Source organism: Delphinus delphis, chromosome 5 (genome assembly GCF_949987515.2).
Source record: "Delphinus delphis chromosome 5, mDelDel1.2, whole genome shotgun sequence".
Classification (NCBI taxonomy): domain Eukaryota; kingdom Metazoa; phylum Chordata; class Mammalia; order Artiodactyla; family Delphinidae; genus Delphinus; species Delphinus delphis.
In genome coordinates, this window is record NC_082687.1 from 53,744,249 (window position 1) to 53,846,278 (window position 102,030).

General features: G+C 36.6%; 1 protein-coding gene across 1 annotated transcript; it reads left to right on the plus strand.

The window, feature by feature from the left end:
- Positions 1 to 21,315: 21,315 nt before the first annotated feature.
- Positions 21,316 to 90,523, plus strand: TMPRSS11D (transmembrane serine protease 11D). Its single transcript, XM_060011730.1, has 10 exons — positions 21,316 to 21,407; positions 42,924 to 43,045; positions 44,922 to 45,040; positions 62,078 to 62,145; positions 75,603 to 75,757; positions 79,043 to 79,081; positions 81,737 to 81,914; positions 84,268 to 84,527; positions 85,641 to 85,783; positions 89,555 to 90,523. The coding sequence occupies exons 1-10, from the start codon at positions 21,400 to 21,402 to the stop codon at positions 89,714 to 89,716; spliced, it is 1,254 nt and encodes a 417-aa protein (XP_059867713.1). The 5' UTR covers positions 21,316 to 21,399; the 3' UTR covers positions 89,717 to 90,523.
- The last annotated feature ends 11,507 nt before the right edge of the window (positions 90,524 to 102,030 follow it).

A 102,030-nucleotide genomic window follows, 5' to 3' on the forward strand; every position in this document is an offset into this window, starting at 1 on the left:
CATGCCACAGCTGACCACAGCTCTGTTTCCTCTCTCTCATGGTGTCTGAGGCAAAGGACAGTATTCTTGGTGCAAAAGCACAAACTTTACTTCTGGATTTCCATGAAAACCACTCTAAATACAGCCTAGCCCTCACATTGCCTTTCATTGGGCCATTTTAAGAACCTAACCATCAAATAGGAGATAATTACACCATCTCCTATTTGATCTACATTCCTCATTTCCTTCTCAGTTAGACACCTCTGAAAAAATAATCAGATCAACAGACTCCAGCACAAGACAAATAAAGCAAACATTAAAAAAAAAGACACAGACTGAATTCCAAGGTGAGCTGGTAGCTTCTCCCTGTTCCATGACTACAGACTATTCCTAATCATCAAAACTATCATAGTATTAAATGTTCTTGTTCAAAAGCCTGGGAAAACAAATAAGGGTAAATCAGTGGAAATTCACGAGTATTACTAAAAAAAAAACAACTCAAGTACTTTCTCTTCGAACAGTAAGTGAGAATTGTTATCTTTGTGTCAAAATGATGTCATCATGCACTTTCATGGTTCCAAATGACCTCAAACCCTGTTCATGTACCTCCTTACAATCACATATTTCACAGATTGGTGAAAGAGTTCAACACTAATAGAAAACCTGGCCATTGATGCTCATTTGAATCAACTGGATTATTAAATATAGGTGTAAAAAATCTTTCAAAATGTTCGTAAAAGATTACACTACCAAATCATACAATTGCTGGATAGTGAGTAGTAAAACACAGAAGTAAACAATATGAAGTTAAAAAGAATTTATTTAAAGAAAAAGAAAAAGAATTTATTTGAATCCCAGCTCCATAGCCTACCAGCTGAGTGACTATGGGTGTGTTATTTGAACTCTATGATGGTTAGTTTTACATGTCATCTTGACTGGGCCACAGTGCCCAGATATGTATCAATAGTTAAACATTATTTTGGATGTTTCTGTGAGGGTGTTTTGGGTGATATTAACACTTTTCCAGCTTTATTGAAATATAATTGAAAAAACTGTATGTATTTAAAGTATACAACATGATAACTTGATTGTATATATACATTGTGAAATTATTACCACATTAAGTTAATTAACACATCCATCATCTAACATGTTTTTTGTTTTTTGAGTGAAAATGCTTAAGATTTACTCTCTCAAAAAATTTCAAGTATACAATACAGTATAATTAACTGTAGTCACTATGCTAAACATTAGGTTGCCAGGAGTTGGGGGCAGGGGAAATGGGGAGATGTTGGGTGAAAGGGTACAAACTTTTAGCTATGAGATGAATAACCTCCAGGATCTAATACACAGCATAGTGATTATAGTCAATACTGTATTATATACCTGAAAGTTGCTCTGAGAGTAGAGCTTTAAGGTACCCAAAACAACAACAACAATGAAATGGTAATTATGGAAGGTGAAGGACGTATTAACTAACCTGACTGTGGTAAATATTTTGCAATGTATATATGTATGAAATCATCACATTATATACATTAAACTTACACAGTGTTATATATCGATTATATCTCAATAAAGCTGAGGGGAAAATCAATAGATTGTCTTGAAGTTAGCACTAAACAAACAGAAAAAGAAATGGAAAATTAACCTATTCAAAATGACAACAAAAACAAATCCAACAAAACAAACTCAAGAAATCTGCTTTTGACCATTCCCAGGGACAAAGCAGGAGAAACCCAAGTTCTAAGAAAGGTCTGTGTAGGGGGAGATTCAAAATGGCGGAAGAGTAAGATGAGATCCCCTTCCTCCCCACAAATACATCAGAAATACATCTACATGTGGAACAACTCCTACAGAACACCTACTGAATGCTGGCAAAAGACCTCAGACCTCCCAAACGTCAAGAAACTCCCCACATACCTGGCTAGGGCAAAAGAAAAAAGAAAAAACAGAGACAAAAGAATAGGGACGGGACCTGCACCAGTGGGAGGGAGCTGTGAAGGAGGAAAGATTTCCACACACTAGGAATCCCCCTCGCGGGCGGAGACTGCGGGTGGCGGAGCGGGGAAGCTTCGCAGCCATGGAGGAGAGCGCAGCCACAGGCGTGCGGAGGGCAAAGTGGAGAGATTCCCGCACAGAGGATCGGTGCCAACCAGCACTCACCAGCCCAAGACGCTTGTCTGCTCACCAGCTGGGACAGGTGGGGGCTGGGAGCTGAGGCTCAGGCTTCGGAGGTTGGATCCCAGGGAGAGGACTGGGGTTGGCTGCGTGAACATAGCCTGAAGGGGGCTAGTGCGCCACAGCTAGCCGGGAGGGAGTCCGGGAAAAAGTCTGGAGCTGCCGAAGATGCAAGAGACTTTTTCTTCCCCCTTTGTTTCCTGGTGCACAAGGAGAGGGGATTAAGAGTGCTGCTTAAAAGAGCTCCAGTGACGGGTGTGAGCCGCGGCTTTTAGCGCGGACCCCAGAGACGGCCATGAGATGCTAAGGCTGCTGCTGCCGCCACCAAGAAGCCTGTGTGCAACCACACGTCACTTTCCACACCTCCCCTCCCGGGAGCCTGTGCAGCCTGCCACTGCCAGGGTCCCGTGATCCAGGGACAACTTCCCCGGGAGAATGCACGGCGCACCTCAGGCTGGTGCAACATCACGCCGGCCTCTGACGCCGCAGGCTCGCCCTGCGTTCCGTACCCCTCCTCCCCCCAGCCTGAGTGAGCCAGAGCCCCCGAATCTGCTGCTCCTTTAACCCCATCCTGTCTGAGCAGAAAACAGACGCCCTCAGGAGAACTACAGGCAGAGGCGGGTCCAAATCCAAAGCTGAACCCCAGGAGCTGTGGGAACAAAGAAAAGAAGGGGAAATTTCTCCCAGCAGCCTCAGGAACAGCAGATTAAAACTCCACAATCAACTTGATGTACCCTGCATCTGTGGAATACCTGAATAGACAACAAATCATCCTAAACTGAGGAGATGGACTTTGGGAGCAATGATATACGTATTTTTTTTCCAATTTTCTCTTTCTGTGAGTGTGTATGTGTATGCTTCTGTGTGTGATTTTGTCTGTATAGCTTTGCTTTTACCATTTGTCCTAGGGTTCTGTCTGTCCGTTTTTGTTTTTTGGGGTTTTTTTAGTATGGTTTTTAGCACTTGTTATCATTGGTGGATTTGTTTTCTGGTTTGGTGGCTCTCTTCTTTCTTTCTTTTTTTTTAATTACTTTAAAAAAATTTTTTTCATAATTATTTTTAATTTTAATAATTTTTAAATTCTATTTAATGTTATTTTATTTAATTTTCTTCTTTGTTTCTTTCTTTTTTATTTTTCTCCCTTTTATTCTAAGCCATGTGCTTGACAGACTCTTGGTGCTCCAGCCAGGCATCAGGGCTGTGCCTCTGAGGTGTGAGAGCCAAGTTCAGGACACTGGTCCACAAGAGACCTCCAAGCTCCACATAATATCAAACAGTGAAAATCTCCCAGAGATCTCTATCTCAACACCAAGACCCAGCTCCACTCAATGACCAGCAAGCTCCAGTGCTGGACACCCTATGCCAAAAAACTAGCAAGAGAGGAACACAAACTCACCCATTAGCAGAGAGGCTACCTAAAATCATAATAAGTCAACAGACACCCCAAAACACACCACCAGACGTGGACCTGCCCACTAGAAAGACAAGATCCAGCCTCATCCACCAGAACACAGGCACTAGTCCCCTCCATGTGGAAGCCTACACAACCCACTGAAACAACCTTAGCCGCTGGAGGTAGACACCAAAAAAACCGGGAACTACAAACTTGCAGCCTGCGAAAAGGAGACCCCAAACACAGTAAGTTAAGCAAACTGAGAACACAGAGAAACACACAGCAGATGAAGGAGCAAGATAAAAACCCACCAGACCTAACAAATGAAGAGGAAATAGGCAGTCTACCTGAAAAAGAATTTAGAATAATGACAGTAAAGATGATCCAAAATCTTGGAAATAGAATGGAGAATACAAAAGAAGTGTTTAACAAGGACCTAGAAGAACTGAAGAGCAAACAAACAGTGATGAATAACACAATAAATGTAATTAAAAATTCTCTAGAAGGGATCAAGAGCAGAATAACTGAGGCAGAAGAACGGATAAGTGACCTGGAAGATAAAATAGTGGAAATAACTACCGTGGAGCAGAATGAAGAAAAAAGAATGAAAAGAATTGAGGACAGTCTCAAAGACCTGTGGGGCAACATTAAACACACCAACATTTGAATTATAGGGGTCCCAGAAGAAGAAGAGAAAAAGAAAGGGACTGAGAAAATATTTGAAGAGATTATATTGAAAACTTCCCTAATATGGGAAAGGATATAGTTAATCAAGTCCAGGAACCACAGAGAGTCCTATGCAGGATAAATCCAAGGAGAAACATGCCAAGACACATATTAATCAAACTATCAAAAATTAAATACAAAGAAAACATATTACAAGCAATGAGGGAAAAACAACAAATAGCACATAAGAGAATCCCCATAAGATTAACAGCTGATCTTTCAGAAGAAACTCTGCAAGCCAGAAGGGAGTGGCAGGACATATTTAAAGTGATGAAGGGGAAAAACCTACAACCAAGATTACGCTACCCAGCAAGGATCTCATTCAGATTTGATGGAGAAATTAAAACCTTTACAGACAAGCAAAAGCGAAGAGAATTCAGCACCACCAAACCAGCTTTACAACAAATGCTAAAGGAACTTTTCTAGGCAGGAAACACAAGAGAAGGAAAAGACTTACAATAACAAATGCAAAACAATTAAGAAAATGGTAATAGGAACATACATATCGATAATTACCTTAAAAGCAAAAGGCTTAAATGTTCCTGCCAAAAGACACAGACTGGCTGAATGGATACAAAAACAAGACCCATATATATGCTGTCTACAAGAGACCCACTTCAGAGCTATGGACACATACAGACTGAAAGTGAGGGATGGAAAAAGATATTCCATGGAAATGGAAATCAAAAGAAACCTGGAGTAGCAATTCTCATATCAGACAAAATAGACTTTAAAACAAAGACTATTACAAGAGACAGAGAAGGACACTACATAATGATCAAGGAATCAATCTAATATGAAGATATAACAATTGTAAATGTTTCTGCACCCAACACAGGAGCACTTCAATACATAAGGCAAATACTAACAGCCTTAAAAGGAGAAATAGACAGTATCAGAATCATAGTAGGGAACTTTAACACACCACTTTCACCAATGGACAGATCATCCAAATTGAAAATAAATAAGGAAACACAAGCTTTAAATGATACATTAAACAAGATGGACTTAGTTAACTGACATTTAGAGGACATTCCATCCAAAAACAACAGAATGCACTTTCTTCTCAAGTGTGCATGGAACATTCTCCAGAATAGAGCACACCTTGGGTCACAAATCAAGGCTTGGTAAATTTAAGAAAATTGAAATCATATCAAGTATCTTTTCCGACCATAACACTATGAGACTAGATATCAACTACAGGAAAAAATCTGTGAAAAATACGAACACCTGGAGGCTAAACAATACACTACTTAATAACCAAGAGATCATTGAAAAAATCAAAGAAGAAATTTAAAAATACCTAGAAACAAATGACAGTGAAAACACGACGACTCAAAACCTATGGAATGCAGCAAAAGCAGTTCTAAGAGGGAAGTTTCTGGCAAAACAATCCTACCTTAAGAAACAAGAAACATCTCAAATAAACAACCTAACCGTATACCTAAAGCAATTAGAGAAAGAAGAACAAAAAAACCCCAAAATTAGCAGAAGGAAAAAATCATAAAGATCAGATCAGAAATAAATGAAAAAGAAATGAAGGAAACAATAGCAAAGATTAAAACTAAAAGCTGGTTCGTTGAGAAAATAAGCAAAATTGATAAACCATTAGCCAGACTCATCAAGAAAAAATGGGAGAAGACTCAAATCAATAGAATTAGAAATGAAAAAGGATTAGTAACAACTGACACTGCAGAAATACAAAGGATCATGAGAGATTAATACAGGCAACTATATGCCAATAAAATGGACAACCTGGAAGAAATGGACAAATTCATAGAAATGCATAACCTGCTGAGACTGAACCAGGAAGAAATAGAAAATATGAAAAGACCAATCACAAGTAATGAAATTGAAACTGTGATTAAAAATCTTCCAACAAACAAAAGCCCAGGACCAGATGCCCTCACAGGCGAATTCTACCAAACATTTAGAGAAGAGGTAACACCTATCCTTCTCAAACTCTTCAAACTATAGCAGAGGGAGAACACTCCCAAACTCATTCTATGAGGCCACCATACCCTGATACCAAAACAAGACAAATATGTCACAAAAAAGAAAGCTACAGGCCAATGTCACTGATGAACATAGATACAAAAATCCTCAGCAAAATACTAGCAAACAGATTCTAACAGCACATTAAAAGGATCATACATCATGATCAAGTGGGGTTTATCCCAGGAATGCAAGGATTCTTCAATATAAACAAATCAATCAATGTGATACACCACATAAACGAACTGAAGAATAAAAACTGTATGATCATCTTAATAGATGCAGAAAAAGCTTTTGACAAAATTCAACACCCATTTATGATAAACACTCTCCAGAAAGTGGGCATAGAGGGAACCTACCTCAACATGATAAAGGCCATATACGACAAACCCACAGCAAACATCATTCTCAATGTTGAAAAACTGAAAGCATTTCCACTAAGATCAGGAACAAGACAAGGATGTCCACTCTCAACACTATTATTCAACACTTTTGGAAGTCCTAGCCACAGCAATCAAAAAAGAAAAAGAAATAAAAGGAATCCAAATAGGAAAAGAAGAAGTAAAACTGTTTGCAGATGACATGATACTATACATAGAGAATCCTAAAGATGCTACCAGAAAACTACTAGAGCTAAGCAATGAATTTGGTAAAGTAGCAGGATACAAAACTAATGCACAGAAATCTCTTGCATTCCTATACACTAATGATGAAAAATCTGAAAGTGAAATTAAGAAAACACTCCCATTTACCACTGCAACAAAAAGAATAAAATATCTAGGAATAAACCTACCTAAGGAGACAAAAGACCTGTAGCAGAAAATTATGACACTCATGAAAGGAATTAAAGATGATACAAATAGAAGGAGCGATATACCATGTTCTTGGATTGAAAGAATCAACATTGTGAAAATGACTCTACTACCCAAAGCAATCTACAGATTCAATGCAACCCCTATCTAATTACCAATGCCATATTTCACAGAACTAGAACAAAAAATTTCACAATTTGTATGGAAACACAAAAGATCCTGAATAGCCAAAGCAATTTGAGAAAGAAAAACGGAGCTGAAGGAATTAGGCTCCCTGACTTCAGACTATACTACAAAGCTACAGTAATCAAGACAGTATGGTACTGGCACAAAAATAGATATACAGATCAATGGAACAGGATAGAAAGCCCAGAGATAAACCCACGCACTTATGGTCACCTTATCTTTGATAAAGGAGGCAAGAATATACAGTGGAGGAAAGACAACCTCTTCAATAAGTGGTGCTGCGAAAACTGGACAGCTACATGTAAAAGAATGAAATTAGAACACTCCCTAACACCATACACAAAAATAAACTCAAAATGGATTAAAGACCTAAATGTAAGGCCAGACACTATCAAACTCTTAGAGGAAAACATAGGCAGAACACTCTGACATAAATCACAGCAAGATCCTTTTTGACCCACCTCCTAGAGAAATGGAAAGAAAAACAAAAATAAACAAATGGGACCTAATGAAACTTAAAAGCTTTTGCACAGCAAAGGAAACCATAAAAAAGACCAAAAGACAACCCTCAGAATGGGAGAAAATATTTGCAAATGAAGCAACTGACAAAGGTTAATCCCCAAAATTTACCAGCAGCTCATGCAGCTCAATATCAAAAAAACAAACAACCCAATCCAAAAATGTGCGGAAGATCTAAATAGACATTTCTAGAAAGAAGATATACATATTGCCAACAAACACATGAAAGAATGCTCAACATCATTAATCATGAGAGAAGTGCATATCAAAACTACAATGCGATATCATCTCACACCAGTCAGAATGGCCATCATCAAAAAATGTACAAACGATAAATGCTGGAGAGGGTGTGGAGAAAAGGGAACCCTCTTGCGCTGTTGGTGGGAATGTAAATTGATACAGCCACTATGGAGACCAGTATGGAGGTTCCTTAAAAAACTAAAAATCGCACTACCATACAACCCAGCAATCCCACTACTGGGCATATACCCTGAGAAAACCATAATTCAAAAAGAGTTATGTACCACAATGTTCATTGCAGCTCTATTTACAATAGCCAGGACGTGGAAGCAACCTAAGTGTCCATCAATAGATGAATGGATAAACAAGAAGTGGCACATATATACAATGGAATATTACTCAGCCATAAAAAGAAATGAAATTGAGTTATCTGTAGTGAGGTGGAAGGACCTAGAGTCTGTCATACAGATTGAAGTAAGTCAGAAAGAGAAAAACAAATACCATATGCTAACACATATATAGAATTTAAAAAACAAACAAATAAAAAATGGTCATGAAGATCCTAGGGACAAGACGGGAATAAAGATGCAGACCTACTAGAGAATGGACTTGAGGATATGGGGAGGGGGAAGGGTAAGCTGGGACAAAGTGAGAGGGTGGCATGGACATATATACAGCACCAAATGTAAAATAGCTAATGGGAAGCAGCCGCATAGCACAGGGAGATCAGCTCGGTGCTTTGTGACCACCTAGAGGGGTTGGATACGGTGGGTGGGAGGGAGGGAGATGCAAGAGGGAAGAGATATGGGTATATATGTATATGTATAACTCATTCACTTTGTTATAAAGCAGAAACTAACACATCATTATAAAGCAATTATACTCCAATAAAGATGTTAAAAAATAAAATAGAATAAATACATCTATTATGGATGCATGTTAAAAAAAAAAGTCTATGTAACTAAAGATCTAGTAGGATATGTCATGTATATTGCAAGTAAAACCAAAAATGTATATGCAATTTTCAAATACCAACCCCAAATCGAAGATCAAAAGGGCAAACACTCCAAACTACACGTGTTTGGTCTGTAGTCTAGATAAGCTACATAGGCAACCCTATGTAGCTTATCTAGAAAAGATAGCCCCAGGGGTTTATTAATTCAAATATGTTAATAATTCCTCAGGGGTAGACTGGTACATTTCTTAGTGTCTTATCAAGATTTTTATTAACCAAGATAATGTCAGCAGTGTAAAATTCACGGAAAAGTTTTCAGCATGTTCTATACTTGGGAACAGTTAAGAGAGCATAGGAAATAACAGTTTCTTGAAAACATTGAGTCCTGACACTTTTAGGAAAAAAAAGTGTATATAATCTTTTCTATTTCTTCCACACTTAGTTATTTTTCTGTTCAAGTTTCCTAGTTCTTGATTCAATTTCAATAATTTTTATTTTTTCAGAAATTTATTTTCTTGAGACTAAATATTTTTGGTATAGTTTCACATATTCTTATCTATTCTTCATCAGCTGTTACCTTATTATTCTCAGTTTTTAAATTGCTGCATTATATATTTGTGTGTTTTTATCAATATAAATAACCCTCTTTATCCTGGTTACTGTTATTGCTTTGGACCTCTATCCTTACTATCTCCGTATACTTGCTTGCTATCTTTGTTCCTTCTCTTTAACTTTTTGTTTTAGTTGTATATCTGACAATGTACAGGCTTTTGAAAACTGGATTTTCTTTTTAAAACCATCAAAGAATCTTTGCCTTTTACTCCATCTGTTGAAACTACTCATGTATATTAGCATAAGTTTTATGTTTGGTATAACTCTGTCACCTTTCTTTCTACCATTTATTTCTTATGTTTCTTATGGCTAATTTCTTCATTATCTTTATTTTATTCCCCAAACACACACCCATCCCCAGAGCAATAAAGACCTCAGTAAATACTTCTAGATACTTCCCTCCCTTGGTGGGAGATTTTCTACATCTTATTCATAATAGTCTAATCATTCTGTTTTAGACAAATATGCTTTGTTCCTTTAAAGCATCTAAAAATGAAAATGAAAAAAATGTTTTTATACTAATACTTTATGTAATTTTACCTCCCAAAACACCCCTACTTGTCCCAGCTCTCTAGTGAAATCCCCCCTATTGTGACTTAACTTTGGTAATAGGCTTGGCAGCCAGGAGAGAAAATGCATGCAGCTCCTGGAGAGGACAGCTATTGCCTTGTGAGGAAGAGGCTTCTGCAATATCCCTGCATAATGCTAGCTCAACAGAGAGAGAGAACCCACTTCTGCAAACTCAGAAGGCTCAAACAAAAAAAGTTTGCAGAGTCAAAAACTTCAGGTTATCTAGCCCAATAGCCACATCCCATGTGTCAGGTCCCAAGTTTTACCAACTAGGGCTCTGACTTTGGATCACCAGATCTATGTTGAGCATCCAACCATCACTGCAGTTCAACCACTCTATCCAGTCCTGTGTTTGGTATTCAGCTTTTCCTGCTCACTCACTGCATGAGATGAGAGCTTTTAAATAATCTACCAAAGAGAATCTCTGGATCTCAAACTCAGCTTTCAATTATGTTAACTGCCCTCCACTTTTCATTATCCACCTCTTGCACATAATTGCAAACTAGCAGCAACCATGCAATTCCACTGTCCTTATGTTTATCACCTCTAACCCTAAAATGTATGAACTGGCACTGACTTGTGCACTCACCTCTACTACCAGTGCCAGTGGTGAAAGTTTTAACAATCACACCACTGCCTGAGCTAGAAGCTGTCAGCATGCCACCTACCACCAAGTTCTCATTACCAGCACCAGCTGAGTGGTGATTGATCCAGTCCCCAAATCTCATCTTAACATTAGTTTTCTTGGAGCTCTTTCAGTACTACCTACTACAGATTAGGCTTTCTGGGTACCAAACACTTAAATAAAGTAAATGTGCAAAGGTTTATTGAGAAGTAACACCTGTTAAAGGAAAAGAGAGGAAGCAGGATCTGGCGGGGAAAGCTATCAGACGCCAATCTGACAAAAGTCTCTTCCAGACCAACTGGGAACTATGGAGTAAATAATGTGTTAGAGAAATCCACACTGGGTGGAAATGACTAAACCTTTATACCACTACCTTGCTCAGTCATTGGCTGAGGGCTACCCAGGGAAGAAAATGCCCTGAGCTTGAAAACTGAGGCAAACCTTGACAAAGCTAACAGCTAGAGTCTGTCAGGTTGTATTAAGCATATATTTTTACTCTGATACTTTGATATCTGAGGCCTTGCTGACCCTGGAGGGAATGCCTCTTCCAGGGCCAGCTAATTCCCAGAGACGGCAAATGACTCCACTGTGAGCATGTCCTCCATATGCAAACCAACCAACCCAGAGCTTATAACCCAACCATCTCCTTTTTCTGAGCTCTTATACTCTGGGCCATCATTCCTCTGCCAGGGAATAGTGTACGCAGTATTACAGTGTACCCACACCAGGGCCAGGTACCAGACAACAGGGGACAGCCCCTATGCCACAGAGCCCACTGAAATTATTTCAACTAGCCAAGCATCAGCCTGCTTACCCTGAATCATCTGTCCTTCTGATGGAAATCACAATAAAGGCTCTTGCACATAGTTCTTTCTTTTTCCCTCTGCCTCCTGACTCTGCTTCCCCATGTGACCCTGCATGGTGTGACATGTCCCCTTCTTGGGAACAGTAAGTAACAAACTATCTTTTCAATCAATGGCAATCATCTCCTGATCTGCTAGCCTCACCTTATCTAAATAAAAATGAAATCTATGTTTTAAAATATAGGTACTCATACTCTTTGCAGTTGAGCAGTTTGTCTTGAAGAATGATCTGAAGGCTACCTCCATGTGTCCTACAGGAGTGATTTTTTTAAAGTGGATCAATCATAGCTGTAATACTTCAGAAAGCAGTGAATTTTCATTCACTATTTCATTCACTACTTTTTTAATTAACCACATACCAGTTAGGGATGACTGGCTCTGAAAACATAGCAGTCCTTTCCCCCATGGGCCCTATGGTCTACTGTAGAATAATTTCAAAAGGTGTGCTGAACACTGTAATGAGTATGAGAGGAGAAGCAAACAGATGTGGGATCACAATGAAGAGGAACCAACCTCTCCTAAGTGTGAAGAAGCCCTCATGTATGGAAAAGCATATAAGCATTCCTGAAAGACTATTCAGATTTGGACACTAAAAAGAAATTTGTTGAAAGAGGTATGAAACAATAGGGAAAGCTGAGGGAACAGAGCTGGAGGAGACAGAGAGGGCAGTATATTCAAATAACTAAAGGAAATTCAGTGTATAGTGTAGAGTTCTAGAAGCAGGGTGGGAAAGGAGGGTGAAAAGGTAGGCAAAGTCTAGATGCTGCAGGGCTCTGCCACCCATGTTAAGGAGAGTGAACTCTCTTAAATGCAAGAGAAGCTACTGAAGAATTTTTAAGAGGGTAGTGACATAACTCAATGTGTAAAGATCACTCTTGTATGAAAAAAAGACTAGAGTGGAAAAAAAAATATGGGCAGAAAAGCTAATCAGAAGACTGTGGCAGTAATCCAGCTAAAAGATCAGAGTGGCCTGGAGTCATATAGTGGCAGTGGGTATAAGGACAAGGGGAAAATGGGTTCAATAAATATTTATGCACATAAGACATTAAGAAAAGAGATGGAGTCAAGGATGACACCCAGATTTCTGGTGTGAGAAACTGGGTGAATGGAAGGTGACTTATAGAGATAGGAAATACTGGAGAAGCATATTAGGAAGAGGAAGCATAAAGATGTGCATGTAAAGAACAAGTAAAAAGATTAGCCTCCCAAGGGAGGACAAAAACATCTTCCACTATAATAAGAAGGATATAGGCAGATGCATAAAATTTACAGATACAATAACAAGTAGTTGAGGGAGTGTCCATCTGAAGGTGGTTCTATCTTCACCTGTTGATAGAAAAAGTTCTATCTTTTTCTCCAACAGTAGAACTGTAAGTCATCTGTTGAAAGCAAATGCAGAGAGTAAGGGATAGAAAATAAACATTTGGGGAAGAATAGATAAGATATGAAATGGTTTTTGTAAATACTAAACACCGACCATGGAAACCTAGCTATATTGCTGGGCAGTAGTGAAGAGCCAGATAAGACCAGCAGTTATAAATTGATAATGGGATCAATCTTAAACTAGATACTTACAACGGTTATGTATATTCATACTCTTCTTATTATCGACCAAATAAAAGATCACTTAAAGCCTTTTGTGGATATATTGGGTAATTTTAATTTGAGTTTACCAGCCGGAACTTTCAATTGATCAGATGATTTATGTTGTATATTAATATGTACTTTATTTATTTGCCCTGATTGCCTCTCTGAATGTGGAGGGAAAAGAGCAAGAGTCAAACTTTCATATGTATATAGGAAGACAGAAATTACCCTTTATAAAGGAGAAAATGACTCTATGCAGCTCAAGGGAGACTGAAGTGGAGAACTTAGGAGAGGGGTAAAGGATACATGCTTCCTCCTCTAACAAGATAAAAAGGTATCTATAACCAAGATGCTTCTTTGACCTCTTAGTATTAGAAACTGGCTTAAAAAAATTTACATGTGGAAAGCACAAGAAAATAGTTGGCTCTCAACATAAAAGCCATCACAGATTGTAATAAGCTTCTTTGGATTTCTTAAACCATGTTTGAAGGAATGCTGTAGGAATAAGATTACTTTGGAGAAGCATGGTCACATATGTGAATCTAGGGAGGGGGTATTTTAGAAACACCCAGGGCCATTTTCAAACTGTATGTGCTTTCCACCTCTCAGCAATTGTGACTTCTACACATGTATACACACACTGCCTTGAGAATCAGTGTTGAAGGAGTGACCACATTACAAATTGTTGCATTGCCAGGTGCTATTTTAACTTCATTTGTATGTATAAGAAAACTGAGGCATACACAGATAAACAATTTTGTTGCACCCCACTGGGTAGTGAATATTGGGTGGGCCAAAAAGTGCTTTTGGTTTTTTAAGTAAAAATAAAAGACACATTTTTCATTTTCACCAAGAACTTTATTGAACAACATATTCACCCTTTAGTTCCACTACCTTCTGCCATTTTTCAGGCAACTTCATAATTCCATCTTCCCAAAACTTTTTATCTTTCTGAGTAAATAACGGTTCCAGGTGCCTTTTACAGTCTTCCAGGGAATTGAAATTTTTTCCATTAAGAGAATTTTGTAAAGGCCAAAATAAATGGAAATCCGAAGGTGCAATGTCTGGTGAATACAGAAGATGAATCAGAACTTCCCACCCAAGCTGTAACAGTTTTTGCCTGGTCATCAAAGAAACATGCGGTCTTGCATTATCCTGATGGAAGATTATACATATTCTGTTGACTAATTCTAGATGCTTTTCGTTGGGTGCTGCTTTCAGTTGGTCTCAGTGGGAGCAGTACTTGTTGGAATTAATCGTTTGGTTTCCTGCAAGGAGCTCATAATACAGGACTCCCTTCCAATCCCACCATATATACAACATCACCTTCTTTGGATGAAGACCAGCATTTGGTGTGGTTGGTGGTGGTTCATTTCGCTTGCCCCACAATCTCTTCCATTCCACGTTGTTGTACATTATCCACTTTTCATCACCCATCACAATTTGTTTTAAAAACAGAATGTTTTCATTACGTTTCAGTAGAGAACTGCACATGGAAATAAGGTCAAGAAGGTTTTTTTCACTTAACTTATGTGGAACACAAACATCAAAGCAATTCACATAACCAAGCTGGTGTAAATGATTTTCAATGCTTGATCTGGATATTTTGAGTATGTAGGCTATCTCCCTCATGCTATAACATTGATTGTTCTGAATTAATATTTTGATTTGATTGCTATCAACTTCAACTGGTCTACCTGACCGTGGAGCACTGTCCAGCAAGAAATCTCCAGCACGAAACTTTGCAAACCACTTTTGACACATTTGATCAGTCACAGCACCTTCTCCATACACTGTACAAATATTTTTTTGCATTTCAGCTGCATTTTTACCTTTCTTGAAATAATATAGCATAATATGCCAAGAATGTTGCTTTTTTCCCATCTTCAATATTAAAATGGCTACACAAAAATTCAGCAATTTTGATGTCTTTTTTTAAACGCACACTGATATGACAACTGTCACATACTACTTAACAAAATTGTTTCGAATGACATTAAACACAACTAAGTGCTACTAGAGCCATCTTATGGAAAAAAACAAACGTTTTGGCACACCGAATAGAAGAACCAAGATTTGATTCCAGGTGTATTCTAACTCCAAAGAATGTACTGTTTCTACTACATGCCTTCTGAATAGATAAAAGCCTTTGAAACATAGTAGGACATACTTATTCCCTTACCTCCCACTGCCTACAAGTCATAATCCACAAAATATACAAACAGCTCATGCACCTCAAAATCAAAAAAACCAAACACCCCAATCAAAAAAGTTGGCAGAAGACCTAAATAGACATCTCTCCAAAGAAGACATACAGATGGCCAACAAACACATAAAAAGATGCTCAAAGATTCTACCAAAACAGACAAAGATAGCAAAAAAAGAAGAAAATTACAGGCCAATATCACTGATGAACATAGAGGCAAAAATCCTCAAGAAAATGCTAGCAAACAGAATCCAACAGCACATTAAAAGGATCATACCCCATGATCAAGTGGGATTTATCCTAGGGATGCAAGGATTCTTCAACATACACAAATCAAACAATGTGATACACCACATAAACAAACTGAAGAATAAAAACTGTATGATCATCTTAATAGATGCAGAAAAAGCTTTTGACAAAATTCAACACCCATTTATGATAAACACTCTCCAGAAAGTGGGCACAGAGGGAACCTACCTCAACATGATAAAGGTCATATATGACAAACCCACAGCAAACATCATTCTCAATGTTGAAAAACTGAAAGCATTTCCACTAAGATCAGGAACAAGACAAGGATGTCCACTCTCAACACTATTGTTCAACAGTTTTGGAAGTCCTAGCCACAGCAATCAGAGAAGAAAAATAAATAAAAGGAATCCAAATTGGAAAACAAGAAGTAAAACTATCACTGTTTGCAGATGACATGATACTATATATAGAAAACCCTAAAGATGCCACCAGAAAACTACTAGTGCTAATCAATGAATTCAGTAAAGTTCCAGGATACAAAATTAATACACAGAAATCTCTTACATTCCTATACACTAACAATGAAAGATCAGAAAGAGAAATTAAAGAAACAATCCCACTTGCCATTGCAACAAAAAGAATAAAATACCAGGGATTAACCTACCTAAGGAAGCAAAAGACCTGTATGCAGAAAACTGTAAGATACTGACAAAAGAAATCAAAGACGATACCCACAGATGGAGAAATATAACATGTTCTTGGATTGGAAGAATCAATATTGTGAAAATGACTATACTACCCAAAGCAATCTACAGATTCAATGCAATCCCTATCAAACTACCAAAGGCCTTTTTCACAGAACTAGAACTAAAAATTTTACAATTTGTATGGAAACACAAAAGACCCTGAATAGCCAAACTAATCTTGAGAAAGAAAAATGGAGCTGGAGGGATCAGGCTCCCTGACCTCAGACTATACTACAAAGCTACAGTAATCAAGACAATATGGTACTGGCACAAAAACAGAAATATAGATCAATGGAACAGGATAGAAAGCCCAGAAATAAGCCCACGCACCTCTGGTTACCTAATCTATGACAAAGGAGGCAAGAATATACAATGGAGAAAAGACAGTCTCTTCAATAAGTGGTGCTGGGAAAACTGGACAGCTACATGTAAAAGAATGAAATTAGGACACTCCTTAACACCATACACAAAAATAAACTCAAAATGGATTAAAGACCTAAATGTAAGGCCGGACACGATTAAGCTCTTAAAGGAAAACATAGGCAGAACATTCTTTGACATATATCACAGCAAGATCTTTTTTGACCCACCTCCTACAGTAATGAAAACAAAAATAAACAAGTGGAACCTAATGAAACTTAAAAGCTTTTGGACAGCACAGGAAACCATAAACAAGACCAAAAGACAAAACTCAGAATGGGAGAAAATATTTGCAAATCATGCAACTGACAAGTGATTAATCTCTAAAATATACAAACAGCTCATGCAGCTCAATATCAAAAAAACAAACAACCCAATCCCGAAATAGGCAGAAGACCTAAATAGACATTTCTCCAAAGAAGACGTACAGATTGCCAACAAACACATGAAAGAATGCTCAACATCACTAACCATTAGAGAAATGCAAATCACAACTACAATGAGGTATCACCTCACACCGGTGAGAATGGCCATCATCAAAAAATGTACAAACAATAAATCCTGGAGAGGGTGTGGAGAAAAGGGAACCCTCTTGCACTGTTGGTGGGAATGTAAATTGATACAACCACTATGGAGAACAGTATGGAGCTTCCTTATAAAACTAAAAATAGAACTACCATATGACCCAGCAATCCTACTCCTGGGCATATGCCCTGGGAAAACCATAATGCAAAAGGACACTTGCAATGTTCATTGCAGCACTATTTACAATAGCCAGGACGTGGAAGCAACCTAAGTGTCCATCAACAGAAGAATGGATAAAGAAGATGTGGTACATATATGCAATAGAATACGATTCAGCCATAAAAAGGAATGAACCTGTGCCATTTGCAGAGACATGGATGGAACCAGAGACTGTCATACAGAGTGTACTAAGTCAGAAAAAGAAAAACAAATATCATACAATATTGCTTACATGTGGAATCTAGAAAAATGATAAACTTATTTGCGAAACAGAAATAGAGACACAGATATAGAGAACAAAGGTATGGATACCAGGCGGGGAAAGAAGGATGGGATGAATTGGGAGACTGGGATTGACATATATACGGTTCTATGTATAAAATAGATAACTAATGAGAACCTACTGTATAGCACAGGGAACTCTACTCAATGCTCTGTGGTGACCTAAATGGGGAGGAAATCCAAAAAGAGGGGATATATGTATAGCTGATTCACTTTTCTGCACTGCAGAAACTAACACAACATTGTAAAGCAACTATACACCAATAAAAATTAATTTAAAAAAAAAGAACCTGCACATAGTAAGAAACAAAATAAAATAGACTCTTGGCCAGACTTAGAAAATCCAATTACTACCCCACTTTTAAATTTACACTTATACTAAATGTAAATATTTCTATTTAAACAACATTTACAACTTTCAAATGGTGGGCACATCATTAACTTTCTTTTTCTATCTATATAATAACTCTGTGAAGGAGGTCATGACAAATTCATTACCAGCCATAGCCATACGAAAGTGCTGCCCTGGACATGACGACTAAACAATCTCCAAATTCAAAGAAAACACTCTGGCCCACGCCTTCTTACATCATCTGCCTTTTGGTTGTTTTCTTCTGCTCATATTGTTGTGACGGGTTCCACTGAATGACTCATACTTCTTTTAAAGCTAGGTCTATTTTCAGACATTTGTGTATTTGGAGATACTGTCTTTACCATGATCTCCCCACTCAGCCTAGGCAGGCAAAAGAACCAATCTTGATAGTGTTTACACTACATGATTTATCCTCCATCAAAACAAATGATCTCTTCTATTGATATTTCCCTGAAGCTTGTTCCTGTCAGTCTTAGGTCACATTGTCTTGGTTTTGTGAATATACAGCTGGAGGAATAAAATCAAGCCTATGGCAGGGAAGAAGAGGATTCTGATTTTTTTTGTACAATGTCATTCTACATTCCTTATTCTTGCAATGGCTTCCCTATAGAATAGAAAAGGTCAAGGCCTATCCTGCCACTCCCTGAGGATCTGAAAATTAAGAGTCAACATCTTTTGAATAAGTCCTTGTTAAGAGCAATTCCTTTGCCTCACAAACCAAAATTTTTTTTGTTTTTTATTAATTTTTATTGGAATATAGTTGCTTTACAATGTTGTGTTAGTTTCTGCTGTGCAGAAAAGTGAATCAGCTATACATATATACATATATCCCCTCTTTTTTGGATTTCCTCCCCATCTAGGTCACCACAGAGCATTGAGTAGATTCCCTGTGCTATACAGCAGGTTCTCATTAGTTACCTATTTTATACATAGTAGTGTATATATGTCAATCCCAATCTCCCAATTCATCCTACCCGCCTCCCTTTCCCCTTTGGTAACCATAAGTTTGTTCTCTACATCTGTGACTCTATTTCTGCTTTCACAAACCATAATTTCATGCCCCACCTCTCTTCTTGTGCTGAGCTCATCATAGGAAAGCAGGAAGTTGCTTTCAGACTGAATGCAGTTTACCCCATGCCTCTCCCCTGACTCATTCCCAAGTTCTGTTGTGAACAGTGTTGCAAAACCAGGATCTGCATTAATTCATTCAGTTACTGGGCATTTAATTAATGTGTGCTAAGTACCTTCTCATTAAAAAGGGCTTTGCTGATTGCTCCAGGAAATACAAAGATGGAGAAAAAAGAGCACACATAGTTGGGGGAAAGTACTGTCAACAAAACCCAGAAGACAATATACTCCACATCTTAAAAAAATTATTAAAATAAAAGCAAATTTTTAAAGGTCATTAAAATATTTAAATGATTTGCCCCAGTATGCTACTTTTTCTTTTTCATTTATTTCAAGGAAAAATTCAGCAGCAGGGTTAAAAAAAAAAGACTACATTCGTGAAGGTGGTCAAAATGCTTCACATTAGGAGATGGTTTCAGTATTTTATGATGAATCTGTTCAGTGTGATATGATTCACCTTTTAAAATGCAGCTGTTAAAATTCTTAATAATTGATGAATCTAGGTACTATATTTGCAAGTTTGAAATTATATCAAAATAAAGTTATACTTTTTATGCAGCCATTAGACAGATACACAGCTACCAGAAATAATATATACAGCTACTAGAAATAAAAATTAGTAACACAAGAATATGCTTATGAAATAACATTGAGCATAATAAAAAGCACAATACAAAGCTATATACTATGATATAACTTGTGAAAAAGAGCTGTACATGTGAAAAGTACTTAAAGGTTAATATATAAAATAAAAATGGTTTGTTTAGGTAACTTTGTTCAAATGTTTTTAATATATTGTTTTATTCTTTTTACTAATAAAAAAAAGGTCAGAATATCAGTCATGAGACATAGGATCTGATGAAAATATATAGGGGAGATGGGCAGGGAGGAGCCCATGCATTCCTGTTCCTGTTGTATGGTATGCACATTATATAAAAAATGCATAAGTAATTGAACACTTCTGGAATTGAAGTCTTGGAGTGAATCCATTAGACATTAGCTATCAGTGATTTACAAGATAAAGTCATAGAATTTTAGAGATAAAAATGTCCTCTAAAACCACGTAATTCAGCTTCTCATTTTTCTCAGTAAATAAATGAGACTCATATAGTGATAAGTGATTTTTTTGCTTAGGCTTTGCAACTAGTTGTTGAAAAAGTTGAGACCAAAATTCAAATTTCCTAATTCTGTTACACATTCCAATTATTTAGCATTCATTATTTCTCCCAAAGTAAACTCAGCATAACCTCCCAAATTTATCTCCTGTCCTTCCCAACACAATAAACAGGAATGTCCTTTCTCACTTCCATGCTATTATACATGGAATATTCGTACTACACTCTGCTGTCCACTCATCCACTAGCAGTATTGAGTTAGAATATTTTTTTAAAAAGGCATAGAGAAAAAGATAAAGTGAATTTTAGTTCCAACTGTTCTGCTTGCTTATCCCACAACTTTGTATATGTAATCAATTACTTCTCTGAATCTCTGTTTCAAGTGCTATGAGAAAAACAGAATTTTATCACAAAGAAGGGAGAATTCAAAGGTAGTACTACCAATTAATATCTGGAAAGTATTTTCTGATCGTCTTTGGCTTGTGTGGCAAAGAATAAGTTGTATGACAACACGATAATACGGGCGAGTGTCACATCCTTTTTAAATGAAAAACTATGACACTACAGCCTGTGGACTAGTTTCAAGCTTTCACAAAATACCTATCACCTTTTATCATATGTAATCACAATTTACCAGTATAAATAAAATTTTTACCGATTTGTAAAATTTCCTGTCTATTTCTGATTCCATTCCACAAGTCACATAATTGGTTCAAGTTGATTCCTTCAGACTTGTTTAACAAGTTAGGTTTTAATTGTGTGGGATTTCCTCCTTTGTCTTCAGTTCTTTCATAGATCACATATAACACACAAGCGTCATTCATCTGAGTGGAAATCTCAGAGCAGTTGGACAGGCAGAAAAAAGGACCTCTTTATTACTCAGGATTAAAATGTATAGGTAAGTCCTATTTTTGCTGCTGTAGTTCTGAAATTTTGACTATATCATAAAGCATTTGAAAAATGTACAGAAGCTTAAGAGATTTTGGCTGTGCCTAGCAATCTTCTAGTTATTTTTCTCAAAAGTTCATTGAAACTCTTAGATATTGTTTAGATAACATGCTTGATATTGTTTAAATAAGGTGCTTGACTGCTTGACTGAATTTTTAACAAAATGAATAAACCTAAAAAGATGGCTTAGCGTTATGAAAACATGTTTGAATAAGGAAGTGTTTTTGTTTTCTCATATTTAACTTTTCAAAAAACTGATGTGTGGCTTTTAAAATGTAATCAGTAAAAAATACCTCTGTTGTTTAAAGTTTTTTAAGGATTCTCTATTTTTACTCCTGTCGCAATATTATTACTAGCTATTAAATATGCAGTGAATCCTGAAGTCCTCTTTAAGAAAGCAAAGACTATATTTGTCTACCTATTATATACTATGATATCATTAATTTCAAGTTCTTGTTGATACTTAAGAAAAAATAGTATTTGCCTAGTTTTCTTTTCAATTAATAGCTATTTATGATCATACACTTTCACATAAAAAAAGCAACAAAATTGTAGCACAATCTAGAGTTAGATGGTACAATCTCAAAATTACATAATTTGATGTGTTTGTGTCTGCATCTATGAGTATATTGATCATTTTGTTTTCCCATGAACAAAGAAAAGTATGATATTGGTAAGTCATTTTAAAAGAGGAATAAATAAAATATGGACAATCTATTGGCCATGTTAAGTGTAGTTGTGTTTATTTTAAATCTCCTGAACTTTAGAAAACTCAATCAAAATTCAAATAATTTCAATAAAATATGTACAATTATGTGCATTTGAATATATATAAAAGAATAAAAAATGGATAGCAATCTAATTTTCCAAAAATAAATGATAATTAACAAGTAATAATATAAGAAAATAATAAAAATAAATTATTTCATATTCATAGAAGGGATAGGTTTAATAACACATTAAAATAGGTTAAAATCTATGAAATAATTTGTTATTCTCATAAATGTATTCTCATTTTATGTGAAAATAAATCACAAAATTGTATTCACTCATTGATTAACACTTTGTAAAACTATACATGTGAAAACGTCTATGAGAAATATAAAACACTAATTGTGTTTGTTGTATTAGAGTGGTGAGCTTATGAATTATATTTTTTCCTAAACCTCCTATAACAATCTGGTATTGTTTTGGTAAACACAATAGAGTTTGAAATGTATTTTGCTGAAACGTTTTTAATTTTGCAAAGAAATTTCTCTGATTTTTTAAAGAAATTGAATCTCATAAACAGCTAAATGTTATTCAAAGGAAAATAAAGGGAAACATGGAAATAATGGAAATAATGAAAGTGATGTACAATTTCAGAATGCCTTGAATCAATCTAATTTCTAAATTGATCCATCCTTACACTCAATGAGAACCAAACTTTATACTTACAGAGAACTCTTCTTTGCAACTTGGTTTCTATGGATACTTTGAAATATTTTATCTCTTAAAAATAAGCTGCATCTACATATAATCAGATTTTCCTCTTTTATTAACCTAAAAATATATAACTCACAATTAGGTTTGTTCATTGGTTGGTTGGTTGGTTGATTTTATCGGAACAAGATAATCAGAGTCACTGTGCCAAATTGGTAAAATTTTGAAAATAACTTATGGACCTTGTTCATCAATTTGAGGACCCATGACTAGAAAACAATGCCTTCTGTCAACATGAGTAAAGAGTAGAATTTTTAGTGGGAAGAGGAGAGTATACTCAAATGGCTTGCATAATTTTAAAATAGACAAATTTTTATTTTATTTTATTTATTTATTTTTTATTTTTTGGCCGCGCCTCGAGGCACGTGGGATCTTAGTTCCCTGTCCAGGGATCGAACCCGCGCACCCTGCACTGGAAGTGCGGAGTCTTAACCACTGGACCGCCAGGGAAGTCCCAAATTTTTATTTTGACAGGATACATGCCTGAGTTTAATAGTGCAAGAAATGAATTAAAACATAGTTTCCTACTCTTCTTGAATATTCCCATCAGCATAAAGACACACCTCACTATCTTCAATTTAAAAGAAAAAAACTCAAACTTCACTATTTTCCAGTTCCTCCATATGCTCTGAGGGAGCAGGGTATCCAAATTGGGTAGGGGAAGAGAAATGAAAGTAATATGTTTTTAGGTAATTCTATGTCATTTTTAGGTAATTTTAGGTAAATCTCCAGGTAATTCTGTGATACCTTTTGTTGAGAATGGGGTCTCTTGAATGGTTTGATTACTTTTATGTATAAATTAAACTTCCAGACCTTTTTTAGGTTGTCTTCTCCTGAAGGTTGCAAAGATGGTGTGTTTCTTTCTTTACCTATCTGTTCACCCCTCACTGAAGAGGGAAATCCTATTAGAGGACCTGGGCAGCTCTGTTATCGTGATACAATTATTATTCATTTCAGATGTTCTTAGGTCCTCTGAGAGAGTGTCTTTTTCACTGGATTACATAAAAAGTATGAGATGAAGTTTGGAAAACAGGATGAAGATTAAAAGCTGGAATTCAGAATGTAGTTTAAGGAAAGATTTAAGGCAAATGAGCATATCTCAGCTCAGGTACAGACAGGTCTTAGCAGGACTCCTCCCACCATAACAAATCTTATTTCCATTTTCTTCCTTTTTGTTTGTGCTCTTGATATGATTAACTGACCAGAGAGACATGCCAAAGCCAATCAAATGCCATGGGGAAAAAAAAGGCTGTAACTGTCAAAAATGTATTCCAAATTCTTCCTGTTGTTTCAATTCTGGTTTATGAATTGCTATTTTAATTTTCAAAAACCATGCTTAATATTGTAAATCAGTAGGCAAAGGACATATTTCTTAGTAGAAATTAGACAAGTGGATACCAACTTACCTTTACAGTCATGGAGCCCAAAATGGTACATTTAAAGCACAAGGTATTGCCCATAAACGCCTCAAGCCACATGCTAAACCAGTTGCCCATTTGGCCAGACTATTTTTCTAATGTTGGTACAGGCTGGGGAGTGGTGATGGCATTATAATACATGGTGACTGCAATCAGTCCCCTAGAATCATGTATTTTCTAGCAAATTCTCTTATATCCACTGACAACTTGTCCTCCAGAAGGAACTCAAATTACTTCCTCAGAAATTTGTTCCTTATCTGACTCATGCCACTCCATGCAACCACAGGGGTGGTTACAGTTGACACCCCTAAAATAAGTCATGAGGACAACAATCAGTATCTGTTGCTGTAAGGGAACCTAAAGATACCCAATCCAATTCCTTAAAAGGTATTGCTCCAACTTGAAGGATCTCATTCTCCTGAGCAAAGAAAACTTGCCATAATTTCAGTTTTTCATAGTATTCTTTAAGTCTAAATTTAGCATGTGCTCATGATATACAAAATTAAAGTACCATCCCAAGTCTAAAATCATTCACTGGGTAACTAAGATCATTGAAAATAAAACTGACTTTGGAAAAGTTTACACTGATGAATAACTCAACAAAAAGAAATGGCAGATTCAATACAATATTTTCAATATCCATGTGCCAGAAGTATAAACAAATGTATCAATGATTAATAAAAGGATATGTGATCTCAAGTTTCAAGTCAGTGGATAAATAAATCCATCGAACATTTTTCTAACCTAGACATTTTTTTATTCTGAATTAAACAAATTAAAACATATAGTTTCCTTCTCTGCTGGAATATTCCTATCAGTATAAAGACATACCATGCTATCTTCAGTTTAAAAAAAAAATTCCTCCCTGATCCACAACTCTTCTCTAGCTATTGCCTCATTTCTCATTTTCTCCCCTTAACAGCAAAACTCTTGTAAAAGTTTGTTTAGACCCACTGCCTCGATTTCTATTTTCTTCTCCCATTCACTTTTCTTACTTAAAAATTTTTTATTATGAAATATATCACACACAAAGGCTTATTTAAAAATGAACCTCTGAGTACTCAGCATTCATTAAGAAAAATAGTATCACTGTAATTTAGAAGACCCTCTGGGCCCCTCCCCAGTTACATCTTGTTCACTAACTGCCCTCCCCCAACACTGCCCTTGTAACTGTTATCTGTCGTGGTATCTAAATTTCCTTGATTATCTTTATGATATATATATATACATATACATACATATATATGTGTGTGTGTGTATATATATATATATATATATATATATATATATATACGTGTGTGTGTGTGTGTGTGTGTATATCTCCCTAAAGAACATACTGCTTAGTTCTACCTATATTTTAAATTCATTACATGGGATCAAAATTAGGTTTTATAAGATGTATAGTAATAACTTATTCATGTTCACAGCTATATGATATCCCATTGTAGGAGTATAATATAACCTACATATCCACTGTTTGGGGATTTTACCATTACAAATAACACAGCTCTGAACATTCTTGAATGGGTCCAATGGTACAAATGTGCAAGAGTTTCTCTTGGGTATGTTCCTGCAAATGAATTTTCTGGACCATAGAGTATATGCATGTTTATCTTTAACCCATTCTCTCTTTTCCCATTACAAACAGTTTCTCATCTCCACAGCTCTCAAATTGCTCTTGTCTAGCTCTCCAGTGATCATGCAAAATCCAGTGGTCAGATCTCAGAGTTCATTTTACTTAACAGCTTCACAACAGATCATTCCCTCCTTGAAACACAGTCTTCACAAAGCTTCCAAAACATCATTCTCTCTTGATTTTTCTACTATCCCACTGGTGAAACTTTCTGAGTTTATGTTACTGGATCCTTCTCATTTTACTGTTGTCCAAATTCTAAGTAATTTGAGGTATAACTTCTTTTCTTCTGTAGCTCTGCTTACTTTCTGTGTGATTCCATCCAGTTCCATGGTTTTTACAAACTTCTCAACTGATTTTTACACACACAAAAACTTGAGAACTGTTAGCTTAGATGGTAATTGAAGTTGACTGAATGAGATCAACTAGAGAGAAAAGTGAACACCCAAAGACAGAGCATGGAGCAACACTAGACTCTTAAGGTTGAATAGAGGAGAAGCAACCAGCAAAAGACATTTAAAAGAAGAGTCAAAAGGATAAAAAGAGTGTGGAATCATGGAAATTAATAGAAAGAGAGTATTTCAATAAAAAGGAATGGTCAAGGGTGTGAAATCCTGCTAATAGGCTATATCTTATCTTCCCTCAGAAAGTCATGAGTGCCTTAAGCAAGGACAATTGGCCATTGTTTTAAAGTCCCCAGTGTCTAGCAGAATGGCATAATAAGTATTCAATATCTATTGATTTTTCCACCACTCATTCAATAAACACTGTGTTAATACAGTGCCCACCATGTCCTGGGTTGAAAAATAAATAAATAAGACTTCAGAAAAAAACCACAGATTAAGAAAATGAAGAGGCATCTCTGTACAACCACTTAATCTCTCTTTAGATCAGTCGATTCATCTGGAGTGGATATTCCTGAAGTTCCCTTCCACTGCTAACATTCTGTGATTCTGAAGAATGTTATTACTCTTACAAAATGCCAGCATTTTGTATCTGGCAGCATTTTTACTAAGTTCTGAGGAATACATTTTATTATGTAGGCTTCAAAAATACTAGTGTCATAGACCTTGGAACTCTGCTAATTTCATTAATCATCCTGGGAAAATGATACTGAGAATCTCAATTCTTTCCCCTGCTTCTTTAGAAAATCTGGGCAAGAAGCCACTAGGATTAAGTTCAGATGGGTTTGAGTACAAGATGTTTTTAAAAATATATTGATACAACTAAATGTTACTCAAAAGCATTGGAAACAACTAATCTTGGGTTTGGTCCATGATTCATTAGAAGCTACTTTTTTTCTATGAGAACAATCATCATTTACTGGATATAGTTAAATAGAACTAACCATGATAAATACATATGGGGTTCTGGGTTCAGTCTCCACTTCTTCCAACTTACTGGTAATAACCCTTAACTAGTAGCTCTGAGAGAATAGTTCAGTAAATTTCTATATTCTCTATTCTATCATTCCTACTAACTTATTTCATCTAGTTTGTGCTGAAATGTCTTTCTTGCTTTAGACCCTTAACTAATACATTTTTACTTAACTTGTGCATTTCTTTTCTCTTTCTTCAACCCCATTTTTCATTGTACCTCCTTTCTTGCCTCCCTGCCCCACCCGCCCCAAGTAAACAATGTTAAAAATCTGGTATATATCTCTCTATACAAATTAAACAGGATTGTCTCCTTGGTAATTGTTAGAATTTTTTAATATTTGGGTCTATATATAACAATCAAATCAAATATTAGAAGATGAACACATGTGGGGCAAAAAATGCTGCCTTGTGCTTCTCCAGAGTGTGATGTACCAAATTTCTCACCTCATTGGGACACACTTTGTAGAAAAAATAAAACAGGGAATATCCTGATACTTTAAATTTAGTATTACAAATAAGGTCACAATGAGCTAGGAGTAAGGGCCCCCAGATACTTCACCCATTTATTTTCTATAGAAAGCAAATATGTATCTAGTTTTATTTTGACAAAGCAGTAAGTTAAGGTTTTGGACATTTCATAATGATCTTATAGCAGAAAAGGATTGTCTCTGTACTTGGACTTTAGGAAACAGAGAAGAAACTAGGATGTCTTCAGTAGAAATCGCTCTGTTCTGTCTTGGAGCTACTCTTATCTAAATGTATCCAAAACCCTTGTTACACAAAGTGTGGTACTAGGACCAATAGCATCAGCATCACCTGGGAGCTTGTTGGAAATGCAGAATCTTGGGCCCAACCCCAGATTCACTAAGTTTAAGTTTACATAATAGGCAATTGATACATACATTAAAATATAAGAAGTACTAAACAAAACAACTTCAACTAAACTAAACAGCTACAAGGTAGTCTCCCAAGTATTCAAAATGGAGAGAGAGGTACAGCAAGAAGTATCTTTGTGTGTTTAAATATGAATGAGCATGCCCTCTAACCTGGGTGTGCGATAGATTTCCCATTCCTCTCCTGCAGAAACACTTTAGTGCCTTGGGCAAGTCACAACTCACAGAGGAGCATTTTCCTAACTGAGTTCCAGGAACACTGTGCTCCTCAAAATGTTAGGTATTTTGGAAATAAATGTTTCTGAGCTCAAATAAGTTTGGGAGACACTGCTATCTAGACAGGTCAGGCCGCTTAAGAAAGGAAGAAATTGGGGAATTGGGAATTCCCCAGGAGAATTGCGGAATGCACAGAAAATGAATGGCTTTTTTGTCATTTAGCAGCTGAAATTTAAATATGTTTTTCTCTAGGACTTCTTAGTTCTTTTTTTCCACCCTGACAAGTAACAGTAATATGTGTGACATACCCCCCTGGATCTAACCAGGCTTATAAGCAATTCCTAACGCACTCCTTGTAACTCCACTCAAAAAAGAAAAGGAAGAAAGAAAATACAAATGAGTGAGAGGAATGTTATGCTAGAATTATCTGCTCTAAATTGTGTAAGAAGTAAATCATTTCAAAACTCTAATGCTTTAACTATTATTTGTAACAAGTTGTTTGCTATTGTTGTTGTTATTAACAATAACACACCACTGTATTCCAATACCTAGATGAGAATTTCTTTCAAGGAAATGGCACTGAAACTTGAACTGAATGGGTTATTGAGTCCTTTTCTGTCTCTGTGAATTCAAGTCCACCCTCACTGTCAATTACTCTTTGAAAGTTTGGTAATTTTGTTATTGCAGTAAGTTAAGAATCATTAAAAGATAAACAATTTTAACAGCTTTATTGAAATGTAACTATGTATCATAAAGTTCACCTGTTTAAGTGTACAGTTCAGTGGTTTCTAGTATATTTACAGATTTGTACATCACCAAAACCTAATTTCAGAACATTTTCATCATCCCAATAGATACATTTAATTTTAAAAATTAATTTCAAATACACATTTTTAAAAGAGGATTTTGACAATAAACTATCACATGCTTATAGTGTCAAGAATATGTCTTTGTAATTTGCAAAAAGACAGCAAAATAATGTTGGTGCCGATAAAGGTTAAATACCATCTTTAGTTTAAAAAAATTTTTTTAAAGAAAAGAGGAAGAAAATCTCTTTAGTTTTTGAAAAAACTAAACAAAAAAATTTAGTTTTTGAAAACTAAATCTATATAGGAAAAATATACTATTTGGAGGAAAACAGACAAGGAAGCAAATCTTCAACTAAATAGTTATTTCTTGCTCTGAAACTAGTCTGGGCTCAATGGTTCTGTCAATAGATAGCTACACTTTCTAGAATTCAGGTGGAAAACTAACATAGAAGAGCAGTGCCCTCTAGAACAGCGGTCCCCAACCTTTTTTGCACCAGGGACTGGTTTTGTGGAAGACAATTTTTCCTTGAACAGTGTGGAGGGGAGGGGAAGGTTCAGGTGGTAATGCGAGCAATGGGGAGCGGCAGATGAAGCTTCGCTTGCCCACTGCTCACCTCCTGCTGTGTGGCCCAGTTCCCAACAGGCCTCAGACCGGTAATGGTCTGCAACCGAGAGGTTGGGGACCCCTGTTCTAGAGTACATGCTAAGCTCTCCCTAACATTAATCAGCAAGGAGATAGGTAACCTCTGTCAGGATTTTCTCTATTACAGTTGTTGGTATTGAAACACCAGGTACACGTTTTTTGACAGTGGTAGAGTCAAGAAAGCGTTGCTCCCATGACTTTGTGGACTTGGTGATTCCTAGAGAAATATTCTTAAAATATCAGCATTGTCAAGTTCCAGAAGTATTTCAACTGTTCTGTAGTTTTCAGATCACCTACGCAGGTTCACCTTTGCAGACAGTGACACCGTGTACCATAGTGCCACTGTGCCTATTTGCACATGGAAAAGCCTCCATAATCTCAGTTACAGAATCAGAACCCACCTTTAGGCAGCTATATAGTTCCAGCAAAGTTGACCTTCCTTATAAAAGCAAGTGTATATTAAGTTTAGCAGAGCAGTAACCAGAATATGCCTTTAAGTCTTTAACTGACTCTATGTCAGTTAGGAGTCTTCAAATATCCTCTACTAATAATTATGCAAGGCTAACCCTTTTATTGAATTTGGAGGTATATACTGAGTAAATGAAACCTGGCAAGCTTTACTGATCTATGTCCAGCAGCATTCCTCAAACCCTCCTCAGCAGTACATTCCATTCTCTAAACCAGACCATCTGCTTGAGGAAAATGAGCATGAGTGGGACAATTCAGATATACCATCTCCTGCCTTAGTCTAAAATAAGATAAATATCAAAGAAAGATCAGAAACAAGTATCTGGAAATGCTTACTTTAAAACAATGGGTGCAAGGCTGTATTAGGGCTGTGATTTGAAAAGGAAGGACTTTGATTTTCTTTGGATAAGTCTTCCACAGTCAAGAATCTCTTCCCCTGAAAAGGCCTATGAAATCAGCCTGACTCATGAACAAAGACTCTTGTTTTTGGATGTCACATTCCTTTACAGTCTTTTCAATATCAGAATTAATTCCTGCTTCTAGTAAATGCCTTTCTTGGAACAGTTCTTGAATATGTTGAATACAGAGAAACCAGAGTAATGGGACCAGTCTTCTTAAAATAAATACATTACTCATGAGGAGGAAGGAGGGAAGGAGGGAAGGAAGGGAAAATCCCCACCCTCCTGGAGCTTCTAAATCAATGAGGGGAGACAGATAACAAACTAAATAAGTAATATGGTATATCAGAAGGCTCTAAGTGCTCTGCAAAATAATAAGGCAGGAAAAGAGGATAGAGAGTACTAGGGGAGGAGGAGCAATTTTAAGTAGGGAAGCCTCACAGAGAAGGTGTCAATTTAGCAAAGACTTGAAGGAGGGAAGGGAGGGAGGGAGCCCTGGGGAAACCTAAGAAAAGTGTTCCAAGGAGAGGGAACAGCAAGCACAAAATCCTTGAGACGGAGAGTGCCAGGATGTTTGGAGCACAACACAGAGGTAGAAAGAAGTAAGAGATAAGGTCAAAAATATAAAGAAACATGGAATCACATTAGAAATACATGGAAGTAGCATCACCATGCAGCACCAAGAAATTGAGACAAAATATTACAAGATAAATATCCAAGGTTATCTTGGATATCTGATAAACATTTCAGCATCAGCATTCTTAATCTTGAAGATATAAGAAAGTATTAAAATATACAAAAACAATATTGCCAACACAAGAAAAGCACATAGCATTCAGCATGAAGCCCTAATTGGGGTGATCAATGTGCCACCTTGGTGGTATAGCTTGTGCCAAGACCATTTTGTTTAATTAGATGCTCCAATTCCTTACTCTTTATGGGGTGAGGGGGCCAGCTCTGTACTACAAAAGGAACACACCAGCAAAATAGCAAATAAGAACAAAAGCTCAACCTATAGCTCTGAACTGGTTGGGAAAATCTATCTGTGATGAAACCTTTGACCTTGGTCTCATTATATCATGCCATAAGTACACAGAATAATCAGCTACTGAAGGACAATTCCGACTCCATTAAACCATCAATCAACTGTTTAAATAACCATACACCCAAGCACCCAGCATGAGTAGTCATTTATGTTGTTTCATTCATTTGACTATTCCTGCCTCTTTAAAGTGTAGACTAGCTAGGACTTCCCTGGCAGTCCAGTGGTTAAGACTCCATGATTCCATTGCAGGGGGTGTGGGTTCAATACCTGGTTGGGGAACTAAGATCCCATATGCCATGCGGCACAGCCAAAAAAAAAAAATCTAAATAAATAAAGTGTAGGCTAGTTAAAGAAGTACAGACAAAATTTTGTATTTCTTTCTTTTCTATTTGTAAGCCACAATAAAGGTTCATTTTCACTGGGTCATGGTTCATTGCATTTTTAGTCTCATATGTAAAAATTATTTCACTTTGGACAATGGTGTAATTATATGTGTTTAGTAGATATTAATTGATGGCCGCCTAAATTATATACACATACTGATTTTCATAATGCCAAGTGCTTTCACTTATTAATGGATACCTAAGGCTGTAGTAATGGGAAGTTCTTTATGAAATCAAATTCATGTGTTTCTGCATATCTGCCTAGACATTTACATTGTATTTTTTTAATCCAAATTTAGTGAAATGAGTTGGTTTCACACTCTCTTTTTCAGAGCTTTAAATTACTCTCTCTCAGATAATGGCTTCAGAAAGGATACCTCCAGTCCCAAGATCTTTTCTTAGGTTAGACGTACCTTTCCAGTTAACTGCTGGGAAATATCATACAAGTACTGCTAGTTACTAAAATTAAATATTATTAAAATACCTGAAAAAACTCAAATTATCTATTCATATAACTAGTATAACTAATTCCTAAGTTACTCAGGCTGAGCCTTCAGCCTCATCTTGCTCCTCTTGCCTCTGGCACTGAATTCTCTATCAGGGACTGATCCTAGTTTTCCATCTTCCATATTTCCCTCCATCCCTCCCTTTCCATCCTACAGTCTCTGCAAGGCCCTAGGCCCATCCTATCCCGTTCACGGACTAATGAGTTAGTCTCCCCAGTAAGACCTCCTGCCTCCCAACTCCCTCCCATTGTGGCCCAATCAGGCCACCAGATTAGCCTTTCTACAACACTACTGTTTTTCTGTAACTACTCATTTCAAAAACCTCAGTGATGTCCTAAAGCAAGCAAAGACTCCAAATCCATCACACTTAGTGTCTTCTATAATCTTGACTGACTTAGTTTTCCAGATTATTTTTCCATTTACTAATCTATAAGCACAATACAGGGCCAATTACTATTTCCCAAGCACACTTTGCACTTTCTCTTTTGTTCTTGTTTCTTCATCTACTCAGAAGTCCTGCCCATCTTGCAAAGTATAGCTCACATGCCACATCTTCCATGAAGACTGGAATCAATTTATATTTCCTTTAACCAAAAGTTACTTCTCTGACCTCTCAATTTCTATAGCATTTGGAGTGCTATGTGCCACTTTTTACCTATCACTCTAAAGTTATTTAAGGAATTTTATTTATTTTTACATGTCTGGCAAAATTACAGGCATGTAAAACCAATAAATCTTTCTGAATAAAGGAATAAGAAGAGTAGAAATATATAAGAAGAGTAGAAAACTAATATTAAATTTCTTCTACTACAAAAAGGACTTCAGTAGAGGCAGCTGTGGACATGTTCCTTTCCTTTGGTCTAAGGTATATATATGATAACACCCAGGTGTCAGTTGGAGGAAATTGGAGCTCATGAAAAACATTACAACTAAAGATATAAATTAGAAGTCATCTCTGAAAAAGAATGTGTATAAAGTAAGCTTGAAAAAAGTGGAGATAGAGTAGAATAGGTAAATAGGTAAAACTGAATATTTTAAATGAAATATATTTTCTTCTCTTGATAGTATAAATTAAATATGAACAGAGGGTAATAAATAAGATTAAATTGATTAATGAAAACAATTTCTTCTTACTCCAAAGGTGCCTTGTGCTTCTTTAGCACTTTATAGTTTATATAGCATGCATATTATCTGCTTTAATTCTCACAAAATACTGTGCGGTGGGTATTGTTATCACCATGGTACAGCTGGGGCAACTGAAACTCCACCATGTTAGAAGGACTCATTCAAGATCACTCAACAGTTACTGGAATAACAATCTTCTGTTCTTGAGATCTTTCTAGTATACTTCAGTTGTCCCTATAATAATGCCTTATATTCTGAAAAACTTTTTCAGAATTTTACAAATAATTGTCACATACATTTTATTTTGTTCTCTTTGGTTAGGGAAGGTACTGTTTTATCAATTTTTAAAATAAGACAGCTGGAGTTTGAAAAAATTATGATTTACATGAGACCTTATAGCTTAGATTTGACAGAGAGAGAACCTGAATCCACACCTCCTAACTCCAGTTCTCTTTCTACATCTCCTTATAAGTCTTTTACAATGCAGGAATTAAACACTATGCTCAGAAGTTTAAAGTCAATGAAAGGAATCTTTTATATCTCAGGTCTTTCATTTCAAAAACATGACTGATATTAGAATGAAGGAAATCTCAAAAAGAAATAATTTTTAATTTCCTTACTTATTGCAGAAATGTAAAGTGAACATTATTAACAAAGAATGTATTACAAAACTGGAACTATTTTTCAATGTAGCTGGGTCCAAGTAAATTAAAACTTGATATACTATGCTGAAGTATAATCTATAATTTTTCCCTTCTCCAATAATTGTTTAATGCAGCCCAAGATCTATCCTCAAACAGAACTCAGTGAATCTTTTTAATCAAGTAACAATTGCTGTAAAACATCTTAAAATACATTTCAATGATATAATAATAATAAACTGGAGAAAGAATGTCCATGGGAGTTCTGGGCTTTTGAACACGAGCTGGCCATTTTCCTTGCTTGGCCCTGAAATAAACCTTTTTCTGCTCCAAAAAAAAAGAATGTCCATGAACTTCCAGTATATGAAAAATTGACTCCTTCAAGTTTAGAACCAATTAGACAAAGTATGAATAGAGTACCATAGGGAAGGAATTAATTTTTCCCCCAGCAATAAGGATGGATTTGTCTTATTATGGCCACACTCTCTCATGGAGTTGAATCTGTGGCCTGGATCTGTTAAAAAGAGCCTGAGTTCCAGGATACAGCCTGAGTCCTAAGAAAGAAAGAACTTAACTAGCCTGTGAAGCTACTGAGCCCACACTCTTGGCTTCATTGGCAGCAGGTTCTCCTGAACCATCATCAACTCCCCAACTCAACTACTACATACATGCAAACATAGGCACATGCTTACATAATACCTATTAGTCATTTGTCCATATCAATTTGCAAACTTTATGAGAAAAAAATGAATCCTAGATTGGCTTTTCCCACTAGCAGCAGATTTCAAAGCTTTGACACATCATTTCAGGTCTGTTGTACACACGTGTGCAGTTTGTGCAATGCACAGAAATGCTGGTTCAGGGAGAGACTGGAAGCCTAGATGGTGCCTATGCTCCCTGACAAGCTGTCTACCCCAGAGTAGAGCTGCATGCAGACCAAGAAACACCACTGTCTCTGTTTCCCAGAGAAGTTGTCTTTTCCTAACTCTCAAAAAATCATTGTATAGGCTTGCTCAGGTCCCTTACCACTTGCCCAGTCTCTGTATCCTCAACTGGTATAAAGTGCTGTATATCCTCAAGGAATATAAACTTATTTAAATGTTACCCAAGATAAAGTTAAGTTGGAAGGTAAACCATTGAATTAAAAGAAAGTAATGTAGTGCATTCCAAAGGTACATGCACATAAAATGTTGTGGATTTGTGATTCAAGGATAGGAACCTTATCTTCCATATGAACCCAGAGTTTTCAGAATGCATCATGTTTTAATAAAACAAACATATTCAAGAAGTCTTAAAACTACGGCACTTACTCTACCATCATCCAGTTGTGCAATCCTGAATAATACAATCATCCAGTTGTGCAATCCTGAATAATCCTGTCTCTCTTTTCTTTCGGAGCACACCTAAGGTTATCAAGAACAACCAAAAAAAAAAAGTTAATAAATAAATAAATAAAAGTGTTGGACTAGATCAGTGATTTGCTGGAAATAGGAAGGTGTCCTTTTCCCACAACTCAAAATCAAACAGAGAAGCTACTCCATTTTCATCTGTTTTAATCATTAAGCTTCCAAGCCTTTCAAGACCTTGTCTGAACAAAGTATTTCTCAACTTAAAAAATTAAATCATTCAATTAGATAGTCTCTATTGCCTGCCTCATGACCCCATCCAAAGTTAATGAAAGGGACTAAAATAGAGTAAGTTCCTCTACTTTGGAACCATTTCTCATATTCTTCTTAACTCCAACATAAAATGTAAATACACACACTCAAATATATGTGTTTGCATATCCTGTAATACAAGGGCTATAGAAATATTTTTGAACTTTCCATTTCTTAGTATCAACAATAAGGTAGTAAGTGTGACAGAAATTAATAACAACAACGTGATGATTAACAGAAAACTTCCTCCCATCTGAAGTGGCCATTTGTAGTTTGAGCTTGACAGACCTGTATTTGCATTCCAGCTCTCTTACTAGCTGAGTGAGCTTCTGTTTCTTACCTGTAAATAAGGGTTTTTAATAGGGATTAAATTAAATGAGGTAGAAAAGTTCAGCCAGTACATGGTATGCACTCAATAGATGGCAGAGATTATTCTCTGATCTATATTTTTGTCACTATTTAAAATAAGAATGCACAGCATACAATCTTACATAAAGTCCCTCCAAACTATAGTAAAATTATTTTTTAAAACCCCCTTTGCAGAGTCATTCATAAATTTTTCCATAGCAATGCCTGATGTGGACTCTGTAATGGGTATTATGTAGGAATGGGGCATATCCTGGCAGACAAGATGCATCGCTACCTTTCATGAGTTACAGCCTAGACTATGGATGCACATGAGGGGATAAGGGACTGCAACAGAGAAATTCATTGGGCATTATGAGATCAGATGAGGAGAAAAAGGTATCTACCTGGAGGGAAATGAAAGACATTTAAATTATTTTAAGGATAAAATGAGAATTAACCAGGTATGACATTTTCCACGCAAAAGACATCACATACAGAAGGAGCTGTGACATTTGATCTGGCTGGGGTCAAGTGGGCAGGTGAGGATGTGGCAGACGATGAAGCTGCAGGGGTGATATGATTGGCCTTAAATGCCATGGAAGATTTGAATGCCATCTGAGGATTTTCATGAGCTATAGAAAAATTTCAAATGAGGTATTATTGGAAGGGGAGGGTGTCAGACCCTAAGATCTACATTTTTTAAATCCTTTGAAGGATTTTAGAGTGTTGACTGGAAAGAGGCAAAAATCTTGAATTCATTGGAAAGAGGCAAAAACTTTGAATTCGATCTGGATTTCTCTTTTTCCCACATCTCGTAAGTGAATCATCAGCAAATCCTCTAGGGTCTAAATTCGAAATATATCCACACTCTGACTACTTCTTACCACCTCCACTGCTACCACCCTTGTCTAAACTACCATCGTCTCTCACTTCGATTATTTAATGACCTCCTAAGTGGTCTCCCACACCATCCAGGCCCACTATTCCCCGCAAAGTACCCAGAGTGATCCTATTGAAGAAATAGATCTGAGGTCAGTCTTTGCTCAAAACCCTCAAAGACTTTGTCTCACTGAGAATAAAGACCAAAGTCCTTACTTTCAAAGCCTTAAGTGATCTTCCCCAAACCACTGACTCCCTGATCATTATCTTTCTGACCTTATTTTCCTCCAGTATCCACCACCCCTAACTTTCTCACTCCACTCCAGTTCAGCTGTCTCTCTTGCTGGTCCTCAAATTTACCATGTGAGCTCCTTGCTCAGGGCCTTCAAACTGCTGTTTATCTGCCTAGACAATTCTCCCCCTGGTATATTCATGGCTTGCTCATTCACCTCCTTCTGATCTTTACTCAAATGTCAACTCCTCAGCAAAGGCTTTCCTGGCCACTCTATCTAAATTTTCAGCACCCCATACTTATACTTCTTCCTATTTTTTCTTTTCTTTTCTTTATTTATCTTACTCATTTCTCTCCCCCCATTATTAGGAGTGCTATGATTCTTTTCATTGTATTCCCAGAAATTAAATTTTTCCTAGAACATTGCAGTCACTCACCAAATGTCTCTTGATAATGGAAGAAGGGAGAACATTTAAGAGGTATTTCACATAATACAAAATAATAGCAGCCAGAATTAAGAAAGAGATAGAGGTGATGGACAGAAAGATTTAGGCAGTAGGTATAAGCACCAATGACCTCTCGAATGTGGGAACTTACCAAGAGGGAGCAGGTACAGCTAATTCCTGGATCTTTAACGGTACCAGATAGATGGTAGTGACATTCACCAATATTAGAAATAGTGGGACATGAGTGCAGGCTGGAGAAAAAGCAAGTTCAGTTTTGAACTGAACTGTTATATTTAAGGAGGTTCTAAAACATCCATAAGATGTCCAATGCATAATTGAAAATAATGATGTAGAGCTCAAAGACAGAAGTCTGGGCTGAAGATCTATCTTAGAAAATATTACCTTATTATATGTTTGCTGAAACCAGGGCATAGGATGGGATCATTGAGGAAGAATACACATCAGGAGAAAACAACCGTGGACCAAATCTCTGTTACTATCATACCTGAAATCTTATTTAAATGGACACAAAATTGTCTAAAAGTCCTCTACGGACATACTATGTATATCTGAATTTGCAATTACCCTGTCGCTGTTTTCCTCTATTCTTACAAATAATGAAAAGTTATTGCCAAGTGACTCTATTAATCCACAACCATATATTGCTTCTAACTATGTGTCAATGGCAGAAGTTAACTAGTATTCCTACATAAATCTGATATATTAATGTAAGGTGTAATTTCAAATTAAAATTAAATCAACAATTATTTTATTACACATTTACTATGTGTAAGAACAAAATCCTAGCACTCAATTTAATAAGCACTCAATAGATGTTGATTCCCTTTGCTTCCTCCAAGTGATGTCACAAGAGATAGGAGTCCCCAAATTTTTTCCATCTCTATAATGTGAGGGAGGAAGTCTACATCAGAGGAAGCCCATGTTCTTTTATTCTAACCACCCTGGTTTCCATTTCCAGCTCTGTCATTCCTGAGTTATTTACTTTCTGAACCTCAGTTTTCCTATATTCCAAATAGGGATCATAATACCCATCTTACAAGACTAATATGAAGATAGGCAATAAGCATGTATAAAGTCTGACACTTAGGTTCTCATAATAAGAGCACAGAATAAGTTTTCTAAATTCATGTAATTTTCCAAGTCAATGAGAGAGAGAAAGAAGGAGGTGGAAGCTGGTTAAATATTTCACAACTACATATTTGTTTTGCTGTTTAAACACAACCACTAAAAATTTTACTAATCAGGATCATGCTTTAAAAGCAAAGTATTTGCTTGAAGATTTCCACTGAATATGAGTCAAAATTCAGACAGTGTTAGCAAATATATTTTCTCTAATAGTTTGCAGAGCAAATATTGTACACAATTCAGTGTGTGTTGGCATAAGCTTTATAATCAGCCACATACAGAGGTTCAATGACAAGCTGCACTGCTAACAAGAGAGCAGATATTTCTTCAGCAGTTTCTACAAGGTGGAACAACCTATTCTTATGTAATTAATAATGGCTTGTGAGATTAAGGTAATTTGAGCTCCACACCCTTTGTTTATTGAGTCACATGTCTCATGGTGCTTTTTAGCCATTGGGTTTAATATGTTTTCCATGAACTGAAGCAAGGTTGGTTCTAAAGCCATTCCCATGGGAGGCTCATCCAAGCTAAAGCATATGCTGACTCTAGCCTATGGTTTTTGCTTTTTGGTATTTTGGCTTCCAATTTAAGCCTTGTTTTTTAGTAACTTCTCATTCTACACTCGTAAATCTTGATACTTCTATTCACCTCTGGAAATACAGTCAGTCCCTTGTTTGGGGTTTTTTTTTTAAACATCTTTATTGGAGTATAATTGCTTTATAATGGTGTGTTAGTTTCTGCTTTATAACAAAGTGAATCAGCTATACATATACATATATCCCCATATCTCCTTCCTCTTGGGTCTCCCTCTCACCCTCCCTCTCCCATCCCTCTAGGTGGTCACAAAGCACCGAGCTGATCTCCCTGTGCTATGCAGCTGCTTGCCACTAGCTATCTATTTTACATTTGGTAGTATATATTAGTCCATGCCACTCTTTCACTTCATCCCAACCTACCCTTCCCCCCACCCCATGTCCTCAAGTCCATTCTCTACATCTGCGTCCTTATTCCTGTACTGGTTCTTCAGACCACTTTATTTTTATTTTTTTTTTAGATTCCATATATATGTGTTAGCATACGGTATTTGTTTTTCTCTTTCTGACTTACTTCACTCTGTCACCTTATTTTTGATAAAGGAGGCAAGAATATACAATGAAGAAAAGAAAGCCTCTTCAATAAGTGGTGCTGGGAAAACTGGACAGCTACATGTAAAAGAATGAAATTAGAACACTCCCTAACACCATACACAAAAGTAAACTCAAAATGGATTAAAGACCTAAATGTAAGACCAGACACTATAAAACTCTTAGAGGAAAACATAGACGAACACTCTATGACATAAATCACAGCAAGATCCTTTTTGAACCACCTCCTAGAGAAATGGAAATAAAAACAAAAATAAACAAATGGGACCTAATGAAACTTAAAAGCTTTTGCACAGCAAAGGAAAACATAAACAAGACGAAAAGACAACCCTCAGAATGGGAGAAAATATTTGCAAATGAAGCAACTGACAAAGGATTAATGTCCAAAATTTACAAGCAGCTCATGCAGCTCAATATCAAAAAAACAAACAACCCAATCTAGAAATGGGCAGAAAATCTAAATAGACATTTCTCCAAAGAAGATATACAGATAGTCAACAAACACATGAAAGAATGCTCAGTATGACTAATCATTAGAGAAATGAAAATCAAAACTACAATGAGGTATCACCTCACACCGGTCAGAATGGCAACAAATCTACAAACAGTAAATGCTGGAGAGAGTGTGGAGAAAAGGGAACCCTCTTGCACTGTTGGTGGGAATGTAAATTGATACAGTCCCTTGTTGTTGAGGTAGGGGGTCAATCAGTATAAAACTTATTTGGGTTGGCTTGCTTCCAGCTCTTCTTTTGACTCTCCCCTGCTGAGTACCCACTGATATTTACTGAACTTACAAATGCCAAACACTGTGCAAGTGTCACCACATGTCATTGGCACAACAAACCCAGTAGGAAACAGAAGAGTAAACTGAGGCTCAAAAAGTCAGCAAATGTCAATGGGCCAATTTTATCCTACTAGAAAATTACTGCAGTTAGTCATTCCCAAATGTTGGACTCTGGACCAGTGTCGCTGAAAGTCAGTTTTGATTAGCAGAGCAAAATGAACAAATAAGAGCAATGTAGTAAAAAGACATCATTAAGCTAGAGCTAAATTATTCATCTAATTTGTTATTATGAGATTATGTCCTTCCTACTTTTATCAATTTAAATGCCCTTTTACTAAAAAATAATATTTGAGTGTGGTCAATTTTTGTAATGTTTAATGTGTTTATTCAACAAAATTGAAAGTTGGCAAGTCTATGTCCACCTCCAATAATCTTCTGAAATGATACTGGTCCCATAGCCATAGCATACAATGTGCAGGTGGTACAATGTAAAATACCAGGATATGCCCTTTCATCAGTATGTGAGTTGGGTAGAGCCCAAACAATATCAGGCAACCCTGCTGTGAAAACTAAAGTCTGGGAATCACTGACTCTCAGAGCATTCCATTCCCACTTATACCAGAATGTTAGCAAAACAAATAGAAAAAATGGAAATCTGACTATATTCTAGATAAATGTAAGTGCTTTTCAGTTCTGTTAAGGCTTTTAAATCTAAAACACACCCAGGAGTTAACACATACAACAAATATTTATAAATATCATAAATCTATGGACCACCTATATATGCCAGGTACCCTACAAACTATCAGAAACATATGCATGAATACCATCTTTATCCTCAAGGTTCTCACAGTCTAGTGGATAACCTACTTAATAGAAATATATACTTTATACACTTAATATAACCTCACTGATTTTCAAATTAGCCTTGCGAGGCAAGTATTATTTCCATTTTTTCAGATGAAGAAAATCTCAGATAAATGACAATATGATCTCCAAGCAAACAAGGGATAAAACAGGAATTCACATTAAGCTCTTCTGGTGACCTCCCCAGTGTGAGTGTGTGTGTGGTAGGGAGAGAGGCCATGAGGAAGTACTTGGATTATATGCGTAATATAATACCAGATACTGTTAGTACAAATCTACTGACTTACACTGCTGTTGATGATTTCATGGGTGAAAAAAATTATGCAAATCCTCTGCTGCTGGTATAGTTCTAATTAATTACAGGTGCTTATTACTCTCCTGGATCTCAGCTCTCAGCCTCTAGACATATCCCCATTTTAATAACCCGGAGAATATTACAGTGAGAAATGCTACTGTCTGACTCCCTCCACCCCTCTCCCCACCCAAAATGATCTCTCTTCAGCACATCCCTGAGGATGGTGCCCAGGTAAGGGAGCTTACTACAGTAGTGTCCAACATAGGGTCTTAGAAGGAGTTGTAGTAAAACAGAAATAGTTGTTATTCTTGAGAACCTCATCAACTGGCAGAAGAAGGAAAAGCAATTGCAAACCTGAGGTCAGATTTCCTTATTTGTCTATCAAACTATCTAAATGTCAACATTTTAGTGCTGAAAAAAAAAATTGAAAGAAAAACCATTAAGGAGAGTGTTGTTCAGTTAGATTTCATTTCCAGAACTATATTCCTATCAAGAAACAATCGGTTTTCTATAATAGAGCCATGTGCAAGCTAAGAGACTTCAGAAGGCAGAAAATGATCATGAGAGCTGAAATGATTGCTTCTCTGAGTGAAATGAGTGGTCTTTGATCTTTTCTCTTGTTCTAAGGCCATCAGGGGTGCCATCGGCCTCAAGATCTGTGAATCCATCCATAGTATGTTTTGTTGTCATGGCAGTTGTGGCGATCCTGGCAGTGACCACAGGTTTACTTGTCTACTTTTTAGCTTTTGGTAAGTACCAGAAGATTGGATATACCACTCTTCAGATGAATTAACTAAATATACTTTCAGATTAAAAGTTTGGCATTCTCACTTTTATTGCCACTTCTATTTCTTAATACAACATAATTATATATTTATTCATATACCCCTGAATATATGTTCATGTCTATATTTTCTCTAATTCAGTATTTTTTCTCTTCTTTTTCTTTTGGCCTTTTTTAGTATACTAAACAACATTAAACCCAGACAAGAATTATTCTAGCCAAGGGAAAAAACTCAATATTTTTCTGATGCTAGAGTTCACTTGTTTTGTTCTTTCATTAATACCATGATTTCCTTCATTTAAAATTTGCAAAGGACCTTAAGTTTCAACATCTAAAAGTTGGATGTATCTAAATATTTGTTAATTCACAACCTGTCTCCCGAAAATAATCTTAGGAGCAGAACAATTATGATAGGAGATGAATTTGAAGTTAAGAAGTAGAAAGAGGTTTAAAAACAAACTTTAAAAGGATTCTGTTCCTTTTTTTCCTCTTAGTTTCTTTAATTTTTCATTACATCATAAAAGTAGGAAACAAAGAAATAATATAAAGAATGCATATACCCTGCTCATTCACAAACAACTTAATATCTCAGTGAATATTCTTTCAGATGTTTTAATGTAGATAAAATGTGTCAAATTTCACTAGATAATATATGTTATAATCTGTTTCTTTCACCTGAAAAAACACTTCGAGTTTTTTTTTTTAATTTTGCTATAATCCTGTTAAATTATTTAAATCATTGGGGCAGGGTGGGGCAGAGTGTGAAGGCATATGGGTATGTATGAGTGTGGAGACTGAGTAAGAACAAACTTATTTATTCTAGTAACTAGGAATAATCTTTTCAGTCAATCTAGTTATAAAGTTGTGGCTAAATTTTGCTTTTGACTACATTTTGCTATCAAATTACCTAGAGACAAATATGTCCAAGGTGAATTACGGAAGAGTGAAAAACAAACATCAAGTTTCAGATTAAACTAATGAATTTTCGCTCTTAACAGCACTGTATTGTCACACTTAAACACAAAGGGTGAAGCCTTAAATAAGTCCTCTTCAAAGTGTATACCAGCGACCACTTATGGCCCTAGAAAGACTTGTCCTTCTGCCACAAAGGACCGCACAACCCTATCCCCATGATCTCAAATGCTTTCCCTGATTGAGGTATTTCTCTGCATAAATTATGTATGTGAATGATCAAATGGAAGCATGGAATTTTTTCCTGAGACAGGTTAGGTTATGTCCATGTTCATAATGTTTCTAAGGTAAGGACAAGTATGTTTTAGGAATTTTTATTTCCTTCACATAGCTTAATATATCCATTGGAAGACCCTTTGTGATGGAAATAGTTCACATTGAACAACCAGATTAGCTTTCTTGTCAGAAGTTATTTTCTAGCTTAATCCAGAGAACCAATAAGTCACTAATTCCTCTAAAAAGAATAGTATTTGAAATAATTTTTAAAACTATTCAGAATTACTTTATTCCTTAATTATAAATGAATAATAGTGTATTATAGACATTAATATTTCCTGAATGAATAAATCTGTAATCACAAATCTCCCTAAAATATAGTAAGAATGAAAATTATGACACTACTGAACAATTTAATTTCTCAAATAATGCTGCTCTGATTTTCATGCATTTTTAACACTTCCAGCATTGCCAATCTTTTTAAAAACTGAAAGAAAAATAATTTTATTATAGTTACATTATATTTAGAGTTTTCTTTCAAGGGAATCAAATATTTTTTAATTGTATAACATAGCCTCCCATAATCCTGTATAAAATACAGATTAAAGTACTTAGTAATGTGAGATTGATCCTGCCTTTTCTTTGTTTTACAGGGCAAAAAGATTACTTTTACAGTAGCAGCTTAGAAATACTAAATGTTCAATATACTGATGAGCTAAGTTCACCAATTACACAGAAATATAGACTTTTGAGTGAAAAAATTGAGTCTGCGGTAAGTTAATATTTGCATTTCCTCTTTATTATATCATAAAACAATTATGATAATAAACCTAATATTTTGTGATATATTTGCAACTCCTAGATGCTCTGCATATTCTCCTCCCCAAATGGTTAAAGATATGTTTCATTGTGCTTTTTCCAAGTCAATTTGTACACTTTGTACAATTTGTACACTTGTTCTTATTCATATTTTCTTACATCATGAGTGAAAAGTTTTAGGTCATGAGTAAACATTTTTTATGATTATGACTTCAAAGATTGGAAGTCTATTGTTTATGCAATTTGAGCATTTTTCCTACCCTCGAGATTGTCTTTTTAAATCCTTTTCATTTTGCCTTCTTTCCTTTTTTCTTATCCAACTAAACATATGGGTAGTAGGTGTTAAAATACATATTAACATAGTTTGGAGAATGTCATACTTTGGTTCAATGATTGACATAGAAAATATACAAAGAAAGCCTGGGCTCTCACTTGAAAAGACCCCCAGGCTGCTTACCAGGAAACCTCACAAGCAGACCCTTAGCACTGGTTTATCATCACAGACCAGGGTTTGGCCTTCAGCCCTGCAGAGTCAGAGCTGAACAATCTCAGGGTTGCTCACTTACCCTTAACGTTTTCTAAGATTCCTAAGGTTATAAATTAATCCAATGGTTCTAAAACTTTAGCAAAATCACCTGGAAGGTTTATTAAAAATAGAGTTCTAGGCCCCAGTGTCAGAGTTTCTGATTCAGTAGTTAGAATTTGCATTTCTAACAAGTCCCCAGGTGATGCTGATGCTATGGTCCAGGGACCACACTTTGGGAACCACTGAGTTAATCTATAATGAGAATTATCATGGCTGGGGGACTGAATCATCTACTTGTCTAACACCCTTTTCCCCTAGGGGCAAACTACACTGGGAGCCAAGTATTGAGAAAAGTGCTTGGTGAGCATTAAATTAGAGCAAGGGAAGTTAGTATATAATTTAAATGTTTAATCAGAATAAGCAGCTGAGTCAGAATAATCTGGGAACAGAATCTAGGCCAGGAGGCAGTGGTAGGGTTAATATTGGGGAACATCAGTTTATTATGCCAGAAGTGGGAGCCTCCTGTTCCTTCAATAAACTTTTTTTAAACATCAATCCTGTCTAATGCTGTGGACATACAAAAAGTGGAGTAGATATTGGATCTGTCCTCATGGAGGTTAGTCTAACATGGGAGATTAAACAAGCTTACAAATATTTATAATATAAGGTATGCAGTGAGTATGTGACATGAGAGCAACGCAGATGTCAGTTTGTGGTAAGAGGATAAATGATATCCAATTATGGAGATCAGAGACAGCATCTTATAAAAGATGACTCTTTTCAGGTTAGCTTTAGAATGAGTAGGGCACACCACAGCTAAAATATGAGCCAAGGCATAGAGAGGAGAATGTGCTTAGCTAAAATGTTTGGGTTTTATCTTGTAGAGAGAAAGTCTTGAGCTAGAGGCAGAATGATGCAAACAGGATCTGACAGATTCATGTTCCGAATATAAAAATTATACTATAAAGAGAAGAGCCTGCACACAGTAACGCTAGTTAGAAGCTCATTACCGTGGTCCAGAAGAAAGCCAAGGGGTTAAAACTTGAATTAGGGCATATTCCAGAAAATGTGGAAATGCACATAAAACTTCCATTTTAGGCTTACCAAAGCAATCCACCTCCCCAACTTCCTACTTTCTCTTCCCAACCTGCTCTTAAAAAATCAATAGGAATATTTAGTTATATCATTTGCATCATGAGAGCCCATTGTTTAGACTTCAAACCAAGAGATATTCTTTTTTTTTTTTAGTATTTAAAGAATATCCTTAAATTTATTCACATTTATTTAAAAATGCCAGTTTTTAAAAACTTTGGTACTTTGTCATTAGTAATGAATTACTTCACGACTGACTGCCCACACAGTTTAGACGTTGAAAGGTGCTGATTTATGCAATAATCGGTACTTGGGTTAGTAATACTACTCTGAGGCTGGACCCCACAAAATACACACACAAATACAAACTACACAGACAAATACAAAGAGCCTGTGAGTACCTCTGTCTCAGGCAGAGGGCAACATGCAAATCTGAACAGATTTTCTTGTGATTAACACTGCAAGAGACATTCTTAAATTTCTTGACGAAGACACTAGAGACAAACATCTCAGGAGGTCAGTCTGAGGACAGTTATTCATAATGAAGTCCTCACATCCACACAAAGACATCATGTAATGTTTCAGCTATTTACCCAGTCTAATAAAAGGGAGCAAACTGTAAGTATGTATATTGAGAATCCCAGCTTCATTATAGGGAATTAGAACCCAACTATTTGTCATTAAAGCAAGATGCCAGAGACATCCTCAGCCCTAAAGAGGTCACTCAGTTCCTGCCAGACAGATCAGATATGTCAGGTCAGCGCATCCTTCATAGAGCATATGTAAAATTGCAAAAGACTGATATGGAGAGAAACAGCATAAGGCATAAAGCACAACGTACATATTCAGCAATGTGAAAAACATAAACTAAGTTTCTTTTCAAAAGTACTACCAGCACATTTGGAAGATATTCAGTAAGTCTTTGAAATCCAATCCCAATGACAAAAAAATTATACAATCTAATTTGTTATTCTTGAATTACTCTCAAAAGTGGTCTATAAAGTAAATTGTAATGTATAAAGTGTTATCAAAATGAAAATAATTTTAGTATTGTCTTTTGTTTTAAAGATAATAAAAAAGTAGAAAAGTCAAGGCATTCAAGAAATATAAAGAGAAAGAAATATGCACAAAATCTCAATACTAATATATCCATTTTTAATATTTTGATGTTCCAAGTACTTTTCATGAAAACTGCATAATCATCCATGCACAAACACATATAATTTTCTGTCAGTGGAATAAGACTATACATGCTTGTTTACTACCACTTTTTTCTCAAAACATATGTCATAGAGGTATTTAAATATCAATGAAGAAATATGCCATTTTAAATAAATAAATAGTATTATAGTGCGTAAAGGTACAATATTTTATTTAACCAGTCCTCTGTTGACAGATGTTCAAATTGTTTCCAATTTTTCACTATTATATCCAATATTCTGATGACCAGTCTTGTTGATACATCCTTGCACACCTGAGTGATTATATTCTTGGGACATATTCCCAGAAGTAGAATTATCAGAATATAGGGTTTATGCTTTTATTTCTCTCTAGAGATTTTTAAATTTCTTCTTCAATTTTAATAAAGATTTTATTTTAGAAGCATTTTAGATTTATAGAAAAGTTGCAAAGATAATATAGAGTTCTCATATACATCACACCCAGTTTCCTCTATGATTAACGTTTTATATTACAATAGTATATTTATTGCAATTAATCATCCAATATTAATACATTGTTATTAACCAAATTCTGTATTTTATTCAGATTTCCTTTGTTTTTACTTAATGTTCTTTTCCATTTCCTGATCCCATCCAGGATAGCAAATTACAGAGTTGTCATGTCTTCTTAGGCTCTTGTAGACTATGACAGTTCCCCAGATTTTCCTTGTTTTCGATAACCTTGACAGTTTTGAGGAATACTAGTCAGGTATTTTGTAGAAATGTCCCACAATTGGAGGCCTTCTGATGTTTTTTCTTGTGGTTAGACTGGGGTTTGGGGTTTTAAGGAGGAAGACTATAGAGGAAAAGGGTCATTTTCATTACATCATATGAAGTGGGGTACATAATATCAACATGACTTACCACTGTTGACCTTGATCACCTGGCTGAAGTAGTGTTGGCCAGATTTCTACACTGTAAAGTTACTCCCTCCCTTTTCCATATTATACTCTTTGGAAGAAAGACACTATGTACAGGCCACACATAAGAAGTGGAGGAGTAACGAGTTATGCTTTGAATATTTAAAGAATATTTGAAATTCTTCTGTTTGTCTAGTTTCTCCATGTACTAATTCAACCATTTGTTTATATCAATATAGTGATCTATGCATTTTTAACATTTATTTTAATTTCTAGATTGCACTCCAGAAGTGCCCAAGTTTACATTCTTACCACCAGTATATAAGTATGCATAGGTATGCTTATTTCCCCTACAGCATTAACACTATGCATTGTAAACCTTATTAATTGTTGCTAATTCAATAGGCAAGAAGTGATATCTCACTATTACTTTGGTTTGCATTTCTTTGATTACTAGTAAGATTTAATCTGTCTCCCTATAGTAATAGGTCATTTTTATAATTTCATTTGTGAATTGCCTGGTCATGACCTTGCCCATTTTCTTACTGGAGCCTTTGTGTTTTTATATAAATCTAGGGAAAAAAATTCTTTCCTTGTTAAAATATTAAAATTTGCCTGTTATTCATTTGCATATATTTCTCTAACGAGATTTGACTTTCAACCTTGTTTATAATCTAGGGTTTTTTTTTACTGCCATATAGATTTAATTTTTTAGGTAGCCAAAATTATCAATTTTATCTTTGATTCACCTGTAATTTATTTTGTAGTAAGATAGAGATCCAGCTTTTTCCCCTAAAAGAGCTAGGTGGTGGTACCAAAACAGTATATTAAATAGTGCAATGGATTTATTTGTTGTGCCGTCTTTATCATACACTAAATTCCTCCTTTTCTTTTTTCTGTACTCCTCTCTCTTTCACTGACTAGTCTTTGTCTGTACCAGTACCCAGCTATTTACTGTGGCTTTATAATTAAACATCTGGCAGAGAAAGATTCCCCTTGAAATTCGCCTGATGTATGATTTCTACAGTTAATCTCATTTATTCATACTTCCGTAGAAACACTTTGGATAATACTCTAATGTAGTATTTTATAGTTCATAAAGCACTTTTACATATATCATCTAACCTTCAACTCACAATGGGCATGTAATTTTTATAGATGGGTAAGTGAATACTGTGAGAGATTAAGAAACGTGACAAAGGCCATTCAACTGGAAAGTGACAGAACAAAAATTCAAACCAAGGTCTCCTGATTTCAAGTTCAAGAATCATACCACTTACCAGTGGTAACATGAGTACCATCATTATCCTTGTTCCATAGTCAGCAGTGTTAATTAATACTTAATGAGCTGTGGAATAATCCCAGAATTTCTATTATATTAAGCAATTCACTTTTCTGGTTCACAGTTTATTCATTAGTAAAATAAAATCATTTAACTAGATGATTTTTATAGTACATTCTACCTCAAAAAGTCTATGATTATGTGGTTTTCACACAAGATATCCATGCCACCGAATCACCTGTTTTTCTCATCGTGCCTCTCTGGCCACTCCTTCTCCTCTGTATCTTTTATAGATTCACCCTCCTCTACACTAACATTAAATGTTGAAATTCCCCAACTCTTTGACCTATGCGCTCCTCTCCTCTCACATTATTTTCTATCTCTAGATGATCTCACCCATGACCATTACTTCTACCAACACTTATATACTAATGACTCATGCTGTCGTCAGCCCAGACTTTTCTTCTGTACTTCAGACCTTTTCCCCCAACTGCCAGCTTAATATCTCTACTTGGCTGTTGTAAAAACATCTCAAATATATTATGTCCCTAAATCAAACTCATGATCCCTCCACACCATACTAGCCTTCTTCCCATAATCCTAACCCCATTGATGATAATACCATTTATTCAGTTTTCCAAACCAGAAACCTAGAATTCATCCTTGACATACTGCTCTATGTCATTCCAAATATCCAATCTATTACCAACCCCTGTAGGTTTTATCCCCTGTATTTCCCTCAGATCCATTCATTTCTCTCCATATCTGCTACCACCATAACCATCCAAGCCATGACCTCTACACCGAAGTGCCAAAATAGCACCATAACTAATTTACGTTATTTTGTACCTAAAATTGTTTATCCACATGCAACCAGAGAGATTGTTCTCAAATTGCAAATCTGATTTTATTATCCTCTCATTTAAAACACTTCAGTGACTTCCAATTATGATGATAAAGACCAAATTCTTCACACACTAACAAGACTTTCATGGTCTGGCCTTTCTATATAACTCTAGCCTCCTTGCTTTCTAGGCTACAACTGTCCTGGCCTTTGATTCCTTAAACACAATCTGTTTGTTCCTACCTCAGGACTTTGTATGTGCCATTCACTCCACCTGTGAGGCTTTTCCTTTCTCTTCAACCAGCTAACTCTGATTCTTCCTGAAGATCTCAGTTTCATAAACATTCCTCTGAGAAGCCTCCCTAATCTCACTGACTGGATCAAATCCCTCTACTATATTGCTGCACTTATCACAGTTATAATTCTGCTTAAATGTGGATGATAATATGATTAGTGCGTATCTCCCCCATTAGATGTAAGCTCCGTGATGGCAAGGACTGTCTATTTTCTCCACCAGTGTAACCCAGTGCTTGAAAGAGGGAGCGTGAAGCATAAGAGGTGCTCAAAAACTGTTGAATGAATGAAAAAATGAATAAGGTGATTTCGAAATAATGAGAGCATCTGTTTGCAAAATATGTGTATCAAAACTATGAGTGCATTCTGATTGAATGGGCCTCTCCAAATAAAACAAGGGACTTCAATCAGGATTCATACCTGGGATCAACTGAACCATTGAAACTCCCCTTTGGCATCAGGGGTGGTATTGCAACAGATTCTGCAAACAACAATTGCCATTTTTTCCAAAATATACCTAATGACTGTACCATGAAAAAAAACTAGGGCACAGGAAGAGAAAGACAGCAGTATCAATTTACAATTAATCTTATCACATCCCTTATACCATCAGGGCTTTTAGTACAGCCATTTAATAAGCACTGGTTGCTGCCTAATGCCTAAAAGAGAATTTGGTACATAGCTAGCATTCAAATATTTGTTGAATGAATGAATAAATGATACATTCTATCTGTTGGTTCCTGTGCTAAGTGCTAGGGACACAAAATAAAGATGTCATTGCAGTCAGGATGAAGCCCACAATGGTATCCAAGATGGAGTTGTCATACCAGAGAGGGATTCACAATAATTTTATTGGAGTCATGGAAGAAAATACTCAAATGTCACTCTACATGTGTTTTTCTCTTTTACGAAAGAATTTTTAAACAAGAAGAAAAAGAAAATAGGGAGAGAAGGAGTGAAGGAACAAATAAACAAACTTAGCTTTGTTACTATTTAACAAATGGATTGACACTGGCACCTTTGTTTGGTTTTATGTCAAGTAGTTCCACACAATGTGTGTGAAAATATCTTGAGGGATGGGGTGGGCAGTAACACAACAGAACTGACTGGGCATCAGCACACTTTTACCGGCTCTCAGTAGATTTAAATGATACACAGTTTCCACTAGATTTTAAAATTATATTATCTAGCTCTAAAAGTAAACTAAACCTCCCCAAAAATTAATATGAGGACTGAGAAGAATCCTGCAAAACATAAATAAATTTAAAAACCTGCAATTTGAAGACAACCCTCATATGAAGTAATGAATATGCAATATACAATAATGAATAAGTAAATGAACAGTTAGGTAACATAAGAACTGGCTACAGCCATACTGCCAGGTTAAGCAATGCTTTTTAGAAGATGTTTAAACACACACACGCACACCCTGTCCCTTCAAGGTATAAGTGTGAGAAATTAACTGCTTTTTATTTATTTTTTTATTTTATTTTATTTTTTTTGCGGTACGTGGGCCTCTCACTGTCGTGGCCTCTCCCGTTGCGGAGCGCAGGCTCCAGACACGCAGGCTCAGCAGCCATGGCTCACGGGCCCAGCCACTCCGCGGCATGTGGGATCTTCCCAGACCGGGGCACGAACCCGTATCCCCTGCATGGGCAGGCGGACTCTCAACCACTGCGCCACCAGGGAAGCCCTTAACTACTTTTTAAATAAATAAGAGAAAACTTGGGAAATACATGTTTAACAATGTGTCCAGCATTAGGTGATTGAGTTCAGTTGTTTTGTTTTACTGAAAATTAAGGGCTTAGACATGCACACATAAAAATTTGGGAGACAAAAATTACCTACCATGTTTGTTGATTTTGAACACATTTCTTAAAATTTGTATATAAATATAATTAAACTCCTTTGATTTGATTTGAAAGGGTAGCCAGTTGAAATCAGGAAAGATGGAAAGTCACTTGCTGAACTTCAACAAAACCCTTGCATGATTGGTGGGAATGACAACTTAGTGTCATGATTTGTTAAGTTCTGCCAATGAACTTCATGCATCTGGAGCCACATAATTGTGTGGAAACTTCTTCAGTGCTTCAGACCAAGTATTTAGATTAAACTTAGAATCATACCTTTGGGTCATTTTATCACAGTGTTTCAAAAATTATAAATTCTGGGCTTCCCTGGTGGCGCAGTGGTTGAGAGTCCGCCTGCCGATGCAGGGGACATGGGTTCGTGCCCCAGTCCGGGAGGATCCCACATGCTGCGCAGCGGCTGGGCCCGTGAGCTATGGCCACTGAGCCTGCGTGTCCGGAGCTTGTGCTCCACAACGGGAGAGGCCACAACAGTGAGAGGTCCACATACCGCAAAAAATATATATATACATATTTGAAGAGTACTGTAGTAATAGATTATATTGTCATGTATTTTATCTTTTTTCCTGAAAACTGAGTTTCCAGATCTTCTGATTAAACAGAAAAGAAAGTTTGTAACTGAAGGGTGACTGAAATCACAAAAACAACATTATTACTATTACTCAGCTCATGAATATTATGCACAAAACTGTACCTATTGAGAAATGTTATGAGGTAGGTATGTGAGAGATGCTTCCACCTCATCAGTTGTTCATGTAATTTCAACATTAAATACTAAAATACAAGACAAAACAAAAAATATACCTACCAAGTAAGAAGGTACTGAAAATAAGAAGATGATTTACCTTCATGGGGTAGTTAATAAGATCTCTTCTCCCTCAAGATGAAAAATATGTGACAATTATAGACATTCTATGTGTAATGTCTTACCCTTCGTATGACCTCACCTATTAACCGGTTTAATGATGGTTACTTTGTTAGAATTTACCTAAATAATCTATATCTCACTTCAATTCTTATCGATTATGAATATTATTGAGGTTTGAGGATTCTAGGCTATTCTAGAATTCAAAGATAGTGTTGTCAAGAGACCTTCAAGATGGCAGAGGAGTAAGACATGGAGATCACCTTCCTCCTCACAAATACATCAAAAATACGTGTTCATGTGGAACAACTCCTACAGCACACCTACTGAACGCTGGCAGAAGACCTCAGACCTCCCAAAATGCAAGAAACTCCCCATGTACCTGGGTAGGGCAAAAGGAGAAAGAAAAAACAGAGAGAAAAGAATAGGGATGGAACCTGCACCTCTGGTAGGGAACTGTGAAGGAGAAAATGTTTCCACACACTAGGAAGCCCCTTCACTGGTCGAAAAGGGGGGAAGCTTCGGAGCTACAGAGAAGAGTGCAGCAACAGGGATGCAGAGGGCAAAGCGGACAGATTCCCGCACAGAGGATTGGTGTCAACCAGCACTCACCAGTCTGAGAGGCTTGTCTGCTCACCCACCGGGGTGGGTGAGAGCTGAGAGCTGAGGCTCAAGCTTCGGAGTTCAGATCCCAGGGAGAGGAGAGGAGTTGGATGCGTGAACATAGCCTGAAGGGGGCAAGTGTGGAACACTTGCATCTGTGGAACACTGGAATAGAAAACAAATCATCCCAAAATTGAGGCGGTGGATTTTGGGAGCACCTGTGGACTTGGAGTTTGCTGCGTGAGACTGACTACTTTGATTTTTATCTTTATCTTAGTATAGTTTCTAGCACTTGTTATCATTGGTGGATTTATTGGTTTGGTTGCTCTCTTCTTTATTTTTAAATTACTTTAATAATTTTTTTATTTTAATAACTTTATTATTTTATTTATTTTTTCTTTCTTTCTTTTTTTTCTCCCTTATCTTCTAAGCCCCATGGCTGACACAGTCTTGGTGCTTCAGCTGGGTGTCAGGCATGAGCCTCTGAGGTGGGAGAGCCAAGCTCAGTACACTGAACCACCAGAGATCTCCCAGCCCCATATAATATCAACCGGTGAGAGTTCTCCCAGATATCTCTGCCTCAAAGCTAAGACCCAGCTTCACTCAACGACCACCAAGCTCCAGCGCTGGACACCCCATGCCAAACAACTAGCAAGACAGGAACACAACTCCACCCATTAGGAGACAGGCTGCCTAAAATCATAATAAGTTCACAGATAACCAAAAACACACCACCGGACGAGGTCCTGACCACCAGAAAACAAGATCCAGCCTCATCCACCAGAACACAGGCACCAGTCCCCTCCACCAGGAAGCCTACAAAACCAACTAAACCAACATTACCCACTGGGGGCAGACACCAAAAACAACAGGGACTACGAACATGCAGGGTGCGAAAAGGAGACCACAAACACAGTAAGTTAAGTAAGATGGGAAGACAGAGAAATATGCAGCAGATGAAGGAGCAAAGTAAAAACCAACCTAAACAAATGAATGAAGAGGAAATGAAAAAGAATTCAGAATAATGATAGTAAAGATGATCCAAAATCTTGGAAATAGAATGGAGAAAATAAAAGAAATGTTTAACAAGGACCTAGAAGAACTAAAGAGCAAACAAACAATGATGAACAACACAAAAAATGAAATTAAAAATTCTCTGGAAGGAATCAATAGTAGAATAACTGAGGCAGAATAATGGATAAGTGACCCAGAAGATAAAATAGTGGAAATAATTACGGCAGAGAAGAATAAAGTAAAAAGAGTGAAAAGAATCGAGGATAGACTCAGAGACCTCTGGGACAACATCAAATGCACCAACATTCAAATTATAAGGGTCCCAAAAAGAAGAAGAGAAAAAGAAAGGGACTGAGAAAATATCTTAAGAAATTAGAGTTGAAAACTTCTCTAATACAGGAAAGGAAATAGTCAAGTCCAAGAAGTGCAGAGAGTCCCATACAGGCTAAATCCAAGGAGAAACACACCGAGACACATATTAATCAACCTTTCAAACATTAAATACAAAGACAAAATATTAAAAGCAGCAAGGGAAAAGCAACAAATACCATACAAGGGAATCCCCATAAGGTTAACAGCTGATCTTTCAGCAGAAACTCTGCAAGACAGAAAGGAGTGGCAGGACATATTTAAAGCGATGAAAGGGAAGAACTTACAACCAAGATTACTCTCCCCAGCAAGGATCTCATTCAGTTTTGACGGACAAATTAAAACATTTACAGAGAAGCAAAAGGTAAGAGAATTCAGCACAACCAAACCAGCTTTACAACAAATGCTGAAGGAACTTCTCTGGGCAGGAAACACAAGAGAAGGAAAAGACCTACAATAACAAACCCAAAACAATTAAGAAAATGGTAATAGGAACATACATATCGATGATTACCTTAAATGTAAATGGATTAAATGTTCCAACCAAAAGACACAGACTGGCTGAATGGATACAAAAATAAGACCCATATATATGCTGTCTACAAGACACGCACTTCAGACCTAGGGATACATACAAACTGAAAGTGAGGGGATGGAAAAAGATATTCCATGCAAATGGAAATCAAAAAAAAGCTGGAGCAGCAATTCTCACATTAGACAAAATAGACTTTAAAATAAAGACTATTACAAGAGACAAAGAAGGACACTACATAATGATCAAGGGATCGATCCAAGAAGAAGATATAACAATTGTAAATATTTATGCACCCAACATAGAAGCACCTCAATACATAAGGCAAATGCTAACAGTCATAAAAGGGGAAAATGACAGTAACACAATCATAGTAGGGGACTTTAACACCCCACATTCACCAATAGACATATCATCCAAAATGAAAATAAATAAGGAAACACAAGCTTTAAATGATACATTAAACAAGATGGACTTAATTGACATTTAGAGGACATTCCATCCAAAAGCAACAGAATACACTTTTTCTCAAGTGCTCATGGAACATTCTCCAGGATAGATCATATCTTGGGTCACAAACCAAGCCTTGGTAAATTTAAGAAAATTGAAATCGTATCAAGTATCTTTTCCGACCACAACGCTATGAGACTAGATATCAATTACAGGAAAAAAACTGTAAAATATACAAACACATGGAGGCTAAACAATACACTACTAAATAACCAAGAGATCACTAAAGAAATCAAACAGGAAATCAAAAAATACCTAGAAACAAATGACAATGAAAACACAATGGCCCAAAACCTATGGGATGCAGCAAAAGCAGTTCTAAGAGGGAAGTTTATAGCAATACAATCCTACCTCGAGAAACAAGAAAAATCTCAAAAAAAACAACCTAAACTTACACCTAAAGCAAGTAGAGAAAGAAGAACAAAATAACCCCAAAGTTAGCAGAAGGGAAGAAATCATAAACATCAGATCAGAAATAAATGAAAAAGAAATGAAAACAATAGCAAAGATCACTAAAACAAAAAGCTGGTTCTTTGAGAAGATAAACCAAATTGGTAAACCATTAGCCAGACTCATCAAGAAAAAAAGAGAGAAGACTCAAATCAACAGAATTAGAAATGAAAAAGGAGAAGTAACAACTGACACTGCAGAAATACAAAGGATCATGAGAGATTAATACAAGCAACTATATGTCAATAAAATGGACAACCTGGAAGAAATCAACAAATTCTTAGAAAAGCACAACCATCCAAGACTGAACTAGGAAGAAATAGAAAATATAAACAAATCACAAGCACTGAATTTGAAACTGTATTAAAAATCTTCCAGCAAACAAAAGCCCAGGAATGGATGGCTTCACAGGTGAATTCTATCAAACATTTAAAGAAGAGCTAACACCTAACCTTCTCAAACTCTTCCAAAATATAGCAGAAGGAGGAACACTACCAAACTCATTCTACGAGGCCACCATCACCCAGATACCAAAACCAGACAAGGATTTCACAGAAAAATAAAACTCCAGGCTAATATCTCTGATGAACATAGATGCAAAAATCCTCCACAAAATACTAGCATACAGAATCCAACAGCACATTAAAAGAGACATACACCATGATCAAGTGGGGTGTATCCCAGGAATGCAAGGATTCTTCAATATACACAAATCAATCAATGTGATATGCCACATGAACAAATTAAAGGATATAAACCATATAATCTCAATGGATACAGAAAAATCTTTTGACAAAATTCAACACCTATTTATGATAAAAGCTCCCCAGAATGTAGGCATAGAGGGAACCTCTATGCACATGCACATATGGTTACCTTATCTTTGAGAAAAAAGGCAAGAATATATAATGGAGAAAAGACAGTCTCTTCAATGAGTGGTGCTTGGAAAACTGGACAGCTACATGTAAAATAATAAAATTAGAACACTTCCTAACAGCATACCCAAAAATAAACTCAAAACGGATTAAAGACCTAAATGTAAGGCCAGACTCTACTAAACTCTTTGAGGAAAACATAGGCAGAACACTCTGACATAAATCACAGCAAGGTCCTTTTTGACCCACCTCCTAGAGAAACGGAAATAAAAACAAAAATAAACAAATAAGACCTAGTGAAACTTAAAAGCTTTTGCACAGCAAAGGAACCCATAAAGAAGATGAAAAGACAACCCTCAGAATGGGAAAAAATATTTGCAAATGAAGCAGATAAGAAAGGATTAATATCCAAAATATACAAGCAGCTCATGCATCTCAATATGAAAAAAACAAGCCAATCCAAAAATGGGCCGAAGACCTAAATAGATATTTCTCCAAAGAAGATATATAGATTGCCAACAAACACATGAAAAGATGCTCAACATCATTAATCATTAGAGAAATGCAAATCAAAACTACAATGAGGGGGTTTCCATGATGGCGCAGTGGTTGAGAGTCCACCTGCCGATGCAAGGGACACGGGTTTGTGCCCCGGTCCAGGAAGATCCCACATGCCGCGGAGCAACTAGGCCGGTGAGCCACGACTACTGAGCCTGCACGTCTGGAGCCTGTGCTCCGCAACAAGAGAGGCCGCGATAGTGAGAGGCCCGCACACCGTGTTGAAGAGTGGCCCGTGCTTGCCACAACTAGAGAAAGCCCTTGCACAGAAACAAAGACCCAACACAGCAAAAATAAATAACTAAATTAGTAAACTCCTACCCCCAACATCTTCTTAAAAAAAAAAACCAAAAACAACTACATTGAGGTATCACCTCACACCAGTCAGAATGGCCATCATCGAAAACTCTACACACAATAAACACCGGAGAAGATGTGGAGAAAAGGGAACCCTCTTGCACTGTTGGTGGGAATGTAAATTGATACAGTCACTATGGAGAACAGTATGGAGGTTCCTTAAAAAGCTAAAAATAGAGCTACCTTATGACCCAGCAATCCCACTATGGGCATATACTCTGAGAAAACCATAATTCAAAAAGAGTCATGTACCACAATGTTCATTGCAGCACTACTTACAATAGCCAGGACACGGAAGCAACCTAAGTGTCCATCAACAGATGAATGGATAAAGAAGATGTGGCACATATGTATAGTAGAATATTACTCAGCCATAAAAAGAAATGGAATTGAGTTATCTGTAGTGAGGTGGATGGACCCAGAGTCTGTTACACAGAGTGAAGTAAGTAAGAAAGAGAAAAACAATTACCGTATGCTAACACATATACATGGAATCTAAAAAAAAAAAAAAAATGGTTCAGAAGAACCTAGGGGCAGGACAGGAATAAAGACGCAGATGTAGAGAATGGACTTGAGGACATGGGGAGGGGGAAGGGTCAGCTGGGACGAAGTGAGAGAGTGGCATGGACATATATACACTACCAAATGTAAAACAGGTAGCTAGTGGGAAGCAGCTGCATAACACAGGGAGATCAGCTCCGTGTTTGTGACACCTAGAGGGGTGAGATAAGGAGGGTGGGATGGAGATGCAAGAGGGAGGAGATATGGGGATATAGTATATGTATAGCTGATTCACAGAAGAAACTAACACAACACTGTAAAGCAATTATACTCCGATAAAGACATTAAAAAAAAATCCCACAAAGATAGTATTGTCACCCTCATTCAGGAGGGAAATATAAAATAGTTCTTTTTTCTTTGTTTACTTGATTTTTTGTCCATTGTAATAAAAGGGTCAATAATACAGGTTACAAAATCAAAGAAGTATGAAAGCAAATTCATCCAACCCATTAAAGAAGAATCAATAATAAGTTTGAAGGGAGTGAAAAAGCCCAAAGGTTACATGTAAAGCTCACTGAAGGCAGATGCATAGCCTCTGGAAGTTGCAGTAGTCAACTGTGTACAGAACAATTTTTTAAACACACTTTGGACTGTTTTCCTTTTACAGATGAAGAAATTGAGAGGAAGAAAGTTTAAAAGATTCGTTCAAGTTCTCATAGCAAGCTAACTTTTCCCTGTCCCCTATCTACTACACTTTCCACTCTCCTATTGGCTTCCTCTTCAGGCATCTGCTCACTGATTTTCTACCAAGTATTTGATAAGTTCTAATTAAAGAGACTACAAAATTTTCACCCACTCTATGAAATACGGATTCTTATCCATAGGTCTCTTCTTTTATCCTTGTATATGGATATCAACCAATTAATCAACTTGCTTTCTTTATGTTGCTTATTACCTTAGTCCTCACTAAATTACATCAATATTTTCCACATAACAAAAATGTCATAATTAAATTATATTTTTAACATTTTGGTCCAGTGCAGCCCATGCTGATGCAATACCAAATCATGAATTAAAATATAATTACAAGAAACATCTAAATTTTAGCAATTCCTTCAGTTTTAGGTCAGTTCCTTTTACTTCTGCTAAAGTCAAGTAATATTAAAGATAAATCAGTTTATTAAACTCCCTCCTACAATATACCACATTAATAAACACATTAAAACCTATCCTTCTACATAGTTAACTAAAATACTCACCAAATGATTGCATTCTATAATTCTAGATCATAGAATTTTGAGTGACTTTTTGCTCTCTTCTTAACACTTACTAGTACTTCTTGAATTTTTTAAAAAGGAAATTATTTTGAAAAACTAACAGCCTCATAACTCTTAAAAATATTTGAGACCTCTAGAAAGAAAAAAAGTTATTTTGCATCACAACTGGTTGGTCTGATATCAGCCTAAAGAATGGATACTGAAAAAATAAATGCAGTGTAATAGAGATTGCATAAACTTTACAGTCTCAAGAAGAATTGATTTCAAATCCTGGCTTAATGTAATATTCAACATGCTACTTAATTTCCCCAACTTCACCTTTTCATGTTCACCCCCACCTTGGTCCAACCTCACAGTACAAGCCAACAGAATCCACTCGCCATTATGAAAGCTCAGTACATCTCACCCTGCATCTTGGCAGAACTGTTCCAGTCACAGAATCACTCACTACTAGTTTACTGTGAAGCTAAACCTTATACCTCAAGAGGACCATCCTTGCTGGCATTGAGCAATGATTCAGGGGGAAAGTTAAAGTTAGGTCAGGAAATACCAACTGATGCTAAAAATAACTTATGTTGCTTAGGCATTAATCAGAAACAATAAGGAAAAGACTGGCCTTTACTTCATTTCCTCTTTCTCATCAAGCTCTCCATTGCTGCTCATTTTAATCTGGTTTTACCCATTTAAGAACAGTTGTTGCAGGATCACACACTGTAAATTGTATCAGTGGACTCACCTAGCGTTGGGTTGGCTCATGCGCCCACCTTTTTGGGAACAGCCACCAAATCACGTAATGTGGGCTCTCACTGAGCAAAACATCTGCTATGTTTAGAATGGCTTCTAGCGAAGATGCATCCTGTCCATTATCATCTTTGTGTAACAGATGAAGAAACAGGCACTGCATCAGAAGGTTATTAACCTGCCTAAATCGCTCCCATGTGTTCTGAGATGGAACTGAACTAAACTGAACTCTCTATTCCTCATTAACATAGTCAACTCCCCATTAACAACCATGTTGCAAGGTTGGGCAGAAAGAGGAAACAGAGAAAGAACGGTAATTACAGAGAGGTTGTCTTTTCCTTTCTTTCTACAGATTACTAAAACATTCGAAGAGTCAAATTTAAGAAGCCAGTTCATCAGAGCTCATGTTGTCGGACTGAGGTGAGTGGAAATACAACAAAAAATATCTATAAGCATAGATACAACTTGGTGCATTTGATTTTGTTCACAGCATAGATAATGAATGAGACATTCACACAATGTGTTGCAATATTATGAAAATAGTATCATGGAAAGTTTAAAAACCAATGCCAAAAAACAAAACATGTCATACGATCTACTTACTAATGTAAATAACCATATTACTTCAGTTCTTGGTGGGAAAAGGAGGAAAGGGTAGAGAGAGAGTTGGGTGAAGGTACAGCAACAGGGTTATTCTATTATATAACTCCAGGGGATACTATTCACAATGCAGTCTATGTAGCAAACAATGCCTTGTGGAGATGTGCAGTGTTGTGGTCCTGGGCACGATTGGAACACTAAACCAACACCAAAAATGGCTTTTTGGGTTTTGTCTGCCTGGAATGCTATAATATAAAGGATGCTGTGGCCAAACACAGATGTGTCTGCTATGAATTAATAATAGGCGAAGTAGGGCTTCCCTGGTGGCGCAGTGGTTGAGAGTCCGCCTGCCGATGCAGGGGACGCACCGGTCCGGGAAGATCCCACATGCCGCGGAGCGGCTAGGCCCGTGAGCCATGGCCGCTGAGCCCGCGCGTCCGCAGCCTGTACTCCGCAATGGGAGAGACCACAACAGTGAGAGGCCCGCATACCGCAAAAAAATAAATAAGTAAATAAATAATAGGCGAAGTAGCAGCACACAAGCTAGTTATTTGCCATTCTTACCTTAGTTGAATATGGACTTATCCTTGTGATGTGATGTGATATTCCTACCAACTAAAAGAGCCACCCTTACTGACCCTAACATAAATATCTCAAATGTCCATATTGCTCAATCCTTCAACTAATATACAAAAGCTCTTCAGAGGGAGAGAAATTATACTATTTCTTTCTCAAATACTAATACCACAAGAAAATTATTTTTTCTTATTCTCGGAAGAGTCACCTAGTTAAGTACCCAGGAGCATAGAGCTCTGGTCAGTTAAGTTTTGCTGAGGAGTTCAAGAAGAATCCATAGGAAGAGCATTTTCCAAAATGCATTTCAGTCAGTTCAGTGCACATTTACCTTAGTACTTTCTTGAGAAATTCTCTGTACCAGCCACGAGCTTGCAATACTTGTAGGACTGAATCTGCATGTTTTTCTCCTTTTGTTCACTTCCCACTTACTTCTCATTTCACTGCAGTCTGGCTTCTGACCTCACCACAAAATAGTAATTGCTCTTGCCAAGTTCAGCAATGACATCTGAATCACAAACTCCAAAGAAATTATATCAGTCCTCTTCTTGGACCTCTCAACAGTATTTAACACTGTTGAGTTGTCAATCCTTTTTGAAATAGTACCATCCCTTGGTTTCTATGACCCTATACACCCCTGATTTTCCTTTTATCTCTTAAGTTATTCCTTCTCAATTTTCTTTGTTAGTTCTTATTCCTTCTCTTCCTCAAGTGTTGTCAGACTGTGCTGTAAGCCTCTCATCTTCTCAGTTCACGCTGAAGCTCCTTTTAGGGGCTTCATTGCCCCTATATGCTAATTATTATTAAAGTTGTATCTCTGGGCTAGTCCTCTCTTCTCATCTCGAGATGTGAATATACACAGCCGTCTACTTAACATCATATGGCTATCTTGGACAGCTCAACTTTAATAAGTCCAGACCAGAACCTATCATTTCTCCCCCACCAAATATGTTACTCTTCTAGTATTGCCTACCTCTATCAATGGTGTCACCTTCAACCCAGATGCTCAAGAAAGAAATATGAGTTATCTCTAAATTCCTATCTCTCCCTCAACCCACACATCCATCCATCTAACCTTCACAATTCTATTTCTTAATTATGTTTAAGATCCATAACTTCAAACACACTGCCCTCAATCATCTCTCTCCTTGTCTATGAACAGCCTTCTAATGAGTCTCCTTTCCTGCAGTCTTGCTCCACTCCACATTCTACATAGCAACCAGAAAGATTTCTTGAAATGAAATGCTAAACATAGTATTTGCTTAAAGTTCTTCTAACTGCTATTCCTTACCCTTATGATATGTCAAATATCATATATAAACATGTATATGTGCATCAGATATATGTATTCTTGATATATATATATGTCTCCTTTTATATACATATATATATATATATATATATATATATATATATATATATATATATATATAAAACAAAGTTTACTAAACCTTCCTATATAGGGTTTTCTCCTACCATCTCTATTTCTGGGGTAGTCTTTTACTACTCTCTACTTTGTTATTTACTCACAAGTCCCACTAGGCTGTTTTCAGTTCTCCACTCTAACCTCAAGATCTTCTTATATAAACTATTCCCTCTGTCTGAAATACACATCCACACACACACCACTTTTTCCCCTTCCCCTTCTGTTTTAAAATATACTGCATCAATAGAAGATTTGAGGTACAGTAAGGCCAACAAATCAGGAGATGATGACTTTTGAAAAGAGAGTTTGTTACTCACAGTTCCCACAAGGAAGGTAGGTACATGACTCTTATAGAGTTGTTATGAAGATCAAATAAATGAAGTATAAAACACAGTCCTGTTTGAGTACCTATTTACATGTTTATCATTCACTAAAGATACCTCTTCTTTGAATTGCATATTCATCTTTTCTGGTTTTTTTCTATGATTTGTCTTTTTCTTATTGATTTGTAGGAGTTCTGTGTCTATAGGAGGTACCAAACAATTGTTACTTTCAGTTGCAAATATATTCTCCCTATCTATAGCATTATCTTAACACTTTGTATATGCATCTTTTGTTGTAGAAAATCAGTTGCAAAAGGTCTTACTTAAGAAATCCTTTATCATCTTGTATATAAAGAAAATCTCCCATATTGACTATAAATTTAAAATTTTTGCTGTTCCTATTCAAGTGCTTTGTTTGTGTGTGACATGAGGAAGATTTTTAATTTTTTACATAAGTTATTTTCCTTCAGATTTGTGATACCACTTCTATAGTATATTGTTTACATACGTCTATGAGTCTGTTTCTGGATTCCTATTAGACTTAATTATAGGAATTCTGTTCCTTCCAATCAAGCTTAGTAATTATGTCATTCAAATAAAACCTAGCACTATGGATTTGCCTATTTCTCCTTGTTCAATATATTTTGAGCACATATTATCAAGCACCTATATGTTTAGAATTATTATATCTGCCTCATGAACTATTTCTTTTAGCAAGGTATTAATCCTTTTTATCACTAATTAATGTCTTTCAATCTTAAAATCTCTTATATCTGATACTATTATGCTACACTGACTTTCTTATGGTTCTTTTTACAACATACCTTATCTTCATTTTCAACATTCATATGTCCTTACAGGTTAGATTTTTCTCCTAAAACAAGAAGACAGCTAGATTACATTTTCAAATGCATTCTGACCATCTTTGCCTTTAACTAGAGAGTTTAGTCAGTTTCAATTTATTGTGATGATAGTTACATTTGGATTTATTTCCTCCATATTATCTTATGTTCTTCATCCTGGTTTTTCTAATGCTTTTTTCTACTATCTTGCCTTCTCTTGTATGACTGTATTTTCTTCAGTTTTTTTTCGTTTACTAATTTACAAGTTCTACATTCCATTTATCTTATTTTAGTGATTATTCTTAAAAAATTCTTACAAACAAGGAGAGTTGGTTTAATCCACTACCCTTCTTCCAAATAATACAGGAAACTTGGAACTGTTATTCACGTATTACTGATGTTTTAGTTCAACCTTATGTGTAACACCTGCAAATAAATCACTGTAATTATACTGTCAATATCATTTTATTAATTTTTTTAAGTAAACATCTTATTTTGGAATAATTTTAACTTTACAGAAAGACAGTACAGAACGTTTCTACATACACTTCACCTAGCTTCCCCTAATGTTAACATCTTACATAACTATGGCACATCTGTCAAAACTAAGAGATTAACATTGGTACATTATTAGACTCTGATTTACTTCGTTTTCACCAGTTCTTCCACTAATGTCCTTTTTTTCCATTTCAGGATCCAACCAAATATACCACATTACATTTAGGGTGTTTTTTTTTTTTTAACATCTTTATTGCAGTGTAATTGCTTTACAATGGTGTGTTAGTTTCTGCTGCATAACAAAGCGAATCAGCTATAGGTATATATATATATCCCCATATCTCCTCCCTCTTGAGTCTCCCTCCCACCCTCCCTATCCCACCTCTGCAGCTGGTCACAAAGCACAAAGTTGATCTCCCTGAGTCATGCAGCTGCTTCCCACTAGCTATCTATTTTACATTTGGTAGTGTATATAGGTCAATGTTACTCTCTCACTTCGTCCCAGCTTACTCTTCCCCCTCCCCGTGTCCTCAAGTCCATTCTCTATGTCTCTGTCTTTATTCCTGTCCTGCCCCTAGGTTCTTCAGAACCTTTGTTGTTTTTTGTTTTTTTTTTTTAGATTCCATATATATGTGTTAGCATACGGTATTTGTTTTCCTCTTTCTGACTTACTTCACTCTGCATGACAGACTGGGTCCATCCACCTCACTATAAATAACCCAATTTTGTTTCTTTTTATGGCTGAGTAATATTCCATTGTACATATGTGCCACATCTTCTTTATCCATTCATCTGTCGATAGACACTTAGGTTGCTTCCATGTCCTGGCTATTGTAAGTAGTGCTGCAATGAACACTGTGGTACATGACACTTTTTGAATTATGGTTTTCTCAGGGTATATGCCCAGTAGTGGGATTACTGGGTCACATGGTAGTTCTATTTTTACTTTTTTAAGGAACTTCCATACTGTGCTCCACAGAGGCTGTATCAATTTACATTACCACCAACAGAGAAAGAGTGTTCCCTTTTCTCCACACCCTCTCCACCATTTATTGTTTATAAACTTTTTTATGATGCCATTCTGACCAGTGTGAGGTGATACCTCATTGTAGTTTTGATTTGCATTTCTCTAATGATTAGTGATGCTGAACATCTTTTCATGTCTTTGTTGGTAATCTATATATCTTCTTTGGAGAAATTTCTATTTAGGTCTTCTGCCCATTTTTGGATTGGGTTGTCATTTTTTGACATTGAGCTGCATGAGCTGCTTGCATATTTTGGAGATTAATCCTTTGTCAGTTGCTTCATTTTCAAATATCTTCTCCCATTCTGAAGGTTGTCTTTTCATCTCCTTTATGGTTTCCTTTGCTGTGCAAAAGGTTTGAAGTTTCATTAGGTCCCATTTGTTTATTTTTGTTTTTATTTCCATTTCTCTAGCAGTGGGGTCAAAAAGGATCTTGCTATGATTTATGACAAAGAGTGCTCTGCCTATGTTTTCCTCTAAGAGTTTAATAGAGTCTGGCCTTACATTTAGGTCTTTAATCCATTTTGAGTTTATTTTTGTATACGGTGTTAGGAAGTGTTCTAATTTCATTTCTTTATGTGTAGCTGTCCAGTTTTCCCAGCACCACTTATTGAAGAGGCTGTCTTTTCTCCATTGCATATTTTTGCCTCCTTTATCAAAAATAAGGTGACCATATGTGCGTGGGTTTATCTCTGGGCTTTCTATCCTGCTCCACTGATCTATATTTCTGTTTTTGTTCCAGTACCATACTGTAGCATTGTATGATTGATTACTGTAGCTTTGTAGTATAGTATGAAGTCCAGGAGCCTCATTCTTCCAGCTCTGTTTTTCTCTCTCAAGATTGCTTTGGCTATTCGGGGTCTTTTGTTTTTCCATACAAATTGTGAAATTTTTTGTTGTAGTTCTGTGAAGAATGCCATTGGTAGTTTGATAGGGATTGTATTGAATCTGTAGATTGTTTTCGGTAGTATAGTCATTTTCACAATGTTGATTCTTCCAATCCAATAACATGGTATATCTCTCCATCTGTTTGTATCATCCTTCTTTCATTAGTGTCTTACAGTTTTCTGCACACAGATATTTTGTCTCCTTGGGTAGGTTTATTCCTAGGTATTTTATTCTTTTTGTTGCAATGGTAAATGGGAGTGTTTCCTTAATTTCTCTTTCAGATATTTCACCATTAGTGTATAGGAATGCAAGAGATTTCTGTGCATTACTTTTGTATCCTGCTACTCTACCAAATTCATTGATTAGCTCTAGTAGTTTTCTGGTAGCATCTTTAGGATTCTCTATGTATAGTATCATGTCATCTGCAAACAGTGACAATTTTACTTCTTCTTTTCCGGTTTGGATTCCTTTTCTTTTTCTTCTATGATTGCTGTGGCTAAAACTTCCAAAACTATGTTGAATAATAGTGGTGAGATTGGGCAACCTTGTCTTGCTCCTGATCTCAGAGGAAATGGTTTCAGTTTTTCACCATTGAGAACGGTGTTGATGTGGGTTTGTCCTATATGGCCTTTATTATGTTGAGGTAAGTTCCCTCTATGCCTACTTTCTGGAGAGTTTTTATCATAAATAGGTGTTGAATTTTGCCAAAAGCTTTATCTGCATATATTGAGATTATCATATGGTTTATATACTTCAATTTGTTAATATGGTGTATCACATTGATTTGCATATATTGAAGAATCCTTGCATCCCGGGGATAAACCCCACTTCATCATGGTGTATGATCCATTTAATGTGCTGTTGGATTCTGTTTGCTAGTATTTTGTTGAGGATTTTTGCATACAATGTTCATCAGAGATACTGACCTGGAATTTTCTTTTTTTGTGACATCTTTGTCTGGTTTTGGTATCAGGGTGATGATGCCTCGTAGAATGAGTTTGGGAGTGTTCTCCCTCTGCTATAGTTTGAAGAGTTTGAGAAGGATAGGTGTTAGCTCTTCTCTAAATGTTTGATAGAATTTGCCTGTGAAGCCATCTGGTACTGGGCTTTTGTTTCTTGGAAGATTGTTAATCACAGTTTCAATTTCAGTGCTTGTGATTGGTCTGTTTATATTTTCTATTTCTACCTGGCTCAGTCTTGGAACGTTGTGCTTTTCTAAGAATTTGCCCATTTCTTCCTGGTTGTCCATTTTATTGGCATAGAGTTGCTTGTAGTAATCTCTCATGATCCTTTGTATTTCTGCAGTGTCAGTTGTTACTTCTCCTTTTTCATTTCTAATTCTGTTGATTTGAGTCTTCTCCCTTTTTTTCTTGATGAGTCTAGCTAATGGCTTAACAATATTCTTTTTCTTCTCAAAGAACCAGCTTTTTGTTTTACTGATCTTTGCTACCGTTTCCTTCATTTCTTTTTCATTTTTTTCTGATTTGATATTTATGATTTCTTTCCTTCTGCTAACTTTGGGGGGTTTTTGTTCTCTAATTGCTTTAGGTATAACTTTAGGTTGTTTATTTGAGATGTTTGTTTCTTGAGGTACAATTGTATTGCTATAAACTTCTACCTTTGAACTACTTTGCTGCATCCCATAGGTTTGGGGCAGTCGTGTTTTCATTGTCATTTGTTTCTAGGTATTTTTTGATTTCCTCTTTGATTTCTTAGTGATCTCTAGGTTATTTAGTAGTGTATTGTTTAGCCTCCATGTGTTTGCATTTTTTTAACAGTTTTTTTCCTGTAATTGATATCTAGTCTCATAGCGTTGTGGTCGGAAAAGATACTTGATACGATTTCACTTTTCTTAAATTTACCAAGGCTTGATTTGTGACCCAAGATATGATCTATCCTGGAGAATGTTCCAAGAGCACTTGAGAAAAATGTGTATTCTGTTGTTTTTGGATGGAATGTCCTCTAAATGTGAATTAAGTCCATCTTGTTTAATGGATCATTTAAAGCTTGTTTTATTTATTTTCTTTTTGGATGATCTTTACATTGGTGAAAGTGGGGTGTTAAAGTCCCCATTATGATTGTGTTACTATTGATTTCCCCTTTTATGGCTGTTAGCATTTACCTTATGTATTGAGGTGCTTCTATGTTGGGCGCATAAATATTTACAATTGTTATATCTTCTTCTTGGATCGATCCCTTGATCATTATGTAGTGTTCTTTTTTGTCTCTTGTAATAGTCTTTATTTTAAAGTCTATTTTGTCTGATATAAGAATTGCTACTCCAGTTTTCTTCTCATTTCCATTTGCATGTAATATCTTTTTCCATCCCCTCACACTCAGTCTGTATGTGTCCGTAGGTTAAGTGGGTCTCTTGTAGACAGCATATATACAGGTCTTGTTTTTGTATCCATTCAGCCAGTCTATGTCTTTTGGTTGGAGCATTTAATCCATTTGCATTTAAGGTAATTATTGATATGTATGTTCCTATTACCATTTTCTTAATTGTTTTGGGTGTGTTTTTGTAGGTCTTTTCCTTCTCTTGTGTTTCCTGCCCAGAGAAGTTCCTTCAGCATTTGTTGTAAAGCTGGTTTGGTGGTGCTGAATTCTCTTACCTTTTGCTTGTCTGTAAATGTTTTAATTTCTCTGTCAAATCTGAATGAGATCCTTGCTGGGTAGAGTAATCTTGGTTGTAGGTTTTTCCCCTTCATCACTTTAAATATGTCCTGCTACTCCCTTTGGGCTTGCAGAGTTTCTGCTGAAAGATCAGCTGTTAACCTTAGGGGGATTCCCTTGTATGTTATTTGTTGCTTTTCCCTTGCTGCCCTTAATATTTTTTCTTTGTATTTAATTTTTGAAAGTTTGATTAATATGTTTCAGAGTGTTTCTCCTTGGATTTATCCTGTATGGGACTCTCTGCAGTTCCTGGACTTGATTGACTATTTCCTTTCCCATGTTAGGGAAGTTTTTGTCTATAATCCCTTCAAATATTTTCTCAGACCCTTTCTTTTTCTCTTCTTCTTCTGAGACCCCTATAATTTGAATGTTAGTGTGTTTAATATTGTCCCAGAGGTCTCTGAGACTGGCCTTAATTCTTTTTATTCTTTTTTTTTTTTATTTTGCTCTGCAGCAGTTATTTCCACTCTTTTATCTTCCAGGTCACTTACCCATTCTTCTGCTTCAGTTATTGTGCTATTGATTCCTTGTAGAGTATTTTTAATTTCAGTAATTGTGTTGTTAATCACTGCTTGTTTGCCCCTTAGTTCTTCTAGATCCTTATTAAATGTTTCTTGTATTTTCTCCATTCTGTTTCCAAGATTTTGAATCATCTTTACTATCGTTACTCTGAATTCTTTTTCAGGTAGACTGCCTATTTCATAATCTTTTATTTGTTCTATAGGTTTTTACCTTGTTCCTTCATCTGTAACATATTTTTTGTCATTTCTTTTTGTTGTTGTTGTTTTTTTGATGGGTGGTGCTGTTTTCCTGTTTTTCTAGTTGTTTGGCCTCAGACCTCCAGCACTGGAGTTTGCAGACAGTTGGATATAGCTGGGGTTGGTGCTAAGATGAGGAACTCTGGGAGATCTCACTCCGATTAATATTCCCTGTGGTCTGAGGTTCTCTGTTAGTCCAGCGGTTTGGACTCAGAGCTACCACCACAGGAGTCTGGGCCTGACCTCTGGCCTGGGAACCAAGTTCCCACAAGCTTTGTGGCACAGTAGAAAAAAAAAAAAAAGCGAGAAAAAAGAAAAAAGGAGCAGTACAATATCAAAGAATAAAAAACAAAATAAAATCAGAAAGATAAAAAATATATTAGGAAAAATAAAACTATAATGGGAACAACTGCAACAAGGTAAAATAAGACCACAACAGAAAAAAGGAAACAAAAAGTGGGCGGGGGAAGTAAGCCAGACGGAGAGAACAATAACAAAGCTTAAAGAATAAGATAAAGTTTGAAAAATAAAATATTTGTTAGGAACAATAAAAATATAAAAGAATCAACAACAATGAATCAACAAGGTAAATCAGAACCCCAATCTAAAAGAGGAAAAAAGAAGAAAAAAAAAAGCCTTGGCTATGGGGGTGGAGTTTAGGTGGGGTGGAACTTAGGCAGGGGCGGCGTTCAGTGTGGGGCAGGACCTAGGCGGGTGGGGGGTGACGTTTTTGCGTGGGGCGGGACCTAGGCTCAGGACCCACGTAGCTGGAAAAAGTCCTGGGGGCGGGGCCTAGGCAGGGCAGAATTCAAGCATGGGGGGCACAGGGGGTCTCTGCTTAGGACCTCTGTGGAAGGGGAGAAGCAGCACGTGGAAAGGAGGGTCTCCAGAGTGTGGGGTTCCAGAGTTTAGAGGTAGGCCCCTGGGTGAGGGTGTGTGGGTAGGGTTTAGGCCCAGTGCGTCGGAGGGGGTCTCAGAGGGGGTCTCCCAGTGTAGAGGTGAGGCCCTGGATGGGGGTGTAGGAGCAGGGCTTGGTCTCTGCGCAGCAGGAGGGAGGCTCCGAGGGCAGAGGATTAGGCCGGGGAGCCCAACAGGCTCCCCAGCTGCTCAGCTGACAGGGGAAGCACTGGCTGTGTTCCCTTCTGTTCCTTCACACCACTCCCCAACCATCTCCCTCAGGGTCTCCCCCATTGCCACTGGACGCCTAACCATGGGTGGATCCTGCTGGATGTAGGAACTCCTCCCCTCCCCCAGCCACCCCTCAGGGGTTCCAGTCCCATAGGTCTGGCCTTTACTTTTGCTCCCCCTTCCCTCCCTCCCACTCCCTCAGGACCACATGGCTAAAGGGGGCCTCCGTGGGCAGAGGATCAGGCTTGGGATCTCAGCAGGTTCCTGGGGGCCCAAGTGGGCATGGGAAACCTGGCCATGCTCCCTTTTGATCCTCTGCCCTCCCAATCGTTCCCCAATTTCCCCCTTTTCCCCTCCCCCAGCCGCCCTTCAGGGGCACCAGTCCCGTCCTGCCTCCACTTCTCCTCCCCCTTCACTCCCCCCAGGCCCCACGTCCTACCCAGTGCCTGGGGGTTCCTACCGTCCCCTTAGGTGTCCACAGTACCCCACCAGTGCCTGGTAGGTGCCCCAGTTGTACGAGACGCAAATTCCACGTCCTCCTAGTATGCCATCTTGACTCCGCCCCCATCAACGTCTTTTTAGATTACCAGTTTACCATTTTCTTTGTTTCCTATGTATTCCTGTACCTAACAACCAACCTTCTTCTGGGTTCAATTTCCTTCTTACTGAAGTACTTCCTTCATAAATTCTTTAACAAGAGTACATGAACAATAAACTACACTTTTATTTAGTTTTGTTTTTGTTGTGTTGCATGAAAGGTCCTTATTTTAGCCTCATTCTTGAATAATACTTTAGTGTGGATATAAAATTCCAAGTTGATAGCAATTTTCTCTCAGCATTTTGAAAATACAATTATATACTGCCTTTTATCACTGCTATTAAGAAATTGTCCTTCACTCAAAACTTTCTTTGGTAGCTAGTTTTTTCTCTACTGTTTGAAAATCTTCCATTTGCCTTTGGAGTTCAGAGTTTCATTATGATGTATCTGTGTGTTTGTGTTGTTTTATTGAGTATGCTTCAGACTCATCTCGATCTGAGGCTTAATGTCTATTAATTCCGGATAATTCTCATTATCTCTTGTAATACTGCTGCTCCTTTATTTTTCTGTGCTCTTCTTTAACATTTCACTAAGTAAACTTTGAGATGTCTCCTGTCTCTTAGCCTATATTTGATCTTTTTCATATCTTTATCTATGTTACATTCTGTGTGATTTCATCTCTTTCAGTTAACCAGTTTCTCTTCAACTTTGTCTACTATTCTGTGTAACTCATCCATCAAGTTTTCATTTCAATTAAAAAGTATGTTTGACTATGTTTACCTGTCTGTTTTGAAAAAGTACTATACTTTTCTCATATTTATAATTCCCCTTTAATGTCATTTGTCATTTCAAATTTACTTACCTGAATATCTGTTAATTTTATTATGTGGACTTTTTGAGGATGCTCTTCTTATTCTGATTCTAGCTCATGATGTATTGTTTACCATTGAGGTTGTATGCTTATCTTTAATCTCACTTTGTAATTGGGATGCTATGCAGTCTGGATTTAATATACATACCTCCAAAGCATTTGCTTCTATCAGATACTCTAGGAGGATTGGCATCACATGGACCATTTTTTGGTTAATTTCTTAAAGTGTCTGGGACCATGCAGGTGGTATTAATGTAAATCCAAAACTTTCATGAAGTCAGGTTCATAATTATGAATTCTCAGGAGAACCTTTTTTCCATCCAGACCTGGACCTCTGAGACAACTAAACTTTTTTTTCTTTTATGATGTGAGTTCTTCTTCTTTCTAAACTATGCTTTCACTGAATGCCTAGTTCTTTGAGAAACCTAGCCTTATTCTGGAACCTCATGTCCGTCTCCCTATTTTTTACTAGCCCATGACCTCATCTCCAGTATCTATTAATGCTGAAACACAAAACAATTGCAATTCTAATGCTTACCATGTAATATTCATATTCTTTTATTTTTAGTCTTCTAAGATTTCCCTTATTTTCATAGGAGCCCAACTTTGCATTTCAAATAGAATTTATTATATTTTCGCTAGCATTTCTGGTTGTTTTATATGAAAAGCTTCTTTAAATTATTTAGGTTTTCACGTTGCTAGAAATGTAAGATGTAATTATTTATTCAGTGTCTGCTTCTTCATCTAAACTGCCCTATTCATGAGAATGGCAACTGTGAATCTTGGTCATAGCTAATTTCTGAAACTAAGAATAACGCCCAGCACAAAAAAGGTGCTTATTTAGTATTTATCTAGTAAATATTAAATTAATATCTGGGGTGAATATTATGGCAAAATTAGCAATTGAGATGAGAGGAGGCAGCCTAGAATATGAGAGCATCAAAACCAAATGTGCCTAATGCACATTCATTTTCAGAAAAGGAGAGCGCCAATATTAGGTGGAGGAAGTGATTTACATGGTAATTTACATGGAAGGAAATGGATATTATATCGATTTTAGAGAATTATAACCTTTAGCCAAATTATCAAGGTTCTTGTGAGAAATATCAACAGTTAATCGAAACAGAGATAAAAATCTTAACGTATGACTACAGAAGTTAAAATGTGCTTTTGTAGCCAGATAAGGGGGTGTAGGTACTAGAAAATTAACTTGAGCCTATAAGTCACATAAACTTGGAAGTTCATCTCTTTATAAGTTTGTTTAATGAGATGAGTGGGGTTTTTTGAAGATTTGTGAAGTCTAACCATAGCTAATACTTACAGCATACTTACTGTATGCTATGTACTCTTCCCAAAAGTCTTACATATGTTAATTCATATAATCTTCATAATAACCCATTTTAATGTGAGCATACAGGTACAGAAAGATTAAGAAACAAAAAACTTACCTAAAGTCCAACAGTAAATAGCAGAGCTGGTGTTCAAACTCTGCCATTCTGACTTTAAAACAAGCTATCCTGAATGGTGGGTACAGTGTACTATGCACTGAAATCTAGTGTTTGTGGGGTAGCAATGTGATATATCATTACATACAGAAACACTGTTATGTGAATCTGTTCTAATGTTAAATTTCTTAAGTAATGTTTTTAATGCTTAATCAAGAAGAGTATATAAAAAGAACGACAGAAAATTATCATAATTATACATTTTAAAAAATATCTTTATGGTTTTTCAGGCAAAGTGGTAGTAATGTGATAGGAGATACTGTCATGAAATTTAAATTCGCCAGGAATAGCAATGAACCATCAGTGAAAAGGAAAATTCAGTCTGTTTTACAGCAAATGCCGAATAACCCTGGAAACTTGACAATGAACGCAATTGACTTAAAACGCAAGTATCATTTTTTTAGCCATTTCATTTCAATATATCTCTCTACCAGTTCTAATTCATGTTTCAATTTAATGAGAGACTGACTTTTTCCCTTGGAATTAAACTTTATGAAAACAATGTATTATGACGCTAACTATAATATATAGCTCTCCAATATAAAATATTCTAAAGTTTTAAAGAATCATTTAGCATTCATTTAGTAAGTTTTATTTGCTAAAAATTCTTTATTATTTTTCCCTCTCCACCCTCCTTATAAGGGATGTTGCTGTCAGATGTTCAATTTGTAGGTATGTTATAAGAATGGTAAATAGCTGTTCGAGGTCAGAGAACAATTTAATTAAGGATCTATCTCCCTGAGAACAGAGCATGCAATTGGAAGGTGTCTGGTAAATACTCGTAGAATAAAGAAGGAAATTAGAAGATTTAACAATATCCCTACCTCCTCTCTGAAAATCCTCTCTACTTCTGCCTAGAATGGAATCTACTTCCATTGTTTTTCATCCCTATTGCTATCACTCTGGTCTAAGCCAACATCATTTCTTACTTGAACTACAGCACTAGCCTCCAAGCTACTCTGCTTCTATACTTTCTTGGCCCTTTCCAATGTATTGTACACATACTGATCAAGGAAATATTTTAAAATATAAATACAATCTTACTTAAAAGCTCCCATGGCTTCCCACAAAACAAAACAAAAATAAAAACAAAACATAAACACCACATGTAAGAAGAATACCATATTTCCTGGCTTACCCAGGACAGTCCTGGGTTCATGCCAATTGTCCAAGAACCATTATTAATATTAGCCTTTACGTTTTCTGGTTTGGACAATAAATGATATGGTGATCTCATCTAAAGCACTGTATGATCTGGTTCATACTTACCCCTCTAGCCATTTATTATACCATTCTCTTCCTCATGCACCACAATCTGGCCACACCTTCACTTTCTCTGTTTGCAAAAATTCTCTCCCTCTTGCCTCAGGGCCTTTGCATACATTATTCCAGTTTCTTATAACACAGGTTAGATCACCCCCTTGCATCTGTCAAGTATCATCTGAATCATTTCTTTCTAATGTAAGTCTTTTCTAACTTCCAGTACTAAATTATTTACCTCTGTCATACACACCTTCATTTTCCTTCACAGCGTTTATCACAATTGAAACTATAATATTATTTCTGTGTCTTCATGCTACTCTGTAAGTTTTCTAAAAAGGACCAGTCTGCCTTGTTCATCCTACTGTCCTTCTACTACCCAGTGTCTAGCACATAATAAGTACTCCATTAATATTTTTGCATGACTTTAAAAAAAAAGGAATTACTTAATATATGCATAGAATTTAAGGACACTCCTTCAACTCTGTCATGTACTGCTAGCTTAAGAAACCATGATTCCCCTCATAATAAGCTCACAATTAAGGGATTTTGGTGGCTCCCACATTGGACTGGTAGTTAATCAGCAAATACCTGTTATAGTTTTACTAGTTGTTAAAATATTGAAATTCTTTCCTATCTGTTGGTAAATAACCACTGCACCAGGCCTACAAAGGTGCCTCCCCAACCCCTCCAAATTCTCCCATCCCTCTCCTCCCCTTGCAACTACAGCATTAATGCTTAGCACAGCAAGGACTTCCAAGACACTGATCCAGCTCCATGGGTGGCTGTGTCCTTCCTGACTAGCTGATGCTCATGCATTACAGTTTGTTAATCCTCACAACAACCACGTGTTATAGATCCTTCTATTGTCCCCACTCAGAAAAGATAGATAATTGCCCAGGGCATACAGGCAGCATGTAGGGGAGCCAGTATTGAAATAAAGTCTTTCTTGCTCAAAGAATGAAAAGGAATGGTCAGCTCTTTTTATTTCCTTTCTCCAAAAGGATGTTTTGCCTCCTCTAACACTTACAAAGCAGGTGTGATACCCAAGCCCTGTGAAACTTCTGGCAGCAAAAAAGTTTGTTTAAGTTGACTTTAGAGAACATGAACACCTGTCTGAGAGGTTTAGATTTATCTTATAGGAAATAAGAAGCTGATTTCTCATTAAAAGATTTCAAGCAGAGAAGAATATACTCTGATATGATCTACATTTTTAGAAATGTCAGTCTGGTAAAGTAGAGGTGGATGCATTAAAAAGGGAAAAAGTGGAGGCAGGGAATAGGTGTCAAATGATGAAAGTATGAACTAAAGTAGTAGCCAAAGGGAGGGGGAAGATGGTGCTAATGCAAAGGATCGTTAGAGGGTAGAAGGTACAAAATCTGGAAAGCAATAAGATGTAGGAAATGATGAGAAAGGAGGAGTCAGAGACCATTTCAGATTTCTAGCTATTGGTGGAAGTGGTGTCATTTACTAAAGGAGGAAATATACGTAGCAAATTTGGAGTAAAATTTGGTGACATTGAGTTTGAGATGGCTGTAGCACATGCAGAGAAAACTGTTCTATAAGTAGACATTAAACTGGAATATACAAACTGTCACGATCTGGCACCAACATATTTTCCTTTCTGTGCTCTCCCACCACTTCCCTACATGCAACACCTGTATTAGCTCTACTGACTTTATTGCTCCACAAACATCTTACACCTCCATGCATTTGTGCCCACTATATCTCTCATCTGGAATGCCTTTTCACCTCTTGCCTGCCTGAAAAACTCCTTTTAGGTATTCAAAATACAACTCAAATGTTATTTTCATCATGATAACATCTGTGAACCAGAATCACTAGTAACTCTCTCCTTTATCCTCTCTACTTCACACTTAAATTTATTTGAATGATTTCTTGATCAATTTCTACCTATAAATTATGTGATGGCAGACCCCCTATATTTTGTTATACCTGCAGTACTACAAATAGTATCAGTAAAGTAACACAGATATAGTTATATGTACATAAATATATATTAGAAAAAAATGAAAAATTAACTTCCCTTATAGCATTTACTACATTGTATCTCCATGACTATGTTGCTGTCTTCCCAAGTAAACTGAGTGACTTGAGAGCAGAAATATCTTTTAAATAACTTTTAACTATCTTTTAAGCATTTGATGAGAAATTAAAGCACAAACTTTAATGTGCAAACAATAAATTGAGGGAATATTATAAACAGTTTTCTGAAGCCCATGACTCAGATTCTTTCACCGGTTCTGATGGAGTCAAGGAGTCTATTATAGCAGTCCTCTAAATGATTCTGATTATGGTTGTCTGAGGACTACACGTTAAGAAATTAAGGTCAAATGGTATATAGTCCTTTTTGTATTGATCTTACTCTCTCTCTCTTTTTTAACACCAGAAATAACTCACAAGGATACAGAAGATATTTTAACTAAAGGTAAGCTTTTAAATTACTTTGTAAATGTGGTTTACCAAAATAAAAAGAGTAAATGTTCAAGTGATTTGTAGTCTTTGCCAAGGCAGTGTCTATTGAGATGGTATCTTTATTCTTAGTTCACTCATGTGGGTTGTTGTTGAGATAAGATATTGCTGATTCTGTTGGCCTATGAAGTAATGTTTAAGTTTTCCCCTCCTTTTAGAAGGAAGAAGTAGCAATGCCATTCCACCACTCTGTATCAAGTTTGGTCTCATTAAGGTTTTCTTGGCAGCTTTGGGAAGTTTTTCCTGCCCTGGTTCCATGGCAGCATTTCAGTAGACTTGCAAATTATGTTTAGTTGCATCATTTATATGCCTTCTCCTAACCACCAGAATAGCTTGCTTTGTTGTGGATTTAAGTTAATCATAAACTATAATAAAAAAATTACAAAAAGCAATATGAGTTTTATGTCTATAACATATTAGAAAAGTCACTGCTTTCCAATGTCCTTAGGTATACTCTCAGGCTAGGATAGCAGAAATATAGCCCTTAGAAAACAGCAGTTTACTTCTCTGGCTAATAAAAGGTAGTTAGAAATTAGTTCAATATATCTTGATAGCTGGCCTATCTCACATACTTAAGTGATGTTATAAGTTAATGCTTCTTCCTCTGTGGGTGTTTTTCAATTTCACTATATATTTAATTCATGCTTCTTTTTCATTAAAATGTGCTTATATAATTTACTAGAGAATCTGGTTGGAGAATGTAGCAAAGGAACCTATATTCCATGTATATTCTTACTGGAAGTCTAGTCCTCCTCTATCTGGGAGATCTGTTAGAAAAAATACCTTTGGATGGTGTCCTATTGAAGCAATGTCACTACTTCAGAGCTGGTCCAGCAATAGAAACTGTTGGTGGTGATTTACCTCTAATTTCTCAGTAATAGACTAAACAAGAGAAAATAAACCATGGGAGTGGGAGTTAAGAGGAGTTGAGTGATCCAGCCCACTCCAGTCCGTTTCAGCTTTGACCATTAGAGAGTCATGGGCTCTCTTAAAATATTTAAATAAACCTCATCTAGATACTTAGAAACCTTCAGTTACCCTCAAGAATATTCTGTGGACCTAAAGTAACTCTTTTTCCAGGGCACATTTGGTAAGATAGAGTCAGTTGCAGATGTGGACTGAACTGTCCACAATGAACTGAATTACCACTATAGAGTCTTCATGATGAGAGCAGTTTCCCTCCAACTTCATTGTGCACATGAATCACTTGTTAAAATACAGCTTCTAGTAAGTTCTGAGAACATAATACCCAGCTTGGTGACTAGTTAGTAATATGGTATTGTACACTTGAAAGTTGCTGAGAGTAGATCATAAGTATTCCCGTCACACTTACACACACACAAAAAAAAGAGAACTATGTGAGGTGTTAGATGTGTTAAATATCTTGAACTTGGCAATCATTCTACAATGTATATGTATATGTATATCAAATCATCGCACTGTATACTTTAAATATATATACATTGTATCAATATTTGTCAATTATTCCTTAATAAAGTTGGAGGAAAAAAATGCAGCTTTTGATTTGTTCCCTGATGTGAGTCTGAGAGTCAACATTTTTTTTTCTGTCATCGCTGTTCATCTTTACCGTGGGACAACTGACAAATAAAATTACAAGATATTTAAAGTGTACAATGTCATGATTTGATACATGTATACATTATGAAAAGATTCCCCTCTTCCAGCTAATTAACACATTCATCACCTCACGTATTTATCACCTCCCTCCTTTTTTATTTTTTTAGCAAGAACTCAGCAAATTTGCTACTCTCAGCAAATTTCAATTATACAATACACTGTTGTCAACTATAGTCACTATGTTATACATTAGATTCTCAGACCTTATTCATCTTACAGCTGAAAGTTTATACCCTTTTACCAAACTCTCCCTATTCCTCCGACCCGCTGGCCACCACTTTCTACTGTTTCTAGGAGTTCAACTTTAATTTGCACATATAGGTCATACCATGCAGTATTTGTCTTTGTCTGGAAAATTCCCTTAGCACAATACCCTACAGTTACATCCATGTTGCTGCAAGTGACAGGATTTCCTTCTTTTTTAAGGCTGAATAACATTCCTGTGTGTGTGTGCATGCTTGTGTGCATGCTTATGTGCACATATATACCACTATTTCTTGATCCACTCATCTACTGACAGACACTTAGGTTGTTTCTACACAGAGCCAACATTTCTAACAAGTTCCTAGGGGAGGCCCGTGCTGCAGATCCACAGACCACACTTTGAGTAGCAAGGCTACTGAGAAGATGGAAATTTCCCAGGGAACCTGTGGCCTGAACTGGTGCCTCCAGTACTGACCTATCTTAACCCCCACTCATGAGGAATTCCAGAGAACTCTGAAGCTGCTCCAGAATTTGAAACCTCCATGCCAATTAAGTTCAGCAATGTTCTCTAAAATGCAGTCTATAGGCAACAGTCACATAAGTACTCTGAAAATATAACATATTGATCATGCTTTTGGAAAGCCTAGCATGTCGTGGGAAAGAATACATAAGAGACATAAAAGTCATAAATGATGGTGAAATTCTTAAAGCATCTGCCAAGTGTAAGAATCATGATCTTCTCAGCACATTAATTCCCTTTTCCCATTAGAATGTGGGGTCCGTCCAGACCTAATATCATTGTCTGCTGTGAGAATCATAGGAGGCACTAAAGCTAAGGAAGGAGACTGGCCATGGCAAGTCAGTTTACAGTGGGATAATCTTCACCACTGCGGAGGTGTCTTCATCAGTAAAGAGTGGATCCTGACAGCAGCTCACTGCTTCAAAAGGTAAGACCACAGTTAACTACCCATCTTGGCATACCTTAGTTGTCTCAATTAATAGTTACATCTGTGTTAGAGGGATCAATCAATCACACTTTATGCATAAAAAAACTGATCATTAGCGATATTAAATAACATGCCCTGAATAACACTGCCAATATGCGACACAGCCAAGATTCAAATCTAAATTCAACTGGTTCCAAAACCATGCTCTTATTCATTTGCTGAAAGAAAGGAAAGGAAGGGATGGAGGGAGGGAGGCTGACAGGGAAGAAAGAAGAGTATCTTTTACAATCTTCACTATAAAGACCCTGAGGCAAAAGAAGTTTAATATAAAAATTCATGTATTTTCTTGTTGTCAAATATTTTTTCTTTAGAATTTTTAACTAGCATTTACTCCTTTGCAAGCTACTGTACCTCATGAAAGTATCTCCTGGATATATAATTTCTATTTTCCGTATAACTCCACTATCTAAACTCCACAAAACCCTCAAATTATTTGGTTACATTTTGCTTTTATTCAACCTTAAAAGTATGTTGCATTAATCAACCTTCCAATTCATAGATCCTTATTTTCATCAGTTTGTACAAGACCTTTCTCTCCTTTTAATTTTTCTCCTGTCATACCTGTATTCCACTACTACTACCTTCCCTGCCCCCACAGGCCTCACACAAATATTTGACATGTCTTTAAATATGCAGTTACCTGCAAAACCTTTGGGGGGGGGGTGTGTGTGTCTTTAATTTATATAAGTGGCATTGTGTATAAGTCTCATATTTCCTTACTGTTTTTGCTCAATCCTGGGAATTTTAATCTGGTCCACCACTGCATCCACCATATCCCTTCATCCAGCTAGGTTGCTCCAACTTCCCACTGCCACAAAGAACAGCACATATACACTTTCTCTCATGCCTTCATATGTGCCTCTCTATAAACCTTCAAGAATTTCTCTGACATACATACCCAGAAGTATATATACAGTGTGCTAAATACACTACAATGCTTTCCAGAATTTTACATCTTCACATGTAATGCAAAAGAGTTCAAACTTCTCTCTCACCAACACAATACTATTCTTTTTCAATTTTTTGTCATTCTTATGAATATACATTAGATGCCCATTATTGTTATAATTTCCATTTCTCTGCTTATTAGTGAGTTTGAGTATCTTTTCATATGTCTACTGGCTGTTTCGGCTTCTCCCATGAAATGCCTATTAATATTTTTTGCTCATTGTATAATGGTTTCTCCCTCCATTTATTGCTGGTTTACAGACTTCTGTATATTCTACAAAAATTTTAGATATTAAACATTGCAAGTCTTTTCTCATTCATCTGATAAATATGTCTATGGTACAGTTAATTTTGTTTTCAGTTTTTTTATGTCTTTTAACTTTATTTTTTATTCTACATACTTTTTATTGAAGTATAGTTGATACACAGTATTATATACTATAGGTGTACAGTATAGTAATTCACAATTTTTAAAGGTTATACTCCATTTATTATAAAATGTTGGCTATATTCCCTGCATTGTACCATATCCTTGTAGCTTATTTATTTTATATATAATAGTTTGTACCTCTTAATCCCCTAGACCTATCTTGCCCCTACCCCCTCTCTCTCCCTCTAGTAACCATTAGTTTGTTCTCTATACATGATACACTTAATTTTGATCTCATGAAATTCATCCATTCTTAACTGTATGGTTTGTATTTTGGGAGTTTGGCTAAAAAGTCCCTATTCCTAGGTCAGCAAGATAATGCCTTATATTTTTTTTATATTAGTGCTCTCTCTCTCTTTCTCTCTCTCTCTCTCTCTCTCTTTCTCTGTATGAATACATACACACACACACACCCCAAAATCTTCAAGAAGCATCACACTTAGTACAGAAAAATCATTTGTCAATTAGTAAGACAAGGAGCCCCTTATCATCACTACTATTTAAATGGAACTTCTGGCTAAAGGAAAGGAAAAAAATAACAGTTGGAAGGAAAGAGTTAAAACTAAAGTGAACATTATTTCAGACTTCTTAGTTGCTTGAATGGAAGGATGTAGAAAAGGGAGAAATCAAAGAAAAGTTTTGTGTTATACTAGTGTTCATCAAAGTGTCAGTATATCCTTATTGGAATAATGGAACACCAGGACGTTCATCACCCCAAGATATGTTTTCTAAAATATTTCTGTTTCTTTAGACAAATGATCACTCATTGTACCAGTAAAGAATTAAAGAAATAGATCACAAAGAAATGTTGGTCGAATACTTCCTAGATTGGGGGTGGAGAGGACAAACACAAAAACCAAATATTTGAAATTCTCACAAGTTCTCTATTCAAATAACATGTTTTCATATTTTTAGCCGCTCTGATACTCTTCAATGGACTGTCACCTTTGGTATTTCCACAATATTTCCTAAAGAGAAAAGAAGAATAAGGACTATTTTAATGCATAACAATTATAACCCTGAAACTCATGAAAATGATATTGCACTTCTACAACTTGATAGAGAAGTCACCTTTACCAGAAATATCCGTACAGTGTGCCTCCCAGATGCTAGCCAGAATATTCTACCTGGTTCCCCTGCTTATGTAACAGGATGGGGCTCTCAAAGATACAGCGGTGAGTATCTCAGGAAAAAATAAAACAAAAACAACAGCAATATCTCCTGGTACTTGCTAGTACGCATTTTTTTTAAATTAAGGAACACCTGAAGGGTAGGTTCTATGGACAGAACCATGCTACAGTCTGGTCATCCTAAGATCTAACTAGAGTTCCTTCAGCAAATCAAAGCAATGTCCCTAGAAACTATACAGAATTCTCACACACAGTAATACAAAAATGTAAAAGCAAGTGATACAGAAACATGAGTTCTTCCATGACCCAGAGACTCTACAGACTTGAATGGCTCCCCTATAAAGAAAATTTTAAAAATTTATAAGAGGATTTAGATAGGTATTCTCTACGGGTTTTAAGGTATTCTGAAGTGAAAGAAATCCTGCCTTCAGAACAAGAAACTCTGTGTGTACATAAGTATTGTTCACACTTATTTATGAAGCAAATAAAATGAGAAAAAGAAATAAGGGTGACATGAAAGAGCAAATATAGCCAAGGGGAAAATGAGTATCAGCTAGGGAGTGGAAGGATAGCATTAACAATATCCATGGGTTTCTAACTATTTTGTAGATCATGTCTCCAAGAAACAAAACAAAGGCTGAATTGTCCTAGAAAATATTTCATTGTGTTTTCATGGCCCAAAGTAATCTGGTGTAGTAAATAAAATCTGTGCCAATCACAAAAACGGCAGTGCCATATTGAAGGAATATCAATATAAAATAAATTCATTCTTTAGTCGTGAAACAAGATTTGTTTCTCTTTTGTTACTATATTAAAGGTTAGTTAATATTTAATTTTCTAATTCTAAGTTAGTCAGTGGATATTTCAAAATCTACTAGTCAATTTTAAGTAAGCAGATTTTTCCCCCTCTTAAGGTCTAAGGGGCACTGTATCACAAACCTAAAGCAAAAAAAGAAAAAAACCAATCTATGTAAAGGGGTAATCCATCTCTACTATGGAAATCTTTGCTGAGAAAAAACTACTAGTACATTTTCAATAGCCTTCTTTGCTGAATAAGAGATAATGTTTGGAGTACAATTATTCCTTCCTATATTCACCATAGAATCATTAAGTTATCTACCCTGAAGTCCATTTTCATTCTGCTTTTATACTTAACAGGCAGCCAAGTTCCAGATCTACAACAAGCACGGGTCAAGATAATAAGTAATAATGTATGTAATAAACCATCTAGTTATAATGGAGCCATCCTGCCTGGAATGCTATGTGCTGGACTATCTGAAGGTGGAGTAGATGCATGCCAGGTAAGTTCAAGACAATGTTATCCACGTCATCAGCCAAGTTTATAAGCACTTACTAGCATGTCTTATTGTGATAGACAGAGAGGTATCATTATAATATACAGCCCTGATCCTCTAAAAATGTATGGTCTAGATTTTACAGATTCTTATATGAAGTTGATCTATCATGAAACACTGATTCTGAGAAGCCAAGTTGCGAAGTGGTTAACTATCAAGCTCAAGAACGAGACAGACCCGGGTTTGAATTCCTTAACCTCTATTACCAATCCTTTCATCTATAAAATCGGGATAAGAATAGTATCTAACTTTTTAGGTACCACTAAAGATTAGATGGAGATTAAATATGTCAGGCACGCACTAAGCAAGAAAGCTCAGCTATCTCAACTATTTCTACTGTTGTCAACCTAGACCATGATCACTGACATCAATAACTTTCACCTCAACCTTCTACTATGAAGACTTAAATAAATCACTCATCTAAGAGTTGTAGATAATTGATTTTAAAAATATAAATAACACCTGAATATCAGCACCTTGAAGATAAAAAATTTATACAAAGAGCTTAGTTACCTGAGTCACCATAGCTCCCATAATTGTTAAATAGCACTAATGAAGGAAAAAAAAAAACTATTTAGATCTACTTTGTAATTTTCAACCAAATATAAAAACACTAACAATAAATATGAATTCTTACTCCAATGTAATAAGATTTTTTTTTGGAAGGTATGTTGCTATTTATTTATTTATTTTTAATAGATCTTTACTGTAGCATAATTGCTTCACAATACTGTGTTAGTTTCTGTTGCATAACAAAGAGAGAGAATCAGCCATATGCATACACGTGTCCCCATATCCCTTCCCTCTTGAGCCTCCCTCCCATCTTCCCTATCCCACCCTTCTAGGTCATCGCAAAGCACAGAGCCGGTCTCCCTGTGCTATGCTGCTGCTTCCTACCAGCCAACTATTTTACATCTGGTAGTGTACATATGTCGATGTTACTCTCACTTCGGCCCAGCTTCGCCCTCCCACCCCATGTCATCAAGTCCATTCTCTTTGCCTCTTTATTCCTGCCCTGCAACTAGGTTCACCAGTACTTTTTTTTTTTTTAGATTCCATATATACGCATTAGCATACAGTATTTGTTTTTCTCTTAGAATAAGATTTTAATCCTCAATTTTTAATTAAACAACTGATGTGGTTATATTTTTTAATAGATTTTATTCCTATGTCTAAAACCCAACCCCATACAGTAACAGCAACAACTACTTAGTATCCAAAATTACATTTTTGGAATTAAGAAAAATCAATCTGTTTTTTTTTTTTTTTTTGGTACGCGGGCCTCTCACTGTTGTGGCCTCTCCTGTTGCGCAGCACAGGCTCCGGATGCGCAGGCTCAGCAGCCATGGCTCACAGGCCCAGCCGCTCCGTGGCATGTGGGATCTTCCCAGACCAGGGCACGAACCCGTGTCCCCTGCATTGGCAGGCGGACTCTCAACCACTGTGCCACCAGGGAAGCCCCAATCTGTTTTCTTGATGAATCTGCTACTGCTTTCCTGACTGAATCATAAGCAGAAAAATGAGGTTTATTCTTTCCTTAAACATTGCTGACTTTTATATTTAGTGCTTACATTCTTGAAAAAGAGGATAACTAGTAGTTCTTACATAGTTTTGGGAAAGACCCCAATCCATTTCCCCAAAATGAAACAGTTTTCTTGACTACAAGCTGTGTGGGGGTGGAGGGGAATTGTTTATCAATTTTCAAGACACTGTTAATTACCCACTGGTTTTTATTCACTTTAAGTGGAGATGTCTTGATGGTAGGGAATGCTTCTTGTTCCCCTTCCCATTTTCTTCTTTTCTATTGCTAGCCCTGTAACAACAAATTCTCAACTTTCATAGTAGTTTTACAAAGAATTCACCAATCAAGTAAGCAACAAAACTTTACACGATAATTTCAGATCTACTAAGAGCATTAATTAGAACTGACTTAAGGATATACATGAGATATGAAAGGGTGTTTTTTCATGCTTTACTCATGATACACTTTACCTTCTGCATATACAGATTCTGCTCTTCCTCCAAGCTCAGTTCAGGCCATAACTCACCAAGAAACTTTCCTGTGTGTTCCACTCTGGGTCTCACTGATTTTCAGCTGAAATACTATATATAATACATAGAGTTTATGCCTCAGAAAAATAGCACTTTACATAAGAGCTTATGAGATCCTGTTTGTTTTTGTTCATTTATTTTTTTTAATTGCATTATTTACTTTTTATGTGCCAGACTCTGTGCTTACACAGTATCACCTGAACTCAGCAAGTCTATGGTCTAGAAGAGAGACCACAGGCTCAGATATCTGCCCAATCAGGCAGTGAAGCTGCCCAGATATAGGAAAATTTACATGTCCCACTTAGTTTAATATTTGCTTGCCCACTCTTGGTAAGACATTATGCAAAGAAATCTCTTACTATAGAAGAAGTGGAAGAAAAACACAATGATGGGAGAGTGCTGAGAACTGGTAAACTGGAGCACATGTGCAACATCTAAAGGAGGCAGATGCCAATCACCTCCATGCAGTGCTTGCTATCAAGCTGGTAATTCAGACACTAACCCTTCTCCCCATCTAAACCAGTAATTAAGTAGGCATGGAAGAACTAGCTACTATTAAGAGCAGTCAAATGAACAGCAAACTATTCTAGAAGCATACTTGGTAATAACAGCTGAGTTTTATTAGTACTATTTACCAGGCTATACTCAGATTGCTACGCATGTTAAACTCATTTAAACACATTAAAATATTATTTACAGATGAGGAAGCTGAGGTACAAAGGGCTATTAAGTAGCTTACTGAAAATCATATAGCTAGTAAGTAGAGGATTCAAACCTATGCTAACTCCAGAACCCACAGACTTAACCCATTATACAGCATGTAAGATATCCTAATTTTTCTCCCCAAATAGATTATTACATGCACAGATATTTAGTTGGTTGGCTTATTATTATAATTTGCTGGTAAATATTTCATACGGAGTGTTTTACTCATTGCCATATAAATTTCTATTATTCACCAAAAGAATACTTTTTGATACACTGTATATCAAACACCATGCATTGTGCTATGAATAGGAAGATAAGTGAGATTTCTAAAAACTTATTCATTCAACAGACATTTTCTTAGCATTTCCTTTGGGCTAGAGGCTTAGCATATAGCAGTGTCCAGAATATGTATGCCCCCTTCCCTTATGGACCTTACAGTAAAGCCTGAAAAACAGACACTGAACAAGTATCATAAATGCAATGAGAGTTGCAGAAATGTGCAGCTGCTACAACTAGGGGAGCTAATCCAGTGGGAGTAAGTTCAAACAGGCACACAAATGTGCACGTACAAAATAATGAAGCAGCAGTGAAAGTACCCACAGGATGTGGGAATGCAGGCAGTGAAAAACTAATCTAGCCCAAAGCTGGAAGCGGTGACAGTGGGGAGGAAAGGTGCAGGTGAGGGATGGCACCCTGAAGGAGGTGAGCCTGGAATGAGTAGCACACTGGTGGAGTCTGGAAAATATGCTTCTCATCTTCTCACAGTTGCTGAAGGACCAACACGTGTACTTGGAAGATTTTGTTAATTTTTGCGTGACTTGGTATTTAGTATTTCAACAGGAAATGTCAGACTAACTTTACTGTTATACTGGATGTGACTTCTACTGCCATAGAAGTAAACTCAATACTTTGGCATTGTTTTCACACTTAAATAATCAATCTTTCTGTTTCCTTCAGGGGGACTCTGGTGGCCCACTAGTACAAGAAGACGCACGGCAGCTCTGGTTCCTCGTGGGGATAGTAAGCTGGGGGTATCAGTGTGCTCTGCCAGATAAGCCAGGGGTGTATACTCTAGTGACAGCCTACCGTGAATGGATCCACGAACAAGCTGGGATCTAGTGCAATAAATAACATCTCTGTTGCAGAGTCTGAATGCAGTTGTGCCTGTCTAAAATTCTAAAACTTTTCAGCTGCAAAAAGAAACAAAGTGCTCTATTTTAACATTCTGTTACATAAATACTAAAGATTAAATACTATTTAACTTTTAGCTGTTACTATGGGTTTTATATTTTCTCAAGAAAATTATATGAATGTTGCATAGTAATGTGCCGGGGGAACACTGTAAACTAGTTATAGAGGTAACAATTATACTATACTTGTGATAACATAAATGCTAGTAGTGAGAGAAACAGATACCCTGAGAGTGGAAACTAAAGGAAACTGGGAAGAGTTGGTTTGCAAAAAAAACCCAAAAAGTTAAATAGCTTAATTTCAATAAAATTATCTTAATGAAGAAACTTTTCTCTCTCTCCTTCTTTCTCTTTCTCTTTCTCCCTCTCTCCTGCCCTCCCTCCCTTAAACACACACACACACACACACACACACATGCACACACACACCAAAAGAACACAAATAAAATTTAACATTTAATGGCATAGCAATTTATACAGTCTGAATTATGATTGTTACTGAATTTTTACGGGATTCTAGCAGAGTTAAAGTTTGCTTACGCATGATCATCTATGTGTCAGAACTTCCTCATTCTAAAAGCTAACTTATGACACCTGGGTATCAGAACAACTACATGCATTGTGATGAAAACGTCTTGTATTTCCTCATGTAAAATTGTGAAGAGACCTACACTGAAATCACTTACTTTACAGAAGTTGAAAATTTAACCAACTCTGTGAAATGTACAAATAAATCATTGGTATACCTTACTTCAAATCAACTATTTTAAAATCATTTCTCTGCCTAAATATTTACGGAAGTTATGACTTACGAAGGACAATCCAAAACAATTTATTTAACTGGTTCTCAAACAATAGAACGGCCAACTAGATTCTGAAGGCTTGGCACTTTCTGCTGCCTTATAATCAAGCTCTGTAACTAAAGCAAGCGTCCAGCTTGAAACTCCCTGGTTGCACCCTGTGAGGACAATATTAAACTGGCCATTCACAGTAAGCCTCAGGGGAGTGTGTTTGTGTATGGGTGTGTTGGTGTGTTTGTATGTGTGTGCATGTGCCTTCACATAATCATAAACATACTAGTTTATTTCTACACATTGAAAGCTATATAAAGGAACGTACTTATTTAGCAGAAAATAGAGCAAATTCAATTATTTATTGAAAATAAAATAGTAAATATTCATAGTTTTATGAAAAGATATTTGAACACCAGAAGAACACCTGTTTTAAGAGATTTTTTTTAATGTTCTGATGAGATCTGTCTTCTTGATAGCTAAGTAACTCCATGAAAGCAATTTTGAATATTGGAAGGCGTGGTGATTCATAAATCTTTTCAGTTCTTAAAAAAATCATTCTGGAAACTCTGGAAGAAACATTGTAGAACCTTAATTCAGTGCCAGGAAGAGTTATTAATACGAGGGAGAATCCTTTTCATCATAGAGAAAACACACAGATGAACCAATTTTTTTAAATGGCAAACAAAGTGAATATTTGATGTTGAAACTAAATACTCCTGAGTTTAAAATAGTCAACAGAGCTAATAAAAAGGGAATTATTCAAGAAAGTTTAGAGCAAGCAATTGACTGTTTCACTCCTGGGAAGTCTTAATTACAGAGTGTAGATCATTCATTTGGCAAATTTATTGAGCCCTATATATTTCAGGCTCTCTACTATACTACTCTCTACTATACACTAATAAAACTAAGATAAACAAGACATAGTCCCTGCCTTTAAGACACTCAATATATTGTATGACAGTAATATAATATAACGGAGGCAATGATAAAGAGTAGGATATTTATTATAGGATAACAAAAAAAGGGGGTAGTTCTAGAAGACTCAGGGAAAATATCTTATAATAATATCAAAAGTGAGTCTTCCAGACCATCAATTTGCCATGAACAATACTAATTACTGTGTGGTTAGAGAGAAGGGAGCTAAGAACTCCTAAGGTTATTTATTTAAATATGTCACAAGCTCTAATTTATACAATTCAATTCCTATTTTCCTATTTGCTAAACATTAATTTTCAAACAGAGCCAAAATACAATTTTTTATGTCCACATAATCCAAATCTCAAAATCCAGTCCATTCTGCTTCTGATCAGTTTAATTAATCTCCTTTGGGGAAAACAGATCATCCCCACTTCCCTACATTTCTAGTGATTCATTTCTGTAAGAATCAGCTGTCTTTTGAAGGAACAGTTTTCTTATCATGAGAGATAATTAAGCAGAAGCTGGATAATAACCTGAAGAAATGTTTTAGAAGATTTCTGCAATGGGTCAGGCTTAAAAGCAGATTATTTCCATGGTGATTTCCAGACTAAGATTCTACCCATGATAAGTAAATAGTTTTGAGGGAGCATAACATCTGAGAAAAAGAAGAATTTCAGCATATTAGGATATCTGTTTGTTTAATCTGGTTCACAACCATGAAACAAATCATCAAGAGCAAAGAAATCAAACTGATCAAAATTCAAATTAAGCAGAAAACCATTCTGGAGAAAAAGAGAACTGAATGAAATGAGAAATTAATTCGAAAAGCAGACAGAGCTCAGGCATTTTCCTACCTCCAATCATACAACTTAGACTGAAATTACTTATGCAACAAAAATCTGTTGATATAGTATTAATAAAGGTTTTCTCCCTGCAAAATTCATCCATCTAACCATTCATTTTTTTACCCATTCATTTGTTTATCAATAGCTTTTGAGCACTGACAATTTGCCAGGCACTATTGTAGGCTAGCCAAGTCAACTTCAAGGAAAGAACAAGAAAGGCAGAGGAAGAAGCAAGTGTAAAAGTCCTGAGGTGACTACAAGTTTGTGGGTTTGAGGAACAGTAAGAAGTCAATGCGGCTAGAGCAAAACTAATATAAGAGATACTAGTGTTTGAAGAGGTTGAAGAAATAAGCGTGGGGGCCATCTAAAGAAGTTTTGATTTTATTCTAAATGTGGAGGCAAAATTCTGAAGGGAAATTATATGATCAATTTTCTATTTTCTAAAGATTAAACTGGTGAAACCAAGGTTAATCATCAGTTAGATCCATTAAACCTGTAACCTGCCTTCACTAATCAAGCTCCCTTTAATTGTTACTACAAAAACGTGCATACCCTCCAAGTGGCATGTAACCTTAAACAATAAGATGTTTGCCCAAGTTGTGTCCAGTTCAAGCTCCAGCCAATTAAGACTGGTTGGGACCACTGACCCTCCAACTGCGCATGCCTGAATGACCACTTGGTGACTTTTTAATGTCAGAGGGCTAGGTGTTCTCGCACCCTCAGAACATGCCAACCCCACCATTTTCTGACCATGAGTTCTGTGAAGAAGCCTGTAGCTTAGTTACACTTGTGCAGCACCATGATTACCTCACCTTTTTCTTATTTCCAATCATCTTTCCCCATGCTCCCCACACCTCAGACCACCCTGCTTCTCTATCCCATAAATATCCCAAGCCTCTCCCTCCTCCCTTTGGGGAGGCCGATTTGAGATTTTGTTCTCCCATCTCCTCACTTGGCTGTCTCATGAATATGAAACAGTCCCCCTAAAGCTGAGTTCCTCTGCTGAGTTTATGATTAACCTCTCTATCCAAAACTTGTTCCCTTTTTTGCCCCATACCTATTCCCCCTCAAGATTGAGAAGTATCAAAGAAAACGGGGGATTGACACTGAGAAGGACCCTATGGGGTCCTCCTAGCACAAAAGTCTTACCATGTCCCCTCTGTTTCTTGCTCATAGGCCTTCCCTGATTTCCAAAGAGCAGATTCAAACAGTTACTAATTAGGGAGGTTAGGGAATACAGAAACAAAGAAAAGCAGCGAAGAGAAAACTGTGCAGTGATAAAGTAGAATACTAGTTCCTCCTCAAAGTATATACACAACAATCTGATACTTTTCTTTGAGTTCCTTGACAGGAACTAAAGCCCTCACCCAGGTGGAGGTTGGTAACTTCAGGCTGAGCATAAGCACATTGACCCCAGACCACTTAGAACCAGAAGGCTGATGACTGAGATTCATGGACCACCACCCTGCTACCTTACCACCAACCAATCATGCATCCTGCAGCCCTCCCCCTAAGTTTGTCTTTAAAAATTCTTCCCAGAGCTTCCCTGGTGGTGCAGTGGTTGAGAATCTGCCTGCTAATGCAGGGGACGTGGGTTCGAGCCCTGGTCTGGGAGGATCCCACATGCCGTGGAGCAACTAGGCCCATGAGCCACAACTACTGAGCCTGCGTGTCTGGAGCCTGTGCTCCACAACAAGAGAGGCCGTGATAGTGAGAGGCCCACGCACCGCGATGAAGAGTGGCCCCCGCTTGCCACAACTAGAGAAAGCCCTCGCACAGAAACAAAGATGCAGCACAGCAAAAATAAATAAATTAAAAAAAAAAATTCTTCCCAGAAGACTATTGGGGAATTTGGGTGTTTGGGGCATGAGCCTCCCATACTCCTTGCTTGGCCCTTGCAATAAACCTTTCTCTGCCTCAAATTCCAATGTGTCAGCTTGTTCGGTCTCACTGTGCATCAGGCACACAAACTTGAGTTCAACAACAAATACACCCTTTCTCTGCTGCAACCCTCTGCAGTCTCAACGTTTGACTTGCTGTGCATCAGGCAAATGAACTTGGTTTGGTAACACTGGCTACCCTAAAGAGAAAGAGCTACAAGAGGACAAAAGAAGGGAGATGAGTCAGAAGACTAATGCAGTAATCCAGGGAAAAGATGGGACTGACTTGGATTAAGGAGCTAACAAGATGGTGAAGATGGTGACAAATAGTGGAATTCAGAAAATATTTGTAGGGAGAAACAATAGGAATTTCTAATAGACTAGATTTAGGGACTGAGGGAAAGGAAGAGATCTAGGTTGACTCAAATTTTGGGCCTGAACCACTGAGATAGGAAATTTGGGAGGAGCAAGTTTGGGGTGTGGAGAAACTATAACAGTTTCTTTCTGAATCTGTTACGTTTGAAATTTGCAAGCAATAAGGTGAGGTAAACAACTATGAACGCACATCTGTAGCTCAGGGGAGGGATTGAGACCTGAAATATCTATCTGATGGCATTTACAATTTCAGGGAAGTAGGAGACAAAAGCCATATTGGATGACTAGAAGAGGGAGTGGGAAATGTAGCTTTTAGAAAATATAAGGAAATATCTTAATGATCAAGATATATTTTGATATCTAAAAAAGATGAGTGATTTTAGTATCAGAACAAAACGGGATTTAAAGGAAAGTTAAATTTGATTTTATTAAAATTAAGAACTTTCTATTCAAAAGACACTATTAAAGAATAAAAAGGTAAAATGAGAGTGAGAAGATATTTGCAATACACATGACAAATACCTTGTATCTAGAATGTGTAGAGAATGTGTACAGATCAAAAGGAAAAAGATAACTCAATAGAAAAATGGACAAATGATTGGAACAGGCATATCAGAACAAAAGAGAAATTTAAATGGCCAATAAATGTAAGACAAGGGGCTCAAGCTTATTAGAAATAAGGAAATGTAAAATAAAGCCACTGTAATATATCACAACTACACACTTACCAATGGATAAAAATGGAAAGTCTGAGGATATCAAGCACTGGTAAGGATGGAAGAGTGTAAATTGCTTTAACTTGGGAAAAAAAATTGGCATTATCAAATAAAGGATATCATATGCAGATCCTATGATCTAGCAATTCTACTCCAAAGTGAATACTCTAGAAATGGGTGCACATGTGCAGGAATATTCAAAGCAGCATTATTCTTCATAGCCAAACAGTGGAACAACCAAATGTCCATCAACAATAAAATGAATAAATAAATCTTGTTATATTCATACAATGGAATACAATACAGCAACAAAAATGAATGGACTAGAGTCACACCTAACAACAAGGCTGAACTTTAAAAAACACAAAGTTAAACAAAAGAAGCCAGTCACTAAAGAATGCATACTATACTATTTGTTTAAAGGTCTACATTGTTTAGGAATTCATTCTTACTCATTAAAAGCTATTTTTTTAAAAAAGCAAGTAGTTTATTACCAAAAAATACAAGACAATATTTACCTTTAGAGGAGAAAGGTGGAATTGTAATCACAAAGGGAAAGGCTGGTTTGTTAGTAAACTTCAATGGATATATGCTTTATAGCAAGCCATTAAGTTGTACGTTTATGTTTTACATGCTTTCCCGTATGTGTATTGTTTCTCACATCTCTGATGCAGAACATCTGTGGGCATTCCAAACATGGTGAGGGGAAGCAATCTATAATTCTCAGGTCATTCAGGAAAGAATCTTTGAAGGAAATATATGAAACTCTTTTTTTAAGGTATATATCATGACAGCAGAAAAAAAGCATTTTCTTTCTGTTCATGATCCACACTAATCTTTTAAAACTTGTTTTTATTTGAATTTTAAAGATCTAGCAGGATCGCCTATTAGTGTTAACATTGTTACTATACTTAAACATTTCTAATGTGCATGGTACTATTCAAATATTCGATTCTATTTCTTCCACAATTAGTTAATTTTCCTAAACTATAAGTTTTTGAGGGTAAAATAAAAGGATACATAAAATCCCATTTTTCAACAAGAGGCCAGATCAAATGATTCAGAGTTAAATTATTCATGTTAAATGATTCAGGTTAAATAATTGTACTTGAAATAATAAAAATGGTTTAATAAAAGGTTGTGCGTTTTGTTTGTTTGTAAACAGAAGATTTCTTGAACATTTCAAACAGCTTGTACTAATACACCCCTTCCTTAAAATCTCACCGAACTCCTTATTATAATAAAAATGTTCTTCTGTTGTGGGCCTTAACTCTTAAAAGAGTGGACAATCCCAGCGACTTGATACATCCTCTGAACTCCCCCTAACCACTGCCTCCAATAAAACTCCCTTGATGGAAGGAAAGAAAACTAAAGCTTCCATACATATCAATGCAATGAAAGCAGATGCTGAGAGGAAAGGTACAAAAGGTACTGGTAAAATCTTCTGGGTTTCAAGTGAGTCAGCCAGAAGTAGTGTTCTATTACAGTTTTTAAACTACTGTAGCTTTTTCTGAATTTTTAAACTTCCTTTCTAGTTCTAATGCTGTCCTAACTCAACACCTCTCATACTCATATGGGCCACTTGAAAAAAACCCTGCTTTTTGCTCCTTTTGTGATGATTTTATGCATCCTCACAGGGTAATTTCACTGACATTTTGTCGTCCTGAACAGGCTTAGGATGCAACCTTGTTTCTTTTCAACCTTAAATATATCACCTTCTCTCTACTTTTCACAGAGCAATTTTATGAGAAAGATATAAATTTGAATGAACTGTCAAAATCATAAGCAATAAAAATAGGATTATAAAGAACTCATCAACACTAGCTCCAAAGATGTTTATACCACACACTTGGACGAATTAAAAAAATAAAACACTTTAAAATTATCCTACAGATGTTAAGGTCTATATAATTATATTATTCTGGTTAAAAAAAAGAAATCTCCATTTGGTTTGTAGCACTTATCAGAACAAGAAAACTTTCTTCTTCTAAAACTCTGAAGATTTTTACAATCCCTTCTCTAGAACTTTTCTCTATAGAAGACTTGTCAAGCATGTCTTATATAAATCTACTGTAACTTCATTATTTTTCCAAACCTGGCTCAGGAAACATCAATTGCAAAATCAAATGCCCTTAACTTTAGGGCAACACTTACCCATGGTGTCGCCGGCAAAGCCCACTGGGGTCCCTGGGAAAAATTCGATGGAACCTAGGTGATAAGGTCTACTTTCTTTTGTGCTTAGTCTAGTTTCACTTGTCTATAGAAGCTGCGTGCAGAAGTCTTGCACCTAACACGCTGGGTTAGCACTCCCAGCATAGAAACGCCGTGCCGGACACTTCGGCGGCTGTATGCAGAAGCACCTCACACAACACGCCAGTCCAAGATGGCGGCAGAGGTCTGTGTTTATAGCGGCTGCGCCCGCCCGGCACTGTGATCTGGGCGTGAGCAGCACAGCTCCGCCCACCTCGCGAGAACTGCGCCCACCTGAGAGAACTCTGCCAGCTTATGAGAATCCTATAAAGCAGCCCTGATGCCGGCCTGTCAGGGAGAACCGTTTACTCTAGAGCTGGAGCTCGAAACTCTCTGTTCTTGGATCCTAGAATAGCGCTTTCCTTTGCTTCTGAACCAAACTCCGTCTCATTATGTTGGTAAGACATCGGTCAGGAGGACCCTTGTTGGGGCCTGACTCCGAAGGGTCAGTAGCAATGGCGTGAGATTGAAACGAAGACTTCCTTTCTAGATACCCAGATGTAAGTGTGACTTTCATTTCTGTGTAGGTTCATATAATCTGTTAGATAAATGCCAGCTTAGAGATATAATTGTAGGGCTCAACTCAAGGCAAATTTTAAGGAAATTAGAATAACTCTTGCAGAGAAGGACCCCTCTAATTAGAGGGATTCTTCTACCCTGACTCAAAAATAAGATTTTTTTTATTATACTCTTCTAAAATACGTTCTTAAATTTTAAAACTAAAATTGAAAATTTTTAAATAATAATTTAAAATTGGACCAAATAAACAGGCTCATAAATGAGACAAAGAAAAAGGAGGAATAAGAGATAGAGGGCCTATAGTCTATGACAATATTCTCCAGGATAATGTTTGCCTCAAGCAGACTTGATATCCAACACTTAAAATATTTACTAATATGTGAGTATATATTTCAAATTACATACATATGGAAAAGTTTAATAGGATCCTACATTTTGACATATTGGATTTTAATTGTTCAAATAAGTTTTTAACATTTAAGAAAGCAAGATGTGTGTATGTATATTTACAGGTTAGGTTTCTTATAGAACTCAATAATAGTGAATGATATAATCATTGGGACTGAGGAAACAAAAATATATAGCAATTAACCTTATGACCAGTTTATGTCACAGGTTTCTCATGAGATTTACACAATCACACAGCAGATGTACACAGACTTTACACAAAATTCTTTTCAATAGACTCTCAACCACTGAGCCACCAGGGAAGCCCCAAGTACTTTTTAAAGATTGAAATATCTTTATGTTTTATCCTTTGTGATTTTTCAAACTTTCCCTTCATTAAATGTCTGTTTGAAAACTAGACAGAAAAGTGCATAACATGTATTTTATACTTATTTTTAAAAGAGATCCAGTTTAAAGCAGAAACTAACACACCATTGTAAAGCAATTATACTCCAATAAAGATGTTTTTTTTAAAAAAAAGAGAGAGATCCATTTTAAAATTTCACCTGAAATGTTAAAAATGGCTATACATGGGGGCTTCCCTGGTGGCGCAGTGGTTGAGAGTCCGCCTGCCAATGCAGGGGACACGGGTTCGTGCCCCAGTCCGGGAAGATCCCACATGCCGTGGAGGGGCTGGGCCCGTGAGCCGTGGCCGCTGAGCCTGCGCGTCTGGAGCCTGTGCTCTGCAACGGGAGAGGCCACAACAGTGAGAGGCCCGCGTACTCCAAAAAAAACAAAAAATGGCTATACATGAATAAGTCATAATTTTTTTTAATATACACTTTACAGGAATGTATTGTGTAAACGTTATAATAATGGAAAAGAATGAAAAGCTTTAAAAAAAAATCAGTGACTGGTAATAATATCAATTTTCACTTTCTCATATTCTCTTCCAGTTCTCATCCAAATATATGTATAATTTTACATTTTGGTTCCCAAACTGGCCCCTGTACACGGAAGGAAAGGACAGACTGAAGCAAGAGGCAGACCACCTCAGACTGGTAGGTGGCAATTTTAGTAAACAAGAGAACTCACACTCCAGGCTTGTCTTGGGTGGCCACAAGAAGAGCAAATCTCCACTCCTGTCCACCAAAATCTTTAAAGTTTACAGTATTTAGAGGCCTTAACTGAGCTCAGTCACATATACAGTCCAGATGATCTCAGCAACACATTGCTCTCTCAAGGCTGCGTCCTTGAAAATGGCTCCCACTATGGGAATAGTGGGAAGAACATACATCCCAAGGACAGGAGAGGGGCGAGGAGCCTCCAGTTGCCCAGGTCCAGCTTGTGAGTCAGCTGGCAGTCATGTCCTTTCCATGACCTCCTCCAACAATACAGAACAATTTTGTATTCTGCCTTATTCACTTTATATTTTATCTTTAACATTAGTTTATGCTGTTTCATGATAATTATCAAAAGGTTTTAGGTTTTCACTTACTTTATATGTCAATGTGTCCATTAATATTTACTTAAAAATTAGTTTTTAAATAATTCTCATCTAAATCCAATGATTGATTAGTTGATTTTTAATGATAGCTTTTAAAGTGGACACTTAGATTTATAATAATAAAAAAAGAGATACTTTTTGAAAGTGTTCTAGTGTACATCATCACAAATGTTAGATATATAGAGAAGACACTTTCAAACACATAAAATTATGGCATTTAAAAAGAAACTTAGAGTTGTAACTTCCATATAGCCCCTTTCTATGGAATCTTTCTTATATATAATTTTTTAAAGCTATGACCCTATGTTTTTCCTTGATACTCATTGCTTAAAAACTAATGCTTTTATGAAAACCCCCATTTTTTGCTTTTTAAAAAATTTTTAGTGAAGTATAGCTGCTGTACAATATTATATAAGTTACAGGTGTACAATATAGTGATTCACAATTTTTTAATTAATTTTTATTGGAGTATGGTTGCTTTACATATTCACAATTTTTAAAAAGGTTATACTCCATTTATAGTTACTATAAAATATTGGCTATATTTTCTGTGTTGTACAATATATCCTTGCAGCTTATTTTACACATAATAGTTTTTACCTCTTAATCCCCTACCCCTGAACTGCCCCTCCCCTCTTTCCTCTCCTCGTTGGTAACCACTAGTTTGTTCTCTAATCTGTGAGTCTAATTCTTTTTTGTTATATCCACTAGTTTTTTTTTGTTTGTTTTTGTTTTTTTTTTTTTTTTGGCGGTACGCGGGCCTCTCACTGTTGTGGCCTCTCCTGTTGCGGAGCACAGGCTCCGGACGCGCAGGCTCAGTGGCTCTGGCTCACGGACCTAGCCGCTCCGCGGCACGTGGGATCTTCCCGGACCAGGACACGAACCCGTGTCCCCTGCATCGGCAGGCGGACTCTCAACCACTGTGCCACCAGGGAAGCCCTGTTGTATTTTTTATATTCCACATGTAGGTGATATCATACAGTATTTATCTTTCCCTGTCTGACTTATTTCACTTAGCATAATACCCTCCAAATCCATCCATGTTGTTGCAAATGGCAAAATTTCATTCTTTTTTACGGCTGAGTAGTGTTCCATTGTATATACATACCACATCTTCTTTATCCATGCATCTGTTGATGGATACTTAGGTTGCTTCCGTATCTTGACGGTTGTAAATAATGCTACTATGAACATTGGGGTGCATGAATCTTTTCAAATTAGTGTGAAAACCCCTTTTAGTATAACTTAAAATCTGCCTTTTAAAGCTCATACTCAAACGTGCTTCTTTAGCTGGTATGATATTTTCTTGCCATAAACTCAAGTATACCCCCCAGAAAAGTAATTTTCTTAATTATTTCTCTTTCAAACTCCCATTCTGCCTAATGACTGCAGCTGTACACTCTATTTTTGGTAGATTTAGCCAATTCAGGCTTTTCTTAGGCAGTCTGGGGTTTTCTCAAGTGAGTTACCATACTCCTCCCTGTTCTCTAAGTTCCAGGTGACCCAGCTTACATAGTATCAAAGCACTGGGTTGAGGGGGCTGATCTACAGTCATAATCTGTCCAGACTGTCACCTCACTGGCGCAATCTACAGGTCAGTCAGCTTTCTCACACGTTCATTTCTACACAGTGCTTAGAAGCATAGAATAAATAGACTATTATCCCCCACTCTTCTCAGTCACCATCACACTCATCAAGCCTACCTCAGGATCTCACTGCCTCAATACACTGTGAAGTCTCTCTATTCAAGGGCTTAAGCACCATGATGGCACAAAGAACTCAGGAAGGTACAAGATCCCATGACTTTATGAACTTCAAATGATTAAGCAGTATATTTTGAGAAGCTCACATGGAAAAAGTAGGGACTGACCTAATCTTAAGAGATGAATAGATTTACATAGACAAGTGAGTAAGAAGAGCATACTAGATATTTTGAAGAAAAGTACAAAAGCCTAGCCTAGAATGCTCAAATAAATACAATTAAAGTAGAAATTGTTAAAGAATGCAAATGTTTCTGATCCAGGTCCTATTAATAATTGATACGAGAACCAC

Excerpts from the sequence above, each read along its gene's own strand:
- TMPRSS11D (XM_060011730.1), top strand. Across the intron at positions 79,082-81,736 it reads AGAAGATATTTTAACTAAAG|AATGTGGGGTCCGTCCAGAC; the intron begins GTAAGCTTTTAA and ends TTTTCCCATTAG. Across the intron at positions 81,915-84,267 it reads GCAGCTCACTGCTTCAAAAG|CCGCTCTGATACTCTTCAAT; the intron begins GTAAGACCACAG and ends TCATATTTTTAG.